At 42.1% G+C, this 144,179-nt stretch overlaps 1 protein-coding gene and 1 pseudogene across 1 annotated transcript; one reads left to right on the top strand and one right to left on the bottom strand.

Moving 5' to 3' along the window:
- Positions 1 to 29,360: 29,360 nt before the first annotated feature.
- Hsd17b4 (hydroxysteroid 17-beta dehydrogenase 4) lies at positions 29,361 to 103,016 on the top strand. Its single transcript, XM_021150170.3, has 24 exons — positions 29,361 to 29,552; positions 31,193 to 31,246; positions 44,084 to 44,191; positions 46,830 to 46,889; positions 48,952 to 48,973; positions 49,076 to 49,122; positions 51,049 to 51,133; positions 52,694 to 52,881; positions 61,412 to 61,503; positions 65,418 to 65,442; positions 67,125 to 67,253; positions 69,270 to 69,370; positions 70,886 to 71,122; positions 73,193 to 73,244; positions 77,295 to 77,366; positions 78,800 to 78,903; positions 80,364 to 80,429; positions 83,660 to 83,729; positions 84,493 to 84,599; positions 85,637 to 85,723; positions 88,551 to 88,637; positions 89,747 to 89,885; positions 98,537 to 98,664; positions 102,683 to 103,016. Exons 1-24 carry the CDS (start codon positions 29,495 to 29,497, stop codon positions 102,770 to 102,772), a joined length of 2,208 nt encoding a protein of 735 aa, XP_021005829.1. The 5' UTR covers positions 29,361 to 29,494; the 3' UTR covers positions 102,773 to 103,016.
- Positions 103,017 to 126,473: 23,457 nt separating this feature from the next.
- Positions 126,474 to 128,757, bottom strand: LOC147000291 (glyceraldehyde-3-phosphate dehydrogenase pseudogene; annotated as a pseudogene).
- Positions 128,758 to 144,179: the final 15,422 nt, after the last annotated feature.

The raw sequence follows: 144,179 nt of genomic DNA on the forward strand, positions 1-144,179 counted from the left end.
AATGGCCCTTGAGATAGGATGGGTTGTCTATAAGCTAAGCTATAACTGAACAAACCCACCTTGATAAATGAAAGATCCATGCAGTCATCCAGAGGCTGAAGTATTTGTAGAGGAAGTTAAGTGTTATCTAGTCGCAAGAAAATTAAAGTATTCGACTGAAACAGATTGCGGACAGGAATAATAGTGTTTAAATACTGTTGTTTGGCTTGAATTTCTACGCTTGCATTTTCTAAATTAGCTGAACTTAGCAGTGTTTGGCTTGAGAAATTATACACCTGAACAGAAACCTCTAACTTAAACTCAAGGCAGTTTTAGAACTGTTATTTGACAGATAGAATTGTATCTTAGCTTTGACACAGTTTCATTTTCTGTAATTCAAGTAACAACTACAAAGCTCTCTCTATAAAGATCATATAGCAAATGTAGGGCTGGAAAGATGGCTTAGGGGTTGACAGTATATGCTGTCTTTACAGAGAACCTGAGTTCAGCTCCAGGGGATAAAACACCTCTGCTGGCACCAGCATTCATGTGTATATACCCACACAAACACATTCACATCCATTTAAGTCATTAAAAAAAAAAAAAAAAAACAGCCTAGTGCGGTAAGGTGGTAAGCACCTATACTCTCCACACTTTTGGAGCACAAGGCAGTAATAGCAGGAGTTCAAACACATAATGAATTCATGATTCATGGCCTGCCTGGACTATGAGGCTCTGCTTGAAAAGGAAGAAGGAGGAGGGGGGAGGGGAGGGGAAGGAAGAAGAAGGGGAGGAGAAGGAAAGAAAGAGAGAGAAAGAGAAAGAAAGGAAAGAGGAAGAGAAAGAAAGGAAAGAGGGAGAGAGAAAGGAAACGAAGGAAGGAAAGAAAGAGAAGAAAGAGAAAGAAAAGAAAGAAAGAAAGAAAGAAAGAAAGAAAGACAAACCTTTATATAACTCCCTAATGAAAATGCTGAAACACTAACCAGGAAAAATGAGTCAGCTTTTGCTTCCGAAATGGTACAACAGGAAAATCTATGCTTATAACCGCCCATTACCATCATCACCAAGTTTTGAACAGTTTTCTCTTTTACTCTGGTATTCTTAGGGACACTTTCTGTATGGCCCAGAACCAGAGGGACCTTTTTACTTTGGGGAAATTCATGAAAAGGAAACACTGTCTTTCCTGAGAAGCGTTTTTTCCACCCAGTGACGAGCTTGAAGTTCAGGTTAGGGGCTACACCACAGCTACTGCACTGCTGTCTGCAGAGCACAGAGAGAGGATGTGGACAAGCCAGGCAGCTGACCCAGCTGTGAGGAAAGCCTCTGTGCGTTGAGAAAATGTTCTGCACACGCAGGGAACCCAGCTCTGTGTTCACCAAAGTTCCATGTGATCTTTGTAAGATCAGGCAGCCAGTAAGTCACCCCTTGTCCTTCCTGGGTGACCGAGAGCATTCTGCCCGCTCTACTCTCTGCTGCATAATTCTGGTTTTGACTTGTGAAAATAAAATGACTGATCAGGCACTCACAGTTCAATCTTAACACGAGGGAAAAATACTTGAATTGGGGCCAGCGAGATGGCTTAGCAGCTGAATCAGTGGCTCGCACCCTTCCTCATGCTATGACCCTTTAATACAGTTCCTCATAGTGTGGTGACCCCCAACCATAAAACTATTTTCGTTGCTACTCCGTAACCATAATTTTACTACTGTTATGAGTCATAAATATCTGATATGCAGGATACCTGACATGTAACCCCCCCCAGGGGGTCGAGACACACGGATTGGGAACCAGTGAGCTAAATGAACTGGTAGCCAAGCCTGAAAACCTGCATTTGGACCCTGGAAGCTACAAGAGAAAAGGAGGAACTGACTCTCACAAGTTGTTCTCTGACCCCCAGAAAATATGTGCACACAATTTTTTTTAGTTTAATATCTGATTTTTTTAAAGTGTTCTGATTCACAAAGTCAGCTAAAGCAGTAAATTCCTCTGCACTTTGACTTTCCCATTTAAAAGCTTGCAGACAGCTAAGTCATCTTACGTGTGTGGCATCTAAACGTGAGGCAGAGAAGTAAAGGGTAAATATCTTTATTGTCACCATTGCATGGGATAATTGATAGTTTACAAGACGTGTTGCTCTCATTCCCTAGAAACAGATTTTTATTCCCTGAGTAGGCACAGCCGTTTCTCTGTGCTAAAGGGCATTCTCATTGCCTGCTGCTGTCGTCTAAGACCACTTGTATTCCGAAGGATAAAACCTCCCTGATCACTGGGCAGAAATCACTGCATTGCTGTGTTTACCTAACCAGGGACCCTACTTTCACAACTGGGCAGTCACACCTTTACTAAAACATTCACTGAAGAACAGACCCTGAAATCCAAGGGTAGAAACATTCCATGGTGTTTTCAAACAGTGTGTCAGGAGTTTGGCATCTCTTCCTCCTGGGAAGTCACTGGAGGGTGACCAGATAGAACCTACCAGGGAACAGAGCACAGAGGCTGAAGCCAGCAGCAAACTTATTTCCTGCCCCTGGCATGCCAGGGAGCTTTCTCCCTATGTCTCTAGAACTTGTATAGACTCAACTATTTCATATTTTCGTTGGGAAGATAAAATCAAACACAGAGGGCTCTGAAAGCTGAGGACTGTTCTTTTGTGGGTGCTGTTTAGTGCTGACCTTCTGCCATTTCCCAAGAAGCAATGTGAATAAGCCTGAACCTAAAGGGAATTCAGCTACAGGCTTCAGCAGATCCAGAGAACCCTATCTAATTCAGGTCCCCTTGAAAAATTGGCTTTTGCTTTTAATTTAGGAAAATTATTTCCTATTGAGTTGTGAAACCTCCTGCCTGGTTGTCATTTGGGCATGACCACTTGACCATTACACTCTACATTTCTGTAAATTGCTTGATCGTTTCAGCTGCCATTAGCCACAGGCAATAAACGGTGTGTGTGTGTGTGTGTGTGTGTGTGTGTGTGTGTGTGTGTGTGTGTGTTTTAACCAAGACCATTTAGCTGTCTCTCATGATTCCTAGGGATACATAGGCTCAACCAGACCATTCCCTGTTTAGATTTGGGACTGGGACTGTCTCAAATCAATTGACTGCAGGACCTCATGCATGTTCACGCTGAGTATATGCTACATTCCCTGTATTTTTGGGATTTCTCTTCTCTCGTGGCTTACAGTCATATTGAGGCTGAAGATTAGCCTGGAATCCTGGGGTGACTGGGCCTCTTGATCTTCCCCAGCACCTTCTTCCTCTGTTTCCTTAAGAGTAAGTACCACACATGCAAAAGCAGATGTTTGCAGGTCTTTGGATACCTCACACCAAGACAGATCCAGCATCACTTCTGCTCCCTGTACCAGTCAGAGTGTGCTAAGGTTCTTCTGGGAGTGGACAATTGTACCCTTGGGGCTGATGGTTCTCTAGGAGAGCTTGCGGGACTCCAGGAAAAGGTTATACTCACAGTTATGGTTTATCACACTGCAAGGAAAAGAGACCAATTTGAATGTTTCCAGGGGACTTCCTCCAGTAGAATTTTATAGACCCCTTAATTTTTCCAGACGCAATGTGAGACAACATATGCAAAATATTACCAACCACCAAGAAAGCTCCTCTGACTCATGGGATCCAGGGTGTTCACTGAGGTGTGTAGCTTCCACTTGATTGAGTCTTGTCACTGAGACTCTAGCTCCTCCAATGGCAAAGGAACACGAGATGACTCGGGATCCCAGGGTGAACTTTTAAGATAGACACCCAGGATCAATGACCTCCTTAGCATAAACGATTTGGTAAGCCTTCTGGTTCCTAGGTACATGGACAAATTTTGATCAAGCAAGGTATTCCAACACATAAAAATGATCTTCCAGGGTGTGATGAAAACTCTGTTTTCTTCCGAATGTGCACACACATGCAACCTGGCTTCAGTATGGGAGGAACTATGCCAGGGCAAGGGCTCTAGAATGAGTAGTTCTTTGAAATTGCCTGTACTGACTAAATACTATGTCATTATTTTTCTGTCCTGGCTCCAGCAAAGACACCAACCCTTGGGGGGAATCTAGAGTTCCTTGGGGGAATTGTTTTCAACTAGAAACAAATACAAAAACTAATGATAGACTAATCTGTTCTGAGTTGACATTCTTGTCCATGTGAAAGGTAAGTCCCCAGCCATGCCTGACAAATTAATTTAACTATGCTATTCAAGATACTTTGGACTGTGCAAGAACACCTGGATGCTAGTCCTTAAGAGTTTGCTGACTGATTTGGGGAAGGGGGAGCCAACAGTGCATACTTAATCTACTTCTAACTTTGGCTTCCCAGAACGCTGAGGATATACTTCCTGATAGGAAGTTTGTTTTTTGTTTTTTCCTACCAGTTTGAGGTTAAAACTGACATTTTTAAAGCAATAGACTCAAAGTGATAGAATCCTTCTTTAATCGAATGTATGTGAGTGTCTGTATATGTGCATGAGCAGGCATGCATATATGTACATTCATGCCTGTATGAGGGATAGTGTACTTAAAAGAAACAAAAACATGCATAGGGGTCTTTTTTTTTTTTTTATTCAAAACAAAAGCTAGTTACGAGTGAGTCTGTGACGAGATGTGGATTACAAAGCCTGGTAAGTGGAAGAATGAATTTGAAAAACAAGGAACGGTTTCATCAATCGTTAAGATTTAATTCATATTTAAAGTTTCACAAATATCTGAGTGATAGCAACAAAGAGGAAGTTGTTTGCCTTATTTTTTGAGAAAGGGTCTCAGTTGTAGCCCAGGCTGACATAATACTTACAACCTTCCATCATCCACTTCCCGACTACTGGATAATACGATACCTACTTTAAAACCTTTTGTTTTAAATCACTTAAAATAGAGTTCTTCACACCTCAAGAAGTTAGACAAATTCTGACTTCATAACCTATGGTCATAAAGTATGCGTGTGCCCCCTAAGCCCTCGGGTGGAGACCAGGGAGAACATATTAGCATGAATCTGAAGACAATCGCTTCCCTTGAAGCCATGTTTGTGGGCGGTCTTGCCATTGACCCAGGAGTGAGTGAATTCTTCCCAGCACTTAGTCACATGTCACTACCACTGTCCTGAGGAAAAGCACAAACAACATGTCCTGTCTTCTTGTCTACAGAGGATTAGAGAGCAAAGTCAGAACAGACTCCTGAGCATTGAGCCCAAGGTGGGATTCAGACCCCAACTGAGATTCAGCCCCAGTGGCTTTCTCTGAAACAGGGCACTTCTCTTTCACACTGAGTTCCATCTAGAGAGCCGCTCCAGATACCTTCTAGACAAATCACAACACTTCCCGATACTGGCTGACTCAGGAAAGAAATTTTTATTTTTCATGATTATGAAAAGATGAGATTTTTGAAGTTCACAATTTTGTTTAACTGGGAAGATGGCTTAGTTGATAAAGAGCTTGTCGTGCAAGCATGAGGACTGATTTCAGATCTCTGTCTGGCACCTCCATTAAACAAACAAACAAACAAACAAAAAGAGTATGAGCTTGCAGCTGTAACCTGGGAAAGTGAGAAAGGGGAGATAAGAGGATCCCTCTGCTGGCTGGCCAGCTAACCAAATCTAAGCTCTCATATAATAGTGAAAGACTGTGTGTCAGAAAAACAAATGGAAAAATAAGGGACATGCATATTCTATACAGAGAAGGACACAGACACACACACACACATGCAAGGATACAAACACACAAACAGACACATTGGACACAGACACACACGGACACAGATAGATACAGACATACACAAACATGGACACAGGCGTGCACGCGTGCAGACACGCATGCATACACACACACAAACACACCACCCAAGGACAGATACACATTTCCATCTATCTCTTTACTTACCTAGGCCCTCTCCTCGGAGATTGACAATGTAAAGATGTACGTTGCTTATAAACCCCACTTTGTGTTCTGAATCAGATTGGCTTTCCACAGCAGTCCCAAGAGAGACATCTCTCTAATGTCTTACAGGTGGCCTTTGCCATACTTCCCTCCTCACCCCAGGCTTTTAAAGGAAACTTTACAGACAAGCATTGGCTTGCAACTTCTTTCAGCTTAAGGGAAGGGAAAACCAGCATTTTTTTTAAAAGTTTTGCGTGCATGGTGTGTGTGTGTGTGTGTGTGTGTGTGTGTGTGTGTGTATTTGTGTGTACGTACCATGTGCATGCAGTGCCCACAGAGGAGGAAAGAGAACATCAGCTCCTCTAGAACTGGAGTTAGAGACATGGTTATAAGCCACCATGCAGGTTCTGGGAACCAAACCGAAGTCCTCTTAAGAGCAGTGAGTGCTCTTAATGCTGAAACTTCTCTCCACGTCCAAAAGTCACCATCTTGATAAGAGGCGTTGACTTCCTGGCTGCTGTCAGTGTGAACTGAATTTGGAATGTAAAACAAACTAAGCGTATCAGTCTTTCAGTAATCAATTTCAACACAAGAGGTGCTCCCTAAATAGTTTACCTACAAGTCCTCCCTGCCTACTTTTCGTAATAGCCGAGAAAATCTTCCTGCACACCGTGAAGACTCCAGTTCTTGGAAGCCAGCTCTAAGTTGGTGTGATCCTTCTCATGCAAACTATTATAAACTCAAGGAGCAGGACAGATGAGGCTGGAAGTCTTAAGAGGCACAGTATGGTTGCTCCTTCCTTACCGAGTGCAAGGACTTTGTGTAGATGCCCTTGTATAGTCTCAGGCAGCAGCAGTGGACTCAAATGGAGAGGGGTTCTGGGTTTCTAGCCATGTTTGAGGGAACAGCATTTGCAAATATGGACAGAACTAGTTGAACCTAGACAGGCCTAAAGTTTCTTCTCTCTTCAGTGCTGGGGGTAGAGATGCAGGCACACGAACCTGGCTCTTTCACATGGGTCCTGAGGATCACAACTTGGGCCCCCAGGTTTACACAGTAAGTGCTTTGCCGCCTGGGCCATCTCCCCAGTGATTTTAAATTATGGCACCAGACATCCTTTCAGGTGCTATTTGTTGGCTTGTTTGCTTTCTTTATAGCTGCTGCTTTCAATTTTCTTGGGTTTTCTTTAAAGAATTATTCTATTACTTTTCTTTTTATTAAAAAAACATTATTTTATGTGTGGGGGCGTTTTGCCTACATGTATGTCTGTATATCATCTGCAAGCCTGGGTACCTGGAGAGATCAGAAGAGGGTATTGGATTCCCTGGAACTGGAGTTACAAACAGTTGTGAGCCACTGTGTAGTTGCTGGGACTAGAACCTGGGTCCTATGAAAAAAGCAGCCAGTGCTCTTAACTACTGAGCTATCTTTCCACTCTTTCCATTTCCTCTCTTATTCCCCTCCTCCCTTTCCCCTCTTTATCACTTTTCCTCTTCTTATAAACATGCTAAAATATCTGGTACAGCTCTCCAGAAGTGAAATGCATATTAACTACCAACACTACCCCAGAACAGCCGAACCTTTCTATACCGTACATACTCGGGGAAACCAAGTTCTTTTCTATAGGACTAGAGATTAGTTTTGCTTGGTTTTCGACTTGCCATAAAAATAATCATGCAACGTGAACTCTTTTACAATGGGTTTCTTTTAATCACGAGGTTCTTGGTGCATCCTCACTCCTAGAAAGGTGATTGGTCAGTTTTCTCTAAGTCATTCTTGCTCCAGGCCATGGCTTTAATATGGATTCTATCCGTATAAATGTGATCCATAGGTGTGTCATCTGAGAAGAACTTGTCTTTTTGATGAGCTCTTTAAGATACACACACAAAAACATTCTTTGTTTGTCCCCCTTGGCTTCCTTTGGTTTCTATGGTGGCTCTACTGTTTAAAGTCCTGGAATTTCCAATGTCATGACCGACTGGTGTAGGGGAAGGAGGATGATTGACACTTGCTAGAATACTCTACATTCGTAGGTATTGACTCTGGCTTACAACTATTGGGCTAGATGTGCTCTCAATTAACTGACTAAATCTACTCCTTCCTAGAACAGAGACTTCTTGCCCATATTGCAACAGAGGCAATCTGGCCTGGAATTTATGGCTTGTCTTGGTTTCTGGCATTGTATTTTATTGTCATTCAATATGCTGGAGATTAATTAAAGATACATGTGATTGAAAGAACCTAGTGGGGAAACCCCCACTCAATTCCCGATTCGGCGTGCACCCAAGAATCATGAACAGACGACCATCTTGATGTTAAAACACGAGATAGTTTAATGGCGGAACTCCAGGTCGAAATGTATCTCATGCAGGAGACAGTGGTTTCGACCACAAGGCTTGGAAGCTAGGGGTTTTTATAGAAAAGGGGTGGGGCTGGGGGAGGAATTGGCGCAGTTTCACATGATTGGTCCATTTAAACATCAGCAGCCTGTTAACATTTAACTTAGGTCAGAAGGGCAGGAGATAGGGAGGTGCTGGGCCAGTCCTGCATGTCATTCTCTTTATCTTTAATGGCCAAGCAGCCTCAGGAATGTTTTAACAACGGGCCTTCATGGGCATGTCCTGGCCTGTTCTACTATGTTCTCAGCCCCAGGTTTCAAAGCTCACAAACAACTCTTTGGGCTATTTGAAATAAATTACATGAATCACAGATCTCAAGTTTTATTTTCTTTCATGATCAGATCTTGTGCATGTTTGTGAGAGTTGATCTCCATTGCTAAAACCCATTCCTTGTTATACTATAACAATACCCTACTTTTCATTTAGAAGAATCACCTGTCTCCAGTTTTTTTTTGCCCCTTTAGGTATCAGCTAGACCAGAGAGATGGCTTAGCACTTAAAAGGACTTGCTTTGAATTCCTAACAACCCTGGAGTCCAAGTAGAAGAAACAGCAGACCCGGAGCTACGTCCACAAAGTTGTCTTCTGACTGGCATGCCCTCTGTGGCAGGCACACTGAGACTTACATTCACATACACTCATGCACACAAATCCACACATGCTTGCTTACACAATAGTAATGAAGTTAAAGTTGATAAAATAAACAAAAACCAGTTGGGCATATGACCTTCTTCTGGTCAGTCAGAACATTCTGTTCCTGTCCAATAATGATAGGTTCAGGACTAAATACATAATACAGTGATGTAATCAACACTGATTTGTCTGTAGGGATTGGAGGTGCAGTACCCTGGGTCAACACAAACTAGAAAGCACAAGTCCCTACATTTGAAATACTTCCCTAGTGCACAGGGTCCTGGGTTCAATTCCACAATAAGCCATAGATCTTCCTAGTAGTTTTTATTTATTTACTTTTTACTGGTATTGGGCACTGAATTCAATGTCTTGAGAGCACTGTGCTCGAGTTGTGGCTTCTTCTCTTTTTTCACTTTTGAGACAGGGTCTCACTAGATTGGCCAGGCTGCCCTTGAACTTACCAAGTAGCCCAACTTTGAACTTCCAATCCTCCTACCTCAACCTCCTGAGTAGCTGTAATTATAGGCCAGTTATTGAGTATAGTACCAACAGACTCAGCTCACTCCAGTATCCTTGCCTGAGATACAGGAAGAAACCATTGTTTCTTGTCCAGGAGGGAAAAACCCTGAGGAAAAAAACAAATCTATATTGCAAAACCAACAAAAGAAGCAAAAACAAACCACTCATGCCATGACCTTAGGTCTAGCTGATGTCAGCCTGCTTGGGAATTCTTCAAGCCAATACTCCACAATCACCATCATTATCATGCTCATCTTAGTCATTGTTCTATTGCCTTGAAGAGACTCTGTCCTGGCTGGTTTTATGTCAATTTGACACAACCTAGAGTCATCCCAGAGGAGGGAACCTCAATTGAGATAATGCCTTTATAAGATCAGGCTGTAAGTAAGCCTGGGGGGGCATTTTCTTAATCAGTGGTTGATGTGATTGGGCTCAGCCCATGGGCAGGGTTGGGCCACTCCTGGGCTGGTTGTCCTGGGTTCCTTGGAGAACAAGGCAGTAAGCAGCATTTATCTCTCCAACTTGCTTTGGTTGTGGTGTTTTGGCACAGCAATAGTAACCCCAATGGTCTAGGCAACTTTTATACAAGAAATGATTTAATTGAGGGCTTGCAGGTTTAGAGGTGTAGTCTATCATCATCATCATCATCATGGCGGGAGCATGGTGGCACTTGGGCAGTCACTGGAGCAGTAGCTGAGAGCTACATCCTGATCCATAGGAAGAGGGAAGGAAATATAAGGGAGCTGGCTTGGGCTTTAGAAACCTCAAGCCCACCTCCAATAACACACTTCTTCCAATAAAGTCACACTTCTCATCCTTTTTATCCTATTACTAGAGAATTTGCCTTTATCAGATTGACCTGTAGCAAGTCTGTGGTGCAATGTTTCCTCTGATGCTTGATGTGGGAGGACCCAGCTCACTGCATGCAGTACCATCCCTGGAAGCTCATCCTGGGCTGTATAAGCAAGCAATCTGAGCAAGCCACGAAAGCAAGCCCGTAAGCATCATCCTTCCATGGCCTCTACTTCAGTTCCTGCCTCTAGGTCCGTGTCCTGATTTGAGTCCCTGCCTCGCCTTCCTTCAGTGATGGACTTTAAGCAGTAAGATAGAATAAACCCTTTCTTCTCCAAGTCACTTTTTGCTCCTGGTGTTTATTACAAATAGCAAACGAGGAACACTTGAGTATCAATGAAGAGTTGGATGTTTGTATTCTCCTTGCTCAGTTTAAGGCTGAAAATACATTATTAAAGGCAGTCCTCCTGATGAGATGTTTGGGCTAAGCTTTTTCCAGTGGACATTTGGAAAACAAAACAACACAAAATCACCACCACCACCACCATCATCACCACCACCACCACCACCACAACAACAACAACAACAACCCACACTAATCAAAAAGCCTAACCCCAGTTCTACGGCTGGCAGTACACTGAAACCTTCCTAGGACTGATCTTGTTTCTTTCACAACTCCAGGAGGTAGACACACCATTTTACAGGTGGGAAAACCTCAGCTTAGAAAAAAAGAAATTGTTGAAATAGTCCCAGCTGCTGCGCTGTGGAGGCAGCACTATATATAACCCAGGCTGTGTGGGTTCAGAGCTCCTCCTTCAAACTCTTATGCAGACTGCTCACGACCCTCCTGTGCACATCCAGTCTGGCAGGATTTGCCTCTGGTCTCCAGGACCTGTATGTGTTCTACACCAGGTCTCAGCTCAACAGGAGACTTAGATTCCAGGACTCAGGACTCCCTGGGTCACCCACAAGGCTCACCGTGGGATTTTTCCAGTGGCAAGTATGGACAATGGTAATGAAAGATAAGAACTTTTATCATTTTATTTTATTGATAATGTTCTAATGGGAGGTAGAGATGACTTTTGATATTAATTCTATGCGAATTTCTTATCAACAACACAGTTTGGCTTCACAATGAATTAAAAAACAGAACAGGTTCTACCATGCTATAGAATCTTCGTGTTGCCCACGCCATGCTAATGATTACAATATGCGTTCTGTGCTGTTTGTCAACTCTTATCATCGCTTGGCTCGGCCTCCTGGGGATTGTATGTGTGTCTGTAGGTGTGACTTGGTGACAATGGAGATCAGTGAAAGACCTGGGCGGAGACTGAAGCAGCACCGAGCAATTGGATAGGAGTGATTCTCATGATTGCAATTCTTACCCTCTGGATGCTGAGAGAGTCAAGGCTGCCGCACTGTACAAAGGATTTGTTTACATTGTATTTAAAATTCTAGATAGGGTGTATTGGGTGACTTCTATGGTTTGGATGGGTGTTTCATAAAGTTCCTTATGCTCAAGATTTATTTTCCAGCGTGGCAGCATGGGGGTGCTGTGGATCCACAGGAGGTAGGACTTAGAATGTTCTTAGAGTTTAGAAACATGCCCAGAATTGCTGTGGCATCTTACCCCTCCCTGCTCCCTTTCTAGCTTGAGATGGGAACACTTGGGCTTGTTCAGCCGTATATATCCACCGTGAAATGAGACCCTCATCAAAGGCTTAAACCAATTGGCCTATCTAATCTTGGACTTTAACTTTCAGCCAAAATAAGTCTCAGCGTTACAAGTAGCTTATGAAGTACTTCATTATAGCTATGTGAGGCTCTCTGATACAGAGGGACGGCCTGGAAAGAGATGGAGGGCACTTGCTTCCATTCTTGCCTGCTCAGCATTCATTTACTTTATTTGTGCAGCCCCAGACATTCCAGACAATCTGTTCTTGAAGAGATCATTCCAGTGAAGCTGATCTCCAGTCTTGATGTAGCTTAAGAACAAAGTCTGACCAATTCCCGATACATCTGGCTTGATTCAGAGATGGGAAATGACAAGGAATTGGGACTCTACCCTCTTTACTGAAGCTTCTAAAATAGATCTTGACTTAGAACCTTCTTAGCTCAAGTACAAGGCTCGCCCTGTGTGTCTCTCCCAAGCTTTGGAGTCCCCTTGTAAGCTGCAGCGGTGGCTCTAGCAGGTCTGGAGCTAGGAAACAGAACTGATAAAATGTCAGGGAGCTAAGCTTATGGTGAACTGGAGTCATGTGTTGCTCCATGAGTGAGGGTTGTGAAAGAGAAGCAGCATTAGCAGCAAAAGGTCCAAGGACGAGGAATTCGTGACGTTGCACCATGAGACTTTCCAAATCTGAATCTTCTGGAGGAGCTGGAGATTTTGGGTGTGGCGTGTGTGGGAGCAGTGTGCTTCCAGACGAGGCAGTGCAGGGCCTCAGTGCTGCCTTCGTTCCTTTAGCCCTCTCTATAATCTTCCCTTCCTCCCTTGCTCCCTCCCTCCTTTCCTTCTTTTTCTTTCTTAAGATTTATTTATTTTATGTATGTGAGTTCACTGTCACTGTCTTCAAACACACCAAAAGAGGGTATCGGATCCTATTATAGATGGTTGTGAGCCACTGTGTGGTTGCTGGGAATTGAACTCAGGGCCTTTGGAAGAGCAGTCAGGGCTCTTAACCAGGGAGCCACATCTCCAGACCCATCTGGATGATTCAGCTTTTCTCTTTCTGGAGTCCTCCTCCCTCTAAGACCTCTTGACTTCAGTTTGCTTCTGCTCCTGCCCTCCTCTGCTAGGCCAGATGACTTTTTTTTTTTTTTTTTTGTGCCTCTAGCAGTGTTCAAATGAAATTCACATTTCTGTTCAGCAAATGTGCTTGAAGACATGTTCTAGATGAAATCTAGTTGGGAGTGGGATCAGGGGTGGGGAGATGTGAGCTCAGTGACAGGCCTTTAATTCCAAGCATTTAGGATGCTGAGGCAGGAGGATAGTGAATTTGAAGCCTGCCAGGTAAGACACTGTCTCACAAAACAAAACAAAAACAGAAAATGAAGTCCCAGGCGTTTGATATTTGTATTAGGCCGCGTCAGCCAGGACCTAAGGCATTACAGTGGTCAAAGGGTCACAGCCACTGTTAATGTACCAGTGTGTTACTCTTGACTACCATTTCTGCCTGCAGCGGTTGACTAATAATGCAGAGGAGAATCATCCTGCTTGACTCTATTAACCATTCCTTTACCAGGCTGCACTGTAATGAAAAACCAAATCCCCAAGCCCCTGTGTGGTGCTGGGGTGGGGGAGGCAATGGTTTACCATTTATTGTTTCTGTTTTTAGGACATCCAGTGGAGCAAGCTACAGGGCACTTGTACGTCCTTAAACTCTTCAAGAAACGGTCCCCCAAGTTCTAAACCTGACCATTCTCTGCCTACGGCTTGCTGTTGGCCTTTGAAGGTTACTGCTGATCTTTAAGGTAGTCATCTAATTGCTTGACGGCAAACTCAAAAGGCAATTGGACTGTTAAACCAGTGATCTGGGTCAGAGAACAGAGACCAACCCTGAAGGGTGCCTTAGGCCTGGAGACAGGAACCGCCTGCTGTGGAAATTATAATGAGCTGCATTCCTTTGCAGAGCCGGCCTGGGAACACAGTCACAGAAGCATCTCGGCCTGGGAACACAGTCACAGAAGCATCTCGGCTCTCCTTACCTCTTCTTTGCAGCAGGATATGCAGGTATCGCTCTACCTTCTGTCAGCGTCCGGATTATTAGGAGAAAGAGCCTAGAGGAGCCGGAACAGAAGTTGTCAGTATTCTCCAGCATAGGGGAGCCTAGCTTGAGCACCACTTACTGACCTGACATGGTGGCTCGCGCCTGGAATCCCAGTACTGAGAAAGGACGATTGTCATGAGTTCAAAGACACCTTGAGCTACAGAGTGAGATCCTTTTCAAACAAGTAAGTAAAATATGTAAATAAAACAACCCTCACACATCTATCAACCCACACACAGAACGAGCCGTTACTGTGGCTCTTTACGCCCTCTGGTGGTGCTGTGTTACCACTGTCCTCTATAACACAAACTTGCAGATTTGGCTTAATCGCCTTAGTTCTTCAACAGCAGAATCTAATTGGGGTGACTATAACAAACCGATGGGGCAAAAAGAGGAAAGTCTATGTGAAATGTGGATATACTTTTCAGACAGCTCAGGAAGTCAGCTGTGAGAAGTTGTGTGGAAGCATGTAGTTTTACTATGCCCTTCAATAGATCCTTATACAAACTTCTTTTTTGGGGTTGAGGATGTGGCTCGATGGTAGAACACTTGCCTAGCACCTACAAGGCTCTGGGTTCTATCCTCAGCACTGCAAAAAAACCCAAAAACAAACCAACACAAACATTTTCTCTACCAAATGCTTGATCAACACGAGGGGTTTAGGAATTCAGTAAAAACAAAAAGATGCCAAATTTCTCCACTTCTGTTTCAGCAGAGGGAAACAACATAAGAAAATTGAAATGTGAGGTCTAAATTCATATGCATATTCTAGTGTTGCACACAGGGTGGAACAGAAATAATGACACAACTTCAGATGTCCCTCTTTTAAATCCTGAATGGGATTAACATATCTCAATTAAATGTATCAGAAATGGACTCTGTTTGCAAAGGAAGACGAACTGGCAGCATGGTTTAAATGTTCTATGTTTCTTTAGGGACATTCTCAATGGGTAGCGTCAAGAACATTTGTTAAGATGAGACCACTTCAGGCCAGGGGTTTTGAATGGCCTCCTTTAACTGTCCTGATGCTTCCATGAGGTCACAGTGACTGTGGCATTTGTCTCATCCTTCATGCTGGGAAAACGTAAGCATCTTCCCCAAGATCCTCCCCTCACATTGTTCAAGTCTGCTTACAGCTCCATATAAAAGTTCATCATCAAAACCAGTGAGAGCAGGATCTCACACACGACAGGGACTAGGAAGCAAGCTGGTGCAGAGACCATAGAGGAGTGCTGCTTACTGACTTGCTCTTCACGGCTTGCTTAGCCTGATTTCTTATAGAATTCAGGACCAACAGCCCAGGGGCGGCACCACCCAGAATGGGCTGGGTCCTCCACCCTCAATCACTAATTAAGAAAATACCTTACAGGCCTGCCTACAGCCGAATCTTATGAAGATGTTTTCTTAATTGAGGTTCCCTCCTCTCAGATGACTTCAGCCTGTCATAAGTTGACATAAAACTAGCCAGCATTTCCCCAGAACAACGATTCTTTAAAACTGACAATTTAGTGAGAGGTATTAAAACCATAGTTTACACTATGAATGCTACACACAATTAAGTATAAATATAACCACTCACATAGAATGTAAAATTGTAATTATTGTACTACTGTGTTGTTTCATAGTAGACTGTTGACCCCTCTTTATATGTTATATAAATATAATTTATAGTTTTAAATATTAAATTTATAATTTATCAATTACCTTCTACTGAGAAATTAACCAGGAACTTCTTTTAGAAGAAGATTAAAGACTTTCCCAAGTCTATAAAGGTAAAAAAAAGATAGGAGGTGTGATTCTACCCTAGGCAGGTAAAATACCTTTATTTGTCTTCCAGAATATTTTCTCACATTTGAATGATTCTCTATTACCTTCGTTAGATAATTAGGTCTTCTCCACCATCAAGGTTAGGTGGGTCATGTCCTTAAATCTGAATTTTTACAATGATTTTAGTGTTCTCATGTTGCCTAACTATAAAAATCCTTGTTGTATTTATGAAAATGGTGGTCTTTTCCTTTTGAAGAGTTCACGATGTTTTGGGACTACCTATTGTAAGTCTTATCCTAAAGAAATAGGTCTTGACACCATATAAGCTTACCAGGAACCCATTCAACAGTCATTATTTTCTAGTAAAATAATGATCAGAAAAAAATTGCCAGATTTTTGAAATCTTGCTAAACTTCTCATGGTTTTCAGGATGGTCTGGATATCTTCTAGGTCCTTACTTTCTATAGAATAGAGAGTCAGAGGAAGGCTGCATAAGAGGAAACAATATATAAAATAAAAATGGAAAGAGCAAGATATTCAGAAGTACATGAACAGGAGGACATTTTATCTATCTCAGAAACTAGAGGACAAGTAGGGAAGATATCAGTGGGAACTTAGACGGAGGGAATAATATGATCTAATGGCCATATGTAGAGCCCAAGCCCAGGCAACAAAGCACACATTCTTGTCAAATACATGTGGAAACCTTATTAATACTGGCAAAATGATGAGTCAGAAGGCCAACCTGATATATCTGAAAAGACTGAAACCAACATATGAATGCATTAAGTTCCAAATCATCAGTCAGATTATTAGAAAATCCTCCTGTTTGATATTAAATAAGTCTGTAAATGACTACCATGGGTGTGGTGGTGAGGGACTACAATCTCAGTGCTTGGGAGGCTCAGGTAGATGATCTTTTGTTAAAAGCTTAACTTTTATCCATTGGTCAGCACCGAGTGCCATCACTCCATCTTGCTCTTTGAAACAAGAATTGATGCGATCTCCTCAAACTTCTAAAACAAGATTCACTCAGCTGCAATTCTCTCATGAATCTTATTTTTTGCCAAAGGTACCTAATTCACACAACAGTGCAGCAACAGCTGCCTGCTGGCAATATTTAGAAAACACCAGCAGACGTTACTGAAAGTACAAACGACATCGCCAGACTGTAGCACAATCCAGGCCTGTGTAGCGGTTTCCAGCAAAGTGATTTAAGGGATACAGAGAAGAGACAAGCTTCCTGTTTGGCTTTGTTGGATTTCCAATCTACTGGAGCTAGATGACCAGAGTTGGTGAACCTAAACTCCATTGGGAAATATTTTTTATAAGCATATTAGTTGTGCTTCTGTGTGCTCTGTCTGATACCCTGCAGGAACCCAAAGCTTTATTCCAGCTGCATTGCAGTCCCTGTTATCACTGGGACTGGGTTTCAAGGCCCAGTAAGGGCATAGACCATAAGCTTTGTTACTACAAAGGATGCATAAGTTTCTTTCCTACAAATAACTTCCTTTCTCCTCCTGCTCCCCCTCTTACTCACCTACACAATGCCATTACATAGCTCAGCTGCTCTCCAAACTCCTACGTAGCTGAAACTTATAATCCTCCTGCCTCAGCATCAGTAATATTGGGGTAATGGGCTTGTGCTACCACACATAGCTTTCTGGAAAACTTTTCTTCCTGTAGCAGAATACGTGCATATTACCTATTTATGAATATGAAATAAGATAAAGGAGAAAACCACTTAATCTCAGCACTTGGGAGGTAGAAACAGGAGGATCCGGGAGGAGTTCCAGGTCATCCTCAGCTACATAGCAAATTTGAAACCAGCCTGGGCTACCCAGGGCTACAGGAGACCCTATCTCAAAACAAACAAACAAACAAACAGACAGACAAACTGAAACACAAAACACCCCAAAACCAAAACCACAATATTGGCTGGGTATAGTGACTCACACCTTTTATCCCAGCATCCAAGAGCAGAGGCAGTGGATCTCTAAGAGTTTGAAGTCAGCCTGGTCTACATAGCAAGTTTGATCAGCAAGGACTACATAGTGAGACTCACCAACAAAACAAAGAACTCAACAAAACAACACCACTGCACAAAAAACAAACCCAACCAACCAACCAACCAACCAACCAAAAACGTATGTTTTGTTCATTTTACTGACTGAGTTTGAGAAGAAAGCAGATTTCAACTTTGGCAAGATAGAGCTATCTGTTGATTGCTGTGTCCCCTAGAGGATTTCTTGTGACCCTCTAAGAAAAACATTTCCATTTCTATCCATGACTGACCATGATTTATGCAGTGTAATTCTTGGACAGCTTGTATTATCCCCAAATGAATCCTTTTTTTTTTTTTTTACTTACCTCTGCTACTGAGGTCTAAATGGGAGATAAACATGTAAAAGCTGTAGGCAAACCCAGCCGCTACTCAGTGATAATGTTGCAACTAGCCAAGAAATGCAGTGTTTGCCTTGCTTCTTCATATTTTTGTTCCAAGAAGGTAGTTCTCGTTTTTGTGTTACTATATTTGACACCAATATTTTCAAGTGTTCAGCATGAGTCTCTATTTCATACAGCAAGTTCTTCAACTGAAGATGGAAATACAAAGACCACAGGAAATATATAGGTGGAAAAGAACGACTAAGCTCATCTTCCTGCCCAGTGCCAAGTACATCCAGGCTGCCCCTTATGGCTTAAGTGATAATCTGGACCCCCTTGTTATACTAGAAAAGGGGAATGACTGAGCCTCTGACCATCTGAGAAACAGTCTTGGTAGTCAATCGGTCTACATGTTACCAGGAAGGAAGAAGCCTTCTGGAGAGATGTAGGAAGTGAAGCAAAAATGGCAGGCCCTTGTTACTACATTCCCTTCATGGTGTTCTTACCCATTAGTAAATGTGGCTTATTCAGTGAACATCTATGGCTCATAGGTACACGCTTTGCTATTGTATCTTTCTCTCTTGAACCCGGACGAGCCGCCGCATGAAGAAAAACACAACACAAACTTAGTTCAGAAATGATGATGGTAACTCAATCGCTGGGCACAGCAATTAAAATCCTAATCCTGTAAGCCTTATTGAATCTAGATCATCTGGTGGCAAATCCATTGAAACTGGGAGACACTCATAGTTACATCTTGTCCTCACAATATCCCCATCCAAAAGGGCCTTAACTCTCTCCTGCTTCCTCTCTTTCTCCATCCAACCTGGAAGTCCCGCTTACTCACCCAGGGTTTTGCTCCTTTATTCATTAAGGGATTGGTTCACAAGAAGCCACCTGAGTACATGACTCATTCCTCTTTCCAGACAATCCCTCCTGGGAGAACGGAATTAACATAAAAACACAAGCAGCACAGAGACATCTACAATAGAGAAATGCAAAGTATGGTGGTCTATCAGAGGGCTGAGAAATGTCTTCTGTTAACTGTGACCAAGGCTAGAACATGGCTTAAAGTTTAGAAAAGTTCTTCATTTCAACTAGTGGTTGATTCTGTCTAAGCTTGTGAGAGTGGTTCTCCTGTCAACTGTTGCTGCTACCCTCCCAACCTCTGTTCATTCTTGCAAGGATGCACTGAGTTTCCTGATCGCTCACACACTGCCTCAGGGATGCCTTTTTTCTAGCCAGATCATAAATATGGGGATTCCTTGCTTTCTCTTGCACTCACCCTTCAACTCCTTCTTCCTCCTTCCCTCTCCATGATTAACAATTTCAGTCATTTACAGTACATGACAGTACTGTAATACATTACAGTATCAACTCTCCTTTCATAGTATCAGTCTCTCCTACTTTTAAAATTCTCACCCCTCTCCCTGGTTTCCAGCCTTAGGTTCCCAAATTCTTTCTGGTTTTCCCCACAAAAAGTCTTATTTGCATCTTAAAATCTGCATGTCTCCTCAAATTTATCAACTCTACCCTTTACCCCTGTTATTCTACTCACTGACATTGACAAAGTCTCTTCTGCTCCAAGGATCTCTGTTCCACTTGGTGGCATATTCCCACCCAAATCCATTCAACTTGGACCAATGTCTGTCCTTCGTGACACCTTCCATGATGTTGTGTCTGGAATGACATGTTCTTCTCCTTGTGTGATGTACTACTTGCCTTTCTTTTTACCATGGATTTGATAAGGCTAAAAGGAACTCAACTGGCCCTTGGTCTAAAGGGAATCTTTATTTCCCTGAATGGTCAATAAATGCTACCTTTGATTCTTGGGGGGAGATGCTATCTCTATCTTCCAATTCATTATGTTGTTAATTATACATTCTTTTAAAAACTTTCTTGAAAATAACGGTCTTGATGCAAACTGCACGAGGTTTATTCCAGAAAGACCAGTGCACTGGGGACGACTTGTATCCCATGCAGGGGTAGAGGAGTTGACGACAAGCTCAAGGGGTAAGGGGTTTATAAAGACACAAAAACTGCAAACACCTGGCATTGGGTTATAGAAAGGCAAAACCCGCAAACACCTGGAAAAAAAACACAGACACCTGGCATCCTGGAACAATGGGGCTATTTTGGACACAGGTCTAGGGACTTAAGTAATTTTTTTACTCTCTGTCAGGATCTTTTAGAAGCTAGTCTGGAATAAAAGGCAGCTAATGCTTCTTCTTGTGAAATGAGAAGAAAATTACGATCTTGATTAAATTGTTTCTGAACGCGATTCATTCTTTCTAGTTTTACAGTAACATTTTCCTCTGTACTTCTCAAATGTTAACTAATTTGGATCAGACAGAGTGGTTAGTTTTGTTCTGGGATTGAGAAGCCAAAATGGGAGTGAAAGTATTTGCCAGACTTGAATTGATATAAAAAAATGTTTAGCCGGGAGGTGGTGGTGCATGCCTTTAATCCCAGCACTCAGGAGGCAGAGGCAGGTGGATTTCTGAGTTCAAGGCCAGCCTGGTCTACAGAGTGAGTTCCAGGACAGCCAGGGCTACACAGAGAAACCCTGTCTCAAAAAACCAAAAAAAATGTTTAATAAAAAATTAATAAAGAACATTCTCTATCTTTTCTCTCGCTTTTTCTGTCTCTGTGTCTCTGTCTCTTTCCTTCCTTCCCCTCCCCCATGTGTGCGCCATGTTTCATAGCACACATATGGAAATCAGAGGAAAACTCAACATGTTGGCCCTTTGCTTCTACCTTGTTTGAGAAAAAGTCTCTTGTTCACAATTGTTGCTACCAGTGAGCTTCTTTGAATTCTCCATTTTCTGCCTCCTGTCTCACTATAGGAGTGCTGGACACACAGACATGAACTGCCACATTTGACTTTGTGTGCCTTCTAAAGATCTTAATTCGATCTGCATGCTTGGGCAGCAAATGAATGCTTTTGGTCAGTAGACTTGTTGAATGTACATGGTTTTGAATTTTGTACATTGTGTTGGGATTAGGAGTGTTTTTATGAGAGGTACTTTTGGGATGGGGGTTCTACCTAACAGGTAAGTGAGGTCTAAAGATAATAAGGTGCTCACAAGAATACAGTTTTCCCAGTAGATGATGGCTTTAGTACAAATTGAAGCCTCGATTAAGAGCAAGCCCTCAGGTGAAGAAGAAGAAGAAGAACAAGAAGAAGAAGAAGAAGAAGAAGAAGAAGAAGAACAAGAAGAAGAACAAGAAGAAGAAGAAGAAGAAGAAAGAAGAAAGAAGAAAAAGGATGTTTAAATTTCGGCCATTGAAATAAGCAGTGATAAGCCCAGGGTAACAGGGGTTCCATTGGAAGTGTATATGGAGGGAGATTTTTTTTTTTTTTTAAAGATTTATTTATTAGGTATACAGCATCCTGCCTGCATGTGTGCCTGCAGGCCAGAAGAGGGCACCAGATCTCATTATAGATGGTTGTAAGTGACCATGTAGTTGCTGGTAATTGAACCCAGGATCTCCGGAAGAGCAGACAGTGCTCTTAACCTCTGAGCCATCTCTCCAGCCCCTGGAGAGAGATTATTAATTGGATTGATTTGAATGGAGAGACTGCATAAGCAACTCAAGTCCAATGATAAGAATAGTCAAAAGTGTTTCCTGCAAGGTTTTGGAGGTAAAAGGGGAGTTAGCTGTAAAGGATAGATAGCCTCAGGAGTAGGAGAATGACAAAAGTCATGATGGCCAAGAAGGACAACAGTGACTGAAGTGTGTGTGGGTAAAAACGGGGTCCCACGTCTGCTTGGGGCTAGGACCACTGGACAAGGCAGATGCAGGAAGTTTGATTGCAAGGACCCCAGGCTACAGGATCCTACTCTGTGGGTGAGGAAGGGTGAAGACGCTGCTGGGCACTGTGGAAGAGTGGAAGATCTGGTTCTGGGTCCCTGGGCAGCACGGAGGCCAGGGATGACAGGTTCTCACTCTCGAACATCCCAGATGCCGCTGTATGTCCAGGAAGAGCTGAGAACTCTGGCCTGGGTGCAAAGGGGAAAGGGTAGGGGAGAGCTTTGGCAGGTTACCAAAGGGAGGAGACAGTCTGGCTAGCTCAGCGGTGGCTTGGGTTGGAGGTGGCCATGCTTGGAATGCAGGGAAGACTTGCTTCATTGCTTCAGCATGGCGGGTTCCAGTGAGCAGAGACAGTACATGGTTTTAAGGCAATTATTATAGAAAGGCAGAGAGAGGGAGAGAGTAGAGAAGCAGAGGATGGCCATGGCCACGTGGAGAGAGGGGAGAAGGGAAGGCAGAGAGAGGGGGAGCAAGGAAGCAAGAGTGAGAGCAATAGAATAAGAGGTAAGAGAGTGAGGAGGGGGCAAGCAGCTCCTTTTATAGTGGACTGGGCTAACTGGGGAGGAGCATACCTGGCTGTTGCTAGGTAACTGTGGGGAGGAGCATACCTGGCTGTTGCTAGGTAACTGTGGGGAGGAGCATACCTGGCTGTTGCTAGGTAACTGTGGGGAGGAGCATACCTGGCTGTTGCCAGGTAACTGTGGGGGTGGAGTCCAGACAGAATACCAGGAGATTGGGGTATTGCCTATGTGACTGATAGCCACACACCACTCTGCAAGGGGCTGAGGAAGGCTGTAGCTGTGACAGGAACCAGGGGCCCAGGAGGTGTGGCTGAACTCCTACTGTCCCATGAAGGTGGAAGTCACCGCCCACCAGGTCCCGGGGGCTTCCAGGCCTGTGCTAGACTGGGAACCAGGTTGTCTGTGCACAGTTCACCACCCCACAGAAGTGGTGGAAAAAAAAAATCCTATGCTTAATACAGGATCCCAGTGATGTCACAGTAAGCAGGTAAAGACAGGAGTCCTAAGTAAGAGATAATGGTCTCAGTCCTAAGAACCTAAGACCTCTCCCTCAAGAAGCAGGTCTGAGATAAATTCCCCAAACTTGGTTGAGCCTTGTAGTGTGTGTGTGTACTCTCCATATACATACATACACATATATATATATATATATATATATATATATATATATAGAGAGAGAGAGAGAGAGAGAGTTTGTGAAATTCTGTCATAGAACACAGAAAGGAGAGAGATGGAGTGGTGATAACTCATTAGGGTTCAGAGATGTTTGAGGGTGGGTTTCACCTGTGTCTTACCAGAAGACGAATTAAAGACCCCCAAAAGGCTCATAGGAGTATGTGGGACCGTAAAAGGCAGCCTGTGTTTTGGTTGAGCGAAGCTTACTCCGGAGACCCAGTAGAAAACTACAAGGGACAGAACCCTGAGCCACGTTCCCAGACATAGGCGCCTGACACCACGGAGCCCCCAACTCCATAACCCAGTGACTATCAAAGTCCCAAGCTCCTGGCATTCTGGTTAGACTCCACCCTCATGGTTACCTGACAATAGCCAGGTATGCTCTTCCCCACAGTTACCTAACAAAAGCAAAGCAAGGTAGCCCAGCCCACTATAAAAGGAACTGCTTGACCCCTCCTCTCTCTCTCTCTCTCTCTCTCTCTCTCTCTCTCTCTCTCTCTCTCTCTCTCTCTTTCTCTCTTTCTCTCTCTCAAGCTCTTGTTCTCCTACTCTCATTTTTCCGCTCCCCCCCCCCCATCATGTGGCCATGGCTGGCCTCTCCTTTTCTACCTTCTGTCGTTCTCTCTGCCTTTCTACAATAAAGCTTTAAAACCATGGACCATCTCTGCTCATCAAGACCCATTGTTCTGCTTGAACTAAAGAGCCACATCTAATCTCCCTTGGGAAGGCCTTCCAGCATTTCCAGCCACCATGCTGGACACCAAGGACTATCAAAATCGTGGGAACTACCCAGCATCCTGTCTCCCTCCTGCCCTCTTCTCCCTTTGGCCTGGGGCAGACGGAGCCCTCCCCCAGCCCCCCCCCCCCCCCAGCTTCCACCCGTTCTCAGGTCTTCCATGGTGTCCAGTGACGTACTGTGATGCCCAAGATCTAGAACCTGTCATCTCTGGCCTCCCAGGGACCAGGGAATCCCCCCCCCCACCTGTAGCTTCCCACTGCCCACCAGGGTTGTGTATAGAGCACACGAGGCAGTCCCCTGCCCACCCAGAACCCCGGAGCTCTGGCGGGACTCGGGTTCTCTCCCACCCCCTTTATTCCCCGCCCCCCCCCCCCCAATTCTCGCATGTGCCCAACAGGAGTAATCTGTTTTGGAGCACAGACGCTTTAAACTCTGTGCCCACAAGCTCTGGAGCTTGATCAGTTGGAAACATGAATAAGTTTCATGTTCGATGAAGCTGATTAAGTCTGGTCCAAATGGCTTCAAGAGCTTGTAATCCTGCAGGAGGGCTTCAAGACAGGACCTGCTAAGAATCTATTTAACGGATTTCAGTTTTACTGTAGCAACCTGACTGGAAATGGACAGCAGAGGGGAAGAACACAGCTCACTGTAACAGCCCTTAGTGCTGGTTTAGCTTTCCCTACCCTGTCAGGACTCAGCAAGAAAGTTTCTGTCACCCGTAGAAGAAGAGGCAGCTTAGAAGAGAGGCATCCAGAGGCTGGAGCAAAGAGAACACACCTGGGGAGAATTCGAATCAGCAAGCAAAGTAAACGACTTCCTACTGGAAGGAAAAATGGGGAAATATTAAGTGAGTCCATAATAGGTCTGATGGTCTACCTGGGTTCTTCAGGAACCCACTGACTCTGTCACTTTTATGATTTAGCATGAAAAGTAGTAGCAATGAAAAGGATAGAAGCATCAGGTGGGTTTAGAGCCTGAGAAGACACCGCCCTACTCATGATCTTGACCAAGACGGATGAATGTACCGGCATGTACCTTACTGAGATATGTGATGAGCAAGCTGAGAGTCTGCCCCTGTTCAGACTTCTGCCTGCTATGCAAGTAATATATATACATACATATATATATATATATGTGTGTGTGTGTGTGTGTGTGTATAAATATAAAATTTATATATATATATACATAATTTTTTATTAAAATTCTATTTTAAGGGGCTGGGGATTTAGCTCAGTGGTAGAGTAAATCTACCTTGTGCAAGACAACTCTGGTTTCATCCTTAACACTTCAAAAATAATTTTTGCTGCCAGAATTTGACTCACATAGACGTTGCTGAAGTAGTACAAAGACTGAGATGAATTATAGCAGGTTTGAAGAATACTCAAGTCCACACACTGCTGTAAATATGATTTAGACTCTATCTAGATTTGAGCTGAAGCCAAGTGCATGGGGATTGAGAACCTGTCTGGCCTGGAATTCTCTATGTAAACTCGACTGACTTTGAACTCATAAAGATCTACTGGGCTCTGCCTTTGCAGAGCTGGGATTAAAGGTGTGTACTACCATGACTGGACCAATGTGGTTTTTTTTTTTTTTTTTTTTTTTTTTTTTTTTTTTGGTTTTACGAGACAGGGTTTCTCTGTATAGCCCTGGCTGTCCTGGAGCTCACTTTGTAGACCAGGCTGGCCTCGAACTCAGAAATCCGCCTGCCTCTGCCTCCCGAGTGCTGGGATTAAAGGCGTGCGCCACCACGCCCGGCTGGACCAAAGTGTTTTTAATTAGCAAGAATGAGTCTCCTTTTTTTTTTTTTGTCCAAGTAAGAACAGGACTCAAGGACAAGACAACTATATACATGTATGAATAGATAAATCCATACTTACAAAGTGAAGCTCTTTTGCATATTAAATTAGACAACTCATTCTACTTTGATGATTGTAATTTCTAAATATGTAGCTATTCATATTCCAAACATACATATTTGTAGACTTACTTTGTCATCTGCTGTAGGCTCCCCCAGCCTGAAGTGGGGGCTGGTATAGTTCAGGCCACCACTGAGGTGGGGCCACCTGCGGTGCAGCTTTCTGCACTTGGCTGGCTTCTTCTGACTGGCTCCTCTTTGAAGTGACAACTGCCCTGCTCTTCTGCCACCTGCCGAGAGAGGCTGAACCTGTCTTCCCGAGATGTTCCTGAGATAGCTGACTACCTGTGGAACTGACAGACTAGTGCTGACAACTTGGCAACAATATATCAAGAAGGCTGACCTCGAACTGAGTTCGAGGCCAGCCTGGTCTACAAAGTGAGTTCCAGGACAGCCAGGGCTATACAGAGAAACTCTGTCTCGAAAAACCAAAAAAAAAAAAAAAAAAAAAAAAAGAAGGCTGACGACCAGTGCTGTGGGAATGGCTCCAGGCACCAGAGTGGACTGGTGGGGGATGGGCCAACCCCTTATAAGTATGGTCTCTTAATAAACATTGAGCCTTGAACAGGGAATCGTCTTGGCTTTATTATCTCTCTCTCTGGCTATGTCTTTTTCAGCCCCAGCCTGTCTCCCAGGTGTACCCGGTTCAAGTAGGCCACGGGCCGGTATACAACAACCTGCATTTCTTTATTTCTTTTGGCCATGGTCAAGGACAAGCTAGAAACAGCCAGATCTGGGTTTTGAAATTGACATTGGCAAGTGGAATACCAATGCCCTCCCCACACCCCCAACTCCACAGTGGCTCATTTCTAACAGGTGCGATCCAGAACGCACCTCTTCACAAGTTCCAACCAAGTTGATTTTGCGTTTCAATTTCTGAAAGCAGGAATAATGCCGTTAGACTCGTTCTTAAAAACCAGAATGACAGAGTTATTGAATTAATCAAGAAAGATTACAAGATGAGGTCAGAACAGATATACTGCAGTGGTGACTTTGGAACCTGAGCTGTTCCAAACACATTATCAAGTAGTCCGCCTTTGAGCTAGCTTGAGTAAGTCTGGCTCCTCATTACCTCTATAGCTGTAGAGGCTTCCTCTCCAGAATCTCAAAGGCACAAAGCCCACAGAGTTACTGCGTGGTCACTGGGCTTTTACTAGAGTCAGGTTTTGAGTTCCCCACAGCTAGGCTCACTTCTACATTTCAATTTAAATTCCTGTTTTAAAATGCTCGCACGCTGTGCCGTGTGTGGACAATAAGGAAAGCAGAGAACCTGGATAGGAGCGGGCTGATTTGCCTTGGGGTCAGTGGTCTGGAGCAGGCTCCACAGGCGAGGTTGGAAGTCATTGTGTAAGAGAAAAGGTAACAAGGTCCTGAGCTGGACAAGCCCTTGGGGTATTGTACTTCCTTCCTGTTTCTGTCAGTAATTACTCTCTGTGGGTGCTGGGCACAAAGTAGAACCGGGAGCAGAATTGGCAAGTGCTACTAGTTCCATCCTCAGCCCCGCTCCTCCTAACTTTCTTCACTGGCTCTGCTTTTTCTATTGGAGAATTGCCATTAAAATAGTGTATTCACAGTCCCCGTGAAGGACACAGTCCCAGTGAAGGAAGTTGGTTGGCTTTACCAACATAGGTAAAGAGAAGAAGAGAAGAGCTTTAACCGGAGTTGCATGAAGGCTTGACAAAAGCAGAACAGAAAGCAAAGTGGATTGGTGATTTCAAAATTCTTTTCCTTGTAAGGAAAGTATAGGAGTGAGAACAAGAGACAAATGACAGATTAATTAGCATCTTGCTACTTTGTTTTATGTAGAGGAATCTGGAGAGAACCTCATTATCTTGGCAATTGAAACTGGCCTGTTTGGAAAATTTGGCTCGCATATGGCTAATTTTTAAAGGACTTTAATCTTTAGTTTGTTTTTTTTTAAACCAACTTATTTATTTTTATTTTATGTACATTGGTATTTTGCCTATGTCTGTGTGAGAGTATCAGATCCCCTGAAGCTGAGTTACAGACAGTTGTGAGCTGACATGTGGGTTCCTGGGTATTTGAACCCTGGTCCTCTGGAAGAGCGGTAGGTGCTCTTAAACAGTGAGCCATCTCTCCAGCCCCTAATCCTTAGTTTTTAGGATTGTTTTTTTAATGTTGAACCCAGGCTTTCACTCATGCCAGGCGAGCCTTCCACGGCTGAGATGCATTCTCTCACCCACCCTTTACCTTGAGTCCTGTGTGCTCTCTGAACTCATCCGATTGGGTTTCAGTGAGCATGGGAATTCAAGGGTCAAATATGATAAGCAGATGGGGACGGATGGCTTAGAGAACAAAGTGCTGGCTTAGCTTTGAGCTGTCCGTGAAAAGGACGTGAACTTTGAAGTTGGAGGCTTGGGTTAGGCAGGTATTCCTCTTGCTCCACTGGAGTGCTAAAACCACATTTCCAGATCCCAGGACTGAAGTTATTGGCTAGGTAACTACCCCAGAATCAACCCTCTCACACATCCAATGGATGACCCACAGAAACCTATTCACTCCACTCAAATTATACCCCCAATTTTCCTCTTCAACATTTTCTCTTCTGTCCTCTTTTAACCCTTCCCAGATCTTTTGTATTTTCTTGCTCATCTCTACTCAAGCCCCCTTAAAAGGACAACGTGTTCTTTCTAACAGTAAATGAATTCTTAACCACCTTCTGGAGTAATCCTGCTCAGAACCATTTTCTGCACTGAAATATGATCTAATTAGCTCGGTTTTGTTTTGTGGCTCCATTCTTTTGCTGCCCCAGCCTAGCTAGTACCTTCCCTCCCTGTATTCCCAAGCCCCCTCAGACTTGCCCAGTCTTTAAGCAGCGCTTGGTCACTTCCTTGGGAAAGTCCTTCTTTTGTCTTCTCTCCAGGGGTACATAGTGTTCCTGTATCTTGCCACCGTCCATTGGTACACTTGCACACTTTTTTCACACGTCCTGTCAGGCTGCAATGCTAGTGAAAGCTAGGCACCACACTATTAATAGCTTCAATACCTCCCTTTGTTCTGTAAGTCTGTAAGTTTGTTTCTAAGACCTGGCTGCTCAATGTTTGTTCAATGAATGACTGACACTGTATGGGTGTTCCCAACACGTGAATACTAAACTCATTTAGCAGCACTTTTTTGTTTGTTTAGTTTTGTTTTTTGTTTTGTCCACTATGTCTGGGGAAGGCAGTTGTGGGGATGGGGATCCAGGATTCTGCATTTTGACAATTTCAGGGTGATTTTCACATAGTAGATCCAGCGGATACACTCTGAGAAGCCTTGATCACTGTGACGGATAACTTTCTTTTTTAGAAGCTATGTCAAAACACCCCTCTAGAACGGAAGCCAAGCACTATTCATCTAGGGCAATGGCTGAACTCAGAACACACTGAATGAATGATGAAGCTGTAGGGAAATATATGAAAGTAGAGTCAGTAATAAGCCATTTAATCACACGGACCTTGGCAAAGCTCTCTTCTGAAAGAATTTCCAAGGCAATTCTCTTGGACAGATATTTTTTTCCACCAAGGAGACTCGTACTGGACTACATTTCCCATGATGCTAAGCCAGTCCCACGCAGGCGCACTTGGAACCACCGGCGCCAGTTTCCCGAGACCGGCAGGTCACTTGTTTGTGTGCCGCCCCTCCTCTCCCCGCCCGCTGTCCCGGTCTCGCCGAGCAGTACTCGGGACACTGCCAGTGTGTGCGTGGTGCAGGCTAGACTCATGGCTTCGCCGCTGAGGTTCGACGGGCGTGTGGTCTTGGTCACCGGCGCCGGGGGAGGTGAGCCTCGCGCTGGGTCAGCGATCCGGATAGTGGGACTGTGGCGCGCAGCTGCGGGATGCGGAGCTGGTGCTGGATCGGGAGGGACTGGCGTGGGCCAGGCACGGAGGGGCACTGGGTACGTCGGCAGGTGCTCCGGGCCCCAAGCCCGGAGGGAGCTTCTAAGGCCCACGTCTTTCCCACGGGAGATGTCAGCAGGCTTGCAGGGTGCACAGCTGAGTAAAGTTCGTCCTCTCTCTTAGTGTGTGGCTATGGATGTGACTTTTGCTGCCTTTGAACGCTTAGGCCTCTGTCAAGTCACACATGAGCTTAAAAGAACTTCTGGGGCCTGGCGTCCCACCCGAGGAATTGTCTTGCCAGCTCCTTGACTTTGAATAGTCAATCGTTGAGTGTTTGTTTGAGAGGGCCACACACCAAAGTTCACTGGAATTGTGGCAAAGGTCACACACTGTGTGTGTGTGTGAAAGGTGAGAGATGGTACAGGGATAAAGTAGGGAGAGAGGAGAACTTGAGAGCAAAGGTATTTCTGAAGTGTGCCAGCCAGTGGGAAAGTTGCCTATCTTTTATGTCTGCATGTCTTTTGTTTCGAGATAGAGAATTGTGATTGAAGCAATACTAATTTTAAAGGACAGAAAATGAAAAAAAACAAAAAACTCACATTCAAGTAGATGCTTTGCAATGAAGTGTCTTCATTAGTTCCACAACAGTTGAATAACCTCTACCCTCAGTTTTCAGGGTATTGAATTAATCCTTTGATTTTGTTACTATTTCGATAGGGTCTTGCTCAAACTGGCTTTTAACTCCTGATCTTCCTCCGTCCATTTGTATATTTATTTGTATATTTATCATTTTATCTTAAAATATAAGTTTTCTATTAAGCTTCCTCATCTAGCAATGAAATGTATCAACTAAAACTGAAGAAAAAAAATTAAAAAGAGTTTAAGCCAGAGAAAAATCTTACACCCTTGGCTGTTAACTTCACAGGTCAGTTCCCCAAACATCATCACTCCTTGCCAGTGTCATAGATTCAGAGTTGAAGTGATTTGCAGTTGACAGTTGCACATTCGAGGTTCAGCGAAGGCTATAGAAATCACTAGACCTTTTAGAATAAGAGAGATTCGGGTTTCAGGCGGGGCTTTGGAAGTCACACCTTTGAGCAGTCATCGGATCTCTGCCAGAGTCCAAGTACCCTAGATTATTAGGGTCCTGAAGTAAAGGGACTGCCGTGCACTGATTAGGAGACCAGGATAAGAAGTTGCCTCTTCGGGCTCTGTTTTTAAATACGGGTATTTGAAGAGAAGCAGCTGTGTGAGCAGCAAGCGCTAGAGAGGTGATACCCTCCCACTTCTGCCTCTAACATGTCCTGATTGCGCTTAGTGGTGACCCCAGTTCACATGCGGTGTTCTAGCAGCCCAGGGAATGGTAGGAAATGGGTGGGAAAACATGGCTTTAACTCGTTTAACTTCTGCAGACAGAAGAGGGCCTGAGTGGAGAGGCTGTTGAGAGTAACACCGGAGGTACCATCTTCTCCTACTGTAACGAATTGTTGACTTATTAATTTAAAATGGGGACCAGGCTTCATGGGCTCAAATAATCATGCTGAGGTCTTTCAACTTTCTGTTTCCCTTGTTTCTCATTAGGATTGGGCCGAGCGTACGCCCTGGCGTTTGCAGAAAGAGGAGCATTAGTCATTGGTAAGTTGCTGTGACTTACTTTTAAACCAGTAGCTGTTAGCAAAAGTACCCTCTGTCCTTCTGGTGCAATTAAGATTTCATTTCATAATTTTTATTTCTGTCAGAAATATTTTTTTTAGTTCAAGGCTACCTTTTTTTCCTTTATAAAGATTGGCTATTTATTTATTTATTTTTTAAGGCAGAATCTTTTTTTAGCCCTGGGTTGTTGAGATTACAGGTGTTTGCCATCATGCCTGGCTTACGTCACTTTCTGAAGTAAATTACTTTTATAGACTTTCTCATGTAAAAAGAATTGATAAAGTGGTATAAATATTCATTGTATGGAAGGAAATTGTTGACTTTAGTCTTGTGGGCGGTTACTCTTTGAGGAACAAGCTTATCTGCTGACGTGGATATTAAATGAGAAGCTCCGGGTAAGGACCTTGGTCAAAAACAGAAATAGTTGAAGTTTGGAGCCAGGAAGCCATCACTATAAGTTACTTTTTTCTTTTTAATTTTTTTTAAAGAACTATTTCAATGGAAAGCTTTTTAAAACTTAAAACGAATGGTGGAGTCAATTATATGTTGATTCTGTGGTGGGGGTCAAGAGTTATTGAAAGCCTCAGCATTGAAGAATATGGAAGGATTCAGTCATCTGCATAGTTAGGATTAGCATCATGTGTTTGGGAGTTGGTGTGGGTACAGGAACCACTTTGTCCACGGTTGGGAATGAATGGATGGTAGAACAGGGGTGTATGCAGGGCAGTGCTCGGGCCTCACGATATTTTATAGCATATTCTGAGAATAAGACTGTTGGCTAGCAGTGGCTTCCTAAGTTTGGACACTGTAATATTTAGCGAGGCTGCATATTTCTTATTGTCAGGTCCTCTTGAGGATGCTTGTGTGCAGGTCTGAAGGCACACACCGTTACTGCTTTCTCTTCATGTGCTATTAAGTTCTCAGTAGTTTACCCTTAGCCTGTTTGTTATGTAAATCCTACTCTCTTTTTGAGTTTACACAGAACTTGTTCAATCTTTCCTAACTCCTAAAGGACTGTAGAGTATTTCCTTGTGCAAAGAAGGCATTTTATTCATTGGGTACATTGCTGACATGGTGTTTGTTGTTGTTGCTTTTTGTTTTGTTTTTTTTTTTTTTTTTGAGGAGGGGCTATATGAGAGGCTCCCTACCCCCTTAGTAAAAACAAAAAACAAAAAACTAAGACATGAAAATATATAACTTCTTTCAAGCCAGGGGCCATGGGGATATTTGTAATCCTAGCACTTATGACATGGAGACCGGAGGATCAAAAGTTCAAGGCCAGCCTTGGCTATACACAGTGTGTTCAAAGCAAGCCTAAGCTACATGAGAACGCCTCTTAAAAACCAAACCAAACCAAACCAAACCAAACCAAACCAAACCAAACCAAACCAAACCAAACCAAACCAAACAAGCAAACAGTACATTGACCACATCCTGGAACCAAACAAAGCCTCCAGAACAACAAGCCAACCAAACGACATTGTGGAGACACCTCCCACCCACCTCAAATCTCAAATCTTATTTCATAAATAATTTCAGAGCAGGGAAGCTTGGGCTCGCCAGTCAGGCTCTTCCTCAGAGCACTAAAGGAAATGCACTGCAGTGGTGTATGAGTCTGTGCATCTGTTCTTGTTCTCCTGTCACCTCTGAATATGTTATATTCAGATGATAAGGGCTTGAGTTCAAAGAGGTCAGAGATACAAAGACAGTATGTCTATTTATTATCTCATTGCCTGGGCTGCTCTGCTATTGCAACAAGTCCTAGTTGAAAGTTCAAGGAGTCTAAATTAAGATAATTAATTGCTCAGCCTGGCAGGAAAGATGGTTTAAGTTAGGTGTTATAGGGCAGGATTCAGTCTTTGTGAAGGTATAGATGGACAGACAGACAGACAGACACACACACACACACTTTAAATTTTGAGACTGTTTGTAGCCCAGCCTGTCCTGGGATTTGTTATTAACCCTGGCTGGCACCCCCTGCAGTCTTTCTGCCTCAACCTCCCAAATGCTGCTGTTACAGGTGTGGGCCACCACACCGGGCTTGACACGGCTGATCTTTTTGAAGGTCATTGCCCTCTTTTCTTTTTCTTTTTCCCATTGATTTATTTAACCCTTTTTTTTTTTTTTTCATTTGTGACTTTCCTGGGAACTTTGTGGGCCAACCAAGGTATTTTTCCTGCCTAAGCAGCACCTTGCTCTTCCTTAGAATTAAAACAAAAACAAAAACAAAAACTAGAGACAATTTGCTTTAAGGCTGCAGTGTACAGCACTAATCTTTTTGTGTTAGTTAATACGTTTTGTTCATTCTGATGATTTGGGTTATCTTGTTTCTGGAAGGTTGATCCATCATATATCCTGTAATTGGCTCAGAGGACAGTAGGAAGTGTAAGACCTCAAGAAATAAAGTAGCTTGTCTGTAATCTAAATCCTTTTATGCTAGATTGTGATGAGTTTACAGTTTTGTAATAGGTTTGTTGAAATGGATGGATGCTCCTTCCTTTGTGACTGTTCATCTGTTCCTGCGCTGTGATCATGTCAGATTAGCTCCTACCTGGAGCATAGCTATTAGGTCAGAGGGGACATAATGTATGCCAGATAGTGTTACACCAACTTGGCATAGTTAAAGTCATCTGAGAGGCTGGAACCTCAATTAAGAAATGCCTCTAGAAGCTTGGGCCTTCTCCACAAGGCTGTAAGGCATTTTTCCCAACCAGCGATTGACGGGGGAAGATCCAGTTCATTGTACGTGTGGTACCTTCGCTAGGCTCATAGTCCTGAGCTCTCTAAGAAAGCTGGCTGAGCCAGCCATGAGGAGTGAGTCAGTAAGCAGCACCTCTCCTTGATCTCTGCATCAGTCCTGCCTTCAAGTTCCTACCCTGTTTGGTCTCTGTCCTGACTTCCTTTGATGATGGACTATAGTGTAGAAGTGTAAGCCAAATAAACCCTTTCTTTCCTACCTTGCTTTTGGTCATGGTGTTTCATCACACCAGTAGGAAGCCTAACTAAGACATGCTGGGTCTACCTGGTGGTTGGCTGCTAAGAAGTGTCATGTTATTTCCACTCCTGTTTCTGTGGCCAAGTCCTTTAGTCAGCTGTGAAGCTAAGGGTGTTGTTAAAGATATGTTCTAATTTCATGATAATACAAAATGCTATGCTTTATATTTCATATAATAAAATACTTGAATATTTAAATTTGGGCATAAGATTTACTTTTGTCTTAGCTAAGGTACAGACTTCATTTCTTTTTTCTTTCTTTCTTTCTTTCTTTTTTTTTTTTTTTTTTCGAGACAGGGTTTCTCTGTATAGCCCTGGCTGTCCTGGAACTCAGTTTGTAGACCAGGCTGGCCTCGAACTCAGAAATCCACCTGCCTCTGCCTCCCAAGTGCTGGGATTAAAGGCGTGCGCCACCACGCCCGGCTAAGACTTCATTTCAAAGCTTGTTTTAAGCCCCGTGTGGTAGCACACGCCTGTAATCGAAGTGTGTCGGACTTATATTCTGACAATCCACATTAGGTTTTGTATAAATGTCACATTGCAGCAGAGGTTTGAACATGTCTGAGGTAGGTGCTGGGAACTGAACAGGGGCTGAAATGTTCCCAGTTCTGTGAGTCATGTCTTAGCTTGAGATCATGAATGTAAGACAGATTGAGGTCTTCTAGCAGGAACTGTAGTTGAAAATTCAGAAAGCTTTATTCCCTTGAACGAAGTTGCACCCTTATGAGCTCCTTTCTGTGCTCTGCTCACACAGTCATAGGTAAACAATCTTCAGCTCCAGTGGGCATCGGTCAGAGCTGTTCAACCCCCCCCCCCCCTGTGTCATTGTGACATCTAGAAGGTAAGTCAATGAGGAAAGTCCATCGAATGCCCTAGAAGCTGGTGAAAGTTCAAATCCTGCCTTTATTGCTTAATTACATCATCTCTTTGTAATCTGTTGGATTTCAGTGCGACTAAAGTGGGTGAAAAATTGATGACCTTTGTAGAGAGAAGAGGCCAGCATTACATTACACCGAGTGCAGGGTACACACTAGAACTCGACTGCATTCATTAGTAAGCATTAATTAACATGAACTCTTTAAAAAATCCTTTTCAAAATTACTTTTTTTTTTTTTTTTAAGCTGGGCAGTGGTGGCGCACGCCTTTAATCCCAGCACTTGGGAGGCAGAGGCAGGTGGATTTCTGAGTTCGAGGCCAGCCTGGTCTACAGAGTGAGTTCCAGGACAGCTAGGACTACACAGAGAAACCCTGTCTCAAAAAACAAAAAAACAAAAAAACAAAAAAACCCAAAAAACAACCCCCAAAAACCCAACCAACCAACCAAAAAAAAAAAAAAAACCAAAATTACTTTTTTTTTTTTTAACATGCAGTGTGTGTGTGTGTGTGTGTGTGTGTGCGCGCGCGTAGGTCAGAGGACAACTTTCAGCAGTTGGTTCTCCCCTTCTACCATGTCGGTGGATCTTGGGGCTTCAACTGAGCTGGCCAGGCACAGCAGCACATGCCTTTACCCGCTGAGCTATGTCAGCAGCTCGAACCCGAGATCTCGTTCACTTAGTGTTACTCTGAGGTCTCATCTTCACCAAGCCGCCGCCACCACAACAGCAGTCTCGGTCCTTGTGCTCATGAGAAAGAGTTCAGATAGTAGAGAGAAAAAAGCCAGAGTGTTTTTCTAACAGTAATAAAGTAAAATTATCCTCCTTAAAAAATCATTTATGTGGGCTGGAGAGATGGCTCAGTGGTTAGGAGCACTGACTGCTCTTCTAGAGGTCCTGAGTTCAATTCCCAGCAACCACACGGTGGCTCACAACCACCTGTTATGGAATCTGATGCCCTCTTCTGGTGTGCCTGAAGAGAGCTACAGTGTACTCACATATATAAAATAAATAAATGAATCTTTAAAAACATCATTTATGTGTTATGGGTGCTCGCTTGCTTATATGGCAGCATATGTGCCAGATGTACAGGAAGTGGAGTTACAGAAGGTTCTGGGACTGACATGTGTGGGTGCTGGGAATCTTGGATCTTCTGGAAGAATAGTCAGTGCTCTTACCCTTTGAGCCATCTTATCTGGCCTGTAAGTACACTCTTGAGTGCGGCAGAGATTCTCCCTGTCTGTGGGTTCTGAATGTACAAATATTAGTCTTCCGCTCCTCATTGGCCCAGCAGGGGCAGCCTGGAGGGGCTGGTCCCTTTCCTGGAATTGGGCAGGGATTTATGGGAGACTCATTTACTCACAATTTATTCTGTTATTAGGTGTGTGATGTGTAAGAATAGATATGAGGTTTAACTATCCAGAGTGTATCTCAGAACGGTAAAGGTGCACTGCACAAGCCTTGTGGGCGCTGGTGGGAAGGAGCTGAGACAGTGTCTCAGGGTCTTTGCTTACTCAGAGCTAGTGGGCAGCCTTGCCAGGTTCTACTGGTGGATACCCATTAGCCCACAGAGTCCACACGTGTACCCTAACCTGTGGAAGCAGCCTGGTGCCTGTATTTAAAACACACATCTCCTATAGATCCTCAAAGAAAGAGACCCATGTTAGGCATCAGTATTCTCGGCAAGTGCAAGCAAATGCTTTGTTTGGTAATCAAGAGTGAGCCGTGATGGAGTGAGCAAGGGAAGCTAAGAGAACACAAGGAGAAAGACCGCGCATGTGGATTCCAGCGTATAACGAGTGACTGCATTTGCAGTGCTGGCTCCTCTCTAGCTCTTTCCGTGAGTGTCACCCACCCAGTTAGGTGAGAAGACCACTGAGTCACGTTACAAGGCCTCTTTCTTACCAGTTAAAAGCCCAGTTTAAAAAAAAAACAAAAAAAAAAACCCAAAAAAACCTGTAAGAAATGTAATAGGCTTAGCATCAGGTGGACCATCTGTTTACCCTGCAGGTATGCATTGAGTGCCAGTTATGAAGCAAGCATTGTCTGCTTGACGGGGCATCCTAGTAGCTTCTGCATAGGACTTTAGGCTCCCTACTTTGTCATTTTTTTTTCTTTTTCGTTTATTTTAAATTGAAAGGAGATTTGCTGTGTAGCTCAGGTTGGCCTTGAACTTGAGATCCTGCTGCTGCCTTAGCCTCACTCCTGCTGGGAGTATAGGCCTGTGCAGCTATGCCCTAAGGCTCCTGTTTTTAGGAAGCTTACGGTGTAGTGACAGGGTAACAAACATAGGTGGAAATATAGTAAATAATGATAGATGCCACAAGGGAAGAAGTTAGGGTGATCAGGATAGAAAATGCTAAGGTAAGGCTCTTGAGGAGGAAGCTCCCAGGAGTGGAGTATGAGGGACTGAGCTTCTGCCAGAGATGTCCTCTGGAGCTGGGGCCCTGAGGTGGAGGCAGGCCTGGAGGGTTTTAAAGTTAGCCGGTGTGTGTGGGGACAGTGCGTCTGGACTGGGGTCGCTGAAGGGAGTTAAAGCTAGAGAGGAGAGCGTAGAACTAGCAGGAGGCTTGACACATAGACCGGTGGGTGGGCTTTTGACCTGGTTCAGATGGGGGAGATGCTGCAGTGTGAGTGGAGAGCTGCATGACCTGGTGTAGGGAGCGCTGTGTCATCCTGGTTGCCGCCTGAGGACTGTATGCCACAGGTTAAGAGTGGAAAGGGAACGGAAGGAAGGTCAGGGAGACTGGGACACAGGTTGGGTGACTGAATATGCTTGGCAATTTTTAAAAATGAAAATAAACAGGAAGTAGAAGGGAAGAGGCCAGCAGGACCCTCTTGTAGTTATGTGGTGGTCTCTCTCCGTCTCTGTGGTCTCTGTCTTCTTCTGTGTGTGTCAGAGGTTAATCCCTCTGGTACCATTTATCAGGAGCAGCTGTCTGTATTGTTTTCTAAGGCAGGCTTTTATTGGCCTGGCGCTCACCAGTTTGACCAGGCTATCTGGCCAGCAGGTTCCTGCCTCTGCTTCCTCCACCCTGGGATCTCGAGTGTACTGCCAGGCTAGGCTCTGGGATGTGTGTTCTGGGGATCAAGCTCAAGTCATCCACGCTTTCAAGGCAAGGAATTTAAAGTCTGAGCTTCACATTCTTCTCCCCTCTGAGAAAAGAGCTCATGTAGCCCAGGCTGGCCTTGAACTTCTGATCTTCCTCCCTCCTTCCTTAAGGAAAGAAAAGTCAAGGATGATTCCAAATATCTGAAAGATTAAGAGTGTTCATCTCCTAAGACAGGAAAGAATGAAGGGGGAGCAGACTGGCGGATAGGAGAGGTTTCTGTTAGATTTGCAGTAGGCAGTGAGAGCAGGATTCTGAGATGGAGGTCAGGGCTAGGTTGAAAACCTGTCTCCCTTCTCTACATTTTTCTTTGCTCTTCCCTGTGTGTCACTGTCACATGTTGCCCAAGCTGGCCTGTGGTCAAGGATAGCCCTCAACCCATGCTCCTTGGTCCTCCACCTCTTGAGTGGTCCATCTCCATTATCTATTCTCTTGGTCTCTGACAGTTGAGTTCTCAAACAGAAATCGGAGTGAGATTTATTTAAACCAGTCAGTGTTGCTCCTCTGCCGTGTGCTGTGAACCTCCCCCTGCACAGGCAGATTGCAGCTCCAAGTACAGATAAGCAGGCAAGAGGTCGGAGGATCAGTCTTAGTCTTGAATTTCTTGTTTTCTTCTCCTTTAAGGAAATGATTGCCTCCTTTCTGGTGAGGAAAGGGAAAATCAGTTAGGCTGCTAAGGCTTGACTGATGGCACTGAAATGAATCCCAGCAGTGGGGTGCTGAGGTGTGGCTTTTGAAGAGGATTAAGTCCAAAGGCTCTACACGCCTGAATAAGATTAGTACCCATCTAAAGGGATTCGGGTTGAAGGGCGCTTTCTTCCCTTGCGGTTCCAATTCTTTCTTCATAGAGCCTTCTTCCACTCGGGAGCGTGCAGCTATGAGGCACCATTACTGAAATAGAGACCAGTCTTCATCATGTAGTAGTCTGGGGGTTTGGGCATTCTAATCACTAGAGCAGTACAGAATAAATTCTGTTTAGTAACTACCCAGTCTTAGCAGCACGAGAGGTCAAGTCAGGAAGCTAGTGAGGTTGGCTTTCAGAGCGGCTCTTCCCCGAGCCCTTCACAAATTTGGATACATTTGTAGCCACTCTAGAAGAGATTCTTTCTGAACCAAGGTGACCGTTATTTTTGTTTTTTTGTTTTTGTTTTTGTTTTTGTTTTTTTGACTAAACTGAGGGAACACTAGAATAGCCAGCCCAGGGTTTCCCTCCATTCTCTGGCTGTCAGGTTGTGTAAGAGGAAGCCCGACAAGGTTGTTGGTAACCATTGGCTGTGCCTTGTATAAGCTTGTCTTTCTCTAAGGTAAGTATGTATATGTGTAAATCACACACACACACACACACACACACACACAGACACACACACACACAGAGAGAGAGAGAGAGAGAGAGAGAGAGAACATACATATAACATCTGGTTAATTTTTCTTTTCTTTGTCTTTTGAAACAGGTATTATTGTCAGATTAACTGCCTCTAAAGAATCGTAAAATGCTAGGGCAAAGGACAGACAGACAGAACGAGAGAAAACCCATTACCAGGAATCATGGCTTTCACAGCACATAGAGTAGTTAGAGATAAACCCAGATCTCCCTCTCAGGTTTGCACAAAGCACTGGAAAACAGTGCTGTGATCCTCAGGAAGCCAAAGATGCACTCAGGTCGGATCTTTCCTTCCCAACATTTTAATGAAAGGATTTATGGTTTGTAAGACATATGAAAAAGAATTAAAACCTTTTAAATATAAGTCACTTGAAAATGTAACAGAGAGGAGCTAGGCATTGGGGTACACACCTTTAATCCAACAGAGGCAGGGCAGACAGGTGGATCTCTGAGTTTGAGGCCAGCCTGGTCTACGGAGTTCCAGGGCAGCCAGAGAAACCCTGCCTCTTAAAAAACACCAAAGCAAACCAAAATAACAACAATAAGACAGCAACAACAAAAACCAACCAACCAAAAAAAAAAAAATACTAGAGACACAGAGACTCAAACCCCAAATAAAGTGTGTTGTTGACAAGAGCAGGCAAAATGGACAGAGATGACTAATGAGAGTTAAGTGTTATTTTACTAGAGCCAAAGAAGTGTGTGTTAAAACAGTGGGCTAGAATTTATGCCTGTTCTTCAGATCCACAGACGTGCTGATAGGCCATGCTGAGAGAAGCAGGGATTCTCTCAGTTAGGAAGCTCTGTCTTTAGAATGACAGCAACTGGATACACTGGATAATTTGGCACTTTTCATTTATTTACCTGTGTATCTGATTACGGAGTACTCGTGTGTGTGTGTGTGTGTGTGTGTGTGTGTGTGACACAGAGAGAGACAGACAGACAGATGATAGAGAGTTTCAAGTGCAGCTTAGAATTCTGTGGATCCACGAGTTTGTAATACAGGTGTTAGCTAATGAAACTCTGAGAGTAGATTTTTAGGAGAACTGCCCTCCAACCCAACCCAACCCAACAAAGAGAACCAAACCTCTACAGCTCTTAATAGCCCAGCTAGCTCACTGATGTATTTAAAATGACAAGAAAAAGGGAAAAATAACTTGTTTAAGAAACAAACACCTTCCAGGGTGTGAGCCAATTTTTTTTTTTTTTTTTTTAAGAGAGGATCTGATGTAGCCCAGGTTGGCCCAGGATTCTCTGTGTATCTAAGGATGACTTTGGAACTCGCTGTCCTGTTTTCTCTATCTCTCATGTGTCAGGATTACAAGCATGTACCAGGCCACCTGCCATTGAAAAGGATTTTTAAATGGAGAATTACAAACATATCACATGCTAGGAACTTGTGGTGGATCCGGCTGAGAACACTCTCCTCAGCTATGACGCCCTTCCCACTCGTGTCATCAACAGGAGGAGTGACTGCTTCATCCTTCTCTGGATCTTCCTCATGCAAACATGCTTGGTTCATTTTTAGTAGAAATGTTTGTTCTTTTTAAAGGCTGAGTAGCTTGTGTGTGACAAAGGAACAAAGTGCTTCTAAACTAAAATTTGCATTTGACATAGTCTGGGTGAATGCATAAACTGTTTTTATCCAGGGGAGCACTTGTCATCTCAAACTCTTAAAAACTGTGGACCTTAAATACATCCGTGTACAGTTGTCAAGAGGTGGGAAGCATACGTTAATATAAGGTCTTTGGTTTGTTACTTTTGCAGTCTGCAACTTTGCCCATGCGTGGGAGTGGCAGCCACGCTACATAGCGCGGGTACCAACAGTTCTTTTTATATTTGAACACAGATAAACTGTTAAATTATTGCTTTTCAGGCCATTCAGCACTTGAATGGGTGTTTCTAGCCTGGTGACGGAAGGAATCAGTTTAGTCCTGCTTAATGCTGCATCCTTTGTCTCAGCCTTAGTGATCTTCAGTGTTTGTGTTTAGCTGCACTTTGTGACATCTCCACTTGGGGGCAGTGCTTCATCACACAGTGGAACAATTCTCTCCACTCAAATGCTCTGTTTGCCTGTTAGGTCTTGGAAGTTCTTGTGCTGTTTTACATTATTTTTTTAAAGGAGGAGGAAAGGGTAGAGGGAGTGGTGTAATTATATTTTAGTTGAAATTTAAAATTAATGTAAAAAACAATCATTAAAACTTTTGCTTGTATTTAAATTTTTATTATGTTTAACTAGTTTTTTTTGTCATTTCAATAATTGCATGGGAATGAACAGTTAATAGAATTCAGATTTTGAAAATCATCTTTCTTTCCATGCCTTGAAGGATACTGTAAACCTGTTTATTATTTGTGTCTTTACAGAGCGTTTTAATTTTCAGTAATACTGGTAATATTACTTGATTAGGAAAACATTCCTGCATAAATTTAGGAAAACTCATTTATTTCAAAAAGAACAAAAGAAAACGTTAGCGGAAACACATTTATCCTGACTGCTTTTACATGTGACTAGGTGTTGGCCTTTTCAGTCTGTCATCCCATCCCTTTATCTCCTTAGTCATACACTACCATCGAACCCTCACTAAGGAATGCTTTTCTAAAGAAAAAAAAAACAAACCCCAAAACCGAAACAAAACTCATCAATATTAATTGTACTGTGTAACCTCTTGCCATTTGTAATTAGTAATTTATTAGGGTGATATTCCTCACAGTCATGTGCTAGGTCTACAAAATGACCCTTTCACACACAAACTTTGCCCCAAATATTTGTCCTGAGTTTTGTTTCTTTAAGTTACATGGCACCGATCTGCTTGTGTCCTTAGTGGTTGGATGCTGTTCATACAACTTGCCCTGCACTACTGTGCCACTTGAGTTTGTCATCTGTCCCTAGTGTTTGGTGACTTTGGCTTTGCTGTGTACTTCATGCTAATGTCTGACGACATTATTCACTTCACTTTCAGTAAATTAGAAACTGAGGTGGGCACCCTTGCCATTCGCTACAGGTGGCACTGAAGAGTTCTCTGCAGACAGTCAATGTATAACAGTGCTAGCAGTTGTATAATTGAGTATATGGGGATCTTGTATGTTTTCTTGTTAAAAACAATGAAATCATGGTATAAGCTAGTGACTGAAAATTACTAGTTTCATTTATAATCTGTGATCTCTTTTAATAGATATTTTCCTGAATTCTAGATTATGACATTGTGTTTTGGGACAATTTACAAGTGTTCTTCTCTGCCTCATGGTTTAATATCACACCACACACACACACACACACACACACACACACACACGCACACACGCACACACTAAATACTGGGTTTTTATTTTGGACTGGGGAAGTTACTTTATAGTATATAATCTTTACAAACTTTATTGCAGTAAGAACACAATGTGAGAGCTACCTTCAGTTTTAAGCTTACTATTACTATAGGCACTGTGTTATATAGTAAGTCTGTGTAAGTATTTATTTTATAGTTGAAACTTTAGGCCTGTTAAAACTCCCCAGGTCCGCTTTCTCCCAGTTTGTGGCAACCATCTTTCTCTTCTGTAAGTCTGTGAATCTGACTATTCCCAAAGCCACACAAAAGGGGAACCGACTGGTATTTGTCCTATTCTGGTTGTTTTACTTCCCCTGGCATAGCATGCCAGGGTTTACCCTCCACCCATTGCCCGCCGTGGACATTGGGCTGGTTCTGTACTTCAATGGCAGTGCTGGCGGCTCTACAGTGTTTGCAGAGAATTTCTATTGCTTTTTCTTTTGATTTTAGTTCTTTTGGCTAAGTGATTTCAAAGGGATTGCTTATAATTTCCTTTTTGATTTTTGATTTTGTTAATTGCACATATTCATGAGGTTCAGCTTGCCATGTCATATGTGCACACAGCATGCATCCGTCATGGCTACTCTCCACCTTTCTCCTACACCTGCTCCCCACCGCCCTTCTCTATCCCTAGGTCAGTAGGTCATTTTAAAGCACACTTCTTTGTTTATTTGTCTTAAAGTTTCCAGAAACCCCAAAAGGCATTGCTTCCTTGTGTATTTATTTTTGAGGCGTGTTTTCGCACACCTTTGCCCGCTCGCCCCTCATCTCTCCTGTGAAGGGTTAAGTCACACCCCTCATTTCTCCCGTGAAGGGTTAAGTCACATCCTTTACATTCCAAAAGAGGAAAAGAAGAGTGAAAGTAAAAACATTCATGACCTGAACCTTTGGTATTTTTGCTGTTTGTATCTGTGTTGAAAACTTTATTTTCTTGGTGCTGGAGATAAACCTGGGCTTGTACGTGTGAGGCAGAAGAGGGGCCTGTTTTGGTAACAGGTGCTTTACCTCGTGTTTGGTAAGATTGGTGATCACGTAGGTGGGAAGTGGGCAGGAGATTGAAGAACGACATCACTAATTTGAATTTTCTATCTAACATACTTGGGAGGTGGGAAAGATTAATTGCTTGTTTTTTTGCCTTGCAGTGAACGACTTAGGAGGGGACTTCAAAGGAGTTGGTAAAGGCTCTTCTGCTGCTGACAAGGTTGTGGCAGAGATAAGAAGGAAAGGCGGGAAAGCAGTGGCCAATTACGGTATTTGACAAACGTAGATTGTTTCCTTCCCTTCTGCTAATAAAGATCGCTTGCTTTGGTAATCCTGGAGAAATAACTCAGCATTATACTGAATCTATGATGAAATTAGATTTTATCTAAGTCTACCAAGCCTTTTGACAGCATACTTTATATCACATGGGAGAAATGGCTAAGCTTTTGATGTAGCTGACTTCCCAAACCGTTCTGATACTTAAACTGTTAGAGGTGTGGCTGTGTTGTGAACTCAAGGTCTCACACACCTCCATGGCATCTCCTTTAATTCTTCTTAGTGTTTTAAAAGATCCTCACAGTCTGCCGTGCGAAGTGATGAGTGGCCTTCTCTGTGTTGGCTCCCATGTCCTACTGCAGTCGCTACTGTATGTGGCCTTAGCTTTGCAAAAACTCAAGGGTCAAATTAGATGTTAAATACATTATGAAAACCCTGCAATTACAGCTTTCACGATTTGGTCTGTTGTTCTAGTAGTGTTGGGAAGAGCTTGGTTGCCTAGATTTACACTTCAAGCTCGTGGCTGCTGACTTTCCCTGGAGCTAGGCTGTAGGAGCTTGGTTTCATTTTGACAGCTTCCAGGGAGTGAACTAGGCTATCTATGGTCCATAGTATGTGAGGGAGTGTTAAGATGCTAATGGGATGTTTGATATCTCCCCCCTCCCCCCCGTATTGGTGATTTAGAAAAAAGTGTTTCAATCTTTTCCTTTCAACCCTAGAGCATGGTTCTCAACGTGGGTCACAATCCCTTTGAAGCTCAAATGACCCTTTCACAGGGGTTGCACATTACAATTCATAACACAGTTATGAAGAAGCAATGATAATGATTCTATGGTGGGGGAGGTCACCACAACATGAGTATTAAAAGGCCGCAGCATCAGGAAGGTTGAGAACCACTGTCCTAGAGCCTTAAAGACTTACAAGGAGAGAAACCGCAGGCTCCTCCCTTTTGCAGCTCTCATTTGCATAGTCTGCCAATCATCAGGACAACAGCCCCTCCAGCTTTTCCAAGTGCTCAGGCTTTTCTGGGTTAGAATCTCAGCAGCCATTGGAAGTGCCTGGGCGGGCGAGGCTCAGAAAGCTCCCAGTGGCTGCTGCAGCTGGTACAGCCCCCATGAGCTCATCTGTAGGGAGCTCACAGCCTTACTCAGGAAGTCTGCATTTTCAGCCGTCCAGACACTGAACACTGATGATGAGAACATCTGAACTGCAAGTGCTCCACAGCCTAAAGCTTGCTGAGCGCTACCATGGTGTCAGACAGGTGGGACAGTGCACAGGTGACCTCACCTGACAGAGTAGCCAGTCCTGAAACAGGGATAGACATGAAATTACCTTCAGGTGTGAGTGTGAGGCAAGCAGGGCATGTGAAGAAATAGTTTGCAAAGAGTCGGGTTACTGCCACAAAACAGATCATTCTATGGAGGCAGATACTCCAAAAGTTGAGGAAAAAATGATCAGAAATACTAACGGGTCCAAGAATTTTGGAAAATGGCTAACATACACACACACACACACACACACACAACCAAACCAACCAACCAAATAAAAAACCAAAAACCCTAGTGTTTCAGGTTGGCCTGAGAACTCAAGATATTTCTCCCCTCAACTCTACCCAATTCCGTGATTACAGAGGTGTGCTGTAGCACTTGGCCTCAACCTGAATCTCTTACCAAGGACCGTATGGATCCCATGGGTCCTGGGGAAGAGGTTGCCATTGTTCCTGGGTCTCTTAGAAGAGTTGACACTTCCTGGGTCCTGTGGAAGGGATTGATGGTCTGTCCTGGGTTTTCCCTTGTGAGTGAAGAGCTTATAGCGCAGGCAGTGGTGATGGACAGCAGCAGGCAGAGCCCGCCTTGGAGCTCACCAGCTGAATATGTGAACCCATACCATTTGCTGTACTTTTTGTAGTTAATACTGCAAAACTGGTGGCTATGTAATAATGCATATGCTTATATAGATCAAATGTGCTCCTCCATCTCTCCCACCTCTTAATTTTCCATTAAGGTGCAATGTTTGTGTTGCCATGTAAAATTAAATACAGATTAAGTTGAACTAGGTACTTGCCTGCTATGCTGGCCACACTGTTCCCCACTCAGTACCCACATGATTATTGGTTGCTGTTTGTACAATGGTGGAAAACAGGGCCTTTTCAAGTTCATGGGGAGTATAAACATTTAATTAATATGTAATTACTTCACCCCTTCCCGTTCTCAGAAGCAGTTTTCATTGGACAGCACTCCTCTAGTAGTCTTTGTCAGAATTGTTTGTTTGTTTGTTTTGTTGTTGTTTTTCTCTCTGTGTAGCCGTGGGTGTCCTGAAACTCCATCTGTAGACTAGGCTGGCTTTGAACACACAAAGATCCTTCTGCTTCTGCCTCCCAAGTACTGGGATTAAAGTCTTGTCTCAGCATTTCTTATTCATTCCATTCTACCCTTATTTTGCTGGTTAATAAACTGTCTGACATGAAAGTTTCTTTGGTAATACTACACTCTGTCGATTGCTTTGCTAGACTCCGTTGACTGCTGTGTGCCTTTTTTGAATCCATTCTGTCGGGTGGTCGTATCTCTCATGTGCCACAGGAAATGATTGTGTGGGAGGTCATCGACATTTTGTCTTCCTTGTTCTTCTCAGATTCAGTTGAAGCAGGCGAGAAGCTTGTGAAGACAGCACTGGACACATTTGGCAGAATAGGTGATGTTTTCTTTCACTTATGGCTTCTCTAAGGTTCCTTTCTGTTTCTGTGGTAAAATATCCCCAGGAACAAACAAGTGAGGAAGAGGGGGATTGAGTTTGACTTGCAAGGCTAGGATACAGGCTGTCATCGTGGGGAAGTTTGGACAGGAATTCAGAATACCAGTTACATCATGAAATAGCCCTCCACAGCCATGGCTACGGATGAACTTCCTGTAGACAGTCCTTCCGTGAGCCTGTCTTCCCTGTGAGTGTAGGTCGGGTCAAGTTCACAATCAAAGCTATCGGTAACATGATTACATGATACTAATGAGGCCCTTGTTAGCTTCCTCATGGAATATTTTTGAATTGACATCTGTTTAACAAACAAATCTCTTTTTCCAATTAGATTTTTGGGTTTGTTGTATAATTCAAATATTTTATTTAACTGATTTTATTTCGTGATGGAATTGAGGTGATGATCTTATTGCCATACACATATCTAGGTAATTTTTGAGTTTTTGCATCTTAGGTGATTAAAAAATTTTGTCAGCATAAGCTCTTTGCCCTTTTTAATGATAATTCAATTAAATCTCAAAAACACTTCTGACATAAATCAGTATTTTGGCACTAATGGACCCAGTGTATTTTTTTTAAATGATGATTTGATGTCTTATAAATTTAGAAGAAATATATATGATAAGTGTCTTAGGATTTTTATTGCAGTTGTGAAATACCATGATCAAAAAGCTAGTTGGGGAGGAAAGGGTTTATTTGGCTTACACTTCCATATCACTGTTCATTACTGAAGGAAATCAGGACAGAGACTCAAACAGGGCAGTAACCTGGAGGCAGGAGCTGATGCAGAGGCTATGGAGGGGTGCTGCTTACTGGCTTGCTCCTCATGGTTTGCTCAGCCTGTTTTCTTACAGAACCTAGGACCACGAGCTCAGGAAAGGTACCACCTACAGTGGGCTGGACCCTCCCCCATCAATCACTAATTAAGAAAATGCCCCACTGGCTTGACTACAACTTGAATTTATAGAAGCCTTTTCTTTATTGGGTTCTCTTCTCTCAGAAGACTTTAGCTTGTATCGAGTTCACATAAAACTACCTGGCACAATAGGGCTCTTCATTTTAGAGATGTACTCTTGGCCCTTCGTCTCTAACTCCTCCTCCTGGTTTAGTCTGAGACATTGTTATTAAAATCAATCATTGCAAGAGGGAAACAGGCCTGTGTGTTTCCCGTCTGGACAGCACTACTGTTTGTGTGTTGAGCGTATCCCTCCCTTGTTTAGTTCAACATATTTGTTCTAGTTTGTTGAGTCATAAGAGCCATGGTCACATGCCGTCTGACAGGGGCAGAAAGCAGAGTGTGACCACAGAGGAGGGAGATTGCCACAGGATTGCAGGGGTTGGGTCTTTAAAAACTTCACTTTCTGTGCATAGTGAGATTACAACGACTTATCAAATAGAATATTAGTTTATGGCCTCAGTGGGTTTGTTTGAAATTCCTAGTTTATTTCATTTTATTTTATTTTTGAAACAGGGTCTCATGTAGTACAGGCCATCCCACACTGTGTAGTGGAGGCTGGCTCTCTTTTCATGAGCCTCCTGCCCTCCCTTCTCAAGTGACTGAGTTGCAGGCCTGAGTTCTTATGCTTACTTTAGGGCTTCCTGAATTTTTGATCTTTTTACTGTTGAGGAGCAATGAGAGAACTTTTTAACTTTCTGAGAGAATTTTGAAGTTAAGTACAAGATGGCTTATAGTACTCAAGACTCAAGAGGGTGTAAGCGCTAGCTTTTTGAGCTACAAGACTTTGGGTTGAAGAAAGGAGATTCAGATTTTAAAGTCTGAGAGGAAGGTATGACCTGATGATCACGTGTTTTTGTAAGTTAGTTGTTTTTCCTTTGTTTATTTATTTTGCTATAGGTACTCAAATTTTGTTTTGATAGCATTCTTATTGTATGTAGTTTTTCTGGGGGACTTTTAAAAAGTTTTAAAATAAATGTAAGTTGTAAGTAAGTGCAAATTAATGTGCATACTTTCCTTTATGTAACTTGGATCTTTTTCATATTGTAGACGTTGTGGTCAACAATGCTGGGTGAGTCTTTCTGTGTTCTCATTTGGAGTAGAGTCACACTATTGTGTTCACCGTTGTGCATTTCCCTTCCACTCTGACCATTCTGTATGATCAATGTTTTAGAATCCTGAGGGACCGGTCCTTCTCCAGGATAAGTGATGAAGACTGGGGTAAGATGTTTTCTTGCTTCTTTGGAACATAACCATTTTGTCTTTTAGTATTTCATTAATTTATACTATTAAGGAAATACTTTGTATTTGCTACTGTTAATATGAATGAATTTACTTTATTAAAAATGACTTATATAGTTAGAAGTATCCTATTTTAAACATTTGTTAAAAAATAGTTAAGTCATTTGTGGAAGTTCTTGAAAACAATATTGTTTCTTAGTATTAACTCTTTCTAGTAGCTTTTACCATATTTTATCTAGCTCTGTCTCTGCTTCTGTGTGTGTGTGTATGTGTGTATTCGTGTGTGTGTGAGTGTGTGTGTGTGTGTGTATGTGTGTATTTGTGTGTGTGTGAGTGTGTGTGTGTGAGTGTGTGTGTGTGTGAGTGTGTGTGTGCGTGTGTGTGTGTGTATGTGAGTGTGTGTGTGAGTGAGTGTGTGTGTGTGTGTGTGTGTGTGTGTGTGTGTTTTCCCCATGAGAAGAGCAGGATGCAGAAGATCCCTGGATGTTAATCTGAAGTGTTCAATAAATAGGAAATATTTCTCATTTTCCTTCCCTGTGTTACAAAGGTTGAGTTTATACAACAATGAAAGCCCATTTGTAGTTTGATTTTCTTTTGTTCCTGTTTATGGTCATCAAAAGTAAACAAACCAGTTTACTGCCAGAGAATGGCAGGCATAGCTGCTGAGGTGGGATTATTCCATCATTGCTAAGATGAAGTTTAGCTTCTGTGCCTAGGACTTTTGGAAGAGGCACAATGTCCTGGTGCCTGAGAATTAAGCAAAGGAAAACTTTTAGCTCTTCCCCTGGGGCAGCTGTGATAGGAAGCTGAGAACAAAGATCCAAACGATGAGGCTCCATCCTGCCCAGTCCCCCACTCCTTATCACCCATCTCTCCTGCCTTAGTTTTGCATTTACCCTGCCTTCACCTAGAATTTGTATGGAAACTTTGTTTTTGTTTTTTTTTTTTGTTTTTTTTTTTTTAATTCCTTAATGAAACCAAATGAGTAAGAATGGCCAAAAATGGGACAGCTCTCAATCCAGGGTTGTTTTGTAGTGTTCTTCAGGTGGGTCATTCATTGCTTTGAAGTCCTTAAAAGTAGGCTTTTTAACTCATTTGAAAGTCTTGGCAAAAATAGAGGTAACAGTGAGAATTTTATAGATATTTCCTGATAATGAGCTATGTAGTCTAACTATGATTTGTTATTTTGAGTATAAGTTGTATATGTCAAATTCATGAGGATCTATTTAGATATTTGCTTTTAATGCATGTTTGTCAGTTCATGTATGTGTGGGATGGGCATGCACATACATTTATATGCCAGAGACAGGTTGTTGTCCTGAGGAATGCCACCTAACTCCTTTGAGATAGGGCCTCTTATTGGTCTGGAGCTCACTAGTTGGACTAGACTTGTTGGTAGCCGTCTTTGCCTTACCAGCACTGGGATTACACACATTACTACCATGGCTTCTGGGACGCTAACTCGGGTTCTTATGCTTGTGTGACAAGCACTTTGCCAGATGAGCTAAATCTCTCCAGGTACTTATTTAAAGGAGGCTGGTCTCAAGTTGCTTTGTGTCAGATTGTGTTGCTGGGTGCACATGCAAGTGGAGATGTGAAAAGATGGCACTGTCTCCCTTTTGGGTTATATTGGCATTTTTAGCTTGAGTGGACATTAATTAAATACAATATCATGTTTAGATTAATGTAAGGATTATAATAATTTTATAAATTATAGGAAAGCTCATAGGTATGGGTATGAGTTGTTGATTGGTAGCATAATTGTAGCAAAAGCAAAAGTGGTTACCTGGGTGTGACAGTAGATGGTTAGGAATGTCCCATACAAAATGAACATGTTTGTGTAAGTTTATTCTAAGACACACCTAGCTTTTGACAAACACATAATGAAAACAATGTCTTTTTCAGATATAATCCATAGAGTTCATTTGCGGGGCTCCTTCCAAGTGACCCGGGCAGCGTGGGACCATATGAAGAAACAGAATTATGGAAGGTAGAGTTGCCTGCAGTCAGCAGAGAGGATATTTGCACACAGTGTTATTCACGGGTGTATGGTGCCAGGACAAGTAGTCTCATACATCTGCAGGCTTCAGAGTACAGTGTAGTGCACATTCACCAGCTTTTATTCTTCTTTTACCACATGCTTTTCATCGTCAATACATTTCCCGTGAACCTTTATCACGTTTTTTTGTGTGACCCTGTTCTTGAGGAGACAAAATGTGAATCTATGTCTATTCATCCCAGATGGGGAACCAACAACAGACAACAGTACAGACATCACCAGAGTTCAGCTTAGCAAAACAAAGTAATGAGCTTTATTGGCATTAGATACAGGAATGTGGGTGAGGGGCTACTAAAAAGAGCAGCAATGACTCAAAGACAGCTGCATCACCAAAGTTCCCCCTCTGCATGCATGGTTGACAGGCCGCAAAAACTGGACACTGGGAGCTCACCGCACAGCCTACAGGAAGCTCAACTCATTCGAGAGCATCTTCTTAGGTGCCTCAGTGAATCTGAGTCTTTTCTAGACAGCTCACTTTGGCTGAGACTGTGTTTTAGCAGCTGTCCTTACAACTTATATAACCTTTGGGAGGGAGGGGTCTAGTGAATCCTGTTGGTTTCAGGGACTTCCTGAAGTCTTTGGGTAATTTACTTACTGAGCTTAGTGAGCTCCCCCATAGCACAGAATGTTTTACCTTCCCTTAGAACATCCTGTTGTTTGACCCCTGTAATCATCCTGTGGCTTCATGAACTTCCTCTAAAGGCAGAAGATTTTGATTTTATAGGAAACTACTACACAACAACTTTAGAAAGCAGTGTAGGCACTGAAGATTGTTATTTGGAGTGCCCAGCAACCAGATGGACAGAGAGATGAGTGGCCACTTCTCATGCTAGCCCACCATGGGCGAGTCTTTGTAAACTGTTTGGAATCAGGAGTTCTCTTTATTGGTGCACAAGTGTCACTCATTTATACTTACATTTATACTGTCCTCCGTGTGTCAGGGTCAGCCCTGCAGTTTAGGTTTCCGACGGTTGTAGAAGCAAGTTGTTAATAATGCTGATTTTTTGAGACTCCATTTTATCTCTATCTTCAAAGTTCTGAAAGTCAGTGATGTGATTTATTTTGTTTGTTGTTCTAAGTGGAGTGAGATTGTGTCAGGTTATATGATGGCATTTAGTATTATTCAGAAATGAAACAGCAAAGTGATGACTACTGAAGAATTACAACTGTTTAACATAATATTTTCTTGCTAAAATATTAATTTACATGTTCCTAGTTTATAAATACTGTTGTCTTTGGCAAATAGTGTATAAACATTGTTAAATTTAAATCCACCTGGCTCTCATCAGAGATTCTTTCTATGTACGTACATTCTATAGTTGAGTTTTGAACCATCACTTTTATATCACCGTTATTCTAACTGTATGTATGATTCATGGCTCTGAGAAGTGAAGCGGGTGTACAGAGGTGACAGGCACCGCAGCATCAGAACAGCTAGGGTTGCAGTGTCGGCAGCACAGGCAGAGATGATGTTGGTGTTGTTTTTTTTAGAATCCTTATGACTTCCTCAGCTTCTGGAATATATGGCAACTTTGGCCAGGCGAATTATGGCGCTGCAAAGCTGGGCATTCTGGGTCTCTGCAATACTCTCGCCATTGAAGGCAGGAAGAACAACATTCATTGTAACACCATTGCCCCTAGCGCTGGGTCACGAATGACAGAGACTGTGTTGCCGGAAGGTGAGTGTGTTAGAGTCTGCCACACTGTGTAGAAAGTGAGTGTGTTAGAGTCTGTCACACTGTGTTTGGAAGAAGCTTTGCAAAAGGATTTAATTTTCTGAATGCTTAAAAAAAATTTCTTTCTAATTTCAAAGGCATTTTATGTAATTTATGGTTGCTCCTGAAAAACTTAAGAGTACAATAGAAACTACAGGACATGACCATTAATTTTCCCTTTTGGAAGTAAACTTTCATCCCTTTTCTCTGCATATCTAGATATACACACGTATTTCTGTAGACAGGGTACTAACATTCTTACTATTTTATAATAAGTACAACACATTTATAATAGGTTACTTATCTAGATCATATAAAGCACAATATGAAATGCATAGCATAAATATGGAATGTAACATACTTTATTTTTGGAGCAATTTTGCTTTATGGAAGCTTTGTAGAACAATTGGTTAGAGCACAGAGAGTTCTCATGCATGTTCCTTTCCTGGGCTCCTCTAACATGCGTGCTGTCTTGTTATAACTGATGAAGTGATACTGATTTACTGTTGTTAACCAAGGTGTATAGTTGCATTAGGACTCACTTTGTCCTATACAACTGTAAGACTTCTTACAAATGCATGCCCTCATGTGTCCACTCTTACAGAATCATACAGAGCTCACCAGTGCTGCAATTACTCCTTCCCCTTTCCTTCTGGATGGGGAAACTCGTGTATTGTTTGGATGTAGTCCACAGTGTGGGAGCACCACTGTTTGTTTATTAACTTACCTACGAGGGCATCTTGGTTGCTTCTGGTTTTGTTCGTTTGTTTGATTTTGCTTGTTTTATTTTATTGTTGTAATAAAGCTACTGTGCTTGCGAGTTTTTATGTTAATTTGGCACAGGCTAGAGTCATTTGGGAAGAGAGAAACTCAATTGAGAAAATGCCCCCCACCACATTGGCTTGTAGGGCATTTCTGACTGGATTGATGGTGGTGGACATGTCATGTGGTACATCCCTGGGCACATTGTTCTGGATGGTGTACGAAAGTAGGGTGAACAAACCATGAGGAATAAGTACGCCTCCTTGGTCTCTGCATCTGTTCCTGCTTCAGGGTTTCTGCCATGAGTCCCTCCCCTGCATTCCCTAGAGGAAGAAATAAGCTCCTTTCTACCCAAATTTATTCTGGTCATTTTTTTTATCCTAGGAATAGGAACCCTAAGAAGATAGGTACCAATAATTCACATCTAAGTTTCATATGGACATAAATTTCTAATTTTTGAGAAAATACTAAGAAATGTGATTATTGGATAGTTTGCAAGACTATTTTATCTGTGTAAGAAACTATTGCATGGTCTTTCACAATGTCTTCATCATTTGCATTTCCACCAGCACTGACTTAGAATTCCTGTGCTATATCTTGCCAGCATTTGGCAAATCAAAATAGAACCTTAGTCTTTTTAATAGTTAGCTAGTGAGATGACGTTACTATTTTAATTTGAGATCCTTTGATGACACATGATGCTGGGCATTTTCTTACAATGCTGTTGCACTTATTTCCTTCGGTGAAGTATCTTTTGATTGGCTATTTATTATTATTCTGGGTGTGCCCATGGTGTTTGCCTATGGGTACATGTTATGCAATGCATGTGGAGGTCAGAGGTTAACTGTGACATTGGTTTTCTTATTCCACCCTTGCCTGGCTCTGTGGATTAAACTAAGATCACCAGATAGGATCTTGATTTGTAGCCTAAACTGGCTTCACACTTTATAGCTTGCTTCCACCTCCTGAATTGCACCTTCATTCTTAGCTTGAGTTGGTTCCTTTTTTGAGTTTTAAGTATTTGTATATTTTGGAAACATCTTTAGCAAATATATTTCCCACCATGTGTGGCTTGCCTCCCACTCTTGTTTGTTTTTTCTTCCCTTAGATTTTTTCCCTTTTTTCCTTTTACTTAATCTTCTCTCATACATTACTTTGCAACTGCAGTTTTCTCTCCCTCCACTCTTCTCAGCTCCCTCCCCCGGATCCAGTCTGTGCTCCTCTGTTTCTCTTCAGCAGGCCTCCCAGGGATATCAACCAAACATTGTATAACGAGTTACAGTAGGACGAGGCACACACCCTCACACCAAGTCTGGATGAAGCAAGCCAGTAGGAGGAAAAGGGTCCAAGGAGCAGGCCAAAGAGTCAGATACCCCCCACTTCCACTGTTAGGTGTCCTACAAAAATCCCAAGCTACACAACCATGACATATATGCAGAGGACATGACACAGACCCATGCAGGCTCCGTATTGTCACTTCAGTCTCTGTGATCGCCCATACAGGTTTCCTTGAGGTCCACCCAGTGTTTGGCTATGGGTTTCTGCATCTGATCCAGTCAGCTGATGACCACTGGTTTAGGCATGGATCTATGACATTATCAGAATATCATTAGGAATCATGTCATTGACTTTTTTTTCTGTTTAGTTGTGTTTGGGTCTACCTTGGGTCTCTGAGCCATCCAGCTTCTAGTTCCTGCCACCTGGGCATTGTCAGGCATGGATTCCCTCTTGTGGAATGGGCCACAAGTTAGACTAGTCATTGGTTGGCCACTCCCACAAGTTCTCAGACATCATTGCCCCAGCACATCTTGCAGGCAGGACAGGTTATAGATTGAAGGTTTTGTGACTGGGTTGGTGTCTCAGTCCTACCACTTGCCTTGCCTGGTTGCAGAAGATCGCCCATTCAGGCGCTGTATCCTCCATCATCCTCATAGACTCCAGGAAGTTTCAACTGCACTAAGTTCCCTCCCCCAAGTCCAGTCATCTCTTGTTTCTCCTCATACTCTCTCCCTCCATCCCTTTGCCACCTGATCACCATCTGACCCCAAGTTCACCTGAAGAATCTATTCTATTTTCCCTTCCCAGGGAGATCCATTCCCCCTCCCTCCAGACCCTTCATGTTGCTTAGCCTCTGGGTCTGTGAACTGTAGTATGATTATCCTTTTCTTAATAGCTAATACCTGCTTATAAATGAGTACATACCATGTTTGTCTTTCTGGCTCTGGGTTACCTCACTCAGGATGATTTTTTTTTTCAAGTGCCATCCATTTGCCTGCAAATTTCGTGATGTAATTTTTTTTAAATGGCTGACTAATACTCCATTGTGTAATGTACCACATTTTCTTTATCCTTCTGTTGAGGGACATCTGGGTTGTTTTCTGTTTCTGGCTATTATGAATAAAACTGGTATGAACGTTGTCGAGCAAGTGTACTTGTGGCATGGTAGAGTGTCCTTTGGTATATGTTCCGGAATGGTATAGTTGGGTTTTGAGATAGATCACTTTACAATTTTCTGAGGAACCTCCATACTGATTTCCATAGTGGCTGTACAAGTTTGGAATCTCAAAGTCATTTTGATTTACACTTCCCTGATGGCTAAGGATGTTGAACATCTCTTCAAGTGTTTTTCGGCCATTTGAGATTCCTCTATTAAGAATTCTCTGTTTAGATGTGTACACCATTTTTAAATGGGATTAAATTTGAATTGTTTTTTTGACGTCTACTTTCTTGAGTTCTTTATATATTTTGGATATTAGCTTTCTATTGGATATAGGTTTGTTGAAGATCTTTTTCCATTCTGTAGACTGCCGTTTTGTCCTTTGATAGTGTTCTTTACCTTACACAAGCTTTTCAGTTTCATGAGGTCCTTTATTAGTTGTCAATCTTAGTGCCTGTGCTATGACTGTTCTGTACAGGAAGTTGTCTCCTCTGTCAGTAAGTTCAAGGCACTTTCTCTTCTATGAGGTTCGTTGTATCTGGTTTTATGTTGAGGTCTTAAATCGGCTTGGATTTGAGTTTTGTGCAAGATTGTATATATGGATCCATTTGCATTCTTCTGCATGCAGATATCCAATTCTAACTCTAAATTTACTCTGTTTATTTTTTGAGACAGGGTTTCTCTGTGGAGACCCGGCTGTCCTGCAGTTCACTCCGTAGATCAGCCTGGCCATGAACTTGTAGATCTGCCTCTCTGACTTTACTTTTGAAGGTTTATTTCATTGGCATTTAGGTTAGAGGTTTTTTTTTTTTTTTTTTTTTTTTTTTTTTTTTTTTAATACTAAATATTTTACTAAATGGTTCTGTGGGCTCTCTGGTTTATTAGAGTTTTCTGGAAGAATAGAACTGATAGAATATATATATATTTATGTATATATGTGTATACATACATATGTATACACACACACATATATATACATACATACACACACACACACACACATATATATATATATATATATATATATATATATATACACATACACACACTAATATATCACACATATACACACACATCCACATACATATATGGATTTATTAGAATGGCTTACAGTTTGTGGTCCAGCTAGTCCAACATGGAAAAGGAAGAATCCAGAAGTTGTTCAGCCCACAGGGCTGCATGTCTTAGCTGGTCTTCAGTCTATGTCCATAATCCTAAAGAAGTAGGTTCTATCTCCAGCAAATGATGCCTCAGCAGCAGGATAGATGAACTTGCCAGTGACAGTGAGGGCGAGCAGGCAAAGAGTGAAAGCTTTCTTCTTCTATGCCATCAGAAGGTGTGGCCCAGATTTAGGGTGGATCTTCTGCCTCTGATGATCCAGATTTAGGGTGGGTCTACACACCTCAAATAATCCACTCAAGAAAACCCAACTGCTTGGGTTTAGTTGATTCCAGGTGTAGTGAAGTTGACTACTGAGATGTAGCCAATACAAGTCTACCTCTTGTCAACATCTCCCTATGTCAGACTTAATTTCCAGAGTCTTTTTTGTTTGTTTGTTTGTTTGTTTTGAGATTGAGATAGGGTTTTCCCATGTCTCCCTGGCTGTCCTGGAACTCTTGATGTAGACCAGGCTGGCCTCAAACTCATAGAGATCTGCCTGCCTCTGCCTCCTGAGTACTGGGAACAAGGCTACACTTAATTTCCATCACACGGCATTTCCATCACACGGCTACATTTAATTTCCAAATGAAAATTTGATAAGTCATAATTTTGCCTAACAGGATACAACTTTCTTTTGCACAACCACAAATTAATTATAAATTTTAGAATAGGTAGCAATGTCCTGTGAGAAACAGTCTTTTAGTGTCTCATAATTTAATATAACCATGGATGATATTTCACTTGATATTATATTACATGATAAAGAAATAGAGGAACACAAATATCTCTTGATGTATGTGTATATGCAAAAACATATTCTTGTTTTTTTGTTTTTTTTTTTTTGGTTTTTCGAGACAGGGTTTCTCTGTGTAGCCCTGGCTGTCCTGGAACTCACTTTGTAGACCAGGCTGGCCTCGAACTCAGAAATCCGCCTGCCTCTGCCTCCCAAGTGCTGGGATTAAAGGCGCGCGCCACCATGCCCGGCTGCAAAAACATATTCTTAACAAAATAGGAAAGAGAACAGGAAGGTAGGGCCTGGCTGGAGGAAGTAGGTAATTGGAACATGTGTTTGAAGGGTGCACTTGCCTCTGTGCACTTCCTGTCTCTTCTATGCTTCCTAGCTGTGGTGAGTTGTACAGTTCTGTTCCACTGTACCTCTCTGGCACGATGGACAGATACCTGTAAAACCGTGAGCTAAAGCAGATCTTTCTCTGATTAAGTCATGCACACTTCTGTTAATTCTGGGTAACTCTGCCATAGTTACTTTCAACACTTCTGCACTCCCTTTTCTTACTCTGTTCCTGTTGTACATGTTACACACTTTTGAGTTTTATAACTCTGGTCTGTTTTTTTCTTTTTTCCCTTCATTCTGCTTACTGAGACAGGTCTAGCTACACAGAGTCTGCTTGCATGGGACTTGCTGTGTAGGGCAGTCTGGCCATGAACTCTCGATTCTACAGCCTCAGCCTCATGAGTGCTTGTTTACAGGTGTGCTACCACACGTGGCTTCCTTCCTGTTTCTCTTTGCCTTGCAGTTTCAGGATTTTATAGTGCTAGATCGTCACACATTTTTTTTTGTTTTGTTTTGTTTTTTGAGACAGGGTTTCTCTGTATAGCCCCTGGCTGTCCTGGAACTCAGTTTGTAGACCAGGCTGGCCTCAAATTCAGAAATCCTCCTGCCTCTGCCTCCCGAGTGCTGGGATTAAAGGCGTGCACCACCAACGCCTGGCTTGTCACACATTGATTCTTCACTTCTGTTAGAGTGATTTTGATTGCTAGCATTTTCTCTCTTTGTAACTTTTTCTTCACATATATTAATCATATAGAATAATTGGTCCCATTACAGTTTCACACTTTACATACTGTACTTGGATCATGTTTACCCCACAGCCTCTTTTGTTAACCGTGTGCTCTTGTTATGAACAGCCCGCCCCTTCTTGTTTCGAGGAGTTGCTCTTTACTCTGACTCTTCCTGAGAGAGAGAGAGGGCACACAATGCTTCATTTCTTCCTCTGGCTTCCGTTCCTTTGCTTCTGCGGTTTCCACCTGTGCGCTTGGTATCCATCTGTCCTTATATATCGTTTCTCTTTTATTAGAACCCGTAACATATTAATTAGTTGTTTTAATCTCCCAGTTTGATAATTCCCAAGTCTCTGCTGTGTCTGAACCTGGCTCTGGCAGTCTTTGCTGCCTTTTAGTCTGGCTTTCAGTGTTTGCTGGAGTCTGAACATGATGCTTTGGCAACAAAAACAGGTAAATCGGGCTTTGTATGAGCTTTTATTTTTATACTGTTGGTCGCTGGGTTTACTCTTTGCTGTAGATGTAGGTACCAAGTCTTCAGTTTCTTTTCAGCTTTTTGGTGTTGTTTTTGTTTGTGTATGTGTGTTGGTGGGTGTGCATGCATGCATTTTTTGTGCATGTGAAGATTCTGGTTTGAGTCATCTTTCTCCATCTTATACATTGAGGCAGTGTCCCTCAGTCAAATCGAGAGAGTGTGTGTGTGTGTGTGGCTAGTCTGGCTAGCTGGCATCTCCTGTCACTGTCTCCTAACGCTAGAACAGGAAGGGTGCCACACCCATCTGGCATTTGTATGGGTTTTTGGGGATCCAAACCTCACATTTGAGCAACAAGCACTTTAGCTGCCGAGCTGTCTCTCTGTCCCACGTTCTGTATGGGTTGTCTGTTAGTAAGATGTTGGCCTGGTTTCGCTCTTATGACTGCCCTTGGTTTGACATTTACTTTTTCTGTTATCATCACAGCTACACTGCTGTATGTCTGGCTTCTGCTTGCTCAGTAAGTTGACATCCGTTGTTTTTTCAGTGTTTTGCACTGTGTATCTTTGCCAGTAAAGTGTATTTATTTCAAAGAGACAACAACTGAAGCATCTTGTTTTAAAACCCAATCTGCGAATCTGCATATTTTAATTGGAAAGCTAAGAGAATTTACATTTTGGATTATTACTGAGAGAAGTTTTCTAATTCCGTTATCTCACTGTTTTTCTGTTTGTTTGGACTCTTGCTCATGTCTTCTCCACTTCTTGTTCTCCTCCTCCTCCTTCTCTGTGTCATCAGCTGGGGTTTGCTGGTTTACAGCCCTGGCCCTGTGGGCTCCTTCTTTGTCCTTGGTTCACCTCTTGTTCCTGCTATGCAGTTTCTTTCCTGTGTTCTCTGGGTAGAGACTTTCTTCCTTTTCTGTGTTTAGGATTCCTCTAACTCTCTTTTGTAATAACTGTATCCTTGATGCTTGAACAACAAAGTAACAGTTTTTCAGGAGAAAAATAGAGTTGCCTAGGCAAAGACTGGTGAGCCAAAGTCCATATAACATGCAGTTAGATTTATGTCAAGGTTTTCATCGGAGTATAATTGTACTTGGCTATATCAATTAAAATTTGCATGGACACTATCCTTTAGGTACAATTGTAAGGTATTATAAACAAATAACATACTGTAGGATATAGTCATCTCTCCTTTGCACTTGGAACATCTAAGTACCATAGGTAGGGCAAGTACTTTAAATTACCAGCTTACTGATGAAGACCCAGGAGTGGGGGAGTTGGGCCATATGCTCCCATTCCTGAGTTTGCGGCACAGCAGAGCCAATGCTGTAGTCCAGGTCTTTGCTTGCCTCGAGTAACAGTTCATTTCTGCACTAACACGATGCTCCCAGAGTGCAGTGGGAGAGCGTTCTTTCAGTTTGTAGTCTCCAGTGCAGCAGCACGTTCTCTGCATTTACATCTGCCAAGGACCCTTCCTAGTTTCCTGGATGCCTATTAAACAGCGGGCAGAGTAAAATAACTTTGAGAATGAGTGCTATCTAAGATTGTCAAATTTTATATTATTCACTCACCAGTCCTTGCTCAGGCAGCTCTGGTAATTTTTTTCAGTGAATATATGCTACCTATCATTAAAAGACACACTCAGTGCCTGTGATTGCAGAAACTTGAGAGGATGTTAGGTTTCTTAGTTGGAATGAAAACGTCCTAAAGCCTTTTAAGCTTAGATTAATTATATGTAAAGTTGTTCACATTTATTTTAAAAGTCTTTGGTTATTTATGTAAGATGTTTCCAAGAGTAAAATGATTTACGAAGCCTGTATGTGTGCTCTTGGTCATGGATGCTCTTCTCTTTGTTTCAGACCTTGTTGAAGCCCTGAAGCCAGAGTATGTGGCCCCTCTGGTGCTTTGGCTTTGCCATGAGAGCTGTGAGGAAAATGGTGGCCTATTTGAGGTATTTTGAAACTTTGTTGCTGTCCTAAAGCATTGCTTCTCTAACTAAATTTTAAACATTGTGCCTCAGTGTGTCCCACATGCTTACATTTGGAAAGTCTGTACCAGTTGTATCACTTCACTTGTACGGTTTTGTATAAGTTAATATGGAACAAGTGTTAAACCAGGGGAGGAGGTATACACTGTTATCTCAGCACTCTGCAGGCGGGGAACAGGATCGGAGTTTGGGTCTACTTCGGGGACACAGCACAGCTGTGTTTTAAACAAACGTAGATCTGTATCTTTTTTTTTTTTTTTTTTTTTTGGTAGAAGGTGACATCATTACAAATGTTTTCCTGTAGTTGTGCATTTTTTTTTTAAAGATTTATTTATTTATTACATGTAAGTACACTGTAGCTGTCTTCAGACACACCAGAAGAGGGAGTCAGATCTCGTTACGGATGGTTGTGAGCCACCATGTGGTTGCTGGGATTTGAACTAAGGACCTTTGGAAGAGCAGTCGGGTGCTCTTACCTGCTGAGCCATCTCACCAGCCCCTAGTTGTGCATTTTTAATACTTTTTCCTAAGTACAATGTGGCTGATTTGTTGTGTTTAGTAAAATATAGAAAGTCTTATTGATTTAATAAGCTGAGCGATAGAGCACATGTTTAGAGTCAGCTAGTCCGGAATGTGAGTGTTTGGTCTGCACTTCCTTCTTGCAGGGTGACTGTATTGAATGTTTGGTCTGAACTCGATGTCTTACAGGGTGACTGTGAATTAACGCCCAGAGCTTTAGTTTTCTTGAGTCTTTGTGACAACTACAGATCACTTAAAACCCTTGGCTCTGGAGCCTAATGGTTCCTTCTGGCAACTTTAATTATAAATATATAGTAGATACTATGCTTGCCTTGTGACAGATCAATAAATACAGCTTTTTTATTTTAAATTCAGCAGAAAGCGTTTGTTCTCCCTATTGTGAACCTTTCAATGACTACTGTAGAGCAAAAGCTACACACAGTTCCACTGTTTGCTGGCATCATTTGTACACTAGGGATTGAATTTAAGGCCTTGGGCCACCACCTCAGCTAATTTACATATTTTTGCATATCCATCTGTGTTTGATCTTTTTCTTTTAGCCTAAAATGTTGTATATTAGACACTACCCCATTTTTGAAATTCTGTCAGTAATGAACCTATTGTATATAGACTATAACATTCACAATATTTCTTAGCAAAATCCCTCCTTCAGAGTGAAGTAATATGTTATTAGCTAATTTGATTTGAATTAAAAGCTGATTAATAACTAAAGGAAAACAGGTCTTTATATATTTGAGCAAAGCTATGGGCCTCCACCTTTCTAATCAGACCAGCTGAGTGTGAATTAGGGAAATTAGATGCAGAAAGAACTTTGCACCCATAATTTTACAGAATAGAAAAAAATGTAATAATATTGAGTCACTTAGAGTTTGAAATTTGGTCTGACCTTTTTACCCAGTTAGGAACCAAAATATTACTTATTTCTTTCTAGTTATATTATTAACCACACAAACTAATGTTTTATCTTTGTGGAAAAAAAAATTTTTTTTTCGAGACAGAGTTTCTCTGTGTTGCCCTGGCTGTCCTGGAATTCCCTCTGTAGACCGGGCTGGCCTCGAACTCAGAAATTCTCCTGCCTCTGCCTCCCAAGTGCTGGGATCAAAGGCATGTGCCACCACTGCCTGGCTTGTGGAAATCTTAAATACACAGGAATGTGAATAGGAGAAAAATAAAAGGGGGCTGGAGAGATGGCTCAGTGGGTAAGAGCACCCGACTGCTCTTCCGAAGGTCCAGAGTTCTAATCCCAGCAACCACATGGTGGCTCACAACCATCCGTAACGAGATCTGGCGCCCTCTTCTGGAGTGTCTGAAGACAGCTACAGTGTACTTACATGTAATAAATAAATAAATGTTAAAAAAAAAAAAAGAAGTGGTAAAAAAAAGTGTGCTGGGCGTGGTGGCGCACACCTTTAATCCCAGCACTCGGGAGGCAGAGGCAGGCAGATTTCTGAGTTTGAGGCCAGCCTGGTCTACAAAGTGAGCTCCAGGACAACCAGAGCTGTAAAGAGAAACCCTGTCTCGAAAAAACCAAAAAAAAAAAAAAAAAGACACATATTACTATCCAGAGAAGGACTATTCATGTTTTTTTAAATGTCTTCTTCCAGTTTATTGTTAGGTGTGGATTTTACATAGATTCTTTCTTTAGATGGACCTTTTATACATCCTCCTCTCTACTGCCACATAGCTAAGCTCATGCATACGTATAAAGTCTTATGTTGCTATTTTCTTTTATTATCTTATGGACTTTTTTTTTTTGGTTTTTTGAGACAGGGTTTCTCTGTATAGCCCTGGCTGTCCTGGAACTCACTCTGTAGACCAGGCTGGCCTCGAACTCAGAAATCCTCCTGCCTCTGCCTCCCGAGTGCTGGGATTAAAGGCGTGCGCCACCACGCCTGGCTCTTGTGGACTTTTTTAAAAAAAAAATTAATGTATGTGTATTCTGCTGCAAATACATCTACAGGCCAGAAGAGGGCATCAGATTCCCTTACAGATGGCTGTGAGCTACCATGATTGTTGGGAATTGAACTCAGAACCTCTGGAAGAGCAGCTAGTGCTTTTAACCAGTGAGCCATAAGTATGCTTTGCAAAGCTCTGACGGCTCTCTGGAGGTGTTAGTGGTAGTTGAAGATTAGTCCGGCTGGTGCCGTTGCTTTGGCCCACGAGAAGAGTTTCTAGTTTGTTACTTTGCCCACGTGGTTAAAGGTGATGCTGTTAGCAGGTAGATAGCTGGAGGAACATCTCAGTCAGGTGATGTGGTCCAAGGTTGGAGATGCAGACACCTTGATCACCTTCCAGAGAACTAAAGGGAAACCAGAGGAAAGGCTTGGAAAGATTTTCCTGAGATGGAAGTCAGGAAATGAAATACACTTTGCAAGGATAGCAAGTCAGGTTAAGTGGGAGCAAACAAAGAGCCAGCCGCTCTGAGAAGGGCCACTCACAGTGTTTGCTGAGGTGGGCAGGGAAACTGGGTTCTGCCCAGAATGAGCCTTGGGCAGGAAGACTGCCCTGTCTCTTCCAGCTAGCAAAGGAAGAAATAACCACATTGTATTATGGCGGCTCTGACTTTGTAGTCAGTTTAGTGGTTCTGTGTGGTCCCTAATATAGAATGTATGCCTTAGATAGGAGGAAATAGCTAGCCATACTTGCTGCTTAGTGGAAAGCTTTGGTTCGGTCAGAAAGGTGGCCTGTGCTGGTTCGTTTTTACGTAACCAGTGACAAGTAGTTTGAGGATTGTTCATTGAAAGGCCAGTGTTAGGGAGTTTTCAGCTGCCTTCATGAGAATTTGCTTCCTTTTTCAATTCCCCTTTGCCTTTGTGTGTGGTCACAGCCACCACTGATTAACCCACCATTAATTGGATATAGTAGAGCATAGTGAAGCAGAGTAAAGGCAGACGTTGATGAGATGTCATGTTGTTGAACCTAGAGCCACTGCGGTGTCTGCTATGGTGAGTTTCTTGTGTTATGTACGTGAAATTCCAGTAAGGACTGGGCTAATAGCGGATAAGAAGGATGGCTTTCTTTAATCAGATACTATCTATCCCTTTTAAGGCTTGCTTGAAGGATTTCTACAATATTGCAGAAATAAAATACATTATCTTTTCCTGTGAAAATTAGAGTGTGGTCCTTTCCCTTGTCTCAGCCACGTGAAGCCCCACGGCTTTGCCTGCTGCAGGCTTCTGCTTTGATGCCATCACCATCAGCAAGGCGGGGAGCCAGGGGGTTTGCGTGGAGCTTTAATGCCTCATTCTTGTCAACTAGCGTCCTAGTACTCCTCATAACTAAGATGTTCTCATAGTGATTTACACTAGATGATATGTCTTTTTCCTTCCCTTTATTAGGTTGGAGCAGGATGGATTGGAAAATGTAAGTCTCTGTTGGGTTTTGGATTGTGATGGACTTTTCCTTTTATAGCCTGTCTAGCCATTAGAGATGGATAAGGGTCTTGTCAAATGCCTAATCACTTGTATACTTAGGCAGACTTGAATACTTGGTCCAACTAAAGGTACTACAGCATGGGTATTATTCTGCGGGCCTCTTGTGCTTTTAAGGACCTATGCGATCCCTATAGTTTGCACTTGGTTTATCTTCCTCTCATAGTCAGACACTGTGCTTTGTTGACTTCTATCCCCCAATGGCTCTGGCTTCTCAAGTGCTTCTTGTTCTTTCATCAGATCAGTGAGTGGGAGAGAGAACTGCCTGAGAGATGGGAGGAGCTTGTTCTAGATGGACAGGCAGCTTCTCTAATTCTCTCATGTAATTCTCTTCTTTTTAGACTGTAAGATGTCAGGAGAGAGAGAAATCGAGAGGGAGAGGGGGAGAGAGAGAGAATATGAACACACACACACACACACACACACACACGGCTGCAGCTGAGCTGTGGGAATCCCCCCCCCAGTAGTGAATTAATTTGGCTTCATTCCTTTGATATTTCCTCTCTTAACCCTTCTGAGCTTCAAATACGGCAGTTGCTTTATAACACTGCAAAATGTGAAAAAGTCAGGATCTCAGCCTAGTTGTCTGTTGGTATCACAATTAATCATAGAATTAATTGAAGTGTTTGAAGACTGATATCATTGGAGGATATTGGTACACACATTGTAAATATATATATGATATATGCTTCAATGACTCCAGTCTAGTTAAACGCAAAGCGACTTGTATTTCTCAATTTGAGTGTCTTAATGATGCCCATTTAAAATATCAAGATACGTGTTGCAGTAACAGCTACACATGGACACTTTTACAGTAGGAAAAATCTAGAAACAGGCATCTTTTTCATATCTTTAAGATGTCTTAAATTGAATGGTCACCAATGTTTTGCCATCATGTTTAAATGTTATTACTAGGTAGTTATTCCTATGGATGTTTACAAAAGAAAACAGTGCTAACTCTCTAAGAGAACTCAAGAGCAGCAGTACTTGTTGTGCCCCTGAGTGGTTCTGGTGGGGCTGTGGGAATGGAGGACGAGCTGAGAATGGTGGCCATGGTGTACAGGGTTCGTGACAGAGATCTGTAATCTCTGCTTGCTGTCACTTCCAGCTCTCAGGCCACAGCAGCAGAGCTTTGTCCCTCCAGTCTTCATTGTAAACGGAGAGGGAAGCACCTCTGAGTGATGTGTGGTTGTAAGCTGAGCCTTTGGCGGGACCACAGGCCTTTAGGGTCAGCAAGAGACTCTGCCCTTAGTAGTTCCGGACAGAGTTAGGGAAGTTCTCTCTTCAGCTTCACATGTATTGTTTAAAGTTTATTTTAAATCTGATTTAGTTCTGTGTCATTTAACTTGGTGAGGGCTACTTACCCTGGGGAGTGGTGGGTCTCACTTCCGCACTTTCACCCATTTCTGTTCTGAGGCAGTGTTCCTGTTCTTTTACCTCAGTCTTTACCTGCAGACCTTTCTCTACAAACTGACATGTCTGCTAACGGGCATTTTAGAGACAAATGTATTCCTTTCTCTATGATTTTCCCTTATCTTGAAGATGGGCTCTTAAGCATCTTATGTTGCGTCTTTAAGGTCTGAGTTCAGTCTCACGTCTTCTTTCCATGACTAGTGCGCTGGGAGAGGACCCTTGGGGCCATCGTCAGAAAGCGGAATCAGCCCATGACTCCTGAGGCAGTGAGGGACAACTGGGAGAAGATCTGTGACTTCAGCAATGCCAGCAAGCCGCAGACCATTCAAGGTAGAGCCCTGAGCCATTTGGTGACAGGCTGTCTTCTTGCACAGTTCCATCTGTTTCTACTATGGTGAGGGCGACACATGGTGTTGGGAACATAGTTCCTGTTGTAGTAAGTATTTATTCTTAGTCAGGGGTTTCTACCCCACCTTTGATTATTTAGTTCCCTGAGAAAAGATACACACCTTTTGTATTTATAATAAGCCTTTAATGCACTGGAGCTGGGCAGATATCAACCCTCTAAGCTACTATACCTTCTTCTCTGCCAATAACCCCACGTTATAACTTGTCATGTTTCATCTGAGCAGATCTTAATTCCACTTGGCCAGCTCTCAGGGCCATGTTTTCAAGACTCTCCTACCCCATGGCATCTTCTCCCTCTGCCTTCTCTCCTCTCTCCTCCTGGTCCTCCTGAGACCCCAAGTTCTGGAATTGAAACCCCACCTACCTCTCTTCTGCCTAGCTATAGGCTGTCAGCATCTTTATTAAAACAACAATTTTACATTAAGAAGCAAGGTTACATGGCATCACCTTTTATATGAGAGAGGATTCTCTGGCCCCTGAGGGCAACCAGAGCCAGTATTTAACATTACAATACATAGCTACAGACCAGACCTCATCAACCAGGACCCTTCCTACTGAAGACAGTGTCGTTGCTCAGCCAGTTTGTTCAGCGATTCTTAATCCTGTGTGTTTGGTTGGTGTGGGTGGGGGGTGGATGGCTGAGGGGTGTGTGCTCATTTGTGCCACATGTACCTTCTCCCCAAATGCTGGTTGGTTTCAGAGTCTTACTTTCTAACCGTATGCTCTTTTTATTTTACATTTTCTTTTAATTGTGTGTGTGTGTTTATTTATGTGTGCTTATGCGTGGGTATGTAGATGTGAGTGTTCAGGAGAGGACATCCTGTATCGTGGTGCTGGAGTTATAGGTTGTGAACTCCCTAGGGTGGGTGCTAGGGACTGAACTCAGGCCCTTGTAAGAGCAGTCTGCACTCTTAACCTCTGAGCCATCTCTCCGGTCCCTGCCCACATTCTCTTAATCTGACGCAGTTTTTGCTGCTGCCCGAAAAGTGCCCTCATCTCTCATTTAGTTAGAGATGTGCATTGATTCAGCACATTGCTTTTGCTGGTCTCTCTTCTGTCTTCCTCCCCCTTTGTCACCTTCCCATTATTTTAGGTATTCTTTAGAAAAATTCAGACCCCCACCCCAAAATGATCAGCAAGATATTGTCAGAGACTCTGGGCTGTGTTGTTTATCTGTTAGGTGAATTCCTACCATGCAGACACCCAGGGGTAACTGCTCCTTACTGCTCTTGTTTTGGATGTACAGCTTATTAATTGAATGTTAAGTTCTTTTGATGCAGAGGCTCTTTTATGTGTATTTATTTTTTGTGATGCTGAGGGTGGAACTCGGGACCATGGGCATGCTGGGAAAGCTCTGTACACCCAGCACAGCCCGGTTTATGTAGGGAAAGCTCTGTACTGCCCAGCACAGCCTGGTTTATGTGGCATCCTTTTAAAAATACAGTATTTTAAATTAATTCTTTGAAAATGCTGTATATGTATGTAATGTATTGTGATAGTATTCACTACACCCCTTCATCTGGCTGCTCTCAGACCATCTTCTGTTCTCTTTTTTTAAATATTTATTTATTTACTTATTATATGTAAGTACACTGTAGATGTCTTCAGACACTCCAGAAGAGAGTATCAGATTTCATTACAGATAGTTATGAACCACCATGTGGTTGCTGGGATTTGAACTCAGGATCTTTGGAAGAGCAGCCGGTACTCTTAACCACTGAGCCATCTCACCAGCCCCCTTCTGTTCTCTTTCTCTTCCTTAGCCTCAACTTCATGCCCTCTTGGTTTTTAAATGACCCATGTATGTTAGGGAGCCGGGCAGTGAGGCTGTCCACTGGGGTGGGAGGCTCGGAAGTGTGCTTAGCTCTTGTCTAGCATATTGCAGCTTTCCTAACTCAGATCTTACAGTAAAGCTCGCTCTTATCTTTTTAATCGTAGAATCAACAAGTGGTATAGTCGAAGTTTTACATAAAGTAGATTCAGAAGGAATCTCACCAAACCGTACCAGTCACGCGGCACCTGCAGCCACGTCGGGATTCGTAAGTAGAAGTGCCTGCAGCTCACCTTTCTACTGTCTCTCCTTCTCTCCTTCCCTCCACCCCCGTAGCCTTTCTTTTGGAGGTAGTCATTCTGTAGTTTATTGTGGAGAAAATCAGTGGTGCAGCTGTCCAGATAACTCTATTCATCTTAGCAACTTTTCCTCTGAGATTTTGCTGGGCAGCACCATGTTCTGTGCTTTGATGGAGGACTGTCTTGCAAGGAGAGGCAGGCTTTGGGTATACAGCTCTCCTTAGTGTGCGAGTGTGGGAGCAGAAGGTACCAGCTCAGCTTCTGCTGTTGGCATTGCTAATAGACACAGAAGCTGAAAGCGGCCTCTGTTTTCAGGAGTGTAGTTTACATGCAGGCTTTGCGAGGCTTTCTCTGGGGTTATGATGAATCAGGGTAGTTGCTAGGTTGATGTGTTGCTACCCCACACCCTCCTTGCTATTTGAAAAGTAACCCAGGAAGATCCTGGGTGGGAGAGGGAGAAGAAAGCTATTACCTCTGCTGCTGCTGCTGAGTAGGACCTGAGGTGACGAGGTGTCTAGTGTTTCTGTGTGCTGTTGCTGTCACCTTCTCTATCTCTTCATGACTCACTTTAAATGCTTTTGAAATAGATTGAATTTTTAGACAAATTTGGATGGGGGTTGCACCAGTGCCTGGTGGGCAGTCTGCTACAGGTTCCTGGTCACGTTCCCCTTTCTCCTGCCAACCAGAGAGCATGGCCTCTATGCTGAAATGGAATTTAAACAATTCCAAAACATTTTAACAAATTATTCTTAACTTATTAATTAAAAGATAAACGGGTGGTTTATTGTGAACTATATAGATAGGATGTAGATAGAATGAACAAACAGAAGCTGAACATTGAAGTATAACTTTGTTTTATTGTTTTTCTTCAGTTTGACAAGTGTTTTTCTTCTTTGCCACCAGTAACCTTCCTTCAGTAACATTTTTTCTAAGTTTTTGGGAAAAGGTGTTTATTTTAATGGGATTCTTGAGTATGTGAATGAGTGGGTCTCTGTGTCTACATCTGTTTCTTGGGCCTGTTCCTTCTGTCTGTCTGTCCTGTCCTATTTTGATCTGTTAGTTTGTGTTATTTTTATCATATTTCACACACACACACACACACACACACACACACACACACACACACACACTTTATTATTCCTTAGAATCCTGTTTGTTTTCTAATGAGAGGCAGGAATTGTGTGGAGCCAAATGGGAGGGGAGGTAGGGAGGAACTGAGAGCGAAAACTGTAATCACAATATATTATCTGAGGAAAAAAAATCAATCTTCAATAAAAGGGGAAAAAACGAAGTGTGGTAGACAAGTGAAATATAATTTATTGCATACCTCCCTGGCTCCCCTGGTATTTTGTGATCTAGGAATCTGTCAATGTCAGAAGTCTGATTTTTAAGCCTGAGAATATTGTTAGCTTACAATTATGATTTGAAGTAGGGGCCAGCAGATGCTGCTGTGGAGGGTACTAATCTTCCTGTTTTTCTCTTAGGTTGGTGCTGTTGGCCATAAACTTCCTTCATTTTCGTCTTCGTATACGGAACTGCAGAGCATTATGTATGCCCTCGGAGTGGGAGCGTCAGTCAAAAATCCAAAGGATTTGAAGTTTGTTTATGAAGGCAGTGCTGACTTCTCCTGTTTGCCCACCTTTGGAGTCATTGTCGCTCAGAAGTCCATGATGAATGGAGGGCTGGCAGAGGTTCCTGGGCTGTCATTCAACTTTGCAAAGGTATGCCTCCCAGGAGCATTGTTTTATCCTGTTTATTTAAATGTTGTTGATAAACGTCACATCCCCTATGTACAACTACCTACATATGATTTTTACATAACATGAATACACATTGACTATGGTGGTTGGCTTAGGAATCATGATTTAGTATATATATATATTTTTTGATTTCTTTTTTCATGAATAAAAGAGGGGAGAGTTAGTTTCAAATTCCAAGAAGAGTATACCAATCGATAGTCCTGTAATCCTGGGATAATGCTGTTAATCCTCTCTCTCTAGCATGATTGTAAGTAACTAGGTTTAGGCCTCTGCGCACAGGAGGACTGAGCCAGAGAGTGACTATGTCTGGTTCACACCGTTCCTCAGTTTAAGGGCCTCAAACTGCCCGTGCTGGACACATATTCCCACATCCAACCGTGGAGCTGTTGGCAGTTGTTAGCTGCTGGGAGAAGGAGAGACAGTTTTCTCTGGGGATAGCCTGATAAATTAACCAGGCTTCTGTTGAAGACCACACATCCAAGTATGTGGGCAATTGGTCTTATTGGGCTTAAAGTAAAAGGACATGAAGTTGGGTGGGTAGGGAGTGAGAGGAGAATCTGGGAGGGGCCGGTGTACATGGATGGACATGATCAAAACTCATTGTATGAAATGCTCAAAAACTAAAGAAAAATCTTATGGGGCAAAAACAGAGTCTAAGCTGAAGTCCTTGTAATTGCCATAAGGATGCCTTCTCCCAACAGCCATGAGCAGATCGCTGGATCAGAGTTCTGGGCAGATTTCTGTCATGTTGAACTGATAACCCATTGCCAATGCCTCTCCTATTGCAGTAGATGGGAACTCATTTTCTTAGACTATTGGTAACATTGGAAGAAAGGGCCAGAAACCTGGGCTGGAGTTTTCTGATCTCTCTCCCATGTTATATGCTGAATAAGATGTTTACATTCTGTGACCAGGAGTGTCTTAGGGTTCTATTGTTGTGAAGAGATGCCACAACCACAGTGACTCTTATAGTAGCCTTATAAATGCTTATAAACTGGCTGACAGTTTCAGAGGTTTAGTCCATTATCATCATGGCAGGAAGCATGGCAGCGTGCAGGCTAGACATGGTGCTGGAGGAGCTGAGAATTCCACATCTTCATCCTAAGGCAGCTGAGAGAGACTGTGCCACACTGGGCATGGCTTGAGCATACGAGACCTTAGCCTGTCCCCACAGTGACAACATTTCCTCCAACAGAACTACACCTCCAAATAGTGCCATTTCCTATGGGCCACACATTAAAACACATGAAGCATATGGGGGCCATGCCTGTCAAACCACCATAAGACGTGACAGCCACCTGGAAGTCTGTCTCTCAGTTTCCCTGGCGTAGGGTGTCAGGCAGCATGGTACAGGGAGGGAGGCACTCCTTCATTTGTTTCCCACACCCTCGTTCCCCTCTTCTCTGCCTTCTGGGGTTGCAGGAAGACGGAAAGCTGCCCTGCTATGTAGGGTGGGGGCTTGGCCTGGGTATGCTCAGGAGTGCCTGCGTGTGCTGCTGCGCCACCCTGAGCTTAGGGTAGCTGTTTCCTCACAGCGTGCTTGGTTTCTATGCTTTGAGACATGCATGAAGGGAATGCTGACATTCATGTTTATGGATTGTGACATTAGTGGATATATTACAAGCATTTCCATGACCTTGGATATACTTGTAAGGTTTATCCTTGTGCTTTAGTTGAGTCATCTCTTTGTTTGTGTGTCTTGAAGTTACCGGCCCAGGCCCATTGGTTCATTTGTATCGAGCAGACACTTCCTGAATGCTCAGTATGTCCTGGGCATTATTATAAGCACTTGGAGCAGAGCCTAATCGAGTGATCCAATAAGGATCCCTGGGTCTTCTTTCCTCCAAAAGACCTGTTTGTCTTTGTGCTGGTGTGCTATTTATTTCTATATTGCACGATTAAGCAAAAACTACACTGAGCTAGGTCACATAGGAACTATGGGTAGTGAAATGTATCAGTGCTTAGTAGTACCCACAGGTAGAAACCAGTGCAAGAAAGTTTGTTAATAAAATTACGTTTGTTCTAACATAGGCTCTTCACGGGGAGCAGTACTTGGAGCTGTATAAGCCACTTCCTCGATCAGGTGAGCTTATGGGAATTGCCCAATACTCTGCTTTACTTTTCTGGTCAACCTGCCTGACCCTCTCATTGTGTTAAACTGACTCAGACCCACCCAACCCTACAACACTAGAACTTTCCATCTGTAACCTTCAAGTAGATGATGTTCAGTAGTAACTATTAGGTCTCCTATTTTTCTTCTATCAACAGTGTAATTTTTGGTTTAATACTCTGAGTTCATCTGTATTAACATACGTGCCGTTATGATTATATGTCAAGATATGGCTCCTGTGATTGTTTATCTTGATTTGCATAAAGCAAACTGAAAGATACACTTGTCATTTTTTTCCTATTCCATTTGAAGAGAAGAAAACCAACCTACCTAGTACTTTTTATTTTCTCAGAAGTAATTTGTTTACTAAAGTTTATCCTATCCTATCCTTCTCTATCCATCCATCCATCCATCCACTCATGCATCCATCCATTTATGCTTTCTGAGATAATATTTCGTGTAGCCTGGAGTGGCCTTTCAGCTTTTTCCCTAGCATGGATAATCTTGAATTTCTGATCCTTCTCCTCCTACTTTCTGATTACTGGGATTAAGGCTTGACCCACTACACCAGATTTATGTGGCACTGGGGATGGAGCCGAAGGGATGTTCATGGTATGCAACACCCTGCCGACTGAACTCTATCTCCAGATCCACATTTTTCTTTTAAAATATTAATTTAATTCCCCCTTTCATCTCTCTAGTCTCATCTAGCTACCCTCTTTTGAACTTCTCCCATGTACCCCCACTAGGAAGTTGGTAGCCTTTTTTCTTTGATTTTTGTCACGTACACACACACACACACACACACACACACACACAAAACTCACCAAGCTAGGCTTTGCTGCTTGTGTGTATATGGTTTCAGGGCTGACCACTTTTATTGGACAACCAATAAGGGGACTCATTCTTGGGAGAGGATAAGTCTCCTCCTTCATAGCCAGTAGTTGCTTATAGCTCTTTGTCTACGGGTGGTGGAACTCTATCAGTTTCCCTCCTTCTGTGTTAAAGCGTCAATTGATAGTGCTGTTGCTCTGGTCTTATGCATTCAGCCATAGGGAGGAGAGACTATTTCATAGGTGACTTCTTGAAATTCTGGCTCTTTCCATCTTTCTCTTTCCTCTTTCATGATGTTCCCCTGAGCCACAGGTGGAGGAGCTGTGCGTAGATGTTTCCATGGGGCTGGGCTTTCATGATCTTTGGATCTTGTGATGTAGATGTATTTGTTCAGGCTGGGATCCCCACCATCCATTGACCTGGGCATTGCCCCAGTTGTGGTTTTCTGTAATGATTTCCCTTTGCTTCTGTGATGAGGGGTGAAAGCTACACTTGCCGGTGGATATGAGGAGAAGATTGAGAACATAGACATTATGCTGGTCTAGCAAATGGCAGTAGTGATTTTCTAATGTCCACGACCTCACTGTCTCCCGGAAGCTGGTTACATTTCCAGTACCAGGAAGGATTTCCCTTGTGTTGCATGATCCTTAGTCTTAGACAGCTGTTGGTTGCCCCCCAACTGTGAGAGCCCTCATTACACCTTAAGCATGTCTTGCCGTGCTCCTGTTTCCATGGTTTATAGGTGTTGCATCTGGGTAGAACTATGTAATTGCTTACCTAGTTTGCATAGTCACAGAAGCTAGGATGCAGGAAACAGACTTTCAGGTTAGAGCCATATAAAAGCTTTCGGATCCTGGGTCCTAAGTGTGTGGTGTCTTTAGCAATAGGGTTTCACCTTTAACACCTGATGGGCAACCAAGGGCTACATCTGTAATCTGTGTTGTTTTGGGAGACTCTTAAACTATCCTGACTAACGATTCTTATGCCTAGTATTGGAGTTTTTGCTAGTTTATGATTCTTGTGGGAAGCACTGTCAGCCTAAGTAACTTAACTTCCTTAAAAAAAAGTGTGTGTGTGTGTACACAAGTAAGATGGTTAAACAAAGGAGGATCTGGTATCCTGTCACGTGTAATGTAGAGGTCAGCAAGTTGCTAGGCTTGCACCTTAGTTTTTTCTCAAACCTTGATATTTTACTGAAAGGTTGAGCTTTGTAACTGTTTTTAAAGTGTAATAGATTTGTTTCCATATATTGCAGAATACATTTCTAGTCTCTTTATTTAGTCTGAGACAATACCCAGTTTCTGGTGACTATAGGATACTTACCATTTCTATGGCATTAGATGCTTATTTTTCTTTAACCTGGCTGTGTTTGGAATTATCTGAGCAATTACATTACCTGCTATTTTAGTGAAATATAAATTCTGTACCCAAGCTCTAGATCTTGTGTGTCTGTGTGTGTGTATGGTGTCATTTTGTAGATGTCCTTGCATGTTTCATTTGTACCCAGCCTAGTGTGTTCATTTGGGGAACCGTTGTAAAAGTAAGTAGATGTGTATAGATATTCCCCTTAGGGAATTGATATGAAGAGAGAGTAGGTATATACTCCAAATGATTACAATTATACACTGATATGAATAGGAAGTCAAGGATAATACTTTTCTTTTCTTTTTTTTTTTAAAGATTGATTTATTTTTATTATATGTAAGTACACTGTAGCTGTCTTCAGACACTCCAGAAGAGGGAGTCAGATCTCATTACGGATGGTTGTAAGCCACCATGAGGTTGCTGGGATTTAAACTTCGGACCTTTGGAAGAGCAGTCGGGTGCTCTTACCCACTGAGCCATCTCACCAGCCCTAATACTTTTCTTGATTTCTTTTATTTCTTTAGCCTCAAGTTGTATTTCTTGTCAGTTCTTTGTCTTCAGTCATGTCTATGTGTTAGTTAGTTTAAAAATTACTCTTAGGTAATATGCATACTGAAAACTGAAGATACAAGTCAGGCATGATGGTACCTCTTTAATCCTCATGCTCTGGAGGTGGAGGCTTTCAGGGAAACTGAAAGCAGTTCTTGCTTTTCATTAAGGACCAGTGGGGGAGTGTAGTAAGATTTGAAAGTACAGAAAGACAGAGACTAGAAGGGTTGCCACAGGTCCTTGAACTTCAGGTAAGGAAGTTCAGACTCCATTCCGAAGGTACCAGGGGCTTTACAGAGGACTCATAAACAGACTGGTTTTGGGAAGCATCACCCTGTCGGCCTTTGTAACACTTTTATCATTTCCCACCTCCCACCAGTAGACACTTAGGAAGTCGTTTGGTTCTCTGTGAATCTGGAGTCTTCTCTTTCTGTTCATGGAGTTCCCACTCTTGTTGACCTTGTTTCTTCCTTACCTAGGTGTCCTCGGCCTCCCCCCCGCCCCCCAATTCCTGTTTGACTTGGGGCTTTCTCCTCTCTGCAGCCAGAGTGCTGAATCTGAGATGCAAATTCATTTGCTGTTTTCCTGTTAAATTCCTAAATAGCTATCCTTGGACTTTGGGATTAATTTAAAAAGTCCTGTCTCTGTAGGTCAAATATCAACAGGGATGTGCCATCTGTGAATCAAGGCTGACACTCATGTTGTGTGGCTTGGGGGCAGGGTGTTAATCCCAGTTGTGTCGAAAAAAGGGAAAGACAGGTTTTAAAAACTTAATGTTTTCTGACAGTTTTATACTTATATATAATACTTCCTGGTCACCCTTCCTCCCCTTTCTTCCTACCCTTCCCAACTGCCTGTGTGTCCCACAAGGTTCCACCAGTGCTGTTTGCCCTTGTGTTGGCTTTTGTTTTTTTCACATACAGAGTTTACCCAGTTAGTTAAAAGAGTTCAGAAAAAGAATACATAGAAAGTGTTTTACAGAAGCCATAGAGATTTGAGGAGGAATGGGGAAAGGGGACTGGTGCTTGCCCAGCATCCAGATGGCAATTAGACCTTCTAAGAGGAGGCACTATATTAGTTTTTCAAATTTTTGTAACAGAAATATTCATGTTTCAAAATTTAGCAATTTAAGTGTTCTATATATACAATTTCTTTTTTTAGTAGTTAGGGGCAAATATTTAAAACTATAATTTTTTAAACTTTGCTGAATCAAGTGGAAAACCTGATAAATTCTGTGGTGTCTTAACTTAATTATTTATCTTACTTCAATTTTAGGAGAATTAAAATGTGAAGCAGTTATTGCTGACATCCTGGATAAAGGCTCTGGTGTAGTGATTGTTATGGACGGTAAATTTTTAATTCTTATATAATGTTAGATTGATAGGCTTTTCATGTAACATTCAGAAGTTTGTATTCATTTTATAGTTTGTAAGAAGGCAAAGTAAGCAGTTTAAAGTTTCATGGGTTCTTTAAGAAAAATAAGGGAGGAGGGGCAATCGATTGGACAAAGAGGCTAGGGCAGGCGGGACATGTCGGTGGGTGAAACTGCGTAGCTCAGGCCCATGTGTGAGGCACGTGACCTTGGGCAAGTCCCGGGAAGAGTTCTGCCCGCGCAGCGCGCAGCTGGGCGTGTTCCTGATGCTCCTTTCTGTGTTAGCTGTCTGGAACTTGATTATTCACATTGCAGTTGGGCTTCTGGACTGTTGAACTTCTCATATGGTTTGAACACGGTAGCCACATTTTACCTGCAGTACGAAAGGGCTTATAGTAGTTTATAACAGTAGGAAAAAAGCTTATAGACGTTTTTAGGAAGTATTAAGTTAACAGAGTGCTAGTTATTAAACATAAACTGATGACACAGTTCAAAAACTTAAGCTTAAGGAGAAAAGAAGTGGAGGTGTTAAGTTTCCTACTGAGGACAGTGCTGGTTCTGTGGTGAATCCTGGAGACCATGCTGGTCCTCCTGGACGGATGTACCATGCGGCTGTAGCCCAGTAAATACAGTGTAAGTTGAAATACTGTTGATACAAAAATGCATTAAGCCGGGCGTGGTGGCGCACGCCTTTAATCCCAGCACTCGGGAGGCAGAGGCAGGCGGATTTCTGAGTTCGAGGCCAGCCTGGTCTACAAAGTGAGTTCCAGGACAGCCAGGACTATACAGAGAAACCCTGTCTCAAAAAAAAACAAAAAACAAAAAACAAAAAACAAAACAAAACAAAAAAAATGCATTAAAAGTCATGGATTGGTTGCACATGATAATTATCTCGGCACTCGGACGAACCTTTTTGTGTTAGGAACTCTTCTTTTCAGAGATTGAGTGGTGAACAAAGTGGGCAGGATAGCATTCTCTGGGCGCCTCCTACTCCGGTGGCTCTTCTGTCCCCATCCCTGGTCACTGGCTCTTTCGGTCCATGCTCTTCCTTGGTGCGGTGCGTTGACAGTACTTCAGAGTCTGAGTGTGGTAGCTCAGATTTTCCAGAGGAATTATTTGAAATGTTTGTGTCACATAAAAATCTGATATAGGTGGTAGTTGGGGGATTTAAGAGGTTAACCCCCCCCCCCCCCACTGTTCACAGTGGAGGGATGGGGACCCTCTTGTTGCCTTCAGAGACTGGAGACAAACAGTGCAGTAGAGCTGTGCGAATCCTACCTCAGTGCAGTGCCCTCAGCTCTGCCTGCATTTTATTATTAAAACCATTAGAGGAATTGGCAAACCTGTCTTCATTACCTAGGCAGAGCTTTGTGTATTAATTAATTTTTCTCCTTTGCTTCTTTTGTAGTCCATTCTTATTCTGGGAAGGAACTTATATGCTATAATCAGTTCTCTGTCTTTGTTGTTGGCTCTGGGGGCTTTGGTGGAAAACGGACATCAGAAAAACTCAAAGTAAGATGTTTTAAAGATATATTTGTATATCTTTATGGGGCATGTTATAGCAGTTCATAAATGTGTTCAGTATATAATGCTTATATAATATAAGCCCTTGCATATCCTCACACATGGACTGTTGGTATGTACTGGGAATTTCAGACTCTTGGTGCGGATCATTTGACTTGTACCTGCTCTGCTGACCTGGCTGCACAAGCTGGTTCCTGACCATGGAAGATAATGACTTCCATTATCTCTTTTCTGTCTGTGTGTGTGTGTGCGTGCGCAGGTGTCTGAGGCAGACAGAAGTGGCAGACTCCTGGTCATGGTGGGTGCTGGAAACGGAACGTTAGTCCCTGCAAGAGCAGTACATACGCTATCTGCTGAGCTGTCTCTCCAGCACCACCCTCTTTTGATTTTCTTTTTTAAGATTTAATTCTATAGAGCAGGTTGACTTCAGACTTGCAGCCATTCTCCTGCCTCAGCTTCCCGGAATGAGCGGCCACACCCAGCATTCTTTGTTCTTCTATAAGACAGACTTACTAGTTGATGAATGAGTTTTCTTCTTTTTTTTTTTTTTTTTTTGGTTTTTCGAGACAGGGTTTCTCTGTGTAGCCTTGGCTGTCCTGGAACCCACTCTGTAGACCAGGCTGGCCTTGAACTCAGAGATCCGCCTGCCTCTGCCTCCCGAGTGCTGGGACTAAAGGCGTGCGCCCCCACACCTGGCAATGATGAATGAGTTTTCTGTGGTGACTTCCTCCCTTCCCTCCCCATCCCCTCCACTCTCCCGCTTACTGTAGAAGTAGCTTCTCCCCTTTTAAGGTTAGGGTTTTGGGATTTGTGGGATAAGTTTGATAATATCTTAGCTTGGCATTTCATAATGAAAAATTATCAACACTATAATTAGAAAAGCTGAATTTATTGTATAAAATTTATATAATAGTGACAATATTTTATTTCTATATACTAAAACATTGAAATATAGCTAACATTGAAAATATAGCTATTTGAATACAATATAGTGTAACTCTAATTACAGGGAAATCTGATATCTCTGGCCTTCACGTGTGCCTGCTTTCCTGTGTGCCCCCCCATAACTAATAATAAAAATTGAACTTTAAAAACTTGGTAAACTGGATTAGTTTGCTAAAATGGCAAATTAAGATATAAAAGTTGTTTTATTCTCAGAGTTGTCATCATCCTTTTATATAGGAAAACTATCTTTTGTCCTCTGTGACCTGAGAATGGTTCTGATAATGTTTCTTATAGTGAAAAGAATAATTTCAGGGAAATTATAATTTATAAAAAGCTAGAAGTTATGAAATTTTAAATGTCATATTCGTCAGTACATAAAACGTTAAAAAAACCCCTCTTTATCCAGTTTGTGAAGTTTATTGACACATGGCTGTTTATTGGATGTCACTTTTGCGAGAGAACCACATATATCTAAGTTGACCCACAGCGCTTTTTGATTTCAGGCAGCTGTAGCTGTACCAAATCGCCCTCCAGATGCTGTCCTGAGAGATGCCACCTCACTGAATCAGGTGAGAGGGGTAGTCCACCTGCCGATGATACTGATGTCAAAATCTGCACATCCTATACTTTTGTGTGTTTTTTAGTGGAGTCACTCAGGCATCTTATTCTAAGCAATGAAAAATTAAACACCAGGCTTTGATTTGTAGAGTAAGTTCTCGGAGGAGGGTCATCCTTTAGAGTGAAATGCAGAAGGGCTTGCAAGTAGTGATCAGCTTTGCAGAAAGGTGGTCTATGGATGCTCCCTCCTCTGGGATGAAGGGCTTCAGTTTGTCTGGGGAGAGCTTGAGAGGTAATGATAGAGTGTAGGTGAGGAGAGAGGCGAGGTACGTGAGAGGCGAAGCCAGATTTATGCTGGCGAGTAATGGAATACATTGTGCATGAGTAGATCCGTACCAAAAGTGGAAAACTTGGGCCATTAGTGCATGAACTTCTTGCTGGGTTTTATATGTGTATCAGTAACTTTTAGTTAATAAGCAAATGGCAACTGTTTTGCTTTAGCCCTACAAAGGTCACTTCTCAGATCCGCTGTTTAAATGTCCATAGGAGAGTTTTCTCATTGGCCGCTACTTGAATGTACAAGTAAAACAAATGTTTCATGGAAAATAAAGATTTCTATGCAGTGATCCATGGAAAAGACCAAACAGTAAACAGCTTTCAATGCCAGGAGTTGTGTTTGAGAATGAGAGACAAACTAGTCTCACCAGATACATGTCTAATGCTAGTTATCCTGTTAGGATTTCAGTTTCTATTAAGTAGGTTGTACTTTTTGTTAAAATATAATTGTTTATATTTTACAAAATGTTTATGTGCTAAACTGAAAACAGTTATGACATCAAAACAGGTCTTCTTTTGGGGGGACCCTTTTAGATTTAGGTCATATCTTCCTTGGGGATAAAAAGTTGAAACTGTCACAGATGCTTGGTAGGACTATCTGGGTCACTTTCATGACTATCAGAAGATGATAATTTTCAATAAGTATCCCTGGGATGGATCCTGGTCAAATTTTTGGATTTTCAAGATGAAGAAAATAATCTCCAGGTCCTGAAAGACAATGGTGAAGTAACTTTCCACAGAAGATAATTAGATAGGCATCGGATTCCTCCAGAGCAGGAAAGAAATGGGGCACCATTCTCAAGAAATAGATGTTTGTCCTTCTAAAAGAACATCCCACACGGAGGAGCTTCACCTACGTAAGAGGTGACTAAGGAGCACTGATAAGCGGCTGGAAGTAGCCAAGTATAAACCGATGCCCAGGCCAGAGACTGGAGGGGCAGAGGTGACACCCAGTGTCAGATTCTGAGAAAGTACAAGCGATGCGTCCCAGTAGGGGCTAAGAAAGGGGTGCAGATAGGAGGTGAAAGGTAGAAAGGAAGACTAAGCACAAGCTAGGGATAAGCTGAGAAACTGAGGAAGGAAAAGAAAAGTGAAAAAGAAATTGAAGTGGGCTGGAGAGATGGCTCAGGGGTTAAGAGCACTGGCTGCTCTCCAGAGGTCCCAGGTTTAATTCCCAGCACCTCTGTATATGGCAGCTCACAGCCGTCTGTAACTCCAGTACCAGGGCATCCAATACACCTTCTTCTGGCCTTTGTGGGCCATACATACAGCCAAAGTACTCACAGACATACATACAATAAAAAGAAATAAATCCAAGAAAAAAGGAAAGCGAAAGCAAGGGCCAGAGCTGAAAGGAGAGAGTATTAGGAGAAGACAGGCGCTGGCTGGAGAGCTCTGTCATCCGCAGCGAGCCAGCCTGCTTACCTCCGTGCAGCTGATGGCTTGGCTTCCAGGAGTGCTAGGTTGGAGCTGGTACATTCTTTCCCCATAGCAAAGCTCCGTTGGCTACCCCCCAATAGAGGGCGTCTTAGGAGAGCTGTAGGGAAGTGCTTTACTTTGAGAAGGAGGTTTAGCTTTTTGTATCTTGCAAGACCTCAAATTCCTCCTTGGAGCCTTTTGTTTTCCACGCAGCTCTTATAGGATATTTTTGTTTGATCCTGTTCTCCAAGAGGACTTTGTTGGGCTTCTGGCTGCAGTCCTGTGTGTTTCCAGTCCTGTGTGTGGAGCAGGCCTGGAAATCTAATCAAGTACTAATCAAAGACTCTATTGATTTACATTGTTGCTAAAGTCTTGCTAAAAGCTTTAGAAATTGCGAATGTTCACTGAGGCAATACCCATGAGTTTTATCTCATTTAATTTCTCCTGTTGTTCTTTGAAAGTGAGCCCTCTTAGTCTCTTAATTTATTTATTTTTCTCAAGAAAAAGAACTCAAGGTTCTCCTTGGTGAGGAAACTTGTGCATCACTGATAGCGCTGGATGTGGACCCAGGCCCCATCACAGCCTATTATGTAGTGTTTGTCTGACAACTTCCCTCTGTGGCCCTGGAGATGTGTCTTTTTTTCATTGTATACATAATAGCTCATATTTTTCTAGTGTTTACTGTTTGTATACTGCGTTTGAAAATAGCAATTTAATTTTCTAACACACGGAATTTTGTATTTAGAAGAACATACTACAGGAAGGAATACTGAGCCATTGAGAGGTGAAACTTTTCTCAGAATGAGACTTGTTAAGGAGAAGATCTTGAGGCAGACCGGACATTGACTGTAACACACACACTCTGCCTGCTGAAGTTCTTCCCCTTGCCCTGGAGAGCACTCTAGTTTGAAAACTGCACAGTTTAAATACAGGAAAGGATGAAGGCTTTCCCTGTTGTTACCTGCATTTTTCTGCTAATCTTGCCTGACCTATGTAAATTAGTGTGAAAATCTGAGCTTTGCATCCACTGAGTCAGACTGGCAGGCTATTTGGTTCACTTTCCTGCCTTGGCATATTCCAGATTAAGTGTGGCAGAGAGATGAAAGTTTGTGAGAAGTTTTTGATGTTTATCTGCCAGTATTATAGACTTCAAATTAAAAAAAAAAATAAGGAAATTGGCATAGATTTTGATTGGCCAAACAAGACTTTAAACCTTTCCCTATTCACATAGAGTTTCCCTTAGGCAGTGGTGTGTAATTCTTGCCTTCTTTTCTTATTACCTTATTCCTCCCTCTACTGATTTCAGCAAAAGACTTTATTAAAGCTTAAGGGAATCACAGGTAATCTTGTTTTTTAAAATGAGTTGTCTTTTAGACCACATCCTAGGTTTGTGTACAGTGTGTTTTAATCGGTAGCTGGCCACGCTCCCTGTCGTACACTTAGTGCTTCCTCAGCAAACACTGAGGCCCGTGTACTTCCTCTGCAGGCCGCTCTGTACCGCCTCAGCGGAGACTGGAACCCTTTACACATTGACCCGGACTTTGCAAGTGTTGCCGGTGAGTTGTAAGTGATGCGAGTCACCGAAAAACCTTAGCTAAGTTACTAACTCTCCATTTAAAGAAAGCCTTCCTCAGGACTGGTGATTTGAATAGCATTTAAAAGATAGCTCTCATATTTATTCAGAGGCTATAGAAAAGTGGCAAGTATTCAGAAAACACTATATGGGTCTCTTGAAATCGAGATGGTGGAGCGAAGCCTCTGCTGCTGGAGTCAGGGTGTGGCTCCGGGGAAGAAGGGTGTGCGCATCATGAAGAGGTCATTAGGGAGGAACACGACTTCTAGGAAAGGCTAGAAAGGTGATGCAGTCACCCACATGGTTTGTTTCAAACAAAATGAAATGAAATAATTCTTTGTGTTCCTAGCTTTTAGTATGTTTATTTCGTGGTTTTCAAAAATATTTTTTTGCTGTTTTTGCTTTAATTTTTCCCTAGGAAGTACTATTTACAGATTTTTTTTTTTTTTTTTGCGGTACAGTCTCAATATTTAGCCAGGCTGGCCTTGAACTTAGGGAGTTCCACCTACCTCTGTGACCTTGGTGTTGTGATAAAAGGTGGTACCATATCTCTTGGCATGTTCTGTTTCTTAATACATAGCATAGTTCATAATTCATTCAATTATAGTTTAAAAGACATTAAAATACTGAATTAAATATATATGTATGTATATACACACACACAGACACACACAGACACATATATATATATATATATATATATATACACCACTTTTCATCTATAAAAATGATCTAACTTTTCTTAGGTTTTGAGAAGCCCATATTACACGGACTATGTACCTTTGGATTTTCCGCAAGGCATGTTTTACAGCAGTTTGCAGATAATGATGTATCAAGATTCAAGGCGATTAAGGTATATATGTGTCTTGCATATTTTTGAGGGATGGGCTTTCTCTATGTAGCAGTGGCTGCCCTGGAATTTGCTCTGTAGACCAGGTTGGCCTCAAACTTCAGAGACACTCCTGGCTCTGTCTCCTGAGATTGAAGGTGTGTGTCACCACCTCCGGGCCTCAGCATGTGTATATTTGAAGCTCAACATCTGCCTTAGCAAAAGGTGACAGGAGGCTCCTTTGAACTCTCAGAACGGCGCTGCCTGGACCTAAAGTGTTTCTAGTTCTGTGCTGCTGAGTTGATTTCAAGATTTTACTGTGTGCTCACTTTGTTAGTGACAAAGGAAAATGTCTGTCTCCACCTAACAATATTTTTGTCTAGGCCAAAAGATGTATACCTGAAAGCCATGTCAAATAGCTTAAAAATATTTATTAGTTTATCCACAGTGCAAGAGTGAAGATCTATTTTCTGATGCCTGGCCCTTAGTCACACTCATTATTTTCATGGTTTTCATTTAACACAATTACTTTCTTTAATTCAGTAATCCATGTATAGATAGATTCACACAGTGACATTAAGGATCCTGCTTTAAAACTTTGCTCTGCGCACTCACCGGGGCCTTGAGCCCGGATTAACTAGTACTAGTTGAGTTTAAGTTGTTCTGGTGACTGCCGGAGTCACTACCTTGTAGGATTATGGTTTGTCTCGAGCAAAAGCTTCTTACTGATGCGGCCTTTTCCTTTTCTTTTTCCCAATGCTGAAAATTGAACTTAGGCTTCACATATGCTAGGCGAGCGAGCTCTCTGCCAGGGAGCTATGTTCCCAGCCCTGAGTCTCTTGTTCTGAGAGAAAAGAACTAGCTATGTGTGTGTGCACAGGGCTCTCAGTGTCCGTCCCTTATGAATTTTCTGTATTTTTGGTATCTTCTATGAAGCTTAATATATTTAAATCTCTAATATTTTCCTTTTATGCTGACCTCAGAAATTTCCCTTACAAGTAGAAGAGCTTCTTTTTAAAAACATCTTTAACGCAAAAATTCTTATTTTAATATTTTAATAGGTTCGTTTTGCCAAACCAGTGTATCCAGGACAGACTCTACAAACTGAGATGTGGAAGGAAGGAAACAGAATTCATTTTCAAACCAAGGTATGAATCAGAGTTGGACGTATGTATGTGCCTCGTGACCTCCTCACCACACCATCATAGAGTTGGCTATGTGTGCTGTGGAATCTCCTCACCACACACCGACAACTAACTGTTCTCTGCTAGCGTTTTTGTGGTTAGTAATAGGACTCTTTGAGAGACACTTGGGAGTACTTTTAAAGTTAATGCTGACTTTTCGTTGAGACAGATTCCACATGTACTTTTTACATTTTATTTCTCTCACTAATGAAAGATCTTGCAGCTTCACTCCAGAGAATCAGAACAGCAGTTTATCTAGTCTAACAGGAAAGGTCTTCTAACCAAATTTTTGCCGAGTTATAGGAACAGCTATTTGTGTGCTAGAGAACAGTGGCGTTGTAGCCTTTAGTTTTTTTTCCTGGACAGAAACCATGTGCTCTTGATACCACAAAAATCTATAAACTAACATCTTGTATCCTAGAGCCTGGGCCTAATGAATGGCTGACAAGCCAATAAGCCCATGTGTCGACTTAAGTAACATTGAGGGAGACCTAGTGATGCTCCAGACAAGCACTAAAGGGTCATCCAACATTGTTCCATTACCAGCAGTGTGAAGAACAACCTTGTTGTCACAGCTCAGCAGCTGATAGCCTTCTGTTGGTTCCTCTGTATTGTGTGGTGCAGGCGTGAGTACTCCAACAGCGGCGTTAAGCTTTTATTTATGGAGATTCTGTAAACACTGTTGTTTGCAGTAGCAACTTTCAATAACAACTATACTGTTGAAATATAGAAAACCTAGGCTACTAGAAAGTCCTGACATTGGTGATGACTTGCTGATGGCCACACAGACAGCTCTTTAGCAGGCACACAAATGCAGCCCTGTGTGGCTCCATAGCCCCAATCTCAGGGCTTCTTCTCATGCACTGTTTGGTCCTCGGGGAACTGGTCAGTTGGCAGAATTCTGCTTTAGTATTAATGCCTTCCTGCTGCCGCCAACATTTTTATGCATTAGGGATACCATTTGTTTTATTTTGCAAATTTCTTCTGTGTTATGGCCTCAGTGTAAGTTCTGTCTTATCTTCAGGGGCAATCTCTCAGACTTTTTTCTTTTTTTTAATTTAAACAGAATCTTAGTCTGTAGCCCAGGCTACCCTGTTAGAACTTGTGATCCTCCTGCCTCTGCCTTCAATGTGGTGGTATTGCACACACGCACCACCAAGGCCAGCTCATGTAGGACCTCAGACTCTATTCATGTTCCCACTTACACCCTGGCTTCCTCTCAAAACGGACTGCACTTGAAACCTTTGCTTCCCGGTCAACTCTCAGATGTCTGTGGTGGAGCCAGGGTACTAGGGATGGGGATTAGGGATTGAACCCTGGGTGTTGCCGAGGTAGCTAACTACTGCATACCCCAAGCTGTAGAGTTGAGAATAGTATTTGAAAATGAACATGCACAGTCAGTCAGGCTGGGAATGCAGTTTAGTGACAGAGCATCTGTTGTTCACTAGGCACCGTGAAGGAAGGCAGGCAGGCAGACAAAAGAGCAGGAACTCCAAAAGTCCTGGACCACGGCACCACATGCTCTGTTGGAGGGTTTTATTCCCATGCAGTCCCGGCAGGAGCAGAACATGTGCAGTTTCTGTGGACTTAAAGAGCAGAGGAATAACGCCCAAATGTAAGGCGGTCTTTCCATTTTAGATGACTGGAAAATGCTCTCTCTCCTCAGTGCACTTGCTCCTTCCCCAGTAATTACAGGGCTATAGCGACTCCTACCTTGACGCCCTCCTCTCTACTGTATTTTAGGAAACATTTTAAGCAAACATTTCAGAACTCTATGCTCATGTGCTTACAAAAAAGCAATTTGCTCAAAGTGCATTTGGTGTTTTCATTAATCGTGCCTGTGCCTTTCTCTGTATTTAATTTTTTTTTTTTAAAGAAAAATTGTTGGGAAGGTATTTCCCCCTCCTTTCAAGTATGAAGAGAAGTAAGGAGTCAGGGAAATTAGTTAAAATCAAAGTTGCTACCTTAACTTTTAGAAACTTACTGTCTATATTGTAACTCCTTTTTCCTTTGGAGACAGTGTCTTATTACAGTACAGTGTGTACAGAAACATGCCATCTTAGTCCAGGCTGGCCCTGAACTTGGAGTTTGCTTGCTTTGGCCTTTCGGGCACTAGGATTACAAGCCTTGGCTTCCAGTATTATTTTTATGTGAGAATAGTCCTTGGAATGGTACGGAATACAGGATTCAGACTGAGATCTTCTTTAATGGCAGACGTGAAAGGCTACTTAGATATTTACTTCCTCTTTTGTATCTTATGTGACTTGGATCCAGAATTAGGACCTTACAAATATTCTCATCTTTTCTTAGACAATTTTAGTCTAGATTAATAAAACAAATTTTCTCTATATGGGGACATTACGACACACCTTCTACTATGTACTACCTACAATGGACCTCTTACTCTGGCTCCCCTCAGAATACACTCATGCTTGGGCAAAGAAAGTGCTCTTAACCATGGAAAATTCTCTCTAGCTCCTTAATTAGTGTTTTGGAAGATGAGACCTGCTCATAGTTTTTCCTTTTCTTTCTTCCCTTCTTTAAAGGCCATTAATTGAGTCTGTATCCAGGCTTAATAACAATCGTATTCACTCAGAAAATCACCATGTCTGTTACTTTGTCATTTACACCACTGACTTTTTGCTTCACCTGGCTTTCAGGTTTTTGTTTGCTTGCTTGTTTGTTTTTTCATTTCAAAGAGAAGTCTGTTTCCTTAAAGTGACTCTCATTTCATAGTAGAGAGGTAAATTAGGAGAGTGACCTGCTTGTTCTTGGTTCCACTTCTCCTTAGGTCCAAGAGACTGGAGATATTGTCATTTCAAATGCATACGTGGATCTCGTGCCTGCATCTGGAGTTTCAACCCAGACACCTTCAGAGGTAGGCTGCTTACACCGGCACCCAGTGACTTCTGTGTGAGTCATAGCTAATGCCACTTCAGGATTGTTCGGGCTACTTCCTTTAGCTATGAAAAGGCTCTTGAAGAAATGACACTAATTTAAAACTTACTGGAATGAAAAATATTTTCACAACTTAAGAGTTTTTAAAATCTTTTCAGAATATTGGGCTACTTTAAAGAGGAAATAGTTGCCTCTTTCAATAAGAGTGAGTTATTCATTCAGTTTTAATGAGAAATCTTTAAAAGTATTTGGAGGAAAAAAAAGTGAAAAGTTAAATCACCTATAAACAGCGCGTCTCGTTTATTAAAATATTTATATTCTAGTAAGGTTAGGCTTTTGATAAAAGTATTTGTAGTCTATGTCCAAAATCTTAATAATGTTAAGACTTTCACACTCCTGATCTTTTTTCATAAACCATGTTATTTCATAACTAGAAAGAAATTAATATCTTATAAAAATAATCTAAGATCAAAGCCTATGACATCTTTCAGCAAGAAAATAATTAAAGGCGTCATGGAGTTTACTCGTGTTTCATAAACAAAGGATGAAGACCATAGCTTGATTACTTGCTCAGTGTTTCTGAGAAGTGAATTAGACATCAGTTTGTGAGTAGGGTGGTCGGGTGCACTCACCCGGGTAGGCACTCATGTATATATGTCTTCTTCAGTTGCTCCTCCCCCTTACCTTTTAGACAGGGTCCCTCACTGAGCCTGGGGCTGGACTAGCTTCCCAGAGAGGCCCTGGCTCAGAGAGCTTGCTGTGCTGGGGAGCCAGTCTGATTCCCAGGGCTGGGTTATGTCATGTATTACCACACTGGCTTTCAACACAGGTGTTTGGGATGCAAATCAGGACCTTGTGGTTACACAAGAGGCCCTTTACCCCTGCACCTAAAACTATGGTCAACAATAACATTTTCTGGTAGAGTAAACTGGCTCTGGGCAGTATGATACAAGGAAAGTGTGAAGTAAGCCCGTGTGAGGCGAACAGCTCAGCTGGGTGTTTGTGAGCAGGTTAAAAATCACTTCTGGTGCATATTTCGCTAATAAGTTCTTTGTGAAGTTTTCAAATACGATTTCCTCTCTCTGTCAGGGTGGAGAGCTCCAGAGTGCTCTTGTGTTTGGGGAGATAGGCCGCCGCCTCAAGAGCGTTGGCCATGAGGTGGTAAAGAAAGCGAATGCTGTGTTTGAATGGCATATCACGAAAGGTGGGACTGTTGCAGCCAAGTGGAGTAAGTGATGTTTGTGACTTTATATTATTCTACGGTGATTTTTAGTGGAGATAAAGTATGTTTTATACCTAATAATGTAGTCCCTTTGAAAGCAGGTGAATCTGACCTATATAGTTTTGTTGTTGTTTTCCATAGGTCTCAGGACATTCAAAAGCATGCTTTTTTTTTTTTTTTACATTACATATATCATTTGTCAATTTCACACACACACACACACACACAGAGTGCATTCTAATTACTCATTTCCACCCCAGCCTGTTAACGTCTCCTCCTTCCTGTCTACATACCATGTAAGTAATGTGCTAGCACAGATTTCTTAATGAAAATGTGTATGTTTGGGTTTGTATTTGATAGCTATTAAGAGAATATATTTAGGGCTGAAGATGGTAGTGTTGGGGTAATTGTTTTATTATTTTATTGCATTCTTATATCTTTCCTCTCATTCCACCTTAATCCTTCCCAAATCTGCAATACTAGGTTGGAGAGAAAGAAGGTTAGAGGGGAGAAGGCTGCACACTTCTATAGGATACTTCCTGCTGACTAAGTTCATGGGGTTCCTTGGGGCAAGTGCAGTGTCATTGTCAGAATGCCCAGCAAACCAGCAATCCATCAATAGCAAATACAACAGCAGGGGGGCAGTGTAAGGGGAGCAGCCACCACCACAGGCCCTCTCGGGCCTCTCCCATTTATACCCTCTTGAGACTCCCGAGAGCTGGCAAAAAACATCACACACCCCTAGAACATGAGACAGTTATAGTTAACAACTGTGAACAAACCAAAGCAGCCCATGTCCCACACCTGGGATTTAAACAAAATCGTGTTCATATAACTGGGTTTTAAAAGAACCCAAAACTGGCACTGCATGCTTTATGCCAGGTAGAAGGCCTTGGGTTTGATCTGTATCACTGGAGGAAAAGTGGTAGCTACGTGGGTACCTTGAAAAAATCATACAGGTTTATTATTCTTTACAACCAAACAATTGCCACACACAGTTAGAGTCAACACCTAAAACCTGTGTAAATCATTTAGAACTTTTGGAACCAATTTTCTATTTCTTCTTCTTTAAAGCATATTTAAGTTTGTTTTAATATAACATTTGCTGTTTCTTTTAGGCACCATATGTTAATTATATAAAACATGGTTTGTATTAGTGTAGAGAGGAAAGCAACAATGTATCTGCTAAAAAATACCCGCAGGGAATCTCCTGGCTTTTCTCCCTGTGGGGAACATTTACACTTGCAACAAGTTAGCTGAGAAAGGAGAAGGGAGGCTGAACTGTGAGATGTAAGCGTTCCCCAGATTCCAGCGAGCCTCATGATTTCTGAGCTAGCTCATAGGTTAACAGAGAGCATAGCATGGTTTTTGTCGTCCCCCCCCCTGGCCCCCCCCTCCGCCCCCCCACCTCCATTCTTCTCTGGAGGAAATCAACTTTCCTCTCTCAGAGAAAGTACATTAGCCGTTGAGTTATAGAGCACAGGCTTACTGAAGGGAGTGCTGAGGGGAGCATGCGCTCCCGGAGTGGCGGAGGGCTAAGTGCCTGAAGCTGGCAATAGAAACTGTAGGGGTCCTGTGGAGGACAAGCAGCTGACCTACACAAGCAGGCCAGTTCCACAGTGTGATAGAATTGCCTAACAACCAACTAAGATTTCATCTTGAAGACAGTGTGCTTACATTTGAAAGTTACCTGTTGTTAACACAAAAAAGCTATCTCCATTATATTTTGGAATCTTGTTAATTGCTGCCTGTCATCAGTTCTTTGTCCTTACCCAGCAAAGCAAGGGGTGACAGTGTTCTGAACCCCCTGGGTCACAGTAGGCCCATCTTTGCCTGTGCTCAGATAGGCTTTATCTGTCAGCTTCATTTGACTCTCAGCTGTGAAATTGTTTCCAGGTCTGGTTCTTGTTTTCACTCTAGTCTCTATGTCACTGAGCTTCGTCACACTATTTGGCTGCAATAAAAGCTCTTTTGGCCCTATGCTTTGATAGAAGGTGTCCCTTTTGGCAGCCCTGTGTTGTATTCCGGTGCTTATTGTTATAGATTGGATATCTAAAGACTACCTTAGGGAATATCTTGCCTCTACTTCTAACCTCCACAAGCAGTTTTTATGATGTTTTTGCCAAATGCTGAAGTACCAAGTATTATGTGATTTATATTGTTGTAAGTAGCCAGCTGTGCTCATATCATGGTACACCAGAAACAGGATACAGGGGATGGAGATGGGCATACAGGCTGAGTGTGGTGTCGCTGTCCCTGAGCACATTCCAACTTAAGATCCCAGGCCATGCCTGTCTTTTCCTTTCCTTCCCAGATGGCTGTGGGTAGAGTGTGTGCATACTGGGGGAATCTTTTAAATCAAATTAAATCTAGGTCTAGAGAGAATGCTGATAATCAAATGAGACACTGTTGGCATTGATTGTGGGGACAGAGAGTCATAGGTGTGTCTTAAGTCATAGGTTTGCCACTTCTGAGGCCAATCTCATGTTGTTAGGTAGCAACAGGAGCCCTTCCTCCTGCCAGTGGAAGGGGAGATGTGAAGCCTATGGTCAGTACGAGTCAGAGAGAGTACAAGGCCTTGGTACTGCGCTTTTGGGAAGGGAGGCAATCTGCCTCATGTGTCTGTCTTCATACCTCGGGTGCAGTGTTTAGAAATAGCAGTATTCATAGGTGAGGCTTCCTTATGCCAGAGGCCGAGCTCACAGCTGTCCTCTTTTTCAACAGTGACTGTTGTGTCATTTTATTTAGTAGATTGGAATAAATTGCTAGAACTGAATGTCTGGACACAAGCCGACATTCCCAAGGTTCTGTGCCGTTGGTTATCTCACACTTTGAAACAATGGCCATCCTTGTCCTGTTACTTTTCTGGGGCTCTTTGACTGGGTTGAAAAGGTAAACATGGATAAAGAAGTCTCTGAGTCCCCTTGCTTGTCCCGATGCTCTTGCTGCACTTTGGTCATTTTTGGTTACATGTCTCTTTTCCTCTGACGTGGGCTTAGCACTGAGAAAGGCCTGCACTGTGTCTGCTGGCAGTTAGTCAGGTCTGTAGCCGACCTTCCGCATGCACAGGCTTAGGCTGTACGAGCCAGGAGCCATAGAGGAGTCACAGTTTAGAGGGATGGGAATGTGTCCCTTAGAACAAAACAGATGTAGCTTTACCGTGTGGATGGTGCTCTGTCTTTCCGTCAGTAGCTTTACCGTGTGGATGGTGCTCTGTCTTCTTAGTGGTGAAATGTACCACTGAAACATTTTACTAGAAATGATTATGCTTGTTTATTTATTAATTCTAAAACTATTAAAAAATTGTCTAGTCAACTCTTTGGACCCCATTCTGCTGTTTAACAGTAGTGTTTAGAGGAAGTGAAAGTTGGCCGAATAAGAGGCTCAGGACTGGGACGCAGCTGTGCCTGAGGACTTGGGTTCTATTCTCAGCACCACAGAGCAGAGAGAGGAAGAGGAGGAGGCTCAGGTAGCCTACAGAATCGTTTCTGGCTGATAATGAGGGAGAGGGAGACAAGACCCATCTGAAACTATTGCTAAAATAGAACCAACCTCCTGGAGCACTATTTCTGTCTGGATATCAGAAGACAAAGATGTCTGGGGTAAAACTCAGGTTTTGAACCTGTGGTTTTTGCATATGGTGATGAGGAAGGAGTGTGTAGAGAGCAGATGAGATGTGATGGCAGGATTGTGGTCAGTTGAGGTTTGGGCTGGACTGTGGGCTGCCTAGAGTGTGTGGCTAAGTGTCAGCTTTGAGCAGCGTGCTGGGAAGCACAGCCATTGCAAGTTAGCTGTGCTGCCTTGATAATTCCTGCAGGAGGAAAATGGAATGAAACGTAGCTTGTGGGAAATTGTCTGCCATCCCTGTTCATGTAGAATTGTCTGCCATCCCTGTTCATGTAGAATTTGGCTTACAAGCTTCAGCTGTATAATTTTATTGTGATGCTAAACACATTAATATGTATTGCCAAAGATTTTGTTTGTTGCTTGAGTATTTTATAGTTACGGGATACATTCGAACTGTTGAAACTGTTTGTGAGTGCTTATATCCTAAAGACATCATGTTGCTAAACAGAATATGCTCTGTATTCATTAGTGTGATGGATTTAAGCAAATGATTTGGAGCAGGTTGGTTTCTTTTCAATCTCATGTTATAATTTTTTACATTATATGGATATGTGTAAGAATTTCACCTATATATCAAGATCATACAAATACTATGTGTTTTGTTTGAAGACTCTTTATGAAATGAATTAGTTGAGTATTAATGGTATACATTGTAATTAAATGTCCAGAGCTAACTACATTTTCTGGACTGAATCCAGGCCTCTTGTGGACTGCATGACAGTGACAGGTCAAGGATGCTCCTTGAATTTTAATGTGCATACACTTTGGAAATGTCACCATGTGGAAGAAAGGGTAGAGATTTTAGAACTGCACTCCTTGAAGATGAGAATCCGCCCTTCTTGAAGCCATCTGACCATCAGAATCAATAAGCTCTGGTTTGGAACTCATCTGAAGTTCCTTATCCCATTATCCTTTAAAGATTTCTCAGTCTAAACATAAATTATTTTATCTTTTCAGACAAGATCTTGCTTTGTAGCCCAGGCTGGCCTCAAACTAGAAACTCTGTTGCCTTAGCATCACAAGTAGTAGGAGTATGGGCACGTGCCAGCATCCCACAAAATTCACCCCATTTTGTGAATTTAAATTCACAAAATTTAAATATGCCAATTCCAGAGTTTGGGTTGAGATTCAGAAATGTCTCATGAATTTCAAGAAAACATCTCATCCTTGGAAAGAATCTATCTAGTTGTCAGTCAAGGAATTCCCCACTGCCGTCCAGTGCCTGAGAGTAGCACCGTTCCAAAGGCCATCAGTCCCCTCTGTATACCATGTGTCCTAACATCATTTGCAAATTCTTTTAACAATAACGAGATTAAAAATTGCAAAGATTGTAAAGAGCACACTTATTTTTCAGCTAGCACTTCAAATTGTTAGAGTTTTGTCCCCTTTTGTGAAAGTATATGTACTTAAGAGTAACTTGGAGATTGGGTGTTGTAAGGGTGAAGGCTACTCTGTTATTCCAAGAACAAAGACATTCTCTGTCAAAGAGTAGTTATCAATACCAGGAAGTTAACACTGGCACAGTGTTGTTATCTGCTCTAACACTTCAGTAATGCTCCACTCTTTGTCCCAATAGTGTTGTTTAAAGCAAAGGAATAATAACAGTAGTGGTAGCAACAGTAGAAATGGAGAGAGGGGGAGAAGTACTCTGGGTGTGGCTAGGTCACACATTACACTCAGTTAAGTCTCTTGTTGCAACCTTGATCATTTGTCTCATTTGTTACCTTGATGGATTGGAAAATTTATTTTGAATAATATTCATTAGTTTGTATTTATTTGATATTATTCATGATTAGGTTGTTGAACTTTTGGCCAAAATTGTAGCAAAGTATTGTGTTCTTGCAGTATCTTTTTTTCTTGTAACAAAACAAAACAAAACAAAACCCCTTATATTTTAGTGGGAGTGGTAGCTCCCTTCTGTAATCCTAGCATTTAGGAAGAAGAGGTAGGAGGATAGCCCTCGAGTTTGAGGACAGCCTAGGCTCCTGGGTGAATCAGGTTTTCATTTGTTCTGTTGTTTGGTGCATAAAGCACCTTCCCTCTCACTCCTTTCACTCACTGAACTGTTACTAATGTCTCTCCACAGAGAAGTAGATGGTACTAGAGGCAGGCTGGATTTGTGCCCACTGAGCCCTGGCCATCCTCAGTAGAGGAGGCAAAAGCAGCCTAGCCTGTGATTTTACCTTGCCCCTTCCCTGTAGGGGCAGTCAATTAAAGCCAAACAATTTCTGAACTCTTTTAGAGACTTAGTGATCATAAATTTGAAGTGTAATCACTCATAAACACAGTAAAGTGTGCCACTGACTGTAAGTGCACTTTCTGTTTCTGTAGTGAGAGTGTGACCTTGCAGATATGAGTCTAGATGATAACAGTGAATAGTTCTTCCACACAAACCAAACCCTCTGTGCATTTGAACATTTTGCTCCTTTGCCCCAAATTTCTATATTCCTGCTAAGAACCATTTTTTCTTATATTAGAGTTAGCCATTAGCTTTCCAGTTTCAAGTCTCCTGCCTGTTAATGGTGAGTAGATGAGTCTGAGGGAGGGAAAATGTGAAGAACCCCAGCACAGATGGCTGTAGTCTAGGAGATTTGCTCCTTTACTCTAGGATTAATGTGTGTGAAGCACAGTTTTATTACCGAGTGGGATTTCTATGTGCACACCCCCCACCCCCTAAGTGGGCCTTGGGCAGAGCCATGCAGAATTAAAACTGCAGATGCTAAGTCTATTGGCTGGCGGAGGTTTGCTTTCTTTTAGCCTTTTCACACCCTCTCCTTTCTGTCCCCGTCCATTATCTTTCTGACTATAGAGATAACTTATACCAGGAAAGTGTGTTTATTCATGGGGATCCCTGTAAGATCCGGGCCTTTGTTCTTCCTGTCAGACTCCTGCTGCGTTTGACCCCTGGTCTAACAGTCACACTGGAAACTTACAGAAACAAGTGAGGCAGCCTAAGCACAAGGTCCTTCCTGCTCTCTGCCTTTCTTGTTTTTTCTTAAATTCTTTTCTGTTGTTTTTGTTTTGTTTACTTGGCAAAATTCTCTTCTGTGGAGACCTAGGGTGATTGAATTCTGTTTTCAGCAATTGCTAAGCAAAAGGGTAATTAAGTGCTCTGGGTGGTCTTTGGACCTTCAGTTTCCCTTATGAGAGGTGGGAGTTCTTTGCTTTCTCTAGGAGGGTGGATACAGCTGCACCAGCCCCCACTGAGAGAGAGAGAGAGAGAGAGAGAGAGAGAGACAGAGAGAGAGACAGAGACAGAGACAGAGACAGAGAGACAGAGAGAGACAGAGAGAGAGAGACAGAGAGAGACAGAGAGAGAGACAGAGACAGAGAGACAGAGAGACAGAGAGAGAGAGACAGAGAGAGCGCGAGAGCGAGCACACTCACAAGGCTAACCCTGAACTTGCTGACTGGCTTTTCCTGTATGCGTATCAGTCATAGGGGAGACAACTCAGACACTCGGACATCCTACGTAGCTTCAGCAAGGCTTTGTAGATGTTATACAGAAAGCAATGGAGTTAAACTGGTAAAAAAAAACCTTGTTTTCAGTTACTAAGCTTGTTTCTGGGACAGTTAACCTTTCTATAAAAAAGTTTAATGGAAGAGAACCTAGTTAAACAAACACACATTATGATTTCTTCTTTCAGTAGGTGGTAATTAACACAGAGCTCACTAGTGGATACTGCACTGAGAATGAGTGACTCTGGAGCCCTCGGTCTTAAAGGGGTGACTTATCAAACTCCTTCCCTGGAGGCTCGGGGGTCTGTGCAGAGGAGGAGGTGAACATGGATGACTCCAAGGGAACAGCACACCTGTGACACTTATAAGAGCTGCAGATACAACAGGACTGGCACACATCAACTCACAGAGATGGTGGCAGCACACTCAAGGCCTGCACAGGTCCCAGCACTAAGGACAGGAAGTGGACTCAATGCCCACCCTTACCTTTTATTGTTTTATTTTATTTGTTTAGTTTTTGGAAGTAGGGTCTTCTATGTAGCCCTGGCTGTCCTGAAATTCATTATGCAGGCTGCCCTCAAACTCACAGACATCCACGTGCCTCTGCCTTATGAATGCTGGGATTAAAGGTGTGTGTGAACATGCACAGCTCGAGAAGCTATTTGCAGTTGCAATAGATTCATGCTGAGAAGTTTTTTTCTAATCGACTGTGATTGGGTACATTAACCACACTCCAGGGCAGGTCCTGTGCCCAGGAGTCGTTGGTCAGAACAAAATGAATTCTCTGCTGGTATGTGTGAGTTCATGTGCTTTGTGATTTGTTTTGTCTTTTATTTGTATTATTTTTTTTTGTTTGTTTTTGAGAAAGAGAAAGACCATGGTATGGGTAAGGATGTGGGAGAGGAAAAACATGATATTGTATGAAAAATACTTAGGAATAAAATTATGATACATTATGATTTATTTGTGAATAACTGGAGTGTTATTCAAATTTAGTTTGAAAATCTTGCTAGTCAGGTGTCAGAACCTTTGATGAATCAGGTGTTAGAAAGGTTGGAGAACATTATGAGCTCCAAGCAGCCTCACATGATACTGGGCTAAGATTCTTGGCTGACTGCACTTTCAAAGCCTTAGTTACACACACTGCAGCAACTTCACTTCCTTTAATAACTTGTTCTAGATTTAGCTCATATTTACATACATATTTCTATCACATGAGATTCTTCATTAAGAAAGGAACTATGATTGACTTGACTGTTCTGAAGAACTAGCACCTAGAAGTAGCAGTAGCACCTAGAAGAGGATTTACAAGCTCCCCCTGATAGAGCATGCTGCAGGAGGATTGCTGCGAGTTGAAGCTCAGTCTTGCTTACCGCATGACATCCTGCCTCAGGCAACAAAGAAGACAAAACTTTTCTAACTGACAGAAAGTACGTGTTCTAGAAGTAGGAGCATGGAACATACAGGCCTTGCCTAACTTGGAACCCAGAGCAGTATCCATTGTGTGTAGCTTTTTTGTGCTGTGATATTTTTGAGGAAACAGTGGCCTGCATTGTTTTCTTGTTTTCCAGCCATTGACCTGAAGAGAGGCTCAGGGGAGGTGTACCAAGGCCCCGCAAAGGGCTCTGCTGATGTGACCATCATCATTTCTGATGAGGATTTTATGGAAGTGGTCTTGGGCAAGCTTGACCCACAGAAGGTAATGTCAGTAACATTTCTATTTACAAAGTTTATGCTGAATATTCCGATTAGCAAGTCATATTTTTAAAATTACTATTTCAGCTAATATTTTTCAAAAGATATTTTAGGGGGTCTAATTCCTGTTTACCATTTACTAAAACAATATAAAACCTACAGTAGACATTTTGAAAATATAGTTTGTGGTGTAAAACTTGGATGTGATTGGTATAAGTTTAGCATTTCTTAAGTGAAGTGTTTCAGCTTTCAGTTAGTGACATTTTGAGATATCGGAACAGATTTACTGGTTTAGGATCCATAATCCAAAAATTAGAAATCTGAAATGCTCCAAAATTAAAAAAAAAAAACCCAAACAAAACTGATTTGAATTTCTCAGGAAGTTTCAGTTTGTGAAACATTTTGGAAGTCAGAGTTTTGTATTAGTGACATGCAGCCAGTATAAAGCATTACTTACTCGTTGAAAATCTAGAACTAGGATATTTAACAAATAGTTACTATGTCACTGAAGTTGGCGCATTCCAAGGAATATTAGGGGAAAATATCAGTAGGTCAGGAGCATCTTCTGTGATGTTGTTAATATTATCCTGAAACTGTTACCTGTTTTCAAACAAAATTGAAATAGCTAATGTAGTAATTTACAAGAAGGAGAAAATCTTGTTATTTTTAGTTTGTGATTATATTGCTTGAAGTTCCAATCTTATGACCTGGTCCTTACAGTGAATGAGCTCAGACAAGTGTTTGAATGCACAAGTATTAAGAAACGACTTCCACATAGTAGCAAACTCACAAGATGAAAGAATTGAAGAAAACCTGATTAAGAGCTAGTCACTTATTTATATGCTATACAGAATACCTGTTTATAAGATATCTCAAGAGTTGGAAACTGTCTGAGACTTGCATCTGTTACTCAGTCCCTGTGATACCCACCACAGAGAGAATTAGGAACAACAGCAAAGCCAACCCCGGCTGCTGTTTCCTTTCCCAGGCTGCACAGCTAGGGGGCTGTGGGTGGATGTACCCACAACAGGAGAGGGAGGATGTAACTTGTGGCAGCCACACCTTGTGGGGCTCCGGCCTCTGCTCCTCCACTATGGTATGCTGACAAAATGCAAGTGACAAGTGAATATGACCGAGTGTCTCTCCTTGTCAACAACCACTTGGATTTGTACCAGTGTCAATCAGGCAAGTGCTTCAGGTCCCTCAGCACTATTACAGCAGCCAGTCCCAGACAATCTTTCAAGTAACAAAGCTGGTGTTAACAGATAATGTCTATCCCTGATAGAGTCACTGCCCCATTATTACCATGTAGTGTGCTGTCTAGACCACATCTATCTGAACTGCTTGAGTCCCCCAGTCTTTGACTTTAGGATGTTATACCACCCAAACACTAGTAGTGATGGTCAAAAGAATCTATAGCAACCTATGGTGCCAAACTCAAAACTGCATAATGAACCAGTATCCCAAGAGACATTTTCAGAAGAAATTTGGCTTCTAAGAAGGCCATCCTCTTAGCAGTAGTAGTGATGCCTACTCTACCGCACAGCATAAATCTCCACACAAGATCACACGTGAGGAACGAACGCTGCATTCTGATACCTCGTGACTACGGCAACTCTTCAGTAACAGGGTTAGAGAGATGAGTGGTTAAGAACACCCCACTCCTGCAGAGGATCCAGGTTCAGTTTCGAGCACTCACATCAGTTGGCTCATGGCTCTAGTGCCAAGGGAACTGATCCCTTCTGACCTCTTTGAGCACCTGTACACATAAACTCATGCAGGTATACACACATATACACAATAAACCAACCAATCAATCTTATATGAAAGAGCTCAAAAGATCATGGTTGAATGAAGTTAGGAAGATTTGCAGGAAATAAGAGACATTCTGTAAAGAGGAAGAAATCTTAGAAAACAAAGAACTCAGTAAGATAAAAACTTTAGTCAAAATCCCCAACCAGATCAAGTAGAAAAAAGAATTTTAGCTTGAAGATAGGTCTTTCAAAATGCCACAATCAGACATAGGGGAAAAATAATCAAGAAACTCAGTGTGTCTGAGACACCATGAAAATATCAGACAGCTGTTATCAGTGTACTTAGGGAGGAGTTAAGGTTACATAGACATAAAACCTACTCAGTGCATTTGTGGTTAAAAACTTCCCTGATGGTGGGCAAGACGTGGGCATCCAGATCCAGGACTCAAGAGATCCCAAGTGAGCGTGACCAGGAGAGACACTCACTGCCACCCGGTGAGACGGTCAGAGTCCATACAGCACAAGGAGGAGAAATCTCAGCTGAGTCCACACTAGCCCCATTAGACTGACACGAGTTGTGGGTAGAAATACCCCAGAGCAGGAGAGCATGGAAGGATGTATTTCAAGGTGGAAAGAAATAACTGCCAGTGAAGGTTACGATATCAAGCCAAAGTCTCCTCAGATGTAAGCAGCAGGGAAACCTAAGAGTAGAAAGGAGGTAACATCAGGAGTTAGGAAAGCATAAGTCCTATTAGAGCAGACGTATAAGAATAACAACAGTATCGATACAATCAGCCAGCAAACTCTACAATGATAGGAAAGAATGAGCAGAGAATTCAAAACTAGAAGAAAATCAACATGCATTAGAAAGTATTTGTTAAAATTTAATATACTTTTCATGATATGAGTCCCAACAAATTAGATATAGAAGGAACAAACTTGAGCACAATAAAGGATGAATCTGACAGACCCACAGGTGATCTGACACGGAATGAGGAAAGCTGGAAACATATAAGACAGGGAGCAGTACAAGGAGGCCGCTCTCCCCACTCCTAAGTGTTAGCCAGAACACTGGGGCACCGGAATGAAATGGAGCCATATTCCTAAACAAGCTGTGAAGGAGGTTACCAACAGACACTAACATGGAAGGGAAACTCTCATGGGCCTCAACCCTACACAAAGAACTACAGGCAACTAAGGGATGCTGAGAGATGGAGAAATAATCTTATCCTGGGAAGAGCCCCAAATTGATTATCCAATATCAAGTGTCAAGCCTGAAAACATAGCAGGTTGTATTTATATATTTAAGTATAGACTCTCTGTGTGTGAGTGTGTGTATAACAATAATTAAAGAAAGAAAGAAAGAAAGAGAGAGAGAGAAAGAGCGAGAGCACAAAAAGTACGCATGGGAAGTGTAGAGGGTGGGAAGGGAAGAGAAGGGAAGGAATGATGTAATTATATTTTAATTTCAAACCCTTAAAAAAAAAGATGTGCATAGAGGACAGGAAAAAAACAAAAATGTTAATTTTTGCAGATAATGTAGAAAAAACTTAGATTCTATCAAGAGACTTAGAAATGTTAAAATGTAGAGGGTTTAAGAATCCATTTAACACGCCAGCCTTCTGCCTGGCTTTATGCACTCTCGCCGTATACCTTGCACATTATTTAACTGACATGACAAGGGTGTGCTACTTTAGTGCTGCTGTCCTGAGTTTTCAGAGATGTAGGGGCTGGAGCTTCAGGGAGTCTAGTGGTTTGCCCAGGTCACGTTGCTCATAAGTGACAGGGTCTGGGCTCCCCCTAACCCCCAGTCTTCCCGTGCTGTTGCCTATCACCACAGTGTGGTCCTGTTGTATTTTGACATTATCTATGGCCGCTGTGTGGGGCAGGTGTAATTAGCATCTTCAGTTTGCTTTTCAAGTTCTGAGTAGAATAGTTGTATTAAGAAGAAATGCAATATACTCTTTTATTTATGTAGTCTCAAATCCACATGTAATAACAGAGTAAAGCCAGAAGTACAGATTCCAACAGAATCACCAAGCCTGTCAAGTCAGATAACTCTGTGATTTTTCTAAACGTGTGGGGTCTTTTTTCTTAGATAGCTAAAATTATGTGTGCAGTCTGTAGCTGTTAAATTCTTATAGCTAGGCTGAAGCTGCCTTCCTCGTCCAGTTCATAACTCGCCTGGTGTCAGCCTGAGCAACCGTCTTTCTGAGAGAGGCAAAGGTAAGGTTAACTCTTGGTGCTCTTTCCCCTCCTGCCTTGTAGGCCTTCTTCAGTGGCAGGCTGAAGGCCAGAGGGAACATCATGCTGAGCCAGAAACTACAGATGATTCTCAAAGACTACGCCAAGCTCTGAAGGACCCACTGTGTGCTGTTAAAGGAGTCAGAATAATTAAATACTGTCTACCCAGTTGAGCCGCTGCCTTGCAATCCACAGGAGTGTGCAGCAGAAATCGCTTCACCTTTCCAGATTCAGATAACTTGCAGATTTTCATTTTCTACTAATTTTCCACATATTATTTTTACAAGGAACTGTAATCTAGCTAGCAAAATAATCGTTCTGTTCATAGATCTGTATCTTAATAAAAAATAAAAATTAACTAAGTCTGGTTTCTTTAGACTTTGTAAAAGCATTAGAATGTGAAAGGAAAACGGAATGAATAAAAGCCACTTTACTGCTTGTCTCCCTTCCTGCTCCTCTCTGTATTGATCCCTGAATTTCCCAGGATGCCCTCATTCTCTACTGTTAGGATAGTGCTGTGCCCAAGAACAAAGTCTTTGTGCTCTCAAGTCATTCTTTGATCCCCTCTGCTTGAAATTTTATATTTTCACCCTGTTTTTAAATCCACCAAAGATAGGACATGTTTGGTTCATCAGTAGCCTGGAATCATAGTCTCTAGCAAGCATGCTCACACAGCTGAGCCCCTACATTTGCCTTGATGGCAGTGTGCCTGGGAATGGGCTTGGGTGGCTTATCTGCAAAGGGAAAGGACGTGTGGGATGGTCAGGCTCCGGTGGAGGGAGCTGCAGTTTTGTTGCCCACGGAATTCCCTGTGCTGACTCTTTGCAAATTCAACCTTTTGATGGAGCGTTCCTGGGCACAACTCTGATCTGGAGTGCTCCGAGGCTCTGCACCTGTGGGCAAGCGGGCTGGTGCAAGGAGCTTACACAGCCTCAGCTTCTCTTTAAAGGCAGCGCTGGAGCTGGGATATCCCTTAAGTGGTATCCTGAGGCAACTAATAGTTACTCACTGCCTTGAAGAGCTGCGTGACCTTGGGCCAAGCATCGAGGGAATTCCTGGAGTAGGCTTATGGTCTGTTGTCTTCCCTGCAGCTGAGAAAATGGAGCCTTCAGAATTAACCTTAGTGCAGAGTGATCCACTTTCTGCCAATTTAATTTTAATAAAACAAAGGCAGTCTTACAATGTTGGTCTTTATTATATTAAACTCCTGTTCATGATGAGCTGGGGGAAGCCTGGAGCTCAGTAATGTCCCAGTAGAAGTAACTTATCAAGTTAAATGCCACTGTTCATTAATGAAAGTGTTGATTATATTCCCTAGGTGCTCAATCCTCGTCTTAAGGAAGTTGTGTTTTGGTTATTTTATCTCTCTCTCTGTCAGTCTTAAAGGTCAGAGAACTACTAGTATCTAGATAAGGAAGTATATTATTAGTCTTATGTTCCTTAACATTCTGGAAGTATTTAATATTGTTGAGTGCGCCATCAATTCTTATATTCTCCAATAAGCAATATATAATTTATAATGAACCCATGTGACTTTTATTTGTTCCTTTCATTATTTTTGTGTAGATCAAAGTTCATTAGAGATTTTGACTTCTGTGTTTTTACTGGGAAATGTTCATACATTCCTTCCTCAACACATTCAAACTAAAGGGGGAGGAAAGCCTGTATGTGGCATGAGGTATTGCTAGTGTGGATAGTGGGGTGCAGAGACGGTGAGAGAATGGTGGGAACTTTTTCTCTAAAAGCTCCTGGATAGCAGATGGGATGGGGTAGACGGAAGCGTGATCCTGTAAAGACTGCCTTCTCAAGGGTAGCTGTGTTCAGTCTATCGCCATGTTAGGACTGGACCTGCCCAAGCAAGACAGCCTTAACAGATCATCATTGTCTGCTCCAGAGACTATGTAGCAGTGCTCAGTGAACGTTAGGTCAGAGCCTCCACAGTCAAATTAGTTCTGGAAACAACTTGACAGATACATACATGTGAGAGTGTCCTTTACTAATTTCTCTCAGGTCTGCTACATTGACAATTAAGGTTAACCAGCACAGTAGCCAAAGTGACCCTGAGAACAAGAATGGCCCTGACATAGCATAACCATAGAGTTTGAGTAACAGAACCTCGGGACACGCTTGGCAAATGGAACGCAAGAGAAAACTCAGCAGTTAATCCACACACAAGTGGCCAGCTACCTTTAATGAGGTCTCCGTGATCCCATTACACCTGAAAGTGGGGAGGTTTGGATTTTTTGGAGGGGCATATGGATTTATGTGTTCAGAAATATGCCTTCCTTAATTGTACACAAAACTCAAAATGGAACAAAGTTGTAAACGTTCAAAGCTAAGAAATGGGGAAAATTTCAGACATTATTGTACGCACTAATCTTTCTAGAGAGGCCTTAAGGAGGCATGCTCACTGAACAAAAACTAGACAAATGGGATTCTATGAGATTCAGAAACATCTGCACAACAAATCACCAGTATAAAGACAAACCTATAGAATGAAAGAAAAATTGTTTTACACTTGACATCTGATGAGATTTAACCAGAAATAAACTGAAAAACTGAACAAGAAAATAAAAAAAATGAGTTAAAATATGCTGGTGAATTGAACGGATAAAAAAGTGACATGCAAATGGCTAACAAATAATGAGAAAATACTCAGGTTCACCAACTAGCAGGGAATTGCAAATCCAAACTACAGTAAGTTAGCATCTTACCTCAGCAAGAATGGCTACCATCAAGTAAACTCCAACAAATGCTGGTAAGGATGTAGAGGAGAACACATACACTTGGAATAGGTATATGCATAGCCACTATGGTCAACTGGAGAGTCAGTTAAAAGGGAAACGTAGAACTGCCATGTGATTACTGTTTTTACTACTGGGTATCCAAATGAGACAAAATCATCAAAATGAGAGCGCTCTCCCAGTTTATTACAGCCTTGCCTACAGTAGCTAACATATGAAGTCAACTAGATGTCATCAGTGGATGATGACAAAAATATATATGTGTGTGTTTGTGTGTATGTATATGTATGTATATATATATATATTCACACATTCATATGTCTTTTCCATATTTATATATTCACATATACTTGCATATATTTATATGGGTATATATGTGTGTGTGTGTATATATACATATATATATATATTGCTATAAAAAGAGTGATTGATAGCCTGTCCTTTGCAGCAGCCAAATGGTCCAGCATTATGTCATTATGTTAATTGGAGTAAGACAGGTACAGACAGATGAATGGCACACATCCCGTCTTTTCCCTTGTTTGTAGAAACTAATAAGCTGATCATACAGAAGACTAGAGCAGAACACTGATCATTAGAGTCAGAAGGGCAGAGGGAGAAAGACAGAAAGTTCATAATTAAGGGGCACCAAAAAGGAGAAGAGAAGTGTTTTACTTTTCAACCAGAGTAGGGCACTATTTCAAAATTACTGTGTGAGTCCGAGTTTGTAAAACACCACACACAAATACACACACACAGTTGTACACATGAACATTGAAACATTATTGCTGTTTTTAGAGATAATATGTAGCGCATGTAAGTACAAAGTTATTATAATGTACTCCATAAAACTCATATAAATATATTCCAACAAAACCAAAACAGAAATACCACACTCTGACATCTTCTTATCACAGTTAGAGTGGATGTTGTTCCTGAAAATGTGATCCATGTGAGGAGGATACCTGGACAGTAAGGTGGTCCTGCAGAATAGGAGTAAGACTGGGAGGTTGGAGGGACTCTGATGTATACTGTTCCCTTCTGGCTCAGTACATCTCATATACCAGTCTCTGTCTCTGTCTCTCCATGGCTCTTGCTGCCTGCCTGTCTGTCTATCCACCCCTCCCTCCCTTTCCTGTTGAAGAGTGCATAGGTCTATTTGGATGGGTTAAGCCAGGCAAGAACAAAGCACATTCCCTGTGCTTCATGTCTCAGCTTCATTTGGGGCTATTTATTCTTTTTCTTTTTAGTCTCTGTCTCTGTCTCTCTGTCTCTCTCTCTCTGTGTCTACAAGCATGCATGTGTCTGAGGAGACTAAAGAAGCATATGGGAGGACTGGTAAGATGGCTCAGCGGTTAAGAGCACTGACTGCTCTTCCAGACGCCCCGAGTTCAAATCCCAGCGACCACATGGTGACTCACAACCATCTGTAATGAGATCTGACAGTCTCTTCTGGTGTGTCTGAAGACAGCTATAGTGTACTTACATATAACAATAAATCAATCTTTGGGCCAGAGCGAGCAAGGCTGGAGTGAATGGGGCCAGAGAGAGTGGACCCAGAGCAAGTGGGCTGGAGTGAGCAGAGGTCCTAAGTTCAATTCCCAGATATCACATGATGGCTCACAGCTACAGTGTACTCATATACATAAAATAAAAGCTAAATATTAAAAAAAAAGAAGCATGTGGGAATCCTGTGGAGATGGTTGTGGGTGTTGCACAAGAGCATCACAACTTCTTAACCACTGAGCCACCTCTCTGGCCTCCCATATTGCTTCATGAATAGTTTTAACTGACTGAATATTTAATTAAACCAATGTATAGTATACCAGAGATTTAGATGTGAATAAGAAAAGCATCATACTTTATTTTTTTTATTTTTTTTTTTAATATTTTTATTACATATTTTCCTCAATTACATTTCCAATACTATCCCAAAAGTCCCCCATAGCGCCCCCCACTTCCCTACCCACCCATTCCCATTCTTTTGGCCCTGGCATTCCCCTATATTGGGGCATATAAAGTTTGCAAGTCCAATGGGCCTCTCTTTCCATTGATGGCCGACTAGGCCATCTTTCGATACATATGCAGCTAGAGACAAGAGCTCCAGGGTTCTGGTTAGTACATCATGTTGTTCCAACAATAGGGTTGCAGATCCCTTTAGCTCCTTGGGTACTTTCTCTAGCTTCTCCATTGGGAGCCCTGTGATACATCCAATAGCTGACTGTGAACATCCACTCCTGTGTTTGCTAGGCCCCGGCATCGTCTCACAAGAGACAGCTATATTTGGGTCCTTTCAGCAAGATCTTGCTAGTGTATGCAATGGTGTCAGCGTTTAGAAGCTGATTATGAGACGGATCCCTGGATACAGCAGTCTCTAAATGGTCCATCCTTTCATCACAGCTACGAACTTTGTCTCTGTAACTCCTTCCCTGGGTGTTTTGTTCCCAATTCTAAGAAGGTGCACAGTGTCCACACTTTGGTCTTCATTCTTCTTGAGTTTCATGCGTTTATCAAATTGTATCTTATATCTTGGGTATCCTAAGTTTTGGGCTAATATCCACTTATCAATGAATACATATTGTGTGAGTTCTTTTGTGATTGTGTTACTTCACTCAAGATGATGCCCTCCAGGTCCATCCATTTGGCTAGGAATTTCATAAATTCATTCTTTTTAATAGCTGAGTAGTACTCCATTGTGTAAATGTACCATAATTTCTGTATCCATTCCTCTGTTGAGGGACATCTGGGTTCTTTCCAGCTTCTGGCTATTATAAATAGGGCTGCTATGAACATAGTGGAGCATGTGTCCTTTTTACCGGTTGGGACATCTTCTGGATATATGCCCAGGAGAGGTATTGCTGGATCCTCCGGTAGTACTATGTCCAATTTTCTGAGGAACCGCCAGACTGATTTCCAGAGTGGTTGTACAAGCTTGCAATCCCACCAACAATGGAGGAGTGTTCCTCTTTCTCCACATCCTCGCCAGCATCTGCTGTCACCTGGATTTTTGATCTTAGCCATTCTGACTGGTGTGAGGTGGAATCTCAGGGTTGTTTTGATTTGCATTTCCCTGATGATTAAGGATGTTGAACATTTTTTCAGGTGCTTCTCTGCCATTCGGTATTCCTCAGGTGAGAATTCTTTGTTCAGTTCTGAGCCCCATTTTTTAATGGGGTTATTTGACTTTCTGGAGTCCACCTTCTTGAGTTCTTTATATATATTGGATATTAGTCCCTTATCTGATTTAGGATAGGTGAAGATCCTTTCCCAATCTGTTGGTGGTTTTTTTGTCTTATTGATGGTGTCTTTAGCCTTGCAGAAGCTTTGTAGTTTCATGAGGTCCCACTTGTCAATTCTCGATCTTACAGCACAAGCCATTACTGTTCTATTCAGGAATTTTTCCCCTGTGCCCATATCTTCAAGGCTTTTCCCCACTTTCTCCTCTATAAGTTTCAGTGTCTCTGGTTTTATGTGAAGTTCCTTGATCCACTTAGACTTGACCTTAGTACAAGGAGCTAGGAATGGATCGATTCGCATTCTTCTACATGTTAACAACCAGTTGTGCCAGCACCATTTGTTGAAAATGCTGTCTTTCTTCCACTGGATGTTTTTAGCTCCCTTGTCGAAGATCAAGTGACCATAGGTGTGTGGGTTCATTTCTGGGTCTTCAATTCTATTCCATTGGTCTATTTATCTGTCACTATACCAGTACCATGCGGTTTTTATCACAATTGCTCTGTAGTAGAGCTTTAGGTCCGGCATGGTGATTCCACCAGAGGTTCTTTTATCCTTGAGAAGAGTTTTTGCTATCCTAGGTTTTTTGTTATTCCAGATGAATTTGCAGATTGCACTTTCTAACTCGTTGAAGAATTGATTTGGAATTTTGATGGGGATTGCATTGAATCTGTAGATTGCTTTTGGCAAGATAGCCATTTTTACAATGTTGATCCTGCCAATCCATGAGCATGGGAGATCTTTCCATCTTCTGAGATCTTCTATAATTTCTTTCTTCAGAGACTTGAAGTTTTTATTATACAGATCTTTCACTTCCTTAGTTAGAGTCACGCCAAGATATTTTATATTATTTGTGACTATTGAGAAGGGTGTTGTTTCCCTAATTTCTTTCTCAGCCTGTTTATTCTTTGTGTAGAGAAAGGCCATTGATTTGTTTGAGTTAATTTTATATCCAGCTACTTCACCGAAGCTGTTTATCAGGCTTAGGAGTTCTCTGGTGGAATTTTTAGGGTCACTTATATATACTATCATATCATCTGCAAAAAGTGATATTTTGACTTCATCTTTTCCAATTTGTATCCCTTTGATCTCCTTTTGTTGTCGAATTGCTCTGGCTAGGACTTCAAGTACAATGTTGAATAGGTATGGAGAAAGTGGACAGCCTTGTCTAGTCCCTGATTTTAGAGGGATTGCTTCAAGCTTCTCACCATTTACTTTGATGTTGGCTACTGGTTTGCTGTAGATTGCTTTTATCATGTTTAGGTATGGGCCTTGAATTCCTGATCTTTCCAAGACTTTTATCATGAATGGGTGTTGGATCTTGTCAAATGCTTTTTCCGCATCTAACGAGATGACCATGTGGTTTTTGTCTTTGAGTTTGTTTATATAGTGGATTACGTTGATGGATTTCCGTATATTGAACCATCCCTGCATCCCTGGGATGAAACCTACTTGGTCAGGATGGATGATTGTTTTGATGTGTTATTGGATTCGGTTAGCAAGAACTTTATTGAGGATTTTTGCATCAATATTCATAAGGGATATTGGTCTGAAGTTTTCTATCTTTGTTGGGTCTTTTTGTGGTTTAGGTATCAGAGTAATTGTGGCTTCATAGAATGAGTTGGGTAGAGTACCTTCTGTTTCTATTTTGTGGAATAGTTTGTGAAGAACTGGGATTAGATCTTCTTTGAAGGTCTGATAGAACTCTGCACTAAACCCATCTGGTCCTGGGCTTTTTTTAGTTGGGAGACTATTAATGACTGCTTCTATTTCTTTGGGGGATATAGGGCTGTTTAGATCATTAACCTGATCTTGATTCAACTTTGGTACCTGGTATCTGTCTAGGAACTTCTCCATTTCATCCAGGTTCTCCAGTTTTGTTGAGTATAGCCTTTGGTAGAAGGATCTGATGGTGTTTTGGATGTCTTCAGGATCTGTTGTTATGTCTCCTTTTTCATTTCTGATTTTGTTAATTAGGATGCTTTCCCTGTGCCCTCTACTGAGTCTGGCTAAGGGTTTATCTATCTTGTTGATTTTCTCAAAGAACCAGCTCCTTGATTGGTTGATTCTTTGAATAGTTTTTCTTGTTTCCACTTGGTTGATTTCACCCCTGAGTTTGATTATTTCCTGCTGTCTACTCCTCTTGGGTGAATTTGCTTCCTTTTGTTCTAGTGCTTTTAGGTGTGTTGTCAAGCTGCTAATGTGTGCTCTCTCTAGTTTCCTTTTGGAGGCACTCAGAGCTATGAGTTTTCCTCTTAAAAATGCTTTCATTGCGTCCCATAAGTTTGGGTATGTTGTGGCTTCATTTTCATTGAACTCTAAAAAGTCCTTAATTTCTTTCTTTATTCCTTCCTTGACCAAGGTATCATTGAGAAGAGTGTTGTTCAGTTTCCACGTGAAGGTTGGCTTTCTATTATTTATTTTGTTATTGAAGATCAGCCTTAGTCCATGGTGATCTGATAGGATGCATGGGACAATTTCAATATTTTTATATCTGTTGAGGCCTGTTTTGTGACCAATTATGTGGTCAATTTTGGAGAAGGTACCATGAGGTGCTGAGAAGAAGGTATATCCTTTTGTTTTAGGATAGAATGTTCTGTAGATATCTGCCAGATCCATTTGATTCATAATTTCTCTTAGTTTCACTGTGTCCCTGTTTAGTTTCTGTTTCCACGATCCGTCCATTGGTGAAAGTGGTGTGTTGAAGTCTCCCACTATTATTGTATGAGGTGCAATGTGTGCTTTGAGCTTTACTAAAGTTTCTTTAATGAATGTGGCTGCCTTTGTATTTGGAGCATAGATATTCAGGATTGATAGTTCCTCTTGGAGGATTTTACCTTTGATGAGTATGAAGTGTCCCTCCCTGTCTTTTTTAATGACTTTGGGTTGGAAGTCAATCTTATCAGATATTAGAATGGCTACTCCAGCTTGTTTCTTCACGCCATTTGCTTGGAAAATTGTTTTCCAGCCTTTCATTCTGAGGTAGTGTCTATCCTTTTCTCTGAGATGAGTTTCCTGTAAGCAGCAAAATGTTGGGTCTTGTTTGTGTAGCCAGTTTGTTAGTCTATGTCTTTTTATCGGGGAGTTGAGTCCATTGATATTAAGAGATATTAAGGAAAAGTAATTGTTGTTTCCTGTTATTTTTGATGTTAAAGTTGGCATTTTGTTCTTGTGGCTGTCTTCTTTTAGGTTTGTTGAGGGATTACCTTCTTGTTGTTTCTAGGGCGTGGTTCCTGTCCTTGTATTGGTTTTTTTCTGTTATTATCCTTTGAAGGGCTGGATTCGTGGAGAGATAATGTGTGAATTTGGTTTTGTCGTGGAATACTTTGGTTTCTCCATCTATGTTAATTGAGAGTTTGGCTGGGTATAGTAGCCTGGGCTGGAATTTGTGTTCTTTTAGTGTCTGTATAACATCTGTCCAGGATCTTCTGGCTTTCATAGTCTCTGGTGAAAAGTCTGGTGTAATTCTGATAGGCTTGCCTTTATATGTTACTTGGCCTTTTTCTCTTACTGCTTTTAGTATTCTATCTTTATTTAGAGCATTTGTTGCTCTGATTATTATGTGTCGGGAGGTATTTCTTTTCTGGTCCAGTCTATTTGGAGTTCTGTAGGCTTCTTGTATGTTCATGGGCATCTCTTTCTTTAGATTTGGGAAGTTTTCTTCTATAATTTTGTTGAAGATGTTTGCTGGTCCTTTGAGTTGAAAATCTTCATTCTCATCCACTCCTATTATCCGAAGGTTTGGTCTTCTCATTATGTCCTGTATTTCTTGGATGTTTTGAGTTAGGATCTTTTTGCATTTTACATTTTCCTTGATTGTTGTGCCGATGTTCTCTATGGAATCTTCTGCACCTGAGATTCTCTCTTCCATCTCTTGTATTCTGTTGCTGATGCTCGTATCTATGGTTCCAGATTTCTTTCCTAGGGTTTCTATCTCCAGTGTTGCCTCATTTTGGGTTTTCTTTATTGTGTCTACTTCCCTTTTTAGGTCTAGTATGGTTTTGTTCATTTCCATCATCTGTTTGGATGTGTTTTCCTGTTTTTCTGTAAGGACTTCTACCTGTTTGATTATGTTATCATGTTTTTCTTTAAGGATTTGTAACTCTTTAGCAGTGTTCTCCTGCAATTCTTTAAGGGATTTTTGTGCTTCCTCTCTATTGTCTTCTGCCTTTTTATCAGTGTTCTCCTGCATTTCTTTAAGTGTGTTATTAAAGTCCTTCTTGAAGTCCTCTATCATCATCAGGAGATATGCTTTTAAATCCGTGTCTAGCTTTTCCGGTGTGTTGGGGTGCCCTGGACTGGGCGAAGTGGGGGTGCTGGGTTCTGATGATGTTGAGTGGTCTTGGTTTCTGTTAGTAAGATTATTACGTTTACCTTTCGCCATCTGGTAATCTCTGGGGTTAGTTGTTATCGTTGTCACTATTTAAAGATTGGAGCAGAAGCTGTGTTCCACTCACCAGCAGTCTCTAAATCCTGCGGCGGGGGTCGTGGGTAGCTGATGTACCCAGGTGCTGGTCCAGCCGGAAGAGGCCTGTGGTCCTACTCAGGCCGTTTTTCTGCTTCCCTAACTAATGCAGTCTCTGGTCCCGCGTGCAATTGGATTGGAGCAGAAGCTGTGTTCCACTCTCCAGAAGTCTTAAGATCCTGTGGTGGGTGTTGTGGGTAGCTGGTGAGTGTCAGCCGACCCTGCGCCCCAGCTGCCCCGGTGCTTTTCTGACCGGAAGAGGGTTGTGGCCCTATGTAGGCCGGATTTCTCTCTCCCCAACCAGAGCAGTCTCAGGTCCCGAGTGATTGGACTGGAGCAGAAGCTGTGTTCCACTCACCAGCAGTCCCAAAATCCTGCGGCGGGGGTCGTGGGTAGCTGGCGGGTGTCAGGCAACCCTGCGCTCCTGCTACCCTGGCGCTGATCCGGACGGGTGAGGCCTGTGGCCCTACTCAGGCTGGTTTCTGCTTCCCTAACTAATGCAGTCTCAGGTCCCGCGCAATTGGATTGGAGCAGAAGCTGTTTTCCACTCACCAGCAGTCCCAAAATCCTGAGGCGGGGGTCGTGGGTAGCTGGCAGGTGTCAGGCAACCCTGCGCTCCCGCTACCCTGGCGCTGATCCAGCCGGATGAGGCCTGTGGTCCTACTCAGGCCGGTTTCTGCTTCCCTAACTAATGCAGTCTCAGGTCCCGCGCAATCGGATTGGAGCAGAAGCTGTGCTCCACTCACCAGAAGTCTTAAGATCCTATGGCGGGTGTTGTGGGTAGCTGGCGAGTGTCAGCAGACCCTGCGCCCCAGCTGCCCAGGTGCTTTTCTGACTGGAAGAGGGTTGTGGCCCTATGTAGGCCGGATTTCTCTCTCCCCAACCAGAGTAGTCTCAGGTCCCGCGTGATTGGACTGGAGCAGAAGCTGTGTTCCACTCACCAGCAGTCCCAAAATCCTGCGGCGGGGGTCGTGGGTAGCTGGCGGGTGTCAGGCAACCCTGCGCTCCTGCTACCCTGGCGCTGATCCGGCCGGGTGAGGCCTGTGGCCCTACTCAGGCCGGTTTCTGCTTCCCTAACTAATGCAGTCTCAGGTCCCGCGCAATTGGATTGGAGCAGAAGCTGTGTTCCACTCACCAGCAGTCCCAAAATCCTGAGGCGGGGGTCGTGGGTAGCTGGCGGGTGTCAGGCAACCCTGCGCTCCCGCTACCCCGGCGCTGATCCAGCCGGATGAGGCCTGTGGTAGCATCATACTTTAAATAGCTGATAACATTCAATGAATAAGTCCAATTTTATTGTACTTCTTAAAATTTTTTTACTTCTTTTTATTGGTACTTCTTCAAGGTCATTACCACTAGTAGAAAGTTAGTATCTTATAAGTAAATTAGAAATTATTACTCTAAACCCCGAGTAGCTTCCCAGGTACTAATTGGAATTTTAGAGTTAGTGGATATTTCTCCATGAATTAAAATTATATTTCCTTAGACATGAACTCTCTGTTCTTAGATTTTTTTTTTGTTCTTAGAACTCACAGATTTTTTTAAAAATAAAAATCACATTTGCAAGTGGTGTTTTAATTCTGAGAATTGCAATGTTGTAGGTGTGCTGGGTAAGAGCCCAGAGACAGGGCAAGGACAAGGTCACTCATGCGTCCATTGTATTTGTTCCATGTGTTTCAAGCAGTATTTCCAAACATGGCGTCTCATCTTGATATTGCCCTGGGTGGGTTGAGGGTCGGGGCAAACCATTGGAAAGCATAGACGTCTATTTACGTTACTATTCATAGTAGTAACAAAATTACAACTATGAAGTAACAATAAAAATGATTTCATGATTGGGGGTCACTACACCATGAGGAACTGTATTAAAGGGTCCCAGCATTAGGAAGGTTGAGAAGCACTGGTCTAAGTGAGAGGTGAAATGGAAGACCACAGTGTTATGTAACCACTCTGGCCAGAGAAGGTTCTTCATGTTTGACACTCTTAATTCCTGACTTACCTAAAAATGTACTAATAACATGAATAGTGCTTTCTCTATATATTAAGGATTCACCAAGTCCACTTTTATGACACCTCTGAGGTGTTCCTCTTCAACCCTTCTCATTGCATACTTAAACCAGTATGTTGGATATTTTAGTGATAAAATCCTTGTAGCTGACAAAGAATAAAAAATCTCTCCTGGTTTTAATTAGGTTATCGCTGTTATAAAATAACATGGAAAGACCCAAGGGATAGTCTGTTGACCTCAAGTTCTATGCCAAATCTCATTTTCATCTTCTATTTTACAATGAGATTATAATGTTACAAATACTGAACTGCTGTGACTTTATGATTTAGACATTAAAAAGTTTCAGGTTCTGAAGATGACACAGTGCTCTGAAATTGCCAGCACTGTCTATTCCTCTATAAAAAAGTGGTGTACAGCTGTGTTCTGTGGTTCCTGGCTGTGGGAAAATGCTTACACTCATTAATGAGTGTAATGAATGAGGGAATGAAACCATGGAAGGCTCAGAAATCTGGACAACCACCAAGCGAGAGAGACACTTAATACCCTGGAACCCACCATCCCAGGGCCAAAATCTGCAAAAATGGGTGTCCCTTTGCAGGGGCAAGGGTGAAAGAGAGTTCAAGCAAATGGCACCAGCACAGGTATTAGCAACCATAGCTACTGGAAAAGGTATGCAGTGGGTTGGCCTAATGTTTATATTCTAATGCTAACTCAGGGTGCCCAAAACTGGTTGCCCCAGAGATGAGAGTCTACACGTAGACTAAGTGACCCTATCCCCAGTTAATTGTGATTGGTAATTAAAGATGCCAACAGCCAATAGCTGGGCAGAAGAGACATAGATGGGGTTTAGGTTTCTTGGGCTTGGGACCACAAGGAAGAAGAACAGGCAGCAGGGAGAGGGAGAAGACACTATAGGTTAACTGTGCCATCAATATGTGGCCATGTGGGTTGGATCATTGGGAGTTAAGGGTAGCCCCGGTGGAATATAGCAAATATTAAGTAATGGTTTAGGGTTATTGATAGGAAAGAAGATTCTAACAGTATGGAGGGTAGGCAGCTGCCCAGCTATTGTGCTGTTTAGTACTTATTATAAATACAAAGACTGTGGGTATGTGGGTTTTTTTTGTTTTTGTTTTTTGTTTTTTTTTTTTAATCCGGGGACTCAATCAGTGGAGGGTAGAAACCCTGGATCAGGATTTTAAATATTGATTACTATGAATATAGATTTTCGAGGCTTATATTCTACTTAATAATCCACTAGAAAGGGAGATTTGGCCTCATTCACTATGAGCCCCCTGTAGTAAGGAACCATCATGAGGAAAAAAAAAAGCTCACTTTGGATTCTGCTAGAGCATGCTAACCCTGAACATTCTCATCTCCAGGAGCCCAGATGCTGTACAAAGGCTCAATGAGTAGCTTTCTCCATGAACCCAATTTGGTCTAGCCAAATGACTGGGACCTAATGGGTGTCTTGCGCTCCTGGAGATGCATTCTGCAGTATGGAAGTGGATGTAGGATACCACCTTCAAGAACCAGATCTTCGTGTCTGTTGACTCTGAGACCAAATGTCAGGATAGCTTTGTGAGGACTCACGCTAGTGCCCAGGATGGAAATGAAATGCCTGTACAGTGCCCCAAATATCTCCCCACGAAGACACACTCAGCTGCTGCTTTTGAAGGCCAAGAAAGGAAAATCCATGCTTACCAGACCCTCTCCTCACAAAGGAGTGTGTGGAAGAGACAGTAAACATCTCTGAAGCTCTGGCCTACCCCCACACATACATGTCTAAGTGAGGGAAGACTGCAAACTTTGTCCAGCTCTAGCCAAGGTCCTACTTTTAATTGTCCATTAAAGCTGAAGAAGTCTGTAGATGACTTTCCTGGCTACTGATCTGTCTCTAGGAGTACATGGCCAAAGGCCTCCCATTCCTGTGCATGCATGGTCTACTGAAGCACTGGGGAGAAATACTGTAGTTCCTGCTGCTGTTGTATCTGCACAGTTGCATCTGCTGCCCATGTCCTCATGCTGTCTCAGTATGAGCCAGCATCAGAACTGGGTGTGAAAACTGTAGAGGGGATATGCCACCTCTCCCTCTTTCCATATAGCACTTGAGCTCATACAACCGACTGGTCACTGGCGCATGCATCAGATCCATTTCTACCTCTGGTGTGGAGGCCAGAGGCTCTTGCTAGTAGTAGAACTTACGGAAACAGTTCTGAAGGAAATCTCCATTGCCTCATAGGGACTGCACTGCACATTTTATAAATAGCTACACAGTGAGCACACGCATGTACTGAAAAGCAACTGAGTAAGCAAACAGGGAAGAAGGGAACATTCCGACTGACTGGGACATCATGGATGTAACCAAACCATAAATATTTGAGATACCTAAAGGTCAAGATGGGAAGGAAAATTAAGTTAAGAACAGAGAGAACGGGGCCAGGAGAGATGGCTCAGTCGTTAAGAGCACTGGCTGTTCTTCTAGAGGACCTGGGTTTAATTCCCAGCACCCACATTGGCAACTCACAACTGTCTGCAACTCCTGCTTCAGGGGATCCAACAAACACCCTCACACACATAGAGAAGATGACAACCTACACTCTAGAGTTTACATATGCATGCACAAGAGTTCATGTCTCCACTAACATGCACACACATAACACAGTAACAATAAAGATGCTCAAGGGAGTTCTACATCCAAAGTGAAAACCCATAATAACTAGCATAAACTATAAATCCAATTTGAAGAGAATACATAAGAGGAAAGAATCAGAGTCAGTCATCATCCATACAGCAAACCAGTGGATCATGAAAGTGAATAAAGAAGAAGACGACATTTGAAATCATTGGAAGTAAACTAAGACAAAGATGGAACGAAACCTTACTTATTAATAAGAACCTGAGATGTAAATGGAATAGTTTATGTTATTAAAAGATACAAACTCAAAGAATGGAATAAAAAATAAGACTCAACAGTATATTATTTCAAAGAAATTCACTTCAGCAGTATAGAGTCATGACTGACCGAAGAATGGAAAACAGTATTAAAAATGTGAAAGTAAAGTATGTAAGTATAGCTATACATGTATCTCACAAGGCAAGAGTTTATGATGAAGCTGGAAGAAAAGACAGAAGGGACATTATATATATGATCAAGGGATCAATTAAACAAAAATCATAATAATTGTAGACCTTTATCCAATTAATGTTGGAGTATCTAATCCTAGAAAACAAATAAATACCTATAGACCTATTAATTAAAATTCAAATAATATTTTATGTATTGTTATGATTAAAATACTCTAAAATGAAGAGATTGTAGAGGAATTTTAATCCCACAACTTGGCTGCTCTGGCAAGAATCACATCCAAAGTTCTGATCAAGCCAGAATACAGACACATCCTTAGTACACACCTTTAATCTTAAACAGTGAAGGTAATGTTAGTTGGTAGAAGAAAGCAGCCATATTGAAAGTGACATCTAATTGAGGGGCTGACAAAGTGACGAATCAGAATAAAATTTGACAGAGTGAGATAGGATATGCACAGCTCACATGAGAATAGCAGAGGAACAGAGGCTACTTAAGAGCAGCAAGAGAGGAAAAAAAATGGGTAGTACAGAGTATATGACAGTGTTAACAGGACAGTTTTACAGAGATAGGTTATAGAAAAAACAAGCTAGGCACAAGTAAAGACTGAACAAGCCAGAGAATAAGAAGGGGCCAGAAGATTAGAAGATATTGCCCAAGTTATATGAGGCCAAGCACAGCAATTCAGTCAGAAGCTGAGAAAAGCCAGAATGAATCAGTCACTTTGGAGATTAGATTGTATGGAGGCTAGAAGTTTCCAGGCCTAAGCCTAGGGGTAGTTACAGCAGAAAAGGAAATGCTCTGGGCTCAGCCTGAGTAATGTATTTGACACTTGGGTATGGCTCTCATATCATTATTTCATCTGAGGAAATAAAAGTGACATTTTCAAATATAAAACAAAAGAAATTTCAGAATGTATGAAAATACCTGGTGCCTGGTAGTACATTTTTGAATGTACAATGATTTCAAGGAAATCAGAATACAAATGAAAGAATTATTTTGAAATATAAAATGGAAATTAATATCAAAAGTAAAAGATACAAAAAGAAACTTTATAGCAAGAGTACTTATATATAAAATTGAAGAACTCAAATAAATAACATAAATATCATCATGGATAAGTGAAATATGAAATTACTTGAAAATTTATGTTTAGTTGAAAATAGAAAAATCATAAAAGAAATAAATGAAAGAGACTAAAAGAATCAAAAGACAAATAAAATAAACTGGTTCTATGAAGAGATAAATAAAATTGGCAAATATTTAGCTAGCCTAACAAACAAACAAGAAAACCATGTCCCAAGTAAATGATATTTAGATGAAAAATGAGATATTATAATCAATACACAAAAAAGTTTATTATGGAAAACTGTGATAATACTTTGTAAAATCTCAAAGAAATGGAAGAGTTTTTAAAATATTGATTATCTGTTAAACTTGAATCATGACGATATAAAGAATCTAAATATACCAATAACTAGTAATAAAACTGAGTCAATAATTAGATGTCTCCCAACAATGAAAAGTTCAGGATCACATGGGTTCATGACTGGCTTTTCCCATACTTTAAGAAAAGAATCAATGCTGTTTTTTTCAAAGTATTCAATAGGATTAAAAGTGGAAGAACCCTTCTAAACTTTGGTATAAAGCAAGCATTCTGTTACCCAAACTGGAGTAGAACATAAGAAAAAGGAAACTATATGCCAACAACTATGAGATTAATAGTTAAAAATTCTTAACAAAATATTAGCATATTGTATTCAACAGCACACCAGATTGGTCCTACCCAATGGTTAAATTACCTTCATCCTAGGGACATAAGGATGGTTTAATGTATGAAAATCAATGTAAGTATGGTTCTTTTTTCAGTAAAATGAAGTATAAAAAGGTGTATCATCATCTGAATGGATGCAGAAAATTATTTGTTAAATTTCAACATTCCTTCCTGATTAAATCTTTAAACAAATTGTGTATAGAAAGTTCCTTGTTCTCAAAAGAACAAAGCTATATATGAAGACCCTGGCCAAAGCACTATGCTGACTGAAGAAAAGCTGAAGGATTTTGTTAAAGAGCCAGAACAGTAGAGTGGTGTTTACTCTCATTGTTCTTATTCAGGACTGTAGTAGAGGTTTGAGTCATAGCAATTTCCTAAGAGAAAAAAAATGAAAGACATGCAAATAAGATGAAAAGAACTCAAATTACCATCTGTACTTACTAAACATTTTAACTAAAACAAATGACAGGAATGAATGAATTTAGTAAAGTTACATGAAACAAAGCCAGCACACAAATTATTAGCTTTTCTTTACACACTCAGGGATTTTCTGAAAGAAAATCATAAAAGAGATCACAAAAGCATTCCTATTTAAATAGCTACTGAAGGATTCCAAGAAACAGCTTTAAGTTACTAAATGAAAGACGTGTACCATGCAAATTATAATGTACCGAAGAAAGACAGTGAAGACAATATAAAGATGGAATGGTCTTCCAAGTTTATGGATTGGAAGAGGATTAATGTCCATATACTCACAGCAGCTCAAAGACTCAATATATTCCCATTCCAGTAAAAATGACATCTTCACAGAGCTAGAAAAATTGACTCAAGAATTCACAAGGAAACAAAATGGACCATGAATAGATAAAGTAATATTTACCAAAAAGAGTAAAATTGGAGGCATCACTGGAGCTATGTAGTCATAGCAATCAAAATGCTATGATACTGGCATAAAAACAGATTCGCAGACCAACAGATTATGGATCCCAGAAACAGAGACATGCATTTATAGCTAGAAAATTCCCATCAAAGGTGCTATAAACATGCATTGGAGATAGGGCAGCTTCTTCAATAAATGGAGCCGTGAAAATGTTTGTCCATAAAAGCATTGAAATCTGACCCCCTCTCTAGCTCTACACATAAGTCAAGTGGACAAACGGGAAGCATGAAAGTATGAGCAGAAAACTTAGGGGAAACACTGAAAATGTTGGGATAGGCAGTGATTTTCTAAATAAGATCCCTTAAAATGTATACAGAAAATAAACACAAAAGTTGACAAATGGTTTTATAAAAAAGCTTCACAGTGAACAATCAAAATGGTGAAGAGATGACCAATACTATGTAACTGTTCATCTGACACATGTGATGACAAATACTACGTAACTGTTCATCTGACACATGTCTGGTTTCCAGAATATGTCATTGGGCATGAAAACTTAATAAACACAAGGGATTCAAAATAAAACGGGCAGATGATGTGGCAAGAGAAAACACAAGTGGCAAATAAACGTATAAACAAAAGCTTAATATCATTAGCTATTGTGGAAACGCAGTTTAAAACTACAGATACCATTGCCCCCAATTAGAATGACTGTTACAAAGAATATATACTTTCAACAGGAAGCAGTGTTGTATTTTGTCAAATGCTTTCTCAGCATCTAATGAGATGATCATGTGATTTTTTCCTTTAAGTTTGTTTATATAGTGGATTACATTAATGGATTTCTGTATATTGAACCATCCCTGCATCCCTTGGATGAAGCCTACTTGATCATGATGGATGACCATTTTGATGTGTTCTTAGAATTTTATTGAGTATTTTTGCATCCATGTTCATATGCAAAATTGGTCTGAAGTTCCCTTTTTTTTTGTTGGATCCTTGTGTGGTTTAGGTACCAGAGTAATTGTGGCTTCATAGAATGAATTAGGGAGTGTTCTTTCTGTTTCTATTTTATGGAATAGTTTGAGGAATATTGGTATTAGCTCTTCTTTGAAGGTCTGGTAGAATTCTGCCTGGTCTGGCCTCAGTGAGAGAAGATGCACCTAACCCTCAAGCGACTTGAGACCCCAGGGAGTGGGGAGGTCTGGTGGGGTGGGAATGGAGGGGTGAGGACACCCTCTTGGAGATGGGGGAGGAAGTATGGTGAAGAACAGCCAGAGGGCAGACTGGGAGTGGGGTAAGACTGAACTGTTAAAAAAAAAAAAAGAATATATGCTTACAAGAGTGTGGAACATGTAAACTAATCCATTTTCCAGAACAGTATAAATGTTCTTCAAAAAACCAATACATTTCACAAGCAGAATTTTTTTTGTGAGAATATTTTATTTTATTTTATTTTTTAATTAGGTATTTTCTTCATTTACATTTCCAATGCTATTGCAAAAGTCCCCCATACCCTCCCCCCACAACTCCCCTACCTACCCACTCCTACTTCTTGGCCCTGGCGTTCCCCTGTACTGAGGCATATAAAGTTTGCAAGACCGATGGGCCTCTCTTTCCAATGATGGCCGATTAGGCCATCATCTGATACATATGCAGCTAGAAACATGAGCTCTGGGGGCATGGGGTACTGGTTTTTTAATGATTCTATAAAAATGTAAGATTTTATAATAAATACAGAACTGATATCTAAAGGGCAGTAGTTTATAAGAGTTTCTTTTGTTTTGTTTTCTTTTGTTTTGTTTTGTTTTGAGACAGGGTTTCTCTGTGTAGCCCTGGCTGTCCTGGAACTCAGTTTGTAGACCAGGCTGGCCTCAAACTCAGAAATCTGCCTGCCTCTGCCTCCCGAGTGCTGGGATTAAAGGTGTGTGCCACCACGCCCGGTTTATAAGAGTTTAATTAGACAGAAAAAGAAAGTATAAAAAAGGAGGTTAAAGACAATTCTTTTGTAAAGATATTTTGGGCAACAAGTATACCTGGGATTAGTATTGTTCTAGTTTGGCGATTCTAAAGGCATGAATCAGTAGAATCAAATGCATGTGGTTCATCCTTTGACAACATACCTGATACATGGTTGTGCAACCTTTGCTTGCTTGCCTCCAGTGCTGGAAAATTTCGTTGGCCCTGAGGTTGTGGAAACTACCGCCTTGGTAAAGTGTGGTATTCTATTAGGAAACTCAGTACTGTACTGACATGGTACCTGGCATAATCTGTTGACTTTGGTTTTTAGTTAATAAAAGAGGAGAATAAAGCTCTCCTGTCTCAAAGAGTTAGCTTAAATCCATTCCACAGAGGAATATGGTCTATTAAGAATGACTAAACCTTGGCTGTCTGGATCACTTTTGAGACACCTGGATGCATTGTCTAGCTTATTCTTTGGTTCCATCTTGTGGCATTAAGAGTCAGATGAGAAGGAATATGGAAATCTGATGACACAGCCTTACTGTCCTGAGCTGCATGTTTCCTAAAGATAGAGTTGGACAGTGATCAGAATAGAGGCGGATACAGGCAGACTTCAGTGATTGACACTCTGCTCCATCAGATATGAATTGTCAAGACCTGGACACAAGTTTGGCTCTGTGTGATTAAACTGTGTTCTGTCAAAGACCCAAAGCCAGCTGGGAAAACATAGGTTACAGTGTAGATGGCTCTGGTTGTAGGTTGGAAAGATTTTCCCATCACGATGCTCTCTATCCTAGAGAATTCCTTAACCTAGGACCCCTTCTGCAACCTTTTCTCTGCTTTCCTGACCTGACTCCAACAGGCAGATGATGTCAATGGGATGCTTCTTAGCTCTGCCCTCATTCCCAGAGAGACACTTTAGCCCTATCCTGGTGGTGCAGGTCCCTCTCTTGTGGGGAAGATTTCTGGGATTCAACCATTATTTACTTTATTTCTTGTCATTGGTAGCTTAGTTTTCTTGATGTCTTTTTCTTTTTTTGGTTGGATTTGTCCAATATCCAACAACTTTCTAAAGAATACATCAGTTTCCTAAACTTCCGAGACTCTGTGTTTTAGAGCTGTGGTTCTAAAATAGAGTTCCTGAGCCAGCCAGACCAACATCTCCTGGGAACTTGTTAGAAAGGAAAGGTTTCAGGCTTCACTCCAGACCTACTGAATCAGAAACTCTAGGGGTAAGGTCCAGAAATATACTTTAACAAGCCCTCCAGGGGACTGTGAGGCACAGTAATGTTTGAGAATTCTGTCTTTGACTTTTGCACTGTCCTTTGAGGACACAGGTTAGGCCACTTTATTTCCTCCCTCCTCTCTGTCCTAGTGAGTGTTACTCTACACGGCATCTCCACAGCCTCCTGAAATTCAGCAGGCGGGGCACCCCTGCATTTACTGACTGATGAATGGCAGGTCACAGTTATCAGGAGACCACCTTGAAGCCACATATATCTCAATGCTGTGACTTGGACATCATTTATTTCTTTTGTATTTATTTTTCTCTCATATATCACATCCCAACCACAGTTTCCCCTCTTCTTCCCTTCCTCCTGAATTTTGCTACCTCCTCTTTTCCCCAGCTCCACCGAGCTCCACTTCTCCTCAGAAAAGAGCAGGCCTCCTAGGGACATCAACCAAACATAACAAAGCTACAATAAGACCAGGTATGTATTCTCACATCAAGGCTGAACCAGGCAACTCATTAGGAGAATAAGGTTCCAAAGGGCAGCACAAATGCCAGAGACGGCCCCTCTTTCCCGTCTCACTCTGCTCCCACTGTTAGGAATCCCACAAGAACACCAAGTTCCACAATTGCAGCATATATGTGCAGGACCTAGGTTATGTGCCCAGAGGCTCCCTGATCTCTGTGAGTCCATTTGAATCCTGGTGAATCGATTCTGTGGGCTGTGTTCTTATGGTGCTCTTGACCTTCTGGGTCCTCCTAGTCTCCCTCCTCTGCAGCACCTCCTGAGTTCCACCTAATCTCTGGCTGCACTGAATCTGCTCCCATCAGTTTCTAGATGATGTCTCTCTGATGATTATGCTAGGCTCTGGGCCCTGAAGGCAAGGCAAACTGGAAGCTGGAGGTTTTGTGGCTGGGTTGATACTGTGGTGCCTCCACCTGAGACCTTACCTGGTTAGAATGTGATGGCTGTTTCAGGCTCTGTTGACATCACTTCTTATTGACATTAAATCGACCCATACACTTCATGGTGAATAGCATACAATTCTTTCAGAAAAGGTGGGAGTGGTGGGTTGAAGACACCAGGCATGGGAAGGAAGTCAAGATGATACCCTGCTTCTCACTCAGGATAACATCTTCTTTTCCTCTCTTCCCTTCTAGTTACAGCTTTCTTTCTTCCTATAGGAGCAGGTGAGTAGTTTGACAACGTTATTAGCTAATGAATAGAAGAGAGCACTGTCTTATTTATAGACCTGGGTGTTAAATGTGAGAACTAAGGCGACCCTTCATGGTTGCTACTTAATTTCCTCAGAAATGACTATGGGGAAACTATAATACATCTTTGTTTAGGAGCCATGGTTTTCATTAAATTTAATTAAGTCTCCCACAGGCTTTAAATTTAAGATGACTTTAGAATGCAGGTGGCTTCTGTTAAGTATAATTATGCTCCCTTTATAGCCATGGTTTGGGAAAGCTGGGGCGTCAGGCATCGACTCTATAAAGAGTGCCTGAGCTCTTGTAGGTGCGTCCATTCCCTAGCATGTCTCTCCTTTCTTCAGCCTCTCTTCCTACTCTTCTTCCCTTTGTCCCTCTCCCCCTTTGCAGAAGTCCAAGACTCTGTGGACTCAACAAGAGCTGCTAAGCTATGTTAATTAGCTGCTGACATTTCAAAGGTTCTCAGAAGGAGTCTGGGTTTGGTTGTTCACTGGGCTGGCACATTTGATTTTAGATTGGTTTTATTTTGTACAAGAAAGCCACAAGACCTGGGCACAGGCAAGAACAAAAACTGGGGCAAAAGCAAGTCCAGAGAGTACATGGGACCTTGAGTACGTGGAGCTACCCTCTGCCTTATGTTTAGTCCTTTGTCTTCCAAACCAAGTTCATCTTTTTATTTCCAACTTAGAAAGGAATTGGCACATACTTTTTTGTGTTCAGGGCAGGAGTACTGCAGAAAGCTTTCTTACGTAACCAGCAGTGTTTCCTAAGTGACAATCTGATCACAGAAGTAACTTGCTCAAGGTCACACAGAAGAGAATCTCAGTGTTCTCAAAGCTAACCTAGGCGCAGTCTTCTAAACTGAGGGCGTTTAGGGAGTAGGAAGAGAGGGTATGCGGCTATTAGACAGCAAGGCTGTGCAGAATAGGTCCTAAGGGATCCAACATTTTCACATGAAAAGAATCCACTCAGAGACTGCAGAACTGTGTTTTCTGCAACCACTCAAGTTTTCTATCAGCATTTTTCCTTACCCAAGAGCATAATCAACCATTGCCGCAGCAGTGAAGGAAGGTTGTCAGTTTGATGTGCTCTTAGCCCCAATTGCAGCAACCTCAGCCTGCATGCGCATTATCCGGGTCAATTTAGTTTCTTTGGAAACAGACATTTCCCGTTAAAGTTGCAGGCAGCATTTCTCATACCCACTTTACTTGACTCCAACCCTAATCTGGCACGTATTGATTGATGCGAAAAACTGCCATTGTGATGTCTGGCTGATAGGGACAAGTGTCAGGAAGTTGAAAAAGATTATGTTTTAGTGTTATTTTATTTTATTTTAACACAGTTAAACAAAATGTGGGTTTTGATTTTCCTTGAATCTTCTTTAGTATCTATAGTATCTTTGTTACTATAATCAATTTTTGAATCAAATCTCATGATATTTATGCAAAATAAAACATTTCCATTCAGGACTGAGTACAGACTGGGTTTTGGCTGAATTAAACACCTTTATTAAATGTACTAATGCCTCTGTGGTGTTAAAAGGTCTATGTTATAGACTGCACGCTGATTTGTGTAATATGACAGTTGATTATATTCTTCTGCTTTCTTTGTTGGAACATGTCATAGAAAGTTAGTCCTCATAATATTGTTGCACCTACTGGGTTGCAGATCTCTTTAGCTCCTTGGGTACTTTCTCTAGCTCCTCCATTGGGGGCCCTGTGATCCATCCAATAGCTGACTGTGAGCATCCACTTCTGTGTTTGCTAGGCCCCGGCCTAGTCTCACAAGAGACAGCTATATCAGGGTCCTTTCAGTAAACGCTTGAGGAGCTCTTGACTCTAGCTGCATTTGTATCAAAAGATGGCCTAGTTGGCCATCACTGGAAAGAGAGGCCCATTGGACACGCAAACTTTATATGCCCCAGTACAGGGGAACGCCAGGGCAAAAAAATGGGAATGGGTGGGTAGGGAAGTGGGGGGGAGGGTATGGAGGACTTTTGGGATAGCATTGGAAATGTAATTGAGGAAAATACGTAATAATAAAAAAAAAGTGTCACACAGAGTTGAAAGAGGAGATATAAGAAGAGTTGGCAGGGCGAGTGTAAGGTAGAAAGGATGCAACTATAATATTCATTTGTGAAGTCCTAAAAACTGAAATTAAATACATTCTTAAAATTTAAAAAAACGTTAGTCCTCTGGTAAGTGTGCTTTAAAACAAAGTGAGTGAGGCTGATCTGAACACGGACTCAGATCCAACCCAGCCTGTATTAAATACAGCTGTCTTCTCTGGCACACACAAGTGCTTTTTGGGAATGTTTTGCCCATAGTCCTTGATATTCTTTTTTTTTTTTTTTTGGGTGCCTCGAACTTTATTGATGGTACTCAAGAGAATAGGGAGGGATCCCCAGGCCTCTCCTGTTATTATGGGGGCCTGGGATGGAAATTGTGAGGTAGATGCTCAGTGTTGGGGGCTGAGTTGGGATAGGGACTCCTCAGCAACCTCCTTGCTGAGGTGGGTGGTCCAGTGTTTCTTACTCCTTGGAGGCCATGAGGTTCACCACCCTGTTGCTGTAGCCTTATTCATTGTCTGTTTGTTTGTTTTTTGGTTTTTCGAGACAGGGTTTCTCTGTATAGCCCTGGCTGTCCTGGCACTCGCTTTGTAGACCAGGCTGGCCTCGAACTCAGAAATCTGCCAGTCTCTGCCTCCTGAGTGCTGGGATCAAAGGCGTGCGCCACCACGCCCAGCTTACCTTATTCATTGTCATACCAGGAAATGAGTTTCACAAAGTTGTCATTGAGAGCAATGCCAGCCCCGGCATCGAAGGTGGAAGAGTGGGAGTTGCTGTTGAAGTTGCAGGAGACAACCTGGTCCTCAGTGTAGACCAGGATGCCCTTCAGTGGGCCCTCAGATGCCTGCTTCACCACCTTCTTGATGTCTTCATACTTGGCAGCTTTCTCCAGATGGCATGTCAGATCTACAATGGATACACTGAGGCTAGGAACACGGAAGGCCATGCCAGTGAGCTTCCCGTTCAGCTCTGGGATGACCTTGCCCACAGCCTTGGTAGCACCAGTGAATGCAGGAATGATGTTCTGGGCAGCCCTATGGCCATCACACCACAGCTTTCCAGAGGGGCCATCAACAGTCTTCTGAGTGGCAGTGATAGCATGGTCGTTCCGTGGTCATTAGCCCTTCCACAATGCCACAGTTGTCATGGATGACCTTTGCCAGGCAGACTAAGCAGTTGGTGGTGCAGGATGCATTGCTGACAATCTTGAGTGAATTGTTATATTTCTCCTGGTTCACCCCCATCACAAACATGGGGACATTGGCAGAAGGGGTGGAGATGATGACCCTTTTGGCTCCATCCTTCAAGGGGTACTTGGCCTTCTCCATGGTGGTGAAGACACCAATAGACTCCATGACATAGTCAGCACCGGCATCACCCCATATTCTTAATGCAAAGTCACATCCCCTGTAACAGTTCCTGAGCTTATAGGACATAGTTGCAAAATCTTAGGTAAAAGATTTCAATGAATAGGTTGTAGCAGATCTAAACTGCATTTTCAGTTCTATTTATCTGAAGTCCATCATCTAGGGATGCCAGTGGGTACTTTTGTGACCCAACAAAGGCTATTGGTAGAGTAGCCTGCCACCCTCTGTGTAGCTGTAAAGGATGAAGGTGGAGCCCTGTAGAAATACTACTCCCAAGTTCTTTTGACATCTGGATAACCCTCCCCCTACCATATCTAAATTGGTTCAGGACCTTGGTAATCTGCATCACTGGACCCAAAGTGGGTGGGTGAGAAAACAAGGGTTGCTGTCTTCATTCTGTCAACCCTCAGAAGGCTGGGATCCTCATGCTATGGGAAGCAGGGATGTATTCTCTAAGGCTTTGTCTGTCTATGTCTGTCTATGTCTGTCTATGTCTGTCTATGTCTGTCTATGTCTGTCTATGTCTGTCTATGTCTGTCTATGTCTGTCTATGTCTGTCTATGTCTGTCTATGCCTGTCTATGCCTGTCTATGCCTGTCTATGCCTGTCTATGCCTGTCTATGCCTGTCTATGCCTGTCTATATATGTCACTGCACTTTGCCTTATGCCTTCCACCCTTATGCCTTCCTTACATTTATAAAATGTCTTAGCTGCTTTCCACAATATTTTCTCCCATCTAGTAGGCAACTGCCAGCATGCTTTTAAAGAGATAGCTTACCATCAATAAAATACCTGATAGTAAACAAGTTATTTACATGAAGCATTGGGATTCAGGTGTCCAAAGGACAGAAAAGTTGTAAACAATGGTATGAGAGGTGTTCCCAGAGGATGGTGTGTGGATTCAGGAGAGCAGCTGCTGTTGCTCCTGACTCCCGGTAGGGACCCACAAGGGCTTTCTCTCTTATGCTCCTGCATGCCTCGTGAATGAATGACTGGAGGGAACCTGACATGTGCTTTTGTAGCCTGAAGCATCCTTTTTATATGCGGCTTAAGAAAACCCATCTTACCACTTCACAGTATGAGCTTTTCCTTCTCCAAACACATTGGAGGGAGAGGCCTGGGAGCCGCAGAAAAGCTGAGTAGGAGATCCTGAACCTAGGAGAAAGGCAAGAAAAGCTCATGTGTTCTCTCTGACTTTTGGTGCCAAGATGCTCACTTCTGTTTGTGTTCATTCATTTATTTATTTTAACGAATAAATCTCTTCCTCTGAGACTGTTGCATAGAAACTGAGACGGAGGCTGTACAATCAGAAACCACAGGGTTACAATCCCTGACAGTTTTTTTTTTTTTTTTTTTTTTTGCTTGTGCCTTTAAGTCTCCTATAAATTACTTGTAGTTGTTAACACACTTTGGGATTATGTGCAGGAGTTAGGAGGCTGGGAGAATACTCAGAAATATTCAAAAGAAGACTTCAGGAAAATTTACCAATGGGCTGCTCCCTGAGCTATCACATGCAGTAGTAGGTACAAGGTAATCAAATTGACACATTGTTTTGCGTGATGATGAAAATCATAATGGCTGTGTTTGGGATTCATCTGTGCTAGGGACCCTAGCAGAGGATAAGATGCACATTAAGTACATTGGAAACGGTTTGTAATAAGAAGTATAATGTCCATAATGAGCAGGTCAATTCCAACCCAGTCTCCATTGTAGCCACTTAGTTCACTGAGGACAATGGAAATCCCACCAACTTCTCACTGATGATCAGAGCTTGACAGTATTCACAGTGGTAGAGGTCAGTATAATGTTTCATCTCTCAGTGCATTTGGGGATGTTTAAAAATGTGTATGTGAGTTAACTGTGGCAGTGGGTAAGAGGGCTTGTGTAACAAGCTTGACAAACTTAGTTCAACCCTTTCAACCCACATTAAAAGAAATGGATATGGTGAGACACACTTGTAATCTCAGCACTTCTACCTTGAAGTGGTAGGCAGAGATAGCGGAAATCTCCCAGGAACACATAGGCTAGCTAGCCTATAGTAGATAGTCTGACAGCAACAAGAGGGATTCTGTGTCAAAAAACAAGATGTGAGGAAAGAACTGACTTAACAGACTGGGGAAGGATGTTTACCAATCCTAAATCAGATAGGGGACTCATATCCAATATATACAAAGAACTCAAGAAGCTGGACTCCAGAAAATCAAATAACCCCATTAAAAATGGGGTACAGAGCTAAACAAAGAATTTTCAACTGAGGAATACCGAATGCCCGAGAAGCACCTGAAAAATGTTCAACATCCTTAATCATCGGGGAAATGCAAATCAAAACAACCCTGAGATTCTACCTCACACCAGTCAGAATGGCTAAGATCAAAAATTCAGGTGACAGCAGATGCTGGCAAGGATGTGGAGAAAGAGGAACAGTCCTCCATTGTTGGTGGGATTACAAGCTGGTACAACCACTCTGGAAATCAGTCTGGCGCTTCCTCAGAAAATTGGACATAGTACTACAGGAAGATCCAGCAATACCTCTCCTCGGCATATACCCAGAAGATGTTCCAACTTGTAATAAAGACACATATTTCACTATGTTCATAGCAGCCTTATTTATAATAGCCACAAGCTGGAAAGAACCCAGATGTCCCTCAACAGAGGGATGGATACAGAAAATGTGGTACATTTACACAATGGAGTACTACTCAGCTATTCAAAACAATGACTTCATGAAATTCATAGGCAAATGGATGGATCTGGAGGATATCATCCTGAGTGAGGTAACCCAATCACAAAAGAACACACATGATATGCATTCACTGATAAGCGGATATTAGCCCAGAATCTCAGAATACCCAAGATACAATTTGCAAAATACAGGGAACTCAAGAAGAAGGAAGGCCAAAGTGTGGATACTTCGTCCTTCCTTAGAATGGGGAACAAAACACCCATGGAAGGAGCTACAGAGACTTTTGAAAGCTGTTCTAAGACCTTCATACACATGTGTGCACATAGGCACACAATGCCCATAATCTTACACACACATACACACACACACACACACACACACACAGGGTGGGAAGGGAAGGAGACAGGGGGGGGGGATGGGGGAAAGAGGGAGGGAGAGAGAGAGTAAAGATGCCTTAGCTTTGTGATCCTGGGGGATCTTCTCTCCATTCTCTCTTGCATGTTATGGGCTGAGCTAAGGTCTCTGATGAGGACCCTTTTGACTGGATTTTATCTCCGACATGAATGGTTTGAAATGGTGCATACTCAGAATATTTAGAAAGGAAAGTTAGAATCCTAGCACTCAGGAAGCAGAGGCAGGAGGATTTCTCTGAATTCAAGGTTAGCATGTTCTATGGAGCAAGTTCCAGGCTAGGCAGGACAGCACAGCAAAACCATGTTGCAAAAAAATAAAAAAAAAACCTCAAAACAAAAAACTAACCAAATAACCACCACCACCACCACAAAACAAAACAAAAAACAAAACAAAACACCAACACAAACAAACAAGAAAACAAAGAAAAGTTGGTCCCAGGCTAGAAAAAGTTCTGTTTTCCCATGCCTTACTCCTTCCATTACACATTTCAGAAATAACAAATATGCCTTCCATATGCTGCTTTCTACGCTCCAGTCTTTTAAATAAAATATGTGCCTCCTGCTCTTAGATGTCTAGAAAAAAATGAAGTAATATATCTGCTTTTGAGTTCTAGTCAGGATTCTTTTATGTTAATGCACTTTTAAACAAACGAACCTCCAGGACTTCACAATGAAAGTCCATTTAGCAAGATCCTTAGGAAATAAATGTGTAGCAACAAACCACAATCCGAAAAAGATTAAGGAAAAACACGAGTAACTCTTACAAACACAGGTGTGTTTTAAAAACTTTTAACCCTATGGAATGTAAACCCACATATAAAATATCATGTCACAATAGTGTTTTAAGTATGTAGTTATATAATACATACATGGTTATACATTATAAGTGGTTAACTGTACAAAGGCAGAAATAAATAACTATAACAACAAACAAGGACAACTATCAGTATATCTACAGTTATGTGGTTAGGTAAAGCTACATCTTCCTATTGCAGGCTAGCCAAACTATCCTTCAGAGTGAAGGAAGATACTGTACTTATTATTACTAAGATGTTAGAAGGTAAGTTGTAGGAAACAAGGGGTTATTGTCTAGAATATAAGGCATTTAAACAGCTTACCACAACACACACACACACACACTCACATCCACAGATGGTAGTTTACATAGTTGTTGCTCAAGATGATATAATATGACCAACAAACATATGAAAAATACTTCCCATCACTAGTTAGCAGTGAAGTGTGAGTTAAAAATACAGTAAGGTATCAACTTACAGTTAGAATAGCAAGTATCTGAACATAGCAAATTCTGCTGAGGAGCCACAGAAGAGGGAACACTCATTGTTGGTACAAATGTAAATTATTATAGTTACTACAAAAAACACCAGGCAAGTTCCTTAAGAATAAAACAACCTTGTAGCCCAGCACTCCTATAACCACAAATATATATACAAAGGAAATGAAATCAGTGTCTTGGAGAAATATGGCCATGCATATTGCTCGATGCTCTAGCTTGTTTTTGGTTGTTGTGATAAAACACTCTAAGAGAAAGCAACTTGGACAGCTAAGAGCTTATTTCGTCTTCTATTTATTTTCAGGTCACAGTCCATCATTGAAGGTATGAAATCAAGCAGGAACTGAAGCACACACCATGGAGGAAATTCTGTTTCCCGACTCAGTTTCCAGCTTACTATCTGCTGGCTTTCTGATACAGGCCAGTCCTACCTTGTTAGGGATGCTGCTACCCAGAATGAGCTAGGCCCTTCCATATCAACCATCAATCAGGACCATTCCTTAAAGACAGGCTAACAGGGCAATTAGATTGAAGCAAGTCTCCAACTGAGGTCATTTATCTAGGTGGCTCTAGATTGCGTACAGTTAAAAATCAAGTCCAATAAGCATGTTTATTACAGCAATGTTGACAATAGCCAAGCTATGGAAACCTGTGTTTTATATTCAAAATGAATAAAAGACCTCAAATAGCTAAAACTATAAAGCACTCAGAAATATCAACATAAAGAAACTGATGCATGAGTGTGTCTCAGTGCCTGTCTGTGTTGTGTTCTGTTCTTTGGTTCTTTTCTTTCTTCTATTTGTTTTGTCCTAGTATGGCTTGCTTGATGATGATGATAATGATGGTGGTGGTGGTGATGATTTTAGATGCCTGCTTATATTCTAATGAGAGGAAGAAAGGGTGTAGATTTGGGTGGGTGGGAAGTTGGGGAAATTCTGGGAGGAGTTGGGAGAAGGAAAACAGTCATCAGAATATATTGTATGAAAACAATCTATTTTCAACAAACAAACTAAAAAAAAAAAGAACTCAGACATGGTTTCTTAGATTTGACACATAAAACACAAGTAATAAAAAAAAGTAGATAATTAGACTTTTTTACTTTCAAAAGTTTTTTTTTCCTTTTTAACATTGTTTTATTTATTGTGTTCTTCACCGCTGAGTCAGGAGCCAACGTTTCGGCTCCAGGTAATTGGATTTTATAAAAGAAAAAGAAAGGCGCTTCAGAAGACACTATCACAAAAATAAAAAATAAAATAGATCATACAGGAACATATTTGCAAATAATACACGTGATAAAAGTCAGATATTTATAACATATGAATAACTACAAAATAATTCAGGTAAAATAAGTAAAGTGCTAACTATCACTCAAATTAGGACAGGTATAGACAGAACAAAAGCACACACACACACACACACACACACACACCCCACTTCACACCCTCTAGGAAGTGGAAATTTAATTTAATCATTGCATTTTGCTGATGGAAAGGTAAAATGGACCAATTTCTGTGGAAAAGTTGGACAATTTCTCAAAAAGTGAAACTTGGATTCAGCCCGTGGCTCAACTTTTGGACCCTTAAGAATATATTCAAGAGAACGGAGCTCACCAACATTACCGCACATAAGAGCTTTTACAAGAACAGCCATTGAAATTATCCATCACCAGGTGGACAAGCAAGTCAGCTGTGGGATATCCATGCCTTGGGATATGTCTGCCCAAGGAAAGCAGTGCCGCTATATTCTACAGCACACGAGAAGCCCGAGATGCTATCTCAGGTGATAGGTGCCCGACTTTAAAGACTACATACTGCATGATCTCATTTCTATGAATTGCCTAGGATACAGTAAGAAGTATCCATTCACACAGAAGGAAGGTTACTGTTTGACAGAGCCTGTGAGAAAGGAAGAAACGGCAAGTGAGGGCTGATGGGAAGAGTCTTTGGGGGTGGTGGTAAAGATGTCGGAAATTGAATCCTAAGAATTACACAATATAACTGTGCCATAAAAAAAAAAATGACAAAGCTGAAAACTGCCAGGTAAGATCGACCAATTTGTAACGAAAGAGAGGGGAACGTTAGTAAAATTGAATGCAACGCAGAAAGAGAATGGCCACCCAGATGCCAGTGCGTTAAGAATAATTTAAGAAACACAGGATCGATGACGTGAATTTAATGGCTTGGGACTGATGCTCTTCTCCTGTCCTCAAACGGTGGTGGGCTCAAGTTGTTCTTTCAGGGAGATAACAGGTCGCCTCTGTAGAGGTTTTAAAGGCAGAAGGCATTTCTTTGGCTTAACCCTGCAGCATTAGACCACACAGAATTCTCGGAACTGTGGGTGATCTAAGGCTCCCGCAATAGTCAAACAAGAATAGACAGTTACCACTAGGTGGCAGCACACTGCAGCTCTCCAGGTTAAATCTGTGCTAAGCAACTGAAACTTCTGGGCATTTCATCAATTTCACAATCAAACATTCTCCCATTTATAGGCTCAATATTTTACTAGCAACAAATAAACAAACATTGACCAGACCCACAACTGTTGAATAAATTGAAATGCTGTTTAACAACTTCTCCTCCTTGGATGGTTTCTACTGAACTTTTAAGAAACAGTTGATTTCTGACTCAGATAAGCCAGGAAAAGGAAAAGAATGAGAAGCACTCATGGATTTAGGGTGATGAACATGATCTTCGGAGCACATGCAGGCAAAGTCCTCTACCATGGCGCAAAGGCGTCTGTTTTACTGGCTGCTTTTTCGATGCCTGGACAATACTCACTGTGCCTAAAAGTGCAGTAGGGCGCCAGGCTCCTTCCTTCACCCCAGGCTGAGAAGATGAACGGCTGTGTGTTCTTGCCTCAAGACCTACGCTGCCGTCCTTACACATCTCAGGCTGAGGGCACTGAATGATGGGATCACCCTAGCACTTCCTGACTGCGGGAAACTGGAGCCTGGTTATAGCTCCGAAGATGAGACTGCGTGATTAAACAAGGCATTCAGAGACTGGCGATCACCAAACGACGGATCTGAAGTGCCCATAGAGGTCATTGAATTGGTGTTCAGACAGTAAGGACATCGCTTCTCTCTGACAGGCCGAGCAAATGCTCTTGGCTGGAGTGACATCACAGGTATTTTGTAGCCATGCCTAACAGCTTCCTCAAACCTCTCCTTAGATCCATTGGAACCTGCTGCTTGCAGTACTGCCTGAGAAAAGATAATCAATCCATGGCTGCCAAATGGGGAAATTGAGCATCAACTGGCTAAGAAAAAAAAGACTTATCAGATCTTAGATGCTTTGGTGCTGGGTGGTCGGTTCTGGGTAGGGGCAAGATGCTACAGAATTGGGACCTAAGGCCATGGAGGACAGATTAGGATAGACCAGAACCTTGAGGAGACAGGTGAGCCGGTAATCGGAGTAGCTGTTTTGTTTGGAGCTAGCTGATGTCAGTTGGTGCATGGTGTTAAGATGTTAACGTGCTGTGGAAGGTATTACACTAATCAGAGAGAGGCTTCTGTAAAGCTGACATCATTTCTGTGTCCTTACCTAGGAAAACCTTCAAGACAGACTGATCTTAACTCATCCAAGGATGCTCGGCACCCTATGAAATACAGGTCCAAGCTGTAACTAACAAGAACAGCAAATAAACTTAATAAATGGAGAGATGTTCCTTGGGCAAGTCAACAAGGGGTGTGTGTGTGTGTGTGTGTGTGTGTGTGTGTGAGAGAGAGAGAGAGAGAGAGAGAGAGAGAGAGAGAGAGAGAGAGAGAGAGGGAGAGAGAGAGAGAGGAGAGAGATTCTAAGTTAATATATAATAACTTTTGTTTAAAAATTTTCACTTAGATTTGTGTGTGTGTGTGTGTGTGTGTGTGTGAACTTGATGCCTTTGCTTTAAAATTCACTTAGAAAAAAAATGGAGGTTCACAAATAGTAAGCTAGCCATTTAAAAAGTAATTAAAAAACCATCTACCTACCACAGGGAATTAGAATATGACTGACTCTACCTGGACTTAAAATCCTGAGCAATTTCTATCATTGTCCTTGGTTTTCTAGGTTAGAAGAAATTGCATGTTAGAAGGATGAATAAATATGCAACTTAAAAAGAAATCTATCTATCATCTATCTATCTATCTATCTATCTATCTATCTATCTATCTATCATCTTCTGTTAATCCATAAGGCAGGGTCTTGTTATATCTTCTATGCTGGTCTTATTACATCTTCTATGCTGGTCTTAAACTTGAACTCAGGTGAAGCTTCAGCCTCAGTCTCCAAGCATCTAGAATTATAAGAGTGTTCCACCATGCCCATCAAGCCAACTATTTCAGATGATAAACATACAAGATCTCCTCTCCTAGTGAAGATGTGAATGTAATACACATTCTTAACTACAATGCTGTATCAAGTCTCTATTTGCCGTTAAACCAGCAAATCAAGCTTGGACGAGAGAAACAGGGTATCTTACTCAATTGTACTGAAAAACATAGTGCTACACGGATACAAAGAAGACAGACTGGTCAGCGATGCATAGCAGAGCCAACAAAGACCTCATACACAGAGTGGAAGAAAGGCAGGTAGTGGTGGTACATGCTTTTAATCCCAGTACTTGGGAGGCAGAGACAGGCAGATCGAGGAATTCGAGGCCAGCCTGGTCTTCAAAGTAAGCTCCTGGACAGCCAGGGCTACACAGAGAAACCCTGTCTTGAAAAACCAGTACCCCAGAGCTCATATCTTTAGCCGCATATGTAGCAGAAGATGGCCTAGTCGGCCATCACTGGGAAGAGAGGCCCATCGGTATTGCAAACTTTATATGCCCCAGTACAGGGGAATGCCAGGGCCAAGAAGCAGGAGTGGGTGGGTAGGGGAGCAGGGAGGAGGGAGGGTATAGGGAACTTTTGGGATAGCATTTGAAATGTATATAAAGAAAATATCTAATAAAAAAGGAAAGAAAAGAAAAACTTTAAAGATATGAATATAGAGCTTATATTTAAAAATAATTAATAAAACTTCCACACATACAAAAAAAAAAGAAAAAAAAGAAAAAAAGAAAAACCAAAAACCAACCAATCAACCAACCCCCTACCCCCTCAAAGGAAAAAAAAAACCCAACCAACCAACCAACCAAAAAACAGACTGGAAGAAAATAGAGGTGGAATTCTCACCCACAAGGAATGGAAGGGCAGAAGTAGAAGATGCAGTTAGAAAAACAGGATCATTACAGGCAGAAGGTTGAGCTTGTCATGTCTTCTATAAAGGTAGATTGCAGGGGGATTAAGTTATAAGTATGAATGTCAAAAGCAGGAGTGAACTGGAAATAAAGTGAAATATTAGCTTTCTGACCTTAAGGTAGGAAGGATTTATTAAATAAAAATTCAAATGTGACATCTATAAGAAAAAAGTTGATTTCGATTACATCTAGGCAACATTGTTAGAAAGATTAGAATGTTAATAGACGATAAATCTGGTCTCTAACGCCAACAAGGGACTAGTATCCAAGACACCTAGAGAACTAAATTAGTGAGAAAAAGAAACGAATCTCAGCAGAAAGGACGAACCCCAGGAAAGCAAAATGTATAAAATATGCACAAAATTGCCTAGGAGCGCACACAAATAATAGGACTTACACACTTATCTGTGAAGAGAGAGGGAACTGGCAGCACCGAGTGGGGATTTAAAACATACGCCGGGGCCAGTGAGATGGCTCAGCAGACAAAGGTGCTTGTTGCCAAGCTTCATGACCTGAGTTCAATTCCCAGGCCTCACAGGGTGCAAAGACACAACCCAATCCTTGTAAATTGTCCTCTGAGGTGGCCCCAGTATAGATCAATAACTCAACTACCTTACCTTTGCCCACAGATACGCAAAGAGAAGATTAAAATTAAAATGATATCCTTTTTTTAAGGTCCAAAGGTGACTTTTCCTTCTTTCTTAGCTTTATCTCTTTCTTTTTGTTTTTGTTTTTCTAGACAGGGTTTCTCTGTGTAGCCCTGGCTGTCCTGGAACTCACACTGTAGACCAGGCTGGCCTCAAACTCAGAAATCAGCCTGCCTCTACCTCCCGAGTGCTGGGATTAAAGGCGTGCACCACCACGCCCGGCTTTTTAGCTTTATCTCTGGAAGCCATATGAACATCTTCCCTTTTAATTAGATGCCCCACAGGGTCTTGTTGACTGACTAAATTGGTGTACACAGGACACCTGGCACAGACATGCACTCAACTGCTAGTTTCTCTAATTTCAATGTTTCTCATGTTGTCGGCTTCCTCCCTAATTTATTTTTTTAATGTAACAAGTAGAGTTTTTAAAAGTACTCTCTTCTTGAGACGTGGTCTTTCCCTGTAGCCCAGGCAGGCCTCAAATTTGAGATCTTTCTGCCCTCTGCATTCCGGAGTGTGGAGATTATAGGTCCTTTCACATTCGGTTTCCCACACAGTTCTCTGAAACATAAAAAAAAAAAACGTAAAATCCTTACCTGGTGGGCTCGTTTTCCTCTCTGGTCTTCTCTGTCTGTGTGGAGGTGCGATCGTCCCAGTGGCCTACTCCGGGTATCTCCCCTGTGTACCCCTACCTGGAGATGGCAGGTGCTGAGTGCAGCCCGAGGAAACCCAGGCATCTGTAGCCACATCACCCGATGCCTCAGTAGTGACTGCCCACCCACCATTTGCCATAATTTAGCCAGAAATCTGTCTTGGCACTCCTGTGTCCACAGCCTTCCCTCTCTGAGCCTTTCCTAAGTAAGGGAACCAATGGATGTAGAGTAGGTGGCAGGCCAAGACGATGCAACAAGTCCTGACAGTCCTCCATTGCTGAGTTACTCAAGGCAGAAAGACTGGGTGGAGTGTGTGTGCCCATTAGCAGTATTTAAAGAAAAGGGATGGGGTCAATTTAAGTTCACAACAAATGCCTCAGTGGGCCCTTTAAAGGAAACAGCTGACTCGCTGCGCTGCGGTGGTGCAAGCCTCTAATCCCCAGGTCTTGCTATTAATTTGATTTTAACTTGAGCTACAAAATGAGTTCAAGGTCAGTCGAGGATACAGAGCAAAACACCATCTCAGATCCACCTTGCCCAAAGGAAACATCTGGAAAGCTGGGAGCCCATTGTTCTAGGTGGGATTGGTGGCTCTAAGTTTAGTCCAGACACTAGCTGAATCCATTGTATAGGTATAGGACTGGAACTACGCTGAGAGCGAGGGCTCCGCTTCTGCTACAACTTACTCCAGTGAGAGGACTCGACTGTACTTCAAGACGAAGTGAAGCTTTCAAACAATCAGAATGTTCTGAAAATGGGTTTCCACGAAGATGCCTGTCCTTGGGGTTAGAAATGTGGCCTCTGATCAAACCCAGCTGCTGGCTCTCTGCCTCCTGCCCTGTTGGGATCACCTGACAAAGGTCTTTAAACCGCTCACAGCTTGCCCATTACCTCAGGTATTTTTATTTAATTGATCCGGCATGTAAATATATATCATGTTTCTCTTTTAAAAGCTTCCAGGATGAATCCAATGTGGTCCATAGAGCTAAGAACATCGAATTGTAGGAAAAACTTTAAGCCTGGGATGGGAAAGCTGGATCTGGTAATTCCACGCTCCCGCTTTGATTTCTGAAACTATGCTATTCTAGCTTCAGGTTCTCAATAAAGATGAGCAGTTAGGTACTTTTGGATGCTGCATTCCGTTTTTCTCCCCATGTTTTCTGCTATGGAGGCGTCCCTCCTTGTGTTCACCCTGGGAGTGAGTGGGTAAAACCACCTCAGCAGTTGCTATTGCTTCTGCGAACCTCTGGGCACTGCGTTATTTTGCTCCTTCTGAGATCAATTGCCTTAAAGCTCCCCGTTAGCCCTCAAATTGGAAATCACAGCACTTTCTCCAGAGGCGTAATCTGTATAGAATTGGCCATTTAAATGGGAGCACACGATTGAAGACAGTCCATTTAAGTACGGAAAGATTATCAACCCTGTCTGAGTTCTCTGGTCCTTTGGTTGAGTCGGTTTAGAAAATCCCAGAATCTTGTTAACTTGTCAGTTAACAAGGAAACACTGAGGAGTGCTCAAGCCTTGGCGCATGCGTGCTGCTTAATCATCTTTGTCCTGTGGAGAAGGGGATGAGGTAGGTAATGGCTGGGAGAAAGCCACTGCGCCACGTCAGCCTGTGGCGAGATGTCACTACCGGAAGGCCCTTCAGAATCTGCCTTTATTTTCCTGTGGAATAAACTTTTCATCACATCGGAGTCCTGAGATGCCTTGTGTCCTTTTCAGCTTCGTCTGTAGCCATCGCTCCCGAGGGCAGATGGGTAGGCTGGCTTTCCCAAGCCAGTGCCATTTTAGCGAGTTAATTTTTATGTCTCCTGTCTCCTTTCAAGCAAAAGAGCAGGGCTTGACATTATAACAGACCCCTTAAATACTCGTGGGAGAAGAAAGATCACAAAAACAGAACCAGTTGCTTCCAGAGGAGTAACAACGAGACCTGCTCCCAAACCTTAACCTTCCAAGTGTTAAAATGTTAAGTGTAAACAAGTTAGACCCGTAGGTTGTCTTAGATAAATCTATTCTTTTGAAAAAAAAAAAATCCTCTCTCAGATAAAAGTTTCCAGCTAGTTTCATGTCTTCTGTCATTCCAATGGTTGTCCATGTTCATTCCTTCTTAAATTTTCACACTGCGGGTAGTGGGAGGCCTGGGAGAAATTTTCTTTAAGGCATAAAGGAATTCTGTTTGTTGGCTGCCTTACTGTTGAATGTGGTTACCATGCCACTTCCTGATTAAAAATGTGGATCTCTCTCTCTCTCTCCTCTCCCCCTCTCCCTCTCCCAAAAATCCTTTAGAATTAAAATGAAGGAAAATCTCTTTGCCTCTTCCATTACTCCTGCAATAATCGGATTACCAATTGTTACTGCTATCACTCTCTCCCCTCAGTTTTATTTCCTTCATCAAAATGTTTAATTAACAACCGTCTATACCATTTCAACAATGACTAATTAAACCTATTGTGAAACAAATAATACTGATTCCTACATCAGAAGGATGAACACTCTCCCTAATAATGGAATCTCTTATTATGTTTATTGGATCAACAAACCTTCTAGTCCTTCTCCTGCACACAGTTCTACCTACTACTCCACTCCCTATAAATCAGCAATCCCACTATGAACAGGAGCAGAGACCTGATGTGCAGCTTCCACGTGGCTCCTCAAGAAAACCACAAGGGCCAGGATTGGGGAGGGATTTTCCTTTGGCCTTGCTCTTATTCATGTTCAGGCACTTTAATGTAGAAACCCAGTTTCTCCCGAAGCTGCAGCTTAGAAACTGGAGCTGTAACTGGAGTGGGATACGTCCCTTTACTCCAGGGAGTTCGTTTCATCAGTTCTAAGAACGTTTGGGACTCACTTCAATGGCAAAGGGATCTTGATCTAAAGAATTTCTGTGTTACACAGACACTGTCCTGGTACTGTCACAAACAACGTATCGAGAGGAAAGATTAATTTTGCCTCTTTGGCAGTTTCAGTCTACCTTCCATTGGAGCACTCTGGCCTTACCTCATGGAGAGAGAGAGAGAGAGAGAGAGAGAGAGAGAGAGAGAGAGAGAGAGAGAGAACTTCCTATTCCTAAAGGTCCACGACTTCCCAATAGAGCCATGGCCGTGGACCAAGGCTTTAATACCTGGACCTTTGGATGACTTTTGGCATCCAGTCTGTAGCAACTTCCTAGCCAAGGATCAATACCTGGTAGCCTGGTGGAGGTCAACAACATTGACATGATCATTGTGACAGGTCCACAACCTTCTTGAGTCTTCTGGAGCCTTTCTGCATAGGCCTAGGCACCATAGCCATTAAGAGAGACTACTACATGAGCAGCTTGGTCTTCATGTAGATCCCCTAACAATTGGAGTGGAGCCTGTCTCTGACTTTGTTGCCTGCCATTGGATCCCCTTCCCCTAACTAGACTGCCTGGTTGGGTCTCAGTGGGAGAGAATGCACTTAGTTCTACTTCAACTGGATGTCCCAGGGTGAGGTGTTATCCAAGGGAGGCTTTCCCTTCTTTGAGGAGAAGCAGGGAAGTTAATTGGAGGAGGGATTATAAGGATAAAACTGGGAGAATAGGAGGGATGGGGGGCACAGTTAGGCTCTAAAGTGAATAAACAAATTAATAATAAAAAAGAGAGACTTTTACAACCAAAAAGACTCTGTGTATTGGCTGGTGGCCCCAAGAGGCTCTTAGTTCATCATAGTTCACTAACTCTTAGGCTGAATTTGCTTGAAACTTTTGACTGACTTAATAATAACTAAATAAAAGCATGCATGTAAATTAGCACCTGTTGTATATATTTCTGCTCTCAGGAATTACAAGGCAGGGGTAAAGGGAGTTAGCTTAGTTTTATTAACGATATACTTTTGAACTGTATAGTTCAGCCCAAATCATATCACATGCACTTGAAAAATATATAATGAATATAGTACATGTTAGTATTTATTTCCTTTATATCTTAATAAAATTTCATATTTATATACCAATCATAGGTTTTCTGTAGACATAGTCATTTTTAGTTGAAGTAGGTTTCTTATATGTTTTTACTTCCATACAACCTGCTACTAAAACCAAATGTGGATGCCCTGATTCAGGTCATGGTAGGAAATGCCTGGTTACTGATCCTTTGTTTTTGTCTGTTGGTTGTGGTATTCTTTTATGGTAGAACTGACCTATGAAGGTTGTTATGCACCACAGTTCTGTGGGAGGCTCCCTCTGTGTGCTGGTGGTTTTGTCAATTTAACGCAAACCTACATGTATCTGAGAAGTGAGGATCCCAACTGAGAAAATGCTTCCATAAAAGTAGCCAGGAGGAGGTGAGTCTGTGGGAAAGTTTCTTGACTAGTAATTAATGTGGGAGGGTCCCGCTCACTGTGGGCCGTACAACCCCTGGGCATGTGGTTCTGGGTTAAGAAAGCAATCCCTGAGTGTAAACCTACTTATCACTATTCCATGGCCTTGGCTTTAGTTCCTGCCTCTAGGTTCCTGCCTTGAGTTCCTGCCCCAAGTTGCCTCAGTGATGCAGTATAACCTGAGACTTGGGAGATGAAATAACCCAGTGAGATGCATTTAATTAGTGAAAGACAGTGATG

Source organism: Mus caroli, unplaced genomic scaffold, assembly GCF_978045245.1.
Source record: "Mus caroli unplaced genomic scaffold, Mus_caroli_1 scaffold_19, whole genome shotgun sequence".
Lineage (NCBI taxonomy): Eukaryota > Metazoa > Chordata > Mammalia > Rodentia > Muridae > Mus > Mus caroli.

Coding starts and splice junctions, on each gene's coding strand:
- Hsd17b4 (XM_021150170.3), top strand. CDS start 29,495: ATGGCTTCGCCGCTGAGGTTCGACGGGCGTGTGGTCTTGGTCACCGGC. Junction 61,504..65,417: donor AAAATGGTGGCCTATTTGAG/GTATTTTGAAAC, acceptor TCCCTTTATTAG/GTTGGAGCAGGATGGATTGG. Junction 83,730..84,492: donor GGACTTTGCAAGTGTTGCCG/GTGAGTTGTAAG, acceptor AACTTTTCTTAG/GTTTTGAGAAGCCCATATTA.